This window comes from Engystomops pustulosus, chromosome 6, assembly GCF_040894005.1.
Source record: "Engystomops pustulosus chromosome 6, aEngPut4.maternal, whole genome shotgun sequence".
NCBI lineage: Eukaryota > Metazoa > Chordata > Amphibia > Anura > Leptodactylidae > Engystomops > Engystomops pustulosus.
Window position 1 is genome coordinate 89,580,398 of NC_092416.1, and position 144,179 is coordinate 89,724,576.

A 144,179-nucleotide genomic window follows, 5' to 3' on the forward strand; every position below is an offset into this window, starting at 1 on the left:
ACATGTGTCAGGATACATTTGGAGAGCCGTAGTGGTACCAAAACAGAGGAAAACCCGAAAAGTGACCCTAATTGTTGAATGTACACCCCTTGGGGAATTTAGCAAGGTGTAATATGTGGTGTAGTGTAATACACATGGTGAAATGAGCATTTTGAACATATAGGTGGTTTCCAAATACGATGTGCAATGGAGTCCAAGATGGAAATTGCAATTATTTCTGGAAAGTTCAGTGCCCGTTATGTGGCGCCCCTTATGAAATAATGGAGGGGTATAGGGAGCAAAGGGACCTAACAGTTGTTACAATTATTCATTTTACCGAAATTAATTCACAACAGCTTGGGCGTGAATTGTGAATGTGTTGCGTATAAGGAGGTAGAATATACCAGGGGACCAACTAAACTTTTGTCACTCTGGAGTTGTCGCAGGTATCTTAGTAGTATGTAGTGTCCATCCTAACTTCTCTTTTGGAACAGACTCTTTATTGAGTCCTACCTTTAGAAGCAGCAGAATTCACCGGGAAAATGCTGTCCTGGCAAAACACAGGGACATCTAAACCAGAGTTACTGGGGCCCCGTCCTTCTTGTCCCAATATTAGTTTCCTAATATCTTCCTCTTGAAAACGGAGAAATGATACGGCAGGACGTGCACATTGGAACAGCTCGTAAGAGTTGTACAGCATAATCTGTACATTGTGCACGGCCAGCGCTTTTGTACCATATCTTCGTTTTAGTAGGGAAATTATAGCCAAGTGTTGCTCTTATTCACCTTAGCGATGCCCATTGTGACGAATATTGCTGCTTTTGGCTGGACCAAATCGACCAGCCAATAGCGGCAAACATGGACAGAGGGGGGCAACAAAACCCCTCTGGACCGCAAGGCAAAATTGGTGGCTGTCAGGAACAGCCGCCATCCTGCCCCGATCACCGTGTCTACAGACATGGTGACCGGTATTACAGACGTCATAAGTAAATTCGCTGCTATTGGCTTGTCTGAATTGATGAGCCAATAGCAGCAATAATAAACTGGGGGTGTGGGGGGGGGGACGTAACCCTTCTGGTCCATGGGGCAGGATGGATGGCTGTCAGGAACAGCCGCTGTCTTACCCCGATCAGTGAACAGCCGCCGTCTTACCCTGACCGGTGTTGGAAAGTCACTACCCGCCGCACCGTTCTATAACAACGCTCGTTGGGAATAGGCTATACAATCTTTATTTATTTTTTAAGCAATTTAGACAAATAAGGGCTTATTTTTTGCGAGACGCGATGCACTGTAAAAAAAACTTAATTTTAGTGGGTTTTTAGCTTATTGAAGCAATTTTATTAACTTTTTACGTGTGGAGGAAAATAAAATCATCAATTCTTGTTTTGGATTTTTAGCATTTTTTGGGGGGGTGTTCACTGTAGCATAACAATAATATATTATCTTTATTCTACGGATCACTACGATTACGGTGATACCTCATTTATATAGTTTTATTTTTATTTGTCCAATTTTATTGAAGGAAAACTAGAATAGAAAAAATTGCATTTGTTTTAGTATTGCCATTTTTATAGCGGCATAATTATAGTATTTTTTAGTTGACGGAGCTGGTTGTAAGCTTATTTTTTGCGTGACAAGTTGCTCTTTTTATTGGTATCATTTTGGTGCTTGTAACTTTTTCGGATCACTTTTTAGAACATTTTTTGTAAAGCAATTTGATAAAAAGTTTTAATTTTTGGCAAGTTTTGACCGCGGCGTGTTAGGGGTTAACACCCGCGATCGGAGAAATCTCCGATCGCGGGTGTTAGAGGCAGGTGTCGGCTATAATATATAGCCGACACCCGCAGCTTCTGGCGCCGGCTCCGTTCAGGAGCCGGTGCCAGAAGCTTGACGTAATAATACTGCATTTTGCGGGAACGCACCTCCCGCCATGCAGTACTATTACGTCAAATGTCGGGAAGGGGTTAAAGAGAACCCGTCATGCAAAATAACCCCCCTAAACTAAATATATTTTAGACTGCCATTAGAGATCATTGCCTCTATCCCTTCATTGTCCCTCTACATGCCTGTAAACCTAAATGATGAGGTCCTAAAGCTGTATGCAAATGACCTGTGAAATGTCCAATGAAGTATTAGCAAATTCAAGCTGTCCACCTTATTCATGAGTGGGAGGCACAGCCACACCCCCAGTGCATGACTGACAGCCTGTATAATGATGTGAGGCTGTATAATGATGTGCTTCCTGGTGCTGGTGGCCACGCCCCCTGCAGCCTGTGTGTGCATGTGTGTGTGTTTAGGAGAGATACAGCAGCTCCAGGCAGCCATGTTACAGCAGAACATGTAAGATTCATGTGTAGCTGATGTCTGTGTCTCTCACCTGTATATTAGGAGGATGCAGCATGTCAGCAGATGCAGCACACACTAGCAATGCTTTACTATACATTACACACAGACATGAGCAGGGGGAGGAGAGGGGAGGGGGAACAGGGGTGACATCACTGCCTCTGACCATGTGACCAGACTCATTTACATGATAAAGAATAGATGATTTTACAATGAATAATGTATGAAATAACTAGATAAAGGCTGGGATGGGATCCTTGTGAGCTGCTCCAACAGGTAGTAGTGACAGGACAAGTGACACAGACCTGATGACAGGTGTCCTTTAAGAGCAAGAACAGATATACGATGATTTCATGGGTGAAGGTCCTTCACAGTATAAATTTGGTTGTGGTTTGAGTGGCAATGGATTGGGCCGGGCTACTGCCCAAACCACTTATATTATAATCCACTACTGACTATAGGCCCTAGACTGTTCATAGATCTTGGACCCCCATGTAAAAAGGTAAATTAGGGTTACATTCTAATAGGAGAGTCTCCTCTAGTGGTTACATTATCAGGGTACAGGTGTATATGCACTTTCATCTGGCTTCTGACATTGTACTAATACACTGGCACATAGAGAGAGGAGACAAATCAGAGATACATGAGATGATTACACAGAGTCTGATAGACACAGGCTAACAGACCATTGCACTGATAGACTGTGAGTACTGCTACATCTCACAGATATGTGCCTGCCTCCCCCTTCTCCCGGATCACTTATCTCCTTGTAGCTTGTAGTTTGCAGCCTCTCTCTCTGCTCACCATGTGCTGACAGGATGCTCCATGCAGGGGGCGTGGCTACAGCCACCTGATGACAGGTGTCCTTTAAGAGCAAGAACAGATATATGATGATTTCATGGGTGAAGGTCCTTCACAGTATAAATTTGGTTGTGGTTTGAGTGGCAATGGATTGGGCCCGGCTACTGCCCAAACCACTTATATTATAATCCACTACTGACTATAGGCCCTAGACTGTTCATAGATCTTGGACCCCCATGTAAAAAGGTAAATTAGGGTTACATTCTAATAGGAGAGTCTCCTCTAGTGGTTACATTATCAGGGTACAGGTGTATATGCACTTTCATCTGGCTTCTGACATTGTACTAATACACTGGCACATAGAGAGAGGAGACAAATCAGAGATACATGAGATGATTACACAGAGTCTGATAGACACAGGCTAACAGACCATTGCACTGATAGACTGTGAGTACTGCTACATCTCACAGATATGTGCCTGCCTCCCCCTTCTCCCGGATCACTTATCTCCTTGTAGCTTGTAGTTTGCAGCCTCTCTCTCTGCTCACCATGTGCTGACAGGATGCTCCGTGCAGGGGGCGTGGCTACAGCCACAAAGCATAGACAGAAATCTCATCTGCACAATCTCACAACCAAATCCAAGATGGCCGTCACCTAACTTGGGTCGTGTCTAGGGGCAACTGAAATTGTGTACAGCAGGACTGATAGATACAGTTTGGACTTATATCTGTGAAATGCTGCATTTTTGTTAATAACAGAGAATTAGAGAATGAGTTATTTTGTTATGCTAAGTACATATAAGAAACTTTTCTTCGCATGAATACCCCAAAGAGAAAGTGAAACTTCAGTTAAATTTATCCTCTATGGTTGAACTTTTTATAATTTTTACATTTTTCAGCCACAAAGTCAAAGGGAATCCATCATCAAGATTTACCTACCTACCTACCTGAACTGCTGTGTTATGTAGCTCTAAGCCCACACACACCACCAATACGTTTGTATGTATTGTCCAGTTGCTCCTTCTGTTCAGTTTGCAAATATGCAAATTAAGTGCTTTGGCAGAGCTCCTTATGGCTCCAAATCCACATCTCCCTGGACCCAGAAGGAATGTAGCTGATGGGGGAAAGATGAGAAAAGGCACTGGGCAGTGGAAGTGCAGTAAGGGATGTTGTCATTGTGGCAGAGCTGGAGCCCTGATTAGCATGCTAATGTCCACCAAAGATCTGATACAATGTACTGATGGAAAATTGTAACAGATATTGAACACAAGTCCCCAGAACTGATATAAAAATAAACAGAACAATGTAAACATGTTAGATATCACCACTTCCTAAAAGTCTTGATATATCACAATATAAAAACAGAAAATAGCACCCAAAAATGTCTGAATAAACACCTTTTCGCCATTTTGCAACTCAAAAAAATGTAAATAAAAACTGATCAGAGTCGTACAGTCCAAAAATTGTTAGAAATGAAAAAGTCCCTCAAAAATGGCACCTTACACAAAGTGTGTACATGTTATTAGCATCAGAATATGGCAAAACAAAGAAAAGTTATGGAAAGTTATGGAAGCAAAAAATGGAAACACAAAACTAACAAAGAGAATCAGTTGGAAGGTGTTAAATGTATTTTATTGAATTTTATGTGATGAAAAAATAAGTATTTTTGAAATGTAAAGATAATACAGTATATGCTTTTAAAAATGTGAAAAAAGAAAAGTGTGGGCTGCATATGTATTCAACTTCCTGTGCTCTGATGCCCCTAAATTCCAGTGTGTTCAGTTGCCTCTAGAAGTGACCTCTTAAATAGATACATCTGTATGAAATAGATTATTTGTTTAACATATGTTAAAGGGGTTGGCCACTAAAACAAACGTTTACCATGGTAGGTACAAGAACTCAATAGAGTAACCCATGGGACTTGGGACTTCCTGTGATATCTTATGTCCTTTGTCAGGCTCCAGGGGAAATGGACCCGCTGGATGACCGCGGGCGATGGCGTAAGCCGACACCTGGGACCGTAGTCTAAGTGGCACGGGGACAGGCAGGAGGTCAAGACAGGCGGCAAAGGTTCAGGGTCAGAGGCAGAGCAGAAAGTCAGGGCTGGCAGCTCCAGGGTCACAACAGGAGATCAACGAACAGATACACGGCAAAAGCGAAAAGCCGGGTTTTAAGCATTTCCTGAAAAGGGCCAGCACCAATCAGCAGTGCGCTAGCCCTTTAACTCTTCTGAAGCCAGTGGGAGGCAGGAACAGGGACAGGTAAGTGAATGCAGCGGGTTGCTGGGGCATACAGAGGATCACGGGTGAGCCCACGAGGTGTGGGTCGTGGGACCAACCGTGACATCCTTTGAGTTTTCTACGAATGGAAGAGGCCACACACTCATTACTGTATGCACGACCCCTCTGTGATAATCATTCACATTTCAGTGGTATATAATGTATAAGGGGTATGAATACTTTTGCAACCCACTGTGTACTTGGCTATTTATTCAATAAGTTGCTAATGGGTTGTGTGTTTTGCATGAATGATTATGAAATAACTGTTTGGGTGGCACTGGGTCTAAGGCGGCCCCCGAAAGAGGATCAAGTTTAATCCAGTACTAACTAAATACTCACAGTGCCCTGCTCTTACTGGGAATGCACAGTTCGTCACTGTGCAGGAGGATTATTTTGCCCTCTACTAACAGCAGACAGTAAAATAGGTCATTAACATGTAATAAGTCATAAATCTCCAGCCTGCTATTACAAACTTTAGGAAAAAGCAAGATAGAAGGTGGCAGCATCTGCCATGAGGTGAGTTTTACAGATTGTTTACCAGTTATACTTCCACCATGGACTTTTTAGCAATTGTTTATCCTTCCTACAGGGGAACAAGCCAAGGACGAAAGTAAACATAAAGCAAGAATAGAGCGTAAAACCTTTGTTCAGGCATTGGGGAATAGGGCATACTGGGCGATATAGCTCTGGGTGGAGGAGAATAGGCTGAGGACCTAAAAATTAGTGCATGCACCGGCCCTTCAAGAAGAAGTAAGAGGAAGAGCAACCATTGGAGAGGACAACAGGCATATGCTGCGGCAGCAATGCAGAGGAACAGGGAGAGGAGATGTGAGGATAAGGCTGGGGGAAAGACAGGATGTGGCTGCAGCTGTAGGTTGATGCAGAAGGAGATGCAGGCAGGAGTGGGACATCCCGCAGATTAGTAGCAGACAGATAAAAGTACCTGTCCATACTATCTGTGTGTAGAAGCGCCATTGTATTTACAGGCAGTTCCCTACTTAAGAACACCCGACTTACAGACGACCCCTAGTTACAAACGGACCTCTGGTAATTTGTAATTTACCGTACTTTAGCCTTGTGCTACAATAAACAGCCCTAACAGTTATCAAAGGTGTCTGCAGTTAAAGGGGTATTCTTGTCTGGGCATTCACATTCAGTTTCACTAATCTTCCATTTATAAACATTTCTTCAATTGGATGTTATTAAAAAAAATGTTCCTGTGTGAAGATAATTTCTCATAAATGTAGTCATTCTGTCCCTTAGAAACGAGATGGCTTCCTTGGTTACAACCACCACGTCACACTCTGGCAGCGGTGGCCAGACATGAGCTATTGAGTCTTGTCTGACCTCCTGGATTCAGTGATCATTACCACAGGATTGCTGTGGGTCATGTAGTAAATCCCGGACATTTCATATACAAAAACAATTTATTTCTTTGTGCCATCCCTCCAGCAGACGTGGCCGTATCCGAGGAAGCTATCTCGTTTCTAAGGGACAAAATTACTACATTTATGAGAAATTATCTTCACACAGGAACATTTTTTTAATAACATCTAATTGAAGAAATGTTTATGTATGGCAGATTTATCAAACTGAATGTGAATTCCCAGGCGAGAATACCCCTTTAAGATTTATTGTTAATCCTGGTTCTTATGACCATCCAACATTTTTAAAATTCAATTGTCACAAAGACCAAAATAATGTTGTCCGGAGTTACAATTATAAAATATACAGTTCCGACTTACATACAAATTGAACTTAAGAACAAACTGCCTGTATATGAAATTCTGATTCGCACTGTCATCTGGCACCTACTTGTAAGAACTAAATGGAACTTTGTTATGATATAGCCAAGATGGCAGGCAATGCAAGATAGATTACTTCTCCCACACGGAAGAGCTGTATCATAGAAATGTGGCTCTACTGACCACCAGGAGTCAAGAGGTGCTTCTTCAAGGACTTTACCACAGCTACCTGTAAAGCACTCACAATTTCTTTCCACTTTTGAAGTATGCTCATTCCCCTTTAATGTAATATATAGAACACTTTCAGTATTGAAAGGAATCAAAGGACCCCAAGGTAAAATAAAGATTCAGGGATAGAGATTAGATAATAATCATATACATTTTTATTTATATAGCACCATCATATTCCGTAGAGCTTTACAAATCATAGGGGATGTGGCAATCGCATTAACAGACATTGGAATATCCTGTTAAAGAGTTTTCTACATCAAGGATTATGACTGCAGATTCCCTTTGCTGGCAGTGTTATATCCATCTGCATGATATTTGTAAAAAAAAAAAATCATACTGCATTGCATAGTCCATTGACATTAGTTTATAATAGTACTGCATTGGCTGCTCCATACACTTGCTTGTCTAACATTACTGCAGTCCTCTGCCTTACACTAACTCTGCCTGACAATGGCACTGACTTAATAATACTCATCACGTAGCAGTAGCGATTTATGAAGCATAACCATTTGGATGCCAAGTGGTCAGTTTATATGAATTATGTTCTGCAATTTTATTATTTTTATTTTTTTGTAGACTTTCATTTCATTTTGGTAAAAACCCCGATAGCCAAGATATATTATTTTGTCTGTGCCAATCTTTGCACTAAAAAGAACATCTTTGGAGCGTTCACCTATATTTATGAAATATCTGCACCACTTTTGTCTCGTGGTTGTACTTTAGAAAACTGTGCATCTAAAGGCGTGGTAATGCTTTGTCGAGGTTGCGACACATTTATTACTGAGATGCGCCACAATTTTGCCTCAACAGCACGAAGCAAAGTGCATCAAAAAAATGGTGCAACTGTGTGCACATCCTGAAAACTGATCAGATCTACTATGAGCGTGCAACACTATTGGATTGTATAGCACAAAGTGCACATTAGTGGGGCAACTACATGAGGGCAGTTTGCAGCAGTTTTGATACATGATACATGATACAAAAATGTTATATGCAATGCTGCTATCTCAGCTTGGAAAGTGTGGTAACTGGTTTGCAATAAGGGTTGGACTTGTTTTAAAAAAAAATGTTTAACTGAAAAAATATGGACAGGAATACTCTAGTACCCAAAATACCATTGAAGCAATAGTTCTTAGAGTTCTCAAATCACCAATCAAATTGTGGAAATGATAAGACATGTGTGCACAATTATTATTGCTTACACCCGAATACAGACAAGAGTAGATGTTATATGTTACATTTTATATATCAGTTGATGGTAGGTCCCAGATGGATAGCGGGGATGGCATCTTGGGGCTGGTACTGAATCCTGCGAGCTAAGTGAGGAGGGAAGGCTGTGTGAAGAGAGTTGTTAAAGGAAACCTTCCATGAGGTATGTACTACCAGAAGTAGATCTAATGCAGTGATGGGCAACCTTTTGAGCTTGGCGTGTCAAAATTTGCCAAAAAAACGAGCATAACTCAAGTGGTGTGTCACCTTGAGAAAAAAAAACATAATTTTTATTTATAGTACATAAATATATACATGCTTGAGAATGTCTTTATAGAAAAGACGAAACGTCGCATCACTGGTGGAATAAATATCACTTTTTTCACCTAACTTTTTCGGAGTGCTGCTTCATCTCTATACTTGGTTCTAAATATATACTATATATATTTATAGTTTAAATAACAAATATGTATAATTATTTAACTTCTAGGGTACTTAGGTAACCCTAGGTTGTCTAAGTGATCCTACCATGTACCAGTATGGCAGTATATGGGGATTTTCCACATCATCTATTTATTACAATGTGCAAATCGCACATTGTAATAGATCGTTTCAATCAGACACGTGTGAAAAGCTTAGTAACCTGCAAACTTTGTCATGACAGTTCACAGGTTATAGCTGTAACGATGTCTTGTATGTATGATGAGAGTGGTTGTCCTCCCTCATCCCTGCTGTGGAGATGGTCAGAGTAGAGGTGACCTATCACAACAACTCCCCCCAGCACAACTATCCGGAGCTGCAGAGGAGTTTCTGGAGTTGATGGTCGGGTCACCTCTCCTGGTGCTGAGCCCCGGGATGATACCTGTGCTGACTGGAGACATGAGGCACAGCTCACACAGGGGGAGGGGCCGGCCCAGTGGAGGAAGAGGAGGAGGAAGAGCTGTGAGCTCAGTGCATGGGAATCTCTCAGCCTCCCGGCTACTTCACCTGGCCTTGTAGGAGCCGAGGATGAAACTTAACTCTCCGGCAGCCGCGTGTCACTGAAAATGGCTGGGTGTGTCAGCACTGACACGCGTGTCATAGGTTAGCCATCACTGATCTAATGATAGGTTTCTCCTGCCTGCCTCTACCCTAATCTGTAATTTAATAATCCTGGGAACTAACATAACTTTATCTTACAAATATGTAAATGAATTTTAGCATATTACTCAAATAAAGTTTTTTAACAAGTTAGGTTAGGATCCATGATTATTAAATTACAGATTAGGGTAGAGGCAGGTATGAGGAATCTAATCTACCATCAGATCTACTTCTGGTAGTACATAACTCATGGAAGGTTTCCTTTAACCCCTTATCACCGACATTAGTTTTCAGCTCAATGACCAGACTCGATTTTTCAAATCTGACATGTCTCACGATAATTGGTTATAACTTCGGAACGCTTGAACATATCCCAGTGATTTTGAGAATGTTTTCTCGTGACACATTGTACTTCATGTTAGTTATAAAATTTAAGTGATACGTTTTGCGATTCGTTCTGAAAAAAAGTGAAAATTTGGCAAAAGTTTGTAAAAATTCTTCATTTTCCAAGTTTGAAATGTTCTGCTTTCCAGACAGGAAGTAAAACTACCCAAAAAGCTTGATAAATTACATTTACGGAATGTCTGCTTTATGTTGGGATGATATTTTATGCATCCTCTCACTTTTCTAGGATGTTATGAGGCGCAGAACTTTAGGTGCCATTTTTCTCATTTTCATGAAAATCCCCAAAACTCACATTTTGAGGGACAACTCAGCTTCCAAGTGACTTTGAGAGGCCTAAATAATAGTAAAACCCCATAAATGACCCCACTATAGAAACTTCACCCCTCAACGTATGTAAAACAACTTCTATTAAGTCCATTAACCCTTTAAGTGTTTCACATGGGTCAAAACAATATGGACCTGCGATTTAGAAACTATGGCATTTTTTTGGAAAATACATTCATTTAGGCCAAACTGACAGTTTCGGAATAAATTAAATGATGAAACGCACTGCAACATTTGATGCCCAATTCCTCCAGAGTGTACTGATACCCCATATGTGGTGGTAAACTTCTGTACGGGCGCACGGCCGAGTATAGAATGAATGGAGGCGCCATTCACTGCAGATTTGTATTGTCACATTGTACTACCTATACATTTTTATTTTTTTTGGTAATGCGAACATAAGAGGGCTTATTTTTTACGGAATGAGATACAATGTATAGATAATTCATTTAGGGGGTCTATAGCTTATTCATGAGATTTTATTAACTATTTCAAAGGGGACATAAACAAAATCATCAATTTTTATTTTAGATTTTTAGCATTTTTTTTCCCCCGCTCACCGTAATGTAAAAATAATATTTTATCTTTATTCTCTGGTTCACTACGATTGCGGTGATACCTCATTTATATAGTTTTTCTTATCTTTGCACAATTTTCCTGAGCAAAACCAATATTGGAGAATATCGCATTGTTTTTACTATTGACAACTTTTTATTGCCATAACTTCTGTATTTTTATGTTGTCAGACCTGGTTGAGGGCTTATTTTTTGCGAAAAGAGTTGTTCTTTTCAGTCGTATCATATTAGGGAACATAGCTTTTTTTGATCACTTTTTAGAACATTTTTTGTGATGGTGTTTGATGAAAAATTGTATATTACGGGAAGTTTTTCGTAGTTTTTTCATCGTTCACCGAGCGGGTTCAATATTGATTTAGATTTATTGTACAGATTAATATGGACGCGGTGATACCAAATATGTACATTTTTCGTGTGTTTTTGTGTTTTATATACTGTATTTGCATTATATGTGTAACTGGGGAGATTATGGGACTTTATTTTATTTATTTATTTAATTATTATTATAAAATGATTTAATCTTTTTTCTTTTACTTTCACATATTTTCCACATTTTGGCTTGAATAAGCGATCATCCGATCACTTATTCAAGCCTCTACACTGCAATACACTTGTATTGCAGTGTAAAGTGTAAGTAACTGAGCATGCCGCGCATGCTCAGTTACTTACAGCCGGGTCCTGCCAGGAAGGCAGGACCCGGCGAGAAGAGGAGCCGACAGCCTCGGGTCACTCGTCGGGACCCGGGGCAGCGGCAGGAGGGATCGGATCCCCCGGTAAGCACACCGGGGGGGTCCGATCCATGGGGGACACGCTTACACGCCGCGATCATGCTTGACCGCGGCGTGTAAGGGGTTATCACAGCCCGACACCGGCACTATACTGACCTGATGTCCCGAAATCTTATTCTGATGCGGCGCCGTAGAAAGGCGTCGCGTCAGAAGGAGTACCCTTAATGATAGACGTAGAATCCCGATAGGGCGGTCATTAAGGGGTTAAATATGTTGTGATACAATAAAAATGGGGGGCAAATTGTGTGAGGAAAGGCATAAACATGAGGCACTACCTTTAGGAGGAGATGAGTAAACATTGGGGCACTACCTGTGTGAGAGGCAGAAATATAGGGGTGCTAACTGTGTGAGGAGAGGTACACTACCTGTATGAGACATGTAAACATGAAGTTGAGGTTGCATATAAACCTATTACCTCAAGTTACACCAAATGACAAAACCAGAGGTGTGCCACTCAAATCATAAGCATGGTAGATATTGGTGTACCACTGCGGAATCAATAAAAAAATAAAAATAGTTGTTTCATGCAATGAACACGGTAACCGTTAAAAATGTCTAAATCTCTTTTTCACTTCTCCAGCAAAAAGTGACACTTTACAAAACTCCATACTCAAAAACTTATGAATGTCAAAATATGGAGATACAGACATTTTTTTTGTTTCCCACACTATATCATTGTTGTATGCTGGCGCCAATTGTGGCAGTTAACCTGTTAAAAGCCCCTGTAGTATATAGCCAGCCAGCCCATGTAGTATATAACCAGCCAGCCCCTGTAGTATATAGCCTCCCAGCCCCCTGTAGTATATAGCCTCCCAGCCCTGTGTAGTATATAGCCTGCCAAACCTGTGTAGTATACAGCCTGCCAGCCCCCTCTAGTATGTAGCCTGCCAGCTCCTGTAGTATATAGGCAGCCCCTGTAGTATATAACCAGCCAGCTCCTGTAGTATACAGCCTGCCAGCCCTGAGTAGTATATAGCCTGCCAGCCCCCTGTAGCATATAGCCTGACAGCCCCCTGTAGTATATAGCCTGCCAGTCCCCTGTAATATATAGCCTGCCAGCCTCTCTAGTATAAAGCCTGCCAGCCCCCTGTAGTATATAGCCTGCCAGCCCCCTGTAGTATATAGCCTGCCAGCCCCCTGTAGTATAAAGCCTGCCAACCTCCTGTAGTATACAGCCTGCAAGCTCCCTCTAGTACACAATACAAAAGTCCAGATACACGGTGTCAGGGTCGTAATCGACAATTAACCGGTCCAGTCAGTCACCTCAAATTAGAGCAAGTGTGCACGTTTTCAAGATAAAATCTGAGATAAGATTATTCAGTTTTAATCTTAAACAAGCTCTGCACTCCAGCTTTCATGACAGCAAGATTGACTTTATTTCCGTGTTTGTAGCTTTTATACAAAAGAGAAAAAGGTGTGGTTATACATCATGCAGCATCATAATGGGCAAGGGGTAAGCAAATTTGTCTAGCATCCGATGTGCCCTGGTTGGTCAGTTCCAGTATGTGGACAGATAATGTCCTGGGCGTTGAGTTTCGATATGAGGGATGAAGCCTTCTTGGAATCGGGAATGTTGTTCTCTTCCTGGAAATAGGGTGTTGGCTGTGTGGATGCCGGCGCCATCTTAAGTAATATATCTGAGCATATTGCTGAGGAGGAAAAACTTTAGTATTTGCCAGTTATATAAAAGTATAAAAGTATAAAAATATAAAACTAGAAGCTCATATACAAATATTCCCCTTCATGTATAAAACTTTAAGACTATAAAGCTCATGTATAGATATTCCCCTTCACAATCCCCCCTAAATACTAAATTTTTCCTCTAACGTACCTTCAAGGTTGTCCATGAGTGGGGATAGGTCGGGGTGGGGTTACTTCACAAACTTCGGGCAAGGCCTGCCCTTTCAGCAAAACCTCACCTCCTGTTTGCACTACGCTAACTTACACTCATGGAGCCCTCCCATCTTTCCCTAAATTAGTTCTCCCCTGGATGGGGGTTTAGGCGGTCGTGATTCGATTAGGGGCATATCAGTTAATTCTTCTTCTTCCGTTCCCATCAGGGCCTCCATTACATGGGCCATCAAAATATTGGACTTACTTTCGGCAATACGCCTGATCAAAGACTTGTAAACCGGGATGCAACAACAAAGAAGGAAAAGGCAAAGGATAAACATTCCCAGCAGAACTACACCTATTTGTTGGAAAAACTTTTTCCATCCTCCAGTCCAGTTTAGTAGCCAATCAGCCCAGGAGGTATCTACTCCTGAATTCCTCTTCATCTCTAAGGCCAAATCTTTGAGGCTGTTCAGTGCTACCTTGATTTTGCCATCAGCACCACTATTCTTGGGGATATAAGTGCAACACTCTTCTCCTATCATCCCACAGACTCCTCCTCTTTCAGCTAGAATCATGTCAAGGGTCATTCTATTTTGGAGGGTCATTTGAGTATTAGGGCCTAGTTCTTCGACTATACCTGTAAAGGCCTCAATGCTGTAATTTACAAATCTCTGTTCGTTATAATAGATGTAATTGATCCAATCCACATTTTTGTTGATCTGAATTTGAGGAATGATAGAGGCAAATCCTGCAGCAATTTGGTCTTGGGCTTTGTATCTATTAGGGACCCCCCTTGGGACTCCTATAGAATCAATATACACTTCAGGGTCTTCCTTATATCCTTTAAGGGACTCAATGGCTCTTTTTGGCCTTTCATCTTTTACTTTGGGGTCCCAAGGTAATATTTTGAAGGGGAGAACGAGTACATTGTCCTCTCCAGGAGGAGGGCAACTTACTTCTCAATCTACCATTACCACATAACCAGTAGCAGTCCATTAGAATACCGGTGTGATAAGTCACAGTCTACAGTAGAGTTTTCTACACAAAATCCATCTGCAAATATCCCCAAAGAGATCCCTGATCGGTCATCATTGTTGAAACAAGTATAATTGGCCGGAAGTACATATATTTCTCCTGGGGACCTTATTTTGGGTTTTCTGGTGACAAGGGGATGATATTGAGGACATTTAGCATCTGCCCCCCCTTTTAGTAGAGTCATAAGGCACTCCACTAATGAATCATTCTGTGGTATAGGGAAAGGGGTAGTACTCAAGTGAGGATTGGCAGCAGCACAGGCTACACATCCTACTGTCATGTTACTGGCTCTTACAGAGTACCTGACTCATTCCAGCCATAAGTTTTTCCTGGGGGCAGTTCCTGTTTCAATGGAAAAAACTTGCTCCCAGCTGAGGCCCGGTATGGGGATAGCTTCCCCTACTACTCGCTGGAGGGATCCTTCGGCTGCCGTTGTGGGATGTGCCTCTGGCTTAGCTACGGGATGTTCCCTCACATCACGTAGATATATGTGGCCTACTTCTGGGTTCAAACTACCTACATGACAACCTAGGACATATTTTCTCAGGTCTCCCACTTGTGGGTTTTCCAGATTCAAATACAGAGGCAAGCAGTTGGCTTGGCAGTTACAGCCAGAGAATTTTAATTGACCAGTGCTTAGGGTCAGTCGGGTGAGTAAAGACTTCCCCTGTTTATCCCTCCTGTCTCTTGCCTCCTGGGGGACGTACCCCCAGTTCTTCCCTGTGTTCCATCCCACATCGGACCAATAGCGACAATTCTCATTTCCGGGGCGAGTGACACATAAATAGTACTGACCCTTTACATAGGTGTCAAACCAATAATTAGTGGTAGTTCCCCCACTCTTACAATCTACAACATCACAATAATCAAAGCTATAAGTTTGAAATGAAGAGGTTGTGTTAACCCAGAAAATAATTGATCCCCTGACACTGAGACATAGAACAAGGACAGTTATGCAACCAGAAAGGATATGTTTCCTCATGGTGAGGCTGGGTCTCTTCTGCAGTGTGAGGGGTGTGTCCAAGTAGTTTTCCCCTCAAGTTTAACCGCAGTGGGGGTGACAAGAACCACAGTATATGGACCGTCAAACCTCGGGTCTAGACAGTTCTTCCGGATATGTTTCTTTACATACACCTTGTCACCCGGTTGGAAGTCGTGGACTGTGTCACCTGTGGATTCAGGAATAGAAGCAGAGACTGCAGAGTGTGTGTTAGACAGTTCTTTAGACAGACGGACAACAAACTTAACAACTTTATCCATCCCCTCAGCTAACTGCTGCCCCCTAACTTCTGACTACTTAGGGGGTGACCCAAACAGAATCTCATAGGGAGTGAGACCGTGTTTGGCCTGAGGGGTATGTCTGACATGGTACAGGGCAATGGGCAAGAGTTCTGGCCATTCCTTAGGGTTTTCTTGTGTCATCTTGAGCAGTTTGTTCTTCAAAGTCCCATTCATCCTTTCAACTTTCCCGGAGCTTTGAGGATGATATGGCGTGTGGAGTCCTACTTTGGCTCCTAGCATCTGCCATAGTTCAGTGTAGATTTGTCCGGTGAAGGCTGGTCCTTGGTCACTTTCTATTACCTAAGGTACTCCAAATCTACAGGCAATTTCAGTAATCAGTTTCTTGGCTGTGAGCTTGGCAGTCATGTTGACAACTGGGTAGGCTTCTGGGAGCTGGGTTGCAGGTAGCACAAATGGAACAGGCCTTGATGTAGGCATTCACAGCTGTAGATAATCCTGGAGCAAAATACATCTTCTTGGCATAGCCTAGTGCTTGGTTCTTTCCTCTGTGCGTTACCCCATGAGCCCAGGCAGCAATGGCGGGGTACAACTTTCTAGGGAGACAGACAAGTCCTTGCATTGTCCAGAGTCCATTCTCATAAGCAGCACCCCATGTTTTCCATGCTTTATGCTCTTCTTCTGGGGCCATCTTTTGTTCCTCTTGTAGCTGAGCAAGGGTAGGAGAAATAATCTTCTCTTCTTCTTCTTTCTTCTTCTGGGCTTTAGTAGCCACCATACAGGGGTAGGTCATCTCTTATCTCTTCGGGATCCTTTCCAGCCACTCGGATGACACATTCCCCATGGCAGCTTCTTTGGCCGCAAAATCAGCTAGATAGTTTCCTCTAGCTGCTTCGGAGTTTACTTTTCCGTGAGCTTTTACCTTGATCACTGCCACCTTGGTAGGCAGTTGTAAAGCTTCCATCAGGCTCTTGATGAGGTCTGCATGCTTCACTGGGGTACCTGCGGCTGTGATGAAGCCTCTGTTCTTCCAGATTATTCCAAAATCATGGGCAATGCCATGGGCATACCTTGAGTCAGTCCTGATGTTCACAGTCTTCCCTTTGGCCAAAGTACAGGCTTCCTTGAGGGCTATCAGTTCGGCTTCTTGAGCTGACATGGAGGCTGGTATGGCTTCCGCTTTCACCACCTGTGTTTCAGTGGTTACCGCATAACCTGTATGGTACCTTCCAGACTGGTCTGCAAACCTGGAGCCGTCTGTCCAAAGTTCAAGGTCAGGATGGGGTAATTCCTGGGTAGTTACCCCTGCAGGCGTTGAGGTGTCATCAAGAAGAACTTGTAAGCATTCATGAGGATCTTCAACTTCTGGAGCAACTTCTGAGTCACCTTCTTCCCCCCTAGAATGTGGAAGGAGAGTGGCTGGATTGATGACTGAACAACGTTTGAAGGTGATATGGGAAGGCAGAAGTAAAGAACACTGAAGTCTGAGGTGTCTCTGGTGGGCCAGATGTCTGGGTTGGGTCTGAGAAAGGACTGCCGCCAGATCATGTGAGGCTTGAATGATGAGGTCATGTCCCAGGACGATGTCAGCAGTCTTGTCTAGGAGTGCATTGGCGGCATGAACTGCTTTCAAACAAGTAGGAGATGTTCTGGCCACAGGGTCCAGACGGCAAGAGTAGTATCCAATAGGACGTTGTCTCCCAGCATGTTGTTGCGCCAGGACACCAGTTCCATGTCCTTCACTTTCAGAAACAAACAAGTTGAAAGGCTGGGTATAGTCTGGAAGTCCCAAAGCAGGCGCTCTGGAAATGGCCATCTTCAGTTGGTGGTGACAGTCTTTTGGAGCGCGTTTCGGCTTGTATCCTAAGCCTTTTTCAAGCCTGTCACTGTGATATGCTCTTTTATGCACAATAAATCTACACGCTGATGCAGAAATACGAGTGCTGGGATCTTTACTTTTGAATTGTGTATTGCCCTCTACTACATAGTCTGCCAACCCCCTCTACTTTATAGCCTGCCAACCCCCTCTAGTATTTAGCCTGCAGCCCTTCCCCCAATATAATGCCTGCAGGAAGAATACAAAAAGTGTACTCAACTTCCGACGCTCCCCTGGCAGGTCCTCTTCAATCCATCGTGGCTCCGGCACCGGTTCTGTGTTCCCGTGCAGTCCATCTAGAAAACTAGATGGATAGATGATGGATATATAGACAGGAGATAGATGATAAGCATCTTCACCAGGGCATTCAGGCAAGGGGTATTAACCCTTTCACTGCCAGGCATTTTTGGTCAGAGCAATTTTTACAATTTTGACGTTTACAAATAAAACTGAAATAAAAGCAAAAAGAAATAAAGTAAACCACAACAAACCACATATTTTCTGAAAGCAGACACTTGCCCCATTTCCAATTGCATTAAAAGTTTATAAACATAGTCGTCTTAATGCAATTTTGATTCAAACTGAAACATTTTATAAAAAATATTTAAAATTTGACTTTGATGGCAAAAAATGTGCTCCAAACAGAAAACATTTACCTTCACATCTCGTAAATGTAATAGATGTGTCACTGTTACACCTGCGATCCTCGGTACGCATCGTGGGTGCACCCGTGCCTGCTGCCGCTGTCCCCGCTCGCCTCACCTGGCTCCAGGCTCCACGACGATCCCGTCCTGGTCCCACGCAGGCCGTGCTCCTGCTGCTTTCCGAGGCCGTGGGATCACGATGCTAGGGCGCATGCGCCCGACTCTTCAGGAATTTAAAGGGCCAGCGTCCTCCTTATTGGCACTGGCATCCCGGCTCTCTTATATAGCCTGGCGACTCCCAGCATCCCCTGCCGGATCTTCAGGTCATTCTGCTGAAGAGAAAGCCTTCTGAGTGTTTCCAGATGCCTCCGAGTTTCCTGAGCGTTTCCAGACGCCTCCATGTTCCCGTGTTCCTGTGGTGTTCCCGTGTTCATGTGGTGTTTCCATGTTCCTGTGGTGTTCCCGTGTTCCTGTGGCGTTCCTGTAATCCTGTGGCGGTCCGGTTATCCTGTGGCGGTCCTGTATCCCAGTTATCTTCCGAGGTCCTGCCAGCCGTCCTTCTGAGGTCCTGCCATCCCGAGGTCCTGCCTGCCCTGTGTCCCTACCTTGGCTGTCACCGCAGGCCTAGTCGCACCCGTGGAGTGACCTGGTGGCTCCTTGCCACAGCAAGTCCATCCCGCTTTGCGGCGGGCTCTGGCGAAGACCAGGAGACCACTTAGACTCTGCTCCCGGGTTGCGGCTAGCATCATAATCCCCTGCAGTGGTCCACGGAGTCCACAGACTTTCGCCCCAGAGATTCTTCCCGCACCCCAGTGCGTGACAAGATGGACATGTGTAGCTTTCACAAATGCCTCATATTGATATGTTCACATGAATAAATCATCACAATATCACTAAAACGGAAATAACTAAATATCTGCTTTTTTTCTAGTCACAACCTGCAAAATATAGCAATCAAACAGATTAAAAAGTAAAGGCGCCCCTAAAACCTATATATATTTTTGAAAGCAGACAACCAGGTGATGCATTTGGCAATTAACATTTGACTACCCACATGTTACTTTGTGACAAACACAAATTATTAAACAAAAGGTGCATTGAAAATGCCTTGATAACATACTTTTTACATAAAAGTTTATCGCACAAAAAGGGATTTAAAAATAATAACACAAAGTGACCAGATTTATATATACTACAATACACAACATCAAGAACTTACACTCCGAAAAATGCTAAAACAAAAACTATGACATATTTGGTTGCTATCCACAAATGTGTTTAAAAATATATAATGCACAAAATAAAAAGCTCCTATTCTTTCAAAATCATTTTTTTTTCTAGAAATAACCATGTAAACAAGAATGACTTTTTAAATCATAAACACTGGGGCAGATTTATCAAGCTGTCTGAAAGTCTGAATATTTCTAGCTGCCCATGGCAACCAATCACAGCTCAGCTTTCATTTTACCATTGCTCATGAATATTTTAAAGGGGAGCTGTGCTTGGTTGCCATGGACAACTAAAAATATTCTAACTTTCAGACAGCTTGATAAATTTGCCCCACTGCCTCCTTCATGAAACTTTGCAGCATACAGTTATAGAATGCAAAAATTGCATGAAAATTCTAAATTTCCTCTAAAATATGTACAAATCCAGAGTATAAAGAAAACATACTTTCCTAAAACAGTGAGATGTGAGGAGATCATACATAACCCACACCAATATATTCACCAAAATATGCAGCAAAGGGGGACACCAAAAAATTGATCTATCATTGTATGTTCCCTAACACCATGGTAATCCAAATACATAACTATATATCCATAAACCAAGCGATTGAGATAATAAAAGTCACTTTTAGATGTGTGCCAATGTATTAGCCGGAGAATTACAGAACACTCTGCGCTTCATAAGAATTTGAGTAAGAACGCCATAACATAATGGAGGATGGTGTGAAATAAAAACTTTATTCCAGAACATGTGTGTTTTTGGTGTTACATATAACTGGGTCGTGGTGTTAATATGTAGCAACATTAGGCAAAGAGGACCAAATATTCATTGTATCACTCAATTTTCGCCAAAAAAAATTATTGTGAAATAAAAATAGTTCTGAATAGGAGAGGGTTAAAAACATGAATATTTGTTTGATATTATCCCTTATCAAAATGTAACATATAAAGTGAATATTTCCATTATCTGTGAGGTGCAGCAGCTCCTGTGTGCAGCAAATTCTCCCTGTAGGCTGCCGGCTAAGAATCTGGACAGGTGGTATGATTCAGGGGGGCTATATCTCTGGCTCTATGACACATAGAATCTCACTTCTTTTTTCCTATGAAAGATGAGAGTCTCCTCTTTTATATGAATCGGGAGTGATACATGGCACCTAGAAACACAATTTTAGATTCATTTTAAAGAAGAGATTCTCCTCTTTCAGGGGCCCCGGGTAAATGCCCACGTTGCCTACCCATAACGCCGGCCATGACCACCCACAGACCTCCTCTTGGGTCCCAGGTTGGAATCTTTGTCAGAAATCCAACTATTTAAACGCCTGACGTGCTTCTACGTGCCTGCGTTCTTTTGAAAAACCAGCAAATAAAATGTTCCTGGTTTTTCCGCAGAACTTTTCCATGCTTGACCTTTCCATGCTGACCCATAATTTTGCTCACTGTCCTCCGCGCTTAAGGCAGATCCATTAGGGGTCTACATCTCTCAATATATCTGGTGCGACAAAGGGGGTGTGGCCACTATCATATAGCCCATAATCTATAACAATATATAAAAAGCATTTTTGGTATCCTGTTACAACTCCGTTGTAATCTATAGGATACTAGGGTGCTTATGGTTGTTGCCTCAATGTTACTGCAGTAAGACAGCTATACATAAGCATACATAATGCCATACATAATAGTGCCAGGCATGATTCTTAGCTCAGTGACAGCACTTTCCTCTCTCTCAGCAGACTCTTTACTAATACCCTGACACATATACTGAGCAAATTCTCTTACGTAGAGTATATCAGCCTGGCTGCCTCCCATTACTTCTCTATGCCTTTCCATTACATTAGTCCCTAATGACAAATCTCTACATGCATTGCACATCTGTCTAGAAAATTACTGCAAGCTTTCTTGAATCCAGTCATTGTCCTGTTTAACCCCAAATATACTTATTCCTTCTCCTGTCTGCATTCCAAACAGAATCACTTACAATATTACAATATAGATATCTCTGAAAATACTCTTTAGGCAGGGAAATATATAACTGCAGGTACAATTTTTGCAAAGAGTTGCATATATCATTGGTGGACTAATAGGATGTGCCTTATGATGTCATCATGTTACTGATGATGACGTCATTTAAAGGTCTTGTCTGCTGTGGACAATACACTTTGAAAGAATGGTCCACTGATGATAAGCTGTTCATAGGTTGACACACTGCTGAAACATTCAGTAATCCGTAGTAATATGAAGCAAGTGTTCAATTCCTCTGCAGCGCAGCCACGGGGGAAATTAAAAATTACACAATGCTTACCGAAATAAATGGGTTATCCATGTTATCTGCAGAGGTGCTGGGTCCTTCAAAGGTAGAAATGCTGTTCTTAGCCACTTTCCATTCTACCTTACAGATAAGGGAAGCCCCTCTGTTATTTATGAGTTTTGTAACCCCTTTAATGTGAGATTTTTAATCTAGTGAAGGTTTGGGGTTAAAAGAAATCTGTAAAAACCAAACCAAAAGTTTGCACTACTACAGCGTCAGAATGTGCCCCCTCAGATTCTGATCTACCAGAATAGAATTCACAAATATGTATGCAGATGTTTCTAGAGATTTAGTAAATGCTATATATACTGCAGTACATGATGTTTTACTGTATCCAATGTTCTTTGCCGTGCTGTCACCAGCACCAGTAGGTTTGTCTGTTAGTACTACATCTCTACTGATGTGTATATATATATATATACACCATTTGCTTTACAGAAGCTGATGCTTTCCCCATTTATATTCCACAGGCTTGCGCAGTATTTTCCTTCTCTCTGCATGTATTTTTCAGATTATATGTGTGCTGCAGATTGCGTATTTCCTTAGAGAAAATATGGATGTAGTATGGCTATGGCTGAGATTGTCAGACATAGTAGCACTGGAGTTCTTCCCATCATCCTGTTATAACACCATTTTATCGGTGGTTTCAAATAGGACTGCAGGTAAATCTGCTGCATCATCTGACTCAAGCGAATGAAAAGCTCAACTCTGCTTCATCTGTAATCTCCCTGTAAATGATGAATGATTGGGCTGCATTGAGCTAAATTGTGCAGAGCCTAGTAGTGCTGGGAGGGTGAGTGCAGGAGGTGATGTGGAGCAGGGAGCTCCTGCTGTACACATTACAGCCTATGCTGCAGTGGCCATGTTAATGGAATGCTAAATCTATATCTCTTCTTAGTGAACCTCAGCAGCCGCAGATAATTCTGAAGCTCCTTCCAGTCCTACATGCACGCTATCAATTCACCCCTCCCCCCCTCTTTACCAATACATGTCCTGCAAATGAAAAAGCCAGTACAGCATAATGATATAAGGTATCTCTAGAGAATCCAGAGCAATTTCAAGAGCTGCCGGCATCACAATTGAGAACAATGTATTGCAACACTCTACGACAATGGCTACTTAACTCTTTAGATGTCAGATTTTAGAGCAGTACATTACTGATAGCCACAGCCTTTTATATGGAGGCTTTATATTGATCTGGGTCTTAATAAATACGCATAAAAAGAAACCTGCCACTTTATCCCATACACACGTTGTAATGCAGTCTGTACTACTAAATTAGGCTTTGATTAGCCTTCCCAAATGTATTCTATATATGTGTGGATTTGAGGTATCTGTCTTGAAAATTATATTTATTAGATGAATTTCCTGGATTTCAGGTTCTAATACATTAGGACCCCCACAGCCGTACGGGTAAGTGCTGTATGTTTATTTACCAGACTGCTAAACATATCATGTTTTGTCAAAGGGTAATGCATGTCCAACTGAACCGTTTTCACTGACCCATGTCTCCAAAAAATGCTGTCTGATGAACACATGAGAGCCAGGGAGTTCACTGCAAAATTCTGCCATTTTTTCCAGAAATTAAAATAGATTCTACAAAGATGCACAGTGGACACACAAATTCAAAACAGATGTCCAAGCGATAGCGTTAAAGGGGTTGTGGAAAATGTGTCAGGTGGGCTGGGAAGGGCTTTCTTAAAAAATTAAGCTTGAGGCTGGCGCCACACGCACCGCTTTGTCTGCATTTGAAACCCCAAACGCAGACAGAGCCGCACCCACCAGGGCGGCCTGTGGCCCGAACGCATCGGCGTTTCTATGGGAACGCCTGCGATCAGGAACGAGTCGCCGGTGTTTTGCGTTAATTTAATGCAGAACACCGGCAGCTCGTTCCCGATCGAAGACGTTTCAATACAAACGCTAGCGTTGCGTTCATAACTGACGCTAAAACACAGGGGGCGGGGCTTGGGGCGATTGCATATGCATTTCCAGAGAAACGCAAGCGATTGGGTTATCAATTGCATGCGTTTCCCGGGAAACGCATATGCGATCGGCCAGAGCCCCGTCCCCTGTGCGCTAGCATTGCTTTATGAACGCAACACTAGCAGAACGTGTGAACTTGAGGGTGCATCCTCACGTTCAGTTTTTCAACTGCAGTTTTTGATGCCCAAACCAGAAGTGGAGTAAAAATAGAGGAGGAGCAGCACTTCTTAGAGAACCCGTCATGCAAAATAACCCCCTAACCTAAATATATTTTCATAAACTGCCATTAGAGAGCATTGCCTCTATCCCTTCATTGTCCCTCTACATGCCTGTAAACCTAAGCAATGAGGTCCTAAAGCTGTATGCAAATGACCTGTGAAATGTCCAATGATTCATTAGCATATTCAAGCTGTCCGGCTTATTCATGAGTGGGAGGTACAGCCACACCCCCAATGCTTGGCTGACAGCCTGTATAATAGTGTAATGGCTGCTCCATGTGCTTTCTGGCGCTGGCGTCCCCTGTAGCCTGTGTGTGTGTATAGGAGAGATACAACAGCTCCAGGCAGCCATGTTATAGTAGAACATGTCAGGTACTTGTGTAGCTGATGTCTGTGTCTCTCACATGTGTATTAGGAGGATGCAGCATGTCAGCAGATAAAGCACAGACATTAGCAATGATTTACTATACATTACACACAGACATGAGAAGGGGGAGGAGTGGGGAGGGGTAACAGGCATGACATCACTGCCTCTGACCATGTGACCAGCCTCATTTACATAAAGAAAAGATTATTTTTTAATGATTGATGTATGAATTGACTAGATAAAGGCTGGGATGGGATCCTTGTGAGCTGCTCTAACAGGTAGTGGTGACAGGACTAGTGACAGAGACCTGATGACAAGTGTCCTTTAATGATAAGTCCTAACCCATTATGATTCACACCTGCTTTTGGCTTCAAAAACTGCATATGAAAAACTGAACGTGTGGCTGCACCCTTACTTATGTCCTCCGTTGCTCCCTGTGACGCGGTTCATCAGATCCGTGCCCCTAATTGTTTGCATCGGCACAGCTCAATCCGCTCTGGCAACTTCCGGGGCGACCTGGCACCTATCTCCTGTCCCAGTGTCTAATACAGCACCTGGTTAAATGACCTGCAAAAATTCCCTTTTTTCCTTAGATGAGTCAGATGAGGCTGGAATGGGAGCATCACTTCAAAGTCCCTATCGGTGGTTCTACCACAGCTAGAAAACAGAAGAGACATTTTTTGTAATACTTTAAAAAAGTCATAGCTCTTCTCATCTGTTCAAGGCCGCGGTCACACATTCCGCTAGGCGTCCATTCATAACACGACGCTAGCGCACAGGGGGCGGTCCTCGGCTCAAACTCACATGCGTTTCCAGGGAAACCACCCTATGTGCACGGAAGCCTTGCGGAACGTGTGACCGCGGCCTATTAGTTGGTCAGCATTTTGAGTATTCTCGGACTGTTTACATGACCATATGGCTCATTTGGGAATTCTTGTCTCTGTAGTTTGCAGTTACTCCTATGGGTTATACAACAATAGATTAGGCACATGTGGCATTGCAAGAAACATGGCATGAATTGTGAGAGAAAATAGACACAAAATTGAACAGAAGGTACATTGAAAGACTAAATAACCAATACCTAGAAAAGATAAATAGCTTGAACGATAGATAAAGATAGATCAGCAAAAAGGCTATGAGGCTCATATGTAACAGCCAAGCGCTTTCCTTCCCCAACATCCCATAACTAATTAATGGCCCTTTATTGATCCCACCTAATGCCTGGAGGGGGTTGTGTGCACAGAATGGACTTACACTGCAGTGTCAACATGCTTCCACACTCTCCAGCAACAGCCAGGCTGCCCACCTAAAAAGACAGTACACTGAAAATGAAAAGTTCGAAATACAAAAGTAATAGTAAATTGGCCTTTAATTCTGCAATGAAAACTGTAATGGCTGTGGTCCCCAAAATAGATATTTTATGATATTCAAATTTACTGAAAGGGCTACTGGTGGTGTCACCACAGCCTCTGTAATCTCCATGGGCTATGGCTATTAAACGCAGAGAAGTCCCCTCGCACATGGCCATTGTGTGAGAAGTTGGCGACATGTGCAGTAGCTGTGAACATGCACTCTACTTAAAATGATTTGCGCACAAGAGGCGTCTCTGCAGTGCTACTGGGGGTATGCAATAGTCATAGCCCAGGAGCTAGCAGAGGCCACGGTGAAGCCCCCAGTAGCCCCTGCAGTAATTTTGCATATTGTAAAAGATATATTTTGGGGACACATACAACTTTGGGATCACGCTGCTCTGGGGAATCTGCCACTATATCTACTTAAGTTAGTAGATTGCAGGTGTTAGGTTTCCTTTAATGATGAATGTTTAAGTATTGTAAGTTGGAGAGGTAAAAGCAAATATCACATTGTGTGTATGAGCTAGGTCATGTATTGCAATGATACTAGAAAAATAAGGATGCCTTCTCCTGGAAACATAACTTGTTTTGTATATGGGCTATTCCAGTGTGCAGTAGTAATATGCGGCTAATACCGGACAAAACGTATGCACAAGCCTGGTGTTTTTTTATAAAACAAAGTGTAGCTGGAGTGTTTTTAAGATAGTGGGGCAGATTTATCAAGCTGTCTGAAAGTCAGAATATTTCTAGTTGCCCATGGCAACCAATCACAGCTCAGCTTTCATTCTACCAGTGCTCATGAATATTTTAAAGGGGAGCTGTGATTGGTTGCCATGGGTAACTAGAAATATTCTGACTTTCAGACAGCTTGATAAATCTGCCCCAGTATCTTGTTTGAGCCTATGTCATTCTAAGAGATTCCTTGGCTACAGAGGGACAAAATAAGAGATAACTAGACCTCCTCACGCCACTAAAAACTGTATAATTCTAGAACTTGAAGTTAAGTTGCTTCTTGCTCTACCAACCATGTAAATAAAACCACCATGATTGACATCTTATTTACTGCATGTGTAATGGCCCTGCCAATGCAGACATTGATAAATATTGTGCTCCTATTAGATTGGCATATGTCCGTAGAGCCTAATAGCCTGTGAGCCATCTACGGTCTATAACTGGTAATGTAGCTATACAATATGTGTATCAGAAGGGAGGGTTTACATGTTAACCGATGAGAATTGCTTTTTGTTCCTGGTTCTGCCCGTGGTTGATTGTGTGGAATTTCTCTCAGAGTGGGAGGCGATATAAATCGCCTCTGGCTGGAGTTCCAGAGAGTCCCTGGGTACATTTATCAGAAATAATTGCAATACCTTGTGAACTCCCAGGCAGTGTGAATATTATCCCCTTTATGTCAGCTCCATGCCAAGGGATTGTGGGGTAGGATTGTCAGTGATAAATCTCTCCCCATATTTGGATGCCAAAAAGCACTACATGTCACTCCCAAAACACCATAACAACAGTCAAGTTTAGAGGTGGGAACATCATGGTGTGTGGAGAGGGGTATACAATGTCTATGTGCAACGTCCTCCCACCGGTGCCTGACCTTTTGGTGTGGGGGCAGCTTAATTCCCCTTTTTTAATTCCCCTGGTACCTGAGTGGCTGGCTTTGGTATGGTGCTAGACTTGTCTTGGTCGCTTGGTCCAGGTGGAAAAGGCCTCATCCATACTGGGCAGGGCCAGCGAGGGGATGCAAGAGGTGGGGGAGGCTGCAATAAGATGGCATGTTTCCCCCTGCGACATTTCTGGTGTATGTGTGTGTTTCTGGGGTAGATGGTAGAGGAGATGCCTGTGGTGTTAGTGTCAGCTAGGGATCACACGTGGAGACAAGATGTAAAGCATCAAACTTAGTCTCTTTATTCCAAGACTTCAATGAGGAACGTAAAAGGCTGAGGTAGTAATCCTATCTGCCAATGACCGAGGCAACTGGTTGGATGCAGTTTGGTATAGAAGCTCACAGCCCAGATTCAGGAAGTTGGGGCTGGAGAAGATAGAAGTAGCTATTTAGGCAGCAAGGTTAGATCATGCTCTGTATAGGTAGAGTCCTGTAGCAGCAGGCTGCTGTCTGCAGACCTTGTGTCCTCTCACATGGAGGTCTCAGATCCTTCTGGAACTCCCCGCAAAAGTGAGTAAATCAAATCTCCACTCTGAGCAGAATTTCAGGGGTCCAGCAACAGGGAACCTTGATGCAGAACAGGATTGACATTAATGAAATACAACTGGTAACTGGTTAACATCTAAACCCTCCCTTCCCAGGAACATATTATTATAGCTGCATCATCAGTTATAGGCAGTAAATCGCAGCAAATATACAAGGGACTTTATCTGAAAACACCTAGCTCTGTACAATGGACTTGGCCAGATTCCATGGATTGACCAGGGACCAGAAAAGTCATTCATGCAGAGTGGCCCATTCCTTATGTGAAGGGCACAATGAGGTCAGTTCTGGTGTGCAGGATATATATGATATACAGTATGTGCAGGCAGAGTGTGATCAGTTGTGGTGTGAAGGTTATATATATTTTTTTTAGGAGCATGGATGTAGTTTTTATCCAGGGAACACTATACTGTAATTGACTGGTAGTTTTAGGGTCACAATTTGGAACAAGGAGCTGAAAACATCTGGGAGGAGCAATTCTGCAGTGAAAAGTCACAGCCGGATGAGTGACCATGAAAGAGCATAAGTTTCTAGGTAACACTTTTCCCTGTGTCTTTTCAGTACTGTAGTGCCTAACCTAGTGTGCGTATTTATGGCATACGGTTCATAATGGTCAACTTATGTGTACACTTTATTAAAGGGGCATATGGCCTAAGCCACTCTCCTTGCCAGACCCCCAGTCTGCTCTATTTTGTTAATGCCCCCCTTTCTGTGACACCACTCCCATAGAATACCCTTCTTGTGACCCACCTGTATAATAATGCCTCCCACCTTGCAGCCCTTGCAATTATGTCCACAGATCTTCCAGCCACTTAAAACGCTTTACCTTCCTGTAGCTCTCCCCCCACCTATCAACAGGCCTCATTGCAATAGCTTATCCCCCAATTACAATGTCCCTCTCTCCACTGTGGCCTCCTCCTTTTCCTATTGGGAAAAAAAAATTATAAATCTGATACTTACCTCACCATTGTTCCCCTGCAGCAGCTCTCTGTGTTTGATCTCATCGCTTTGTGCATTCTGATCTCAGATAGAGCAGTGGGACAACACTACAAAAAGGGACTGCTGCTTAATCTGGGATGGTTGGGAGGTATGCCTCAGCAGTTATATGGCAGTCAGCCGGTCTCTAATTAAGCGGGGACCTTCCTCTCTCAGATCCAAGGCATTCCGCAGAAGTTGCCGAATGTCTCAGCTGAAATAACAAATGCTTTACCAAAGAGATGTGTAATACTTGAGGATGCATGTAATGCCACAGTGTATCTTGATTCACATGAAAAAGTAGCCTAGAACCTACATGCTTAAATTCAAACGTAACAAGCTGGAGAGACTGGAAATAAGACAAGGATTAATATTCTGCATATCAATGGCCTCCCCAATTTACTGCAAGTGCCATCCCTGTTGCGCACCTGTAGAAGGATAGGATACACTAGGCCCTCTTTGCCAAGCCTCCCTGTGTCCAACATGATAAATGCCATTGACTGGTGACCAATCCGGTCCGTTGTGCTCATTGTACAGTGCCCATGCACGCATATGGCCGCCATAAACGCTTGTGTCCATTAGCATTAGCTGGGTAGGGAACCATGTAGGAGAAGATCCACCCCAGAAGTTACAGTTCAGAGCTGTGAAGCCAGTAAACAAAGGTGTTGTGGGAATCAAAATGGACCATCACAGCAAGACTGGTACACTCCAGTGACTTGAGCCACATTTTATAGGTGCCAAACAAGAAAAGAAGACATTTCAAAGCAATATTGAATAATTTATACTTTATGATCTATTTCTCTACAGGGACAAATCCTGGGAAAGTCCAAGTATTTAGGAAAGAAATAGTGACCTAACTTGTTCTGCCTCAATGTACTGCATCTGCTGTCGTAGGTGCTTCTGATAAGAATGAACAGAAGTAAAGAAGACATCAGCAAGCCATATCACATCATCTTTCCCCAAACATGGAGGGGGAGACCATATTTCACTATGCACAAATTGTATAAAACATACCGTACATAGCTCACCAGAACTCGAGACTGCTGAAAAAAATAACACTCAATTGACACATCCTAGATCTGTACAAAGCTGAATGTGCTGACAACAAAATCAGAAAAAATCATCAATGGAAATCAAATTTATTAACCAATTCAGGCCTGGATTTGGAGGAACCCATAAAATTGAAGAGGAAAAACACACTACAGGCTGATCCAATTTTGATGTAATGTCATTAAAAAAAAGTCAAAATGCGGCTCATTATTGTGTGTGGCCTCCACCTGCTTATATGGCAGCTCATCCAGGATGGCACATTAATTCGAGCTTTGGCCAGAAGATTTGCTGTGTCTTTTTGGTAGTGTCCAGAGGCTGTAGGTGCTACCAGGAGACAGGCCAGTACAACAGGAGACATGGAGAGGGCTGTAGGAGGGCAACAACCCAGCAGCAGGAATGCTACCTCCGCCTTTGTGCAAAGAGGAACAGGTGTAGGACTGCCAGAGCATTGCAAAATGACCTCCAGCAGGCCACAAATGTGCATGTGTCTGCACAAACAGTTTAGGAACTGACTCCATCAGGATGGAATGAGGACCCGATGTCCACAGATGGACAGGATCTAGGATTGTTATTTCAGTGTTCCCTTTATTTTTTGAGGACCGTATATTTCTGTTTGCCCCGTACCACCAATATTTATCTCTGGTATTTTTCAAGCCAGTAGTTTACAATCTGCTGGTCCTGTCTTTTGGCAACATATTGTACCCAGGGCTGGTTTTGGACAAAGTAGGGCCCTGGGCAAAACTAAAAGTGTGGCCCCGACCGTAAACTATTTTATGAATAGTCACAGTCAGTAAGAGGCTCCTTTAGTCCTGAACAATAATAACACTTTGTACAACATAAGAAGAACACCCAAGGGTGGAATGTCCAGCTCACACAAAAGGAGATGATGATCATATCAAGATCATGACTAAGACACGCTGCGTCGAAACGCGTTGATCGTATGCACTAAAGCTTATGTTCCTGAGACTGAAATAAAGAGAAACTACATCTTATTTATCCTGGTGGCTTTTTCCGAGTGCCAAACCTCTTGCTTACGTATTGAATAACACTTTGTAGTTACACATAGTAGTAAGGTAGATAGACAGATGATAGGTAGATTGCGGATAGAAGATATGAAAGATGATAAATCCATAGATGATATAAATTTATAGATAGATGATAGATTTATAGATGCAGAAATATAACATAGATAGAAGATTGATTGATAAATGGATAATAGAAAGGAGATAGAAAATAGACAAAGTATAGGAGATAGATAATTAGACAGGTAGATGAGAGATATATGGACAAGATATAGATAATTAGCAACTTCAGCCGGGCATTCAACTAAGGGGTATTAAAGGAGCAATACATTCTCCCCACAAAAGTCCACATGCAGGGGGTCCCTTTAGGAGAGGAGGCCCTGGGCAATTGCCCAGTTTGAAGCCCCCTAAGGCCGGCCCTGATTGTACCCTAATATATCATAGAGCCATCCTACGTTCCCAATCTTGCCCATTTCTTATGTAGAACAGTGCAAAATTTAAAAATGATACAAAATTTTGGTTCAGTATTTAGATCATATTAACCTATTCCTGGCTCCACAGCATATTTCTATACATGTGACACCCACATAAGATCTTTTATTGAGGACCCTCACTCTAGTTGTTTGTAACCTTGTCCAGAAAAGATAAAACTCTCACTGTGAAGAAATTGCGATACACATTGAGATTATCGACTTGTCATCAATCTTATATTAAAAACACAAATAACATGTTATGACATAAAACAAGCAAGGGAGCAACTGGAAAGAGAGGCAGCTGCCCAGCAGCATTGTCATTAGTCATTGGGAGAAACCTGGTGAAGCTGCTGGTGTCAGGCATCAAATCTGTTTTATCTCAGCTCGCAAACAGTTTGAAAGTTCAAGCGTTTTTTTTGGCCATATCAATAAGGTTATCAGTGTAGCCTAACAAAATAAGAAGAAAGTAATGACAGTAGGAAAACTCCTTTAAACATGCATGTTGCCCTATTGCCTCATTCCTGCCTCATTACCATACAATGCATGTGACATTTGGGGCCATGGAGTATCCTTCTGCTTGTACCCACAACTCGTGATGATGTTATTCAGCTTCCATTAGTTATGCTGTCAGGTATTTTTCATCCTCCATTTCAGGAGTGTGAAAAGATGCTTGAAGGGATAGTGTTTGTGTGGGTTTCGTCCGGGTCCTCCGGTTTCCTCCCACACTGCAAAACATACTGGTAGGTTGATTAGATTGGGAGCCCCTTTGGGGATAGGGACCAGTTTGGCAAGCTCTGTGTAGCGCTGCATAATCTTTGTGCACTAAATAAACAAATGAATTATTATTATTATTATTGTTACTTCAGTCACACCAAATTAGTCCTTATGCAAAGAATAGGGGATAACTTGCAATAGATGTGGGTCCCAGTGTTGTATTGGGAAAGCTTCTCCTTGTATTGCTGACAATCAGTCCAGTATTCTAGTTCTGTGCCGCCATTAACCCCTTTACTCTACCTTCTCCATTTATCACCTGTCACTGGTTGACATGGATTCTTGCCCGGAACACCAACTACTACTTGCCACCATATCCCAGACAAAACAGCCCTGCTACCTTTCTGACATTGCTCGCCATTCATCACCACTTATTAGTGGTAAGGTCTTCTACTAAATTATCTTCTGACATTTTTCTTTTACAGAAGGAGATCCAAAAGATTTTGGTATAAACATGCATCTTTTTCCTAAATGTCCAGGATCCCCCGAAATGTTATAGCTATGATATCATATTTGGTGGAGTTGCTCCTTACAGGGATGTCTTCTCAAATAGATATTGCCTAGTACGCCAGATATTACCTGGCAAACCAAATTTGATGATGGCAGGTCCCAAGCTGAAATGCAGGAGACAACCGGGAAATGATTGGTACACTATAATCTATTAAAGATCCAGGACCGTCGATTCCAGTAAAGGAGGCTTTCTAAGGTAGGGCAAGTGTTAAAGGAAATCTACCACCAGGATGAAGGATTGTAAGCCAAGCACACTGACATACTGGTGTGTGTCCCCTCTAGCAGCGTCTGTTTTTCTTTTAGCTTCTTATGCCATGGTTTTTACAAGAAAAATGCTTTTAAATTATGCAAATTAGCCGAGTGGCTCTAGGCTCCATTGGCGTTAATGGAGCCTCCAGCCCCTCAGGTTCATTTGCATAATTAATTTAAAGCCTTTTTTTCTTAAAGAAAAGGGCATATGAAGCTTAACAAAGAGTGGATCCTGTCAGGGAAGCACACACCAGTATGTCAGTGTGCTTGGTTTACAACCCTTCATCTTGGTGTCCTTTAAACTCTCCTCCTTGACTTAAACCATAAACCAATTTACATCTCCCTTCAAAGCTGATTTTCATTTTCTGAATGAAGGCACCACATCAGGCCATGAAGGAAACATGATTTAGAAGCATCTCAGCTGCTTGACAACATGCTGATAGTGGTTTATTAGACCAATTGCTGATAACAGGTTCCCTTTACCTATCCATTCTACCATGTCCCTAGTACTGCCACAACACTGTACAATCCAAATTTCAGTGTCCCCAGTATAATACCCCCCTATATGAATCCCCTTAGTGGACCAACACAGCAGAATGCTCTTTTGTGATCCCCACACTTTATAATGCCCATTATCTGTGGACCCACAGTGTGTAATACACAAGTCTTGTGACTCCATACTGTAGGTAGTACAGATATTATGATGAAAGTAACATATTTATTGCAAAAATTCTATTTTTTCCTTGCATACCATTTAGTGAGTATAAACCAGTAAATCTGCTCTTATCAAAATAGCAGGATAGGGGAAATGTTCATGGGATGTAAATTGAGTTATCTCGCCACCTTGTGGTAAACTGTGATATAGCAGCTTCCTGTAAAGATGCTTCCAATTTGCTTGGTGTTGAGAAATGCAGCAGGGGTTAAGAATGCAGCACTTGTTCATTCCATTAGTCTATTTTTAATGGTGCCACATTCACTTTCTCAATACGGCTGTGGACATTGTAAGTATCTATCCAGCATTATCTTGGGATAATGAATAATGATCCTAGCCCTAGTCAATACACACATCTGACTGCATGCATGCACCAGTGGCCTGGCTCCAAGTTATGTATAAAACCTACTTTATGTTGCATTCATTTTCTTGAGGATGAATTCAAAATAAATTAGCAAGATGCTATTTCTATATACAACCCACAAAATACAGCTATTTAATTTTTCAGATAAAAGCAGCATATGCAACTAAATAATAATAATATGTGGTTATTTTCTGCCTTGAACAACAATGACCGCCAACTTATAGACTCACATTTGGTATATTGGCTAATGGCACATATACATGTATTAGTTGTAAAAACAAGGCCAGGGGCGTAATTAGGAGAAGTTGGGCCCCATAGCAGACCCCTGAATGGGGCCCGGCTTCACCTTAAAAAAATATATTTGTACACTGCACAATCATACAGGATTATACACTCATTCACACATTTATATACTTATGTACACTTCAAATACGCACTCATATATACATCATATTATATTATATACACATAAATAAACACATGTATACAGTATTAATACTCCATATACACAAATACATACAGTATATACACATCACATATAGAGGATATAAATCACATATCACATATACATACGTATGTACTCAGATAGTCTTCTTATCTCTGAAGGGTCAGAGCTGACCTCTTGCAGCCCAGTAGATGCTGAGCACATGAGGGAAGTAGAGATGAGAGATCCCTGGCGCTGTCATTCTGCTGTCCCCTCATATCTTATCTGTGCTTCTGGCTAAGTTGTACTGTGGAAGATGTGCACTGTGATATATATTATGGTATATAATGTGCACTATAATATGTAGATAATGATATACATCCTCCATTCTTTAGTGTGGCAGGTCGGGGGGATGGGCCACTGACGCTCTGGGCCCCGTAGCAGCTGCTGTGGCTTCTACCCCTGTAGTTATGTTACTGGGTAGTGCTATTTTATTATCCATTCCGACCTGAAATAGGGCACATATGTCTGGGATGGGTATTTCTCTTACTTCAATTAAAGACCATTTCCCTTTAAAATGAACCAATAAGATATCCAACACCAAGACGGATTGCTACCAAGCTATCTTGGTATACTATCCGGCAAAATGGACAAGGTATGGATTTATACATTGCTACTAGCAAAGCGCCATACGTGGGCCATAATTGTAGCTGTTTTTCAATCAGATTCCCTATTCATAGAATAAATAGCCAACATTTTGAGGACACATGAAACATCTATAGCACACTTGTGTTTTTGTATCTATGGCTTGTTTATAGGGGTTTTGCTGGCACAGTTTATCAGAGACACTCCACTGGCAGAAGCGGTTCTTGGAAACTCACTGTGCACACTTATTATCAGGGGGCACTCCAATAGCACTGCTTATGTGGGGCACTTTGCTAAATTATTCTTTGTGGTGGCAAACTGTTGGCAGTATTCCATTTTAGAGGCATTGCTGGCACTATTTATCAGGAAGACCTCAGGTGGTACTGTTTATACGAGACACCGCTGGCGATAATGTTTCTTGGAAGCACATTGCTGGCATTATTTATCAGAGGACAATCCACTAACACGGGTTATTTGGGGTACTTTGCTGACATTATTGTTTGTGAGGTCAGATCGGTGAGAATTAGAAGCTCAGCTTGCTCCTTTTATCGAGAACAAACTGAATCAAACATTGGGTAGACAGTAGTGGGGGTAAACTGATGATCAGGAGATATCATTATGTGAGCATAGTCGATACTTGGGGATACAGTCTGCAACCCAAGATGTCAAATTTATCTTAGAAATGTGTTTTTCATTTTGAGAGAAATGACTGCAATGCAATGCAGGCTGTGTGCAAGCGTTATACCCTGTGCCACAAGCTGAAGTGAACTCCAAATATTCAGACCTGCACAAATGAAGTATAGTTTAATAGAATGTGGCAACAGAGTCCAGCGCCTGAAGTCTCCAGGGCTATCGGTCCTGATTACACAGCATGTTGAGCAAATTTCCTTTTACAAAGTATATGTTTATGTAGGACAGGGAGCATCTGCAGTAATTTCACAGTATAAATACAGCACCGGAACAACTGTGTAAATACACGACTACATTATCGCACTTTTAGACAAGCAAACCGTCCCTCTGGCACCTACTGCTAATACAGGGGAAATCCAACTGCAGCTCCTTGCTGCCCATCGTTATTAAAGTGGTCTTTTTACAAGGCAAATTATATATGTAAGGATGTAGAGTACACCTCCAATCCTGAGTAAGAAGGGCATTTCTTGGTCGGCAATCTCAGTCAGCTCCGTTTTGATATATGAAGCTGAATGGACACGCACGGCCACCTGCTCCAGTCATCTCAGTGAGCGAAGGGTTTGGTGGAGGTAGCTCGTATCCCATTGGTTCCGCTGTTTGGTGATCTGTGTGGGTCTTGGGTCTCATCCTGTGGATAGGGCCTAACTTGTTTTTCGTGGGAAAACCCCTTTAATAGTGATTTTCTTACATTGTACAGGTCATTACGGAGACTTTTATTTTATATGTAAATGTCATATGTAAAGGGTCTTTGGAGGCTTATTTTTTTATTCCTTTTTTTTGTACTTTTGCAGTTTGCATTGAAAAGAATGTGAAAAGACAGAAAACTGGCGTACGGCTCTTAGTTAATGTGGGCCATTTCATGGCATTATGGTTACATATTACTGTAAAGTCAACTTGGTAAACAGTTGATTCATAATATTCATAATACAACCATTGCCATAGAGATACAGATGGTGCACTTTGTAGTACATCCTTATTGCATAAAGTAAAAGTCTAGTGGCAAAGAAAGAAACCAATTCAGTCATATGAATTCCAGATTGTAGGGCTCAGGGCATGCTGGGTATTGTCATTTGGGGATCAGCTTGGTAGAATTAAAAAGACAGCTATTCCGTTGCGGTGAGTTAGGAGATTTTCAGCTCCTGCCCTCCAATGCTCTATGAAGAGCATTACAAATAAATATATTGAAGATGAATGGCCAGATGGAATCCTACATCTGGTGGCAGAGAACATTCTATAATTGGAAGCCAGAATTTAAATTCAACCAGCAAACTCCTTATCTGGCATAATGTTAAAATAACTACTGTTCACATAGATTAAAAGTGCAGACCGCTCAGAGTTTTGCCAGCTTGCTAATGAATGGGTGCCAAGACCAGATTGTAACAGACCAGGGTAAAGGGGGCATTTAATATTTTTATGACATGGGCAACCACAAAGGACAAGAAAAATAGGATCTCTATTCTGAAAAAAAGTGAATTAGTCTCACCGGTAATTCTGTTTCCATAAGTCCACCATGACGGCACCTGGAGGTTGCACCTTGACCTTTGGTAGGGACAGGAAGTTGCGAAAGATATAAGGCCCCTCCTCTGCCGCTGTTCCCCAGTGTCTTCCAAATAACCACCGGGGTTCCAGTAGAGAGCTAGAAGATATTAGCCAGACATCATTAATAACACAGGGCAGGGTAAATATAGCCGTCATGGTGGACTTATGGAAACAGAATTACCGGTGAGACTAATTCACTTTTTCCATTACGTCCCCCATGACGGCACCTGGAGACTTACCAGATAAATAGATTAGGGAGGGACCACAGCCTGGAGAACTTTCCGTCCAAAACTCAAATCATGGCTAGAAGGTAGATCCAGGCGGTAATGTTTTGGGAATGTCGATGTACTTGACCATGTAGCTGCCTTGCAGATCTGGGAGATGGATGCTCCCCGTTTCTCTGCCCAGGAAGTAGCCATAGCTCTGGTAGAGTGGGCTGTTATGTTTTTTGAGAGACTCACATCTTGTAGCTGGTAGGATTTAGAGATGGTTTGTTTTATCCACCTAGCAATGGTGGAACTTGATGATTTCTCTCCTTTATTTTTTCCCCCAAACTGAATAAAGAGGTTTCTGCACTTTCTGAAAGATTTGGTTCTGTCTAGATAGATTATGACAGCTCTTCTGACATCAAGGGTATGCCAGAGTGCTTCCTTCTCATTCTTTGGGTTGTTACAGAAAGATGGTAAAACGATTTCCTGACTTCTATGGAAGTCTGAGACTACTTTTGGGAGGAAAGACGTATCTAATTTTAGTACTATCTTGTCTTCCGAGATGATCAGGAAGGGTTCCTTGGAGGATAGGGCCTGCAGTTCTCCAATTCTCCTGGCGGATGTTATGGCCACAAGGAAGGAGGTTTTGAGAGATAGGTCTTTCAGGCTGCATTCCGAGAGTGGTTCGAACGGAGGCTTCATAAGGGAGTCTAGGACTAGTGATAAGTTCCATTTTGGTATCTCTGATCGGATTGTAGGTCGCAGTCTTAAGACTGCTTTCATGAACATCTTCACCCACTTGTGCTCTGCTAATGGGAAGTCAAAACAGGCGCTTAAGGCCGAAATTTGGACCTTAAGGGTGTTAGGTCTTAATCCTTTAGAAAACCCATCCTGTAAAAAATCCAGAATTTTAATGATATCCGGTTTGCCCGGAATCGGGGAAAGGTCCCCGCACCAGGATATATACTTTTTCCAGATCTTGTAGTATATTTTGTTGGTGATTGGTTTCCTGCTTGCTATTAGGGTCTGTATGACCTGGTGAGAAATTCCCTTAGCTAGGAGCAATTCCCTTTCAGGAGCCAGGCCGCTAGGTTCAGAAACTTCGGGTCTGGGTAAAGAAGAGGGCCCTGGTGTAGCAGGTCCCTTCTGTAGGGAAGGAAGATGGGTCCTGAGATTGCTAGTTTCAAGAGAAGTGGGAACCAAGGTTTCTTCGGCCAGAATGGTGCTACTAGGATCACTGTTGTCCGACTCGATAGAATTTTTTGTAAGGTTCTGGAGATTAGGGGAAATGGAGGAAAAGCATATGCTAGATTTGTCCCCCATGATTGGCTTAGGGCATCCAGTCCCATAGGGTTGTCCTTGGGTGAGATGGAAAAAAATACCTCTGTTTGAGTATTCTTTTTTGAGGCAAACAGATCTACCAATGGAGAGCCCCATTTCTGGGTTAGAGAAAGAAAAACTTCCCTGTTCAGGGACCATTCGTGTGGGTCCATCTTTTCTCTGCTCAAGAAGTCCGCTGACTGATTCTCTGACCCTTTTAGGAATACCGCTGTTAAGGAATCTAGGTGATTTTCTGCCCAGGAGAAGATCTTCTTGGTGACCTCCATCAGGTCCGAGGATCTTGTGCCCCCTTGACGACGTAGATAGGCCACAGTGGTCACATTGTCTGAGAGGATCCTGATATTCTTTACCTGGGTTTTGGGAAGCCTTTTTAGTGTTTCCCATACTGCCGATAATTCCCTTAGGTTTGAGGATTGTCTTCTCATCCAAGGGGACCATGACCCCTGAAGGTAACGGTCTGGAAGAACAGCTCCCCATCCTGAGGAACTGGCGTCTGTTTGGATGATCAGGACTGGAGTTGGATTCCATGGTATTCCCTTTTCTAGATGCTGTTGGTATTTCCACCAGTTTAGAGAATTTTTGACTTCCAGGGGAATGACCTTCTTGAAGTCTAAATGATCCAGGTTCTTGTCCCAAATTTTTAGTGTCCACGCCTGTAGTGTTCTTACATGGAACTGGCTCCATGATACACAGTTTATGCAAGCTGTTAAGTGACCTAGCAGTCTCATGGCTGAACGGACGCTGCATGATTTTTTCCTCTGGAATTTGTCTATGAAGGAGGTAAGGGATTCTCTCTTGTCTTGTGGAAGAAAAGAAGTTTGGCGTCTGGAATCTAACATTACTCCTAAAAATCTTGTCTCCCTCTGGGGGTCTAGATGGGACTTTTGGAAATTTATAATCCAGCCCAGATTCTGCAGGGTTCGTATCGTCCGATCTCTGTGATTGAGAAGAGTCGGGGTCGAGTCTGCCACTATGAGGAGGTCGTCCAGATATGGAATAATTGAGATTCCTTCTTTCCTCAAAAATGCCGTCACTTCTGCCATGACCTTTGTGAAGGTCCTGGGGGCTGATGAAATTCCGAAGGGCAGGGCTCTGAATTGGAAGTGGCAGACCTTCCCTTGAGGTGATTCCACTGCGAATCTTAGGAATTTCTGATGATTCTTGTGTATGGGGACATGATAGTAGGCGTCCTTTAGGTCGATAGTGCACATTTGTGCGCCTGGAGGAATTAGTGGGGTGGCTGTCCTTACTGATTCCATCTTGAAATATTTGTATTTTATGTTCTTGTTTAGCCGCCTGAGGTTTATAATAAGTCGAAGGGTCCCATTTGGCTTTTTCACAAGAAATAAGGGGGAGTAGAAGCCCTTCTTTTCTTCTTCTTTGGGAACTGTAACAATTACCTTCATTGTTAACAATTCTTGAAGATTCTTCCATAGCTGTATTGTCATTCTCCGAGATGTTAGGTTGGAGACAAGAAATTTTTGTTGTGGAGGGGAGCTGAATTCTATCTGGTAACCTGATTTGATGATACTCAGGATCCACTTGTTTGATGTGATCGTTTCCCATCTGTGGAAAAAGAAAAGAAGACGCCCCCCTACCTGGTAGTCACTGTTTTTTTGATTGATGTGGAAGGTTGGAGAATAGATATCCTCGGCCTCTTCCACCTTTGTTGAAGGACCAGCGGCCCTGTTTTCCTCTGCCTCTGGAGTCTTTAGAATCCTTGGGATTCCGAAAGGAATAGTTTTTCTGGGGTTTCTTAATTTCCGGAAAACCTTTCTTTTTATCAGAGGCTTTTTCCAGAAGAGTATCCAGTTCAGCGCCGAACATGAAGTCTCCTGTGAATGGGATGTTGCAGAGCTTTGTCTTGGATTTTACATCCCCTCCCCACTGTCTAAGCCAAATAGCCCTACGGACTGAATTAGATAGAGCCCCTTCTTTTGCTGACAGTCTGATGTTTTCAGCTGAAGCATCAGCAAGAAAGCCTGTCGCTGAACGCAGCAGCGGTATTGTTTGTAGAAGGAGATCCTTGTCCGCATCTGTTTTAAGGTGGTCTTCCAATTCTCCTAACCAAAAGAACAGAGTTCTTGCTACCGAGGTAGCAGCTATGTTAGACTTGAGGCCGAGCATGGAAGATTCCCAAACTCTACGGAGTAGGGCATCAGCCTTTCTGTCCATGGGGTCTCTTAGTTGGGAAGAGTCCTCAAATGGCAGGTCCGTTTTTTTCACCACCTTAGACACTTGGATGTCTACCTTGGGGGGGCTGTCCCAGGTTTCTGTCTCTTTGGGGTCAAAGAGTAACCTGTTCCTGAACTCTTTAGTGATGTTTGCCCGCCCCTCAGGATTCTTCCATTCCTCCTGGACAATATCTTTTAGGGTCTGATTTATGGGGAAAACCCTTTTCCTTTTGGATTTTAACCCTCCAAACAATTCGTCTTGGATGGATTTTGGCTCTACCACCTCTTCTACGTTAAGCGTATTACGTACAGCTTTAAGGAGGTTATCCAGTTCCTCATTAGAAAAAAGGTATTTTGAGGTTCCTTTATCCTCGGACACCGAGGAGACATCATCAAGCGAGTCCTTCCAAGAATAGGTAGGAGCCGCAGAGTATTTATCATAGTCTGAATCAGTGTCCTGGGATCTAAGTTTTTTAGGAGCTGGCTCTTGATATAAATCCGGATCCTGGACCCGTTCAGGTTCGGGATTTGGCTCAGGGCCCAGTCCCGGTATCGGTCGGTTTAAATTGGTAAACATCATAAGAGAGGATTGGAATTCCTCCCGCATGGCCGCTTTAAGCTCATTTAACATTGATTCCTTTTCCTGTTGTAGGGCCCTGGCTAGGCATTCAGAGCATAGTGATTTTGGATACAAATCTGATAATCTTATGTTACAGGAAAGACATCTTTTTGATTTAGTAACACATTTTCCTTTTTTGGGGTCCTTGTCTTTCTTCTCCTTGTCCTTAGGTCTAGAAGAGTCGTCCTAGGACAAGGAGACAGACTATATTAGAATCTAAACAATAATGCACACCAAATTTTTATCCCTTTAAAGTAAAGTTTTTTGGTTGTACTCACGGTACCCGGGACAATGGGGGAAGAACCAAGGTCGTCCACCATAGTAAAGGATATTTTCCACAGCTTCAGTAGTGAACTCGTTGGTGGTATAGAGGCTGACACAAAGCAGGAAGCACTTTTAAACTTCCCGCCACCTTCTAAGCCAATCAGATGGCTTCTTTAAGAGTCACGTGACCCAACCCGGAAGTCGGGCGCACTGCGCATGCGCGAATCGGCCGGCGATACACGGCCGTCGCGCAGTACGCACCGGCGTACAGGAGGCAGTAGCTGTGGGAGGTAGCGCCCGGAAGCCGGGGGGCACCTCATCCAGGGTCCGGAGACCCATGCTCCCCTCGGCTTCAGCTCCAGGCCGCAGGAGGAGGGGAGCCAGGACACGTCCCGCAAGACGTCCAGCCAGGAAGGGAGGTACAGCCCCCGCTCGCGGCCCGTCCTGGGGGGGTTTCTAATTTCATCCCTCCCCCCCCCCCCCCAAGGGGAGAGACGAGGTCTCGCAACCCTGACCCTTGGTAGGGACAGGAATACACTGGGGAACAGCGGCAGAGGAGGGGCCTTATATCTTTCGCAACTTCCTGTCCCTACCAAAGGTCAAGGTGCAACCTCCAGGTGCCGTCATGGGGGACGTAATGGAAACAGAAGTATATGGTAAACGATGACACAAAATATTGCATATGATCAGTGCTGATGGCTTGAATTAATCACCAGGTTTCTGGCTGTACTGTTCTGGTGGCCTTGCAGTTTCTCTGTCAGACGAATAGAAAAAAACCTCACTTGCTACTTATCAGGGTGACACTCCATCAGTGGCCATTCTAGGACCATGAATGCAAGCCATCTAAATACACTCATAACCTAACCCCAAGCTCATCACAGGATACCCTGAGACTGAAAGCATAAGAACCCCAGGTCCAGAAAATCACATATGTAAACTGAGTAAAATGGAAACCCACTAATATCAAAGAGAAATTTGGTTCAGCAACTGTATTGAAAAGAAGCTTTTACAATAACATCAATGGATCAGAGGGTCCCAGGAACTTCGCAGCTACAGCAAGTGCTGACATCAACCTTAAAATGTTCATTAGAAGTTCGGAGCTGGGTCCGGCGCAACCCACCACCGTTAATGCCTGTGATCGGTGGAGGTAACGACTGTCGGCGCCAACTCTTTAAATGCTGCTGGCAAAATCACCGGCAGCATTTAAATCGCATTGTGCAGCAGCGCTAACCTGCCATGCCATCACGGGGGCCAACGACCATGCCCAAAATGGCAACACACAACAGCCTTAATTTAAATGCCGCTGGCGACTTTGCCATTGACTTTAATACAGTTAACATGCGTGATCAGTGTCAGCACCGTTCATGGGTGTTAGCGATTGGGGCGGGCTTCTGTACCAAAACCCACACCTCAACAGGTTTATAAAATTCCAGTTCATCCAAACCCAAATTCTGCTCATCACTAGTAATTAGCCTTCCAGCTTTAATCGCATAGAGCAAGGAATAAATAGTAGGAAAAGTTACATGAAGTGTATAGTCTGTGTTGTGAGTACTAAGTGTTCCCTGCTTTGAGGATAGTGTCCACAGAGCAGAAGCTGTGGAAAGGAGTGAAGAGTCTGTGATAAAACTTGAGGCGCAGACAGAGATGGGTCAAAGTTATGCAGGATCACAGACTGAACTAAAACTTGGGCTTAAGTACAGATCAGCTGACATAATTGTGAAGGGCTCCAAAACAATGTAATGAAACATTCAGCTATGTCAACAGGACAGGTTTTAATAACATTTTGCATGTTTAAATTTACTTGCAGCAAGCCAGACATTCTATTAAAGAAAGTAATAAAAGAAATAAACCAATCCTATATGGTAGTATAGTGGACCTGAGCCACCCTTGGGTATATTGAAAGACAAACAAAAAGAAAACAGTAAAGACACTAATCTGAAAACACATGAAAAAGACAGACATTAAAAATGACTTTACTTTTAATGTTTTTTTAAGGAAGGAGGCCATTATCCAGAGAGGTAGACAACATGCCAATTAACGCGTCACTGTAGATTTCATAAGACAAGGGGATCCAAAACTCACAAGGTGAAACATTGGCATCAAGCAAGCAGGATAAGTAGTGCTGAAAGGTAAATGACATCTGATGCTAGGTAGATTTCCCTTATCTGTAATAACAAAAGCTACTGTTGTGATCTCCCCTCCCCCATCTATGGAAATATATTTATATATGTATATTAAATACAGAATACAAATACAAACAGATATAATACACATAGAAAGATAGATACATATATGTATAAAAAGGGCAAAGCTTAATAAATGGAGAAACCTTCATGTTATTTTGGCACCCTCCCACCCCGCCATCCATTAGCCGATTCTCCATTGTATTTTGTTTACAGAGGATGCGTATACACTCATATGAATGATGAATGAGCTTTCTCCTGGGAGTTAATGTGCTTGACACAATTCTTCCCTATTCCCTTGTCCCTAGCAATGAAACTGAGAAATACTAACCATGGCGGTCCAGAGAAAGTGCAAGTACAATAGATAATCTCAATTAGCCCAAACAGGATGACTTGTGTGTTTTTTATTTATTTTTTTAAACTCCAGTCAGCAACGTTTGTAATCAATACCTGAAAGTCTGAATGCTATACTTTCATCTACAGCAGCACTGATAATCAATCTTGTGGCTGACAAGACCCTTTTCAATCACAACATGCTGTAGATGACCTACAAACACAACATCTTCCTTCCGCTTTGTCTCTTAAAGACAATAAATAATATACATCTCCTCCACTCCTTTCTTGCCCAGATATTGTCATACCAATATTTTGTAGTATAAAACAGCTACACTTTTAGAGCTGCTTCCATGTAAAAATTAAGACCTTTTATCCTTTAAATGGGTTGTGAAAGGAATTGACAAATGACCTTTGGTTGAATCGATCAAGAGTTTGGGGTTCAACTGCTGGGATCCTTAAAAACAAGGACACCACTTCAAATTGTAGCTTTCACTTCAGCAGTCAAATTCTATGGAGATAAATAGGGACAAAGGATAACAAAAAAAGGACTGGCAATGGTGCAGTGGTCCAAATCCACAGATCCTGGCCTCCACCTAAGATACCTCACTTGATGTTTAGTAAAAAGTGCAGAATCTTCATAATTTATTTTAAACAGGTTGGTGAGAGAATAACATAGCGATAGGTTAAGGTATTATTCCCATAAATGAATGAACTATGTGCCCTTCCTCTTCCAGTCTCTATCGCCTACAGGCAGGAAACAGAGCTGCATTCTTTTAATAGGGGAGAATATTAAAGGGCTTGTCCAGTTTCATCAGATAATATATATGGTTTGTGTAAAGAAAAGTTGTACAATTTACTAATTTACTTTCTGTATTAATTCCTCACAGTTCTCTACATCTCTGTTTGCTGTTATTCTAAAGAAATCTTTTAAGTTTAACGTTCTGATTAGTTTCTGTGATAATAATGGCTTGTGCACATGACCGAGGACAGATTTCTATCCACTGGAGGTAAATTTAGAAGCTTTCTATAGAATGCAAGCAAGCAGAGATCTAGAAAAACTGTGAGGAATTGATGCAGAAAGTATATTGAAAAATTGTATAACTTTTCATTACACAAACCATATCAATTATTTTCCAAAAGAGGACGACCCCCTTTAAGTTTTGAGTGTACCTACTCTATTCTGGGTCCCTGGTTCCTTTGGCACTAAAGTTTCAGCTGGAAGAGCTGGGGCTTACAGGACACGCTTCAACCAATTAGTTCCCTCCCAAAACACAGGATGCCACTTTCTCTCTGACATCCCGTGGTCTAAAGAAGATACCAATTGTCCATAGCCAATCCCTTGACCTCCAACACTTCTAGACATGCATTCAGTACTGGAAACCGGCCAAGAGTGGGAACCAAAACATGGTAAGTACAGCCCTCATAGGCTTTTCTGAGATTTACCATAGTCAGGATCACTGCTTGCTGATCAAAATATTATTGTTACCAACCTATAACAGGTTCTACCACGGTTTAGTTCTGCTATACATAGATTGTCCTGCTGAGAAGTATCCAGACTGGATACAATTGTGTCCATTTCTCAGCTGAGAACTAGACCAGCTATGTAGAGATATGACAGTCCTATCATTACCGACAGCAAAATATATCTTAAAAAAAAGATGCTTGCCCTTTCACCTCCCTATAGGAAAGCTAACAAACTAAAGGGGGCATTGCTGATGGTATAAGCCATTTAATGTAGAAAATAAATGCAACAAAGTGAGATTACATTTACAAAACTGGAGACTTTTATGTGACCTTAACCAACAAACCTCAAAACCTTCTAACAATCGTATTTAATGCAGATTGCCTTACAGTCAAGTGGGTGGAGCTATTAGATAAGCTACATCCTTATGCATGACCCTATGACTAGTATCTTAGCCCTTGATAGTGTGAACTGTGTCATAAGCATATCCCACCCTTTAAGTAAACATAGACACCCCCCCCCCCCTTCCATATGGAATAGCTACTTCATTACAAAATATTGGACGAGGCAGAGTTTTCCAGGATAGCGATGTATGACACGGTCAGTTTTCAGTAATGAACGTAGGTTAGTAATTAGTAAATGTCTGTTATGAGTAAGTGTATGACCAGGAGACCATGTAGAGCCGTCCACATAACAAGTTGTGTTACAATCCTATTGCACACAGATGTAGATGTTGCTCAAGGAGACAGGCTCTGTGAGGTCGTAGTGTCCTCTGTGGGCAGTATTTCGATACTACTGTCAGGTTGACTGGGGGACACACTGTCGGTGAGGTCTAGTTCATGGACCTGGCTTGGAGAGAGGGGCTGTGGAGGGCTGGCTGTGTCCGTGCTGGGTGCTGGACTTTTCACTTCTGCCTTGCCGAGCAGCTCTTTAATATTTAGAGGTAATTCCTGTGAATGGAGAAAGATGTTGATGAAAGGACATAGTCTAATGCTCTTCAAAATTAACCCAATGCTCCCTGTAAATAAATCTATGAAAGAATGGCATCTCAAATTACCTCTAAACATCACAAGAGAGATGAAATCCTGCACGGTGGTTAAACAGAGACTGTGACTAGGATCTATGTTTAGGATAAATTCCTCTACACTGCATTTTCCATTGCAATGTCCTTGCACTGTTTTTTAACTTTGCATTCACTTCAAGGGGATTTCTTTCCTCAGTTTTGGTGGTTCATGGAATAAGCTACAGTAACAAGGGCTGCATGAGAATGAGCTCCATGATGGCAATTGCCATGATCCATTTATAATTATCCCACTCAATTGATGCCAGAATACTATATGGGGTAGGTAGGGTTATTCAAGCTGGAAGAAAAAATTGCATTCTTTTACATCATTTACAAAGGGGAAAGGACATTGCTCCTCATGTCATATTGTAGGAAGAAGATTGTGCAGACTGCTACGTTACTATGCAGACACAGACAGTACGCCCTTTATTCTCCATGTAAATCATCTATACTTACACGTCCATGTCATTACTTGTAAATGCTAAACTGAAATAGTATAGGCATAATGGGGGATACTTATCATTAGGCAGATCCTTGGGACAGTTCTATGTCTGTCTTTGGAACTCCACTGATATTCCGAAAAATCGTAAAATGCATAAAAATTCCCAGCACATATTGGACTGGGGGACTGGAGTGACTTTTTATGAATTTGGTTTTGGACTAGCAGAAGGTCTATGTTTACGCCAGAAAAGTGGAGGAAATAGTACTGTGTGACTTTTTAGCAATAAAAAGTTGCAAAAAACCTTAATGCACCTTTTTTGAGACTTGTTTATGCAAAAAAATATAAACCTTACAAAACCAATGATAAATAACCCCTAATATCCCTAAATATCAATGTTATAGACACTGTGGGGGATATTTATCAGGGTCTCTGTGCCACATCAGTGATGTAGAAGCCATGAAATAATTGTTAATGCTAGCTTATTGCTACCACTTGCAATTATTTTCCCCAATACACCAGGTTCAAGCCAGTGGGGTGTAAGGGGGGCTCAGCCATCCAAGCGTAGGGCGCAGCTGGCCGGGAGTGGGCCGGTGCGGAATGTAACTGCCCCCACGCCTGTGCACTCGCTGCAGCCGGTGACTTTTCACATGTGAAAAGCCAGGGCCTGGCGTAGATATAAATGCTGAGCAGTACCGAGCTGAATACATCAAGAAGTTGAAGAATCTTGATGTATCGGGCTGCATAAGAGAAGAGGCGGGGCTATGATACGCCGGCAAGCAAGCGCCCGCATATGATGAATAAACCCCAGTCTTTCCGTCTTTAGAGAGCCTAAACAGAGAAATTATAGATAAATGTCAAAGAGGATTACGTGGGGATATGTAGCTGAGCATGAACACACGCATAAAGGGGTTGTTATTATTTTCTGGTGTACAAACCTTGAAATAATTGCAATTTGTTGCATAACACCAGAATTTGAGATTATTTCCCTCTTTACACCACCTCCATGCCAAGGGAACACCCCACGCCAACCCACTATGCCGCCGGCACCACATCTGTGCACGTGCTATACATTATGCCTGTTCAGTGATGAATGGCAGCAGGGTAATTGCAAACAGGCTTTGGCACCCGCACAGCAACCTGCCAGATACAACAGCAAGCCGGAGCCTCCTAACATATCCGGCACTCTGGCACCCCAGGAGCCCTTCAGGCTAATTTACATAAGGGTGAAAGTATTTTTTACAAGAAATCAGCTTTTATAAAATAGTATGGCAGCTTTGTAGAGGTAAAAAGTAGAGGTAAATTATATGGCAGATTTCCTTTAATCACTATATAACACAGATTGCTTTAACAAGTCAGACTTCATCAAATTTTTATATTTTAATTCTCCTTTGAGATTATTAAAGATTGCCTAAGAATACAGCAGTGAGCCTGACACTATAAGGTATAATTAATAATATAGTATAATAAATATGTAAATAATAGAAATCCCACACATAGTATTGGGTCTTCTCCACTGCTGATGTTTGTAGTATCAGAAACCTCTCTGATATTCTATTATATAGGTAATGTATGATGAATGACAATCCATATCACATACAGTAGGGTGACCACGTTGTCAGGGTGAGGCTTGCAAAAACCCATAAAAATACTAGCTATTGTAATAGTGCATTATCATATTCTGCACAGTAAATAAATATATCATCATAAGAAACAACATTTGTCACTGTAGGAAAATCGACTCCAGTGCTGCCTATTTTACACTGGAATAGTAAAAAGCTAGAACTAATCCAATGCAGGTCTGGGTGAATGGGAGGCAATGAAGAGGTCAACAAGCGCTGGCAGCGATGCAATGCTAGCAGCAATAACCCCTGGACTCACCTGACAATGTGCCAGCTGCTGATTCAGGGCTTCAGCCCGACAAAGGATGTCCTCCACACTCATCTTCATGGTCAGCTCATTAATGTGCTGAACAGGAGCAAAGACAACAAATAAATAAGGTTTGTTAAGCGGTGAGGTGGGGGGGGGGGGGGGTTTGGAGTACGGTACATGTGAGAACAAAAAATGAAGACATACCGTACTTAAATGGCTCAATTATTTTAATTTAGGGAAGAAGTTAATAAACTGCTCCTATTGCTTATTTACTCATCACTATCGTTAGATATTTACCCATGTTGACCCAATTGGACCTTACAAAGCTGTTTAAATTCACCTAAGGGTGGGTTCACATCACGCGAGAAAGCACCTGACATATCTACTTAGCGGATACAATGACAAATAGTGGCAGATGGAGGCATAGTTGTGGCCACTATACATCCTGTACAAAAAAATGCAGGATGGAAAGATGCAGAACGCTACATCTTTTCATCCTGCAGCCTGGATGCCAATGAATGGTTATGGGGAGCCGATGCAGCGTATTGCATCTCTCTGCATAGCCCTGCCCCGGCGCGTACACCGCTCGGCAGGAGGGAGAACCTAGTGACGCCACTGTTCATATAACGACAGTGACATCACTGGGGGAACACCTTGTTCAACGACAGCAGCCAATAGCTGGCTACTGCCGCTGCACTCTCCTCCCCCCACATTCAGGGGTAGGGAGGTCCCTGGGCAACGTATACCACTGTATAGGCATACAGAGCGATACGTCTGTTCTATACATTGTAAGGACACATCAGACTCCTCCTCTGGTGTCCTTACAACGTATTGTAAAAACCTTATACTTATACTTGAGTCTATTAAAAAAATTTAACTCTGTACGCCCCCCGCAGGTCGTATTTTTGCTTCCAGTGCACAAGCTCCATCTTAGGGTCCCTGCGTGATGCCGGCACCCACATTATGATGTCAGCTGCTTACGGCACGCACACAATGACGTCTGCAAGTTGCTGACGTTATAGTGTGTGTGCCGGCAGCGCACGGGGACCCAAAGACGGAGATGGATCACTGCAAGAAATAGGAGGACCTGAAAGTGGTGTCGGAAATGTGAGTGCAAAGTTCTTTTTTTTTTTGTGGGCATGGGCTGGCTGGCTATAAACTAAACGGGCATGGGTAGCTGGCTATATACTAATGGGTATGGGCTGGCTATGTACTGGGGGTCATGGACTGGCTGGCTATATACTGAGGTGGTATGGGCTGGCTGGCTATATACTGAGGTGGTATGGGCTGGCTGGCTATATACTGAGGTGGTATGGGCTGGCTGGCTATATACTGAGGTGGTATGGGCTGGCTGGCTATATACTGAGGTGGTATGGGCTGGCTGGCTATATACTGAGGTGGTATGGGCTGGCTGGCTATATACTGAGGTGGTATGGGCTGGCTGGCTATATACTGAGGTGGTATGGGCTGGCTGGCTATATACTGAGGTGGTATGGGCTGGCTGGCTATATACTGAGGTGGTATGGGCTGGCTGGCTATATACTGAGGTGGTATGGGCTGGCTGGCTATATACTGAGGTGGTATGGGCTGGCTGGCTATATACTGAGGTGGTATGGGCTGGCTGGCTATATACTGAGGTGGTATGGGCTGGCTGGCTATATACTGAGGTGGTATGGGCTGGCTGGCTATATACTGAGGTGGTATGGGCTGGCTGGCTATATACTGAGGTGGTATGGGCTGGCTGGCTATATACTGAGGTGGTATGGGCTGGCTGGCTATATACTGAGGTGGTATGGGCTGGCTGGCTATATACTGAGGTGGTATGGGCTGGCTGGCTATATACTGAGGTGGTATGGGCTGGCTGGCTATATACTGAGGTGGTATGGGCTGGCTGGCTATATACTGAGGTGGTATGGGCTGGCTGGCTATATACTGAGGTGGTATGGGCTGGCTGGCTATATACTGAGGTGGTATGGGCTGGCTGGCTATATACTGAGGTGGTATGGGCTGGCTGGCTATATACTGAGGTGGTATGGGCTGGCTGGCTATATACTGAGGTGGTATGGGCTGGCTGGCTATATACTGAGGTGGTATGGGCTGGCTGGCTATATACTGAGGTGGTATGGGCTGGCTGGCTATATACTGAGGTGGTATGGGCTGGCTGGCTATATACTGAGGTGGTATGGGCTGGCTGGCTATATACTGAGGTGGTATGGGCTGGCTATATACTGAGGTGGTATGGGCTGGCTATATACTGAGGTGGTATGGGCTGGCTATATACTGAGGTGGTATGGGCTGGCTGGCTATATACTGAGGTGGTATGGGCTGGCTGGCTATATACTGAGGTGGTATGGGCTGGCTGGCTATATACTGAGGTGGTATGGGCTGGCTGGCTATATACTGAGGTGGTATGGGCTGGCTGGCTATATACTGAGGTGGTATGGGCTGGCTGGCTATATACTGAGGTGGTATGGGCTGGCTGGCTATATACTGAGGTGGTATGGGCTGGCTGGCTATATACTGAGGTGGTATGGGCTGGCTGGCTATATACTGAGGTGGTATGGGCTGGCTGGCTATATACTGAGGTGGTATGGGCTGGCTGGCTATATACTGAGGTGGTATGGGCTGGCTGGCTATATACTGAGGTGGTATGGGCTGGCTGGCTATATACTGAGGTGGTATGGGCTGGCTGGCTATATACTGAGGTGGTATGGGCTGGCTGGCTATATACTGAGGTGGTATGGGCTGGCTGGCTATATACTGAGGTGGTATGGGCTGGCTGGCTATATACTGAGGTGGTATGGGCTGGCTGGCTATATACTGAGGTGGTATGGGCTGGCTGGCTATATACTGAGGTGGTATGGGCTGGCTGGCTATATACTGAGGTGGTATGGGCTGGCTATATACTGAGGTGGTATGGGCTGGCTGGCTATATACTGAGGTGGTATGGGCTGGCTATATACTGAGGTGGTATGGGCTGGCTATATACTGAGGTGGTATGGGCTGGCTGGCTATATACTGAGGTGGTATGGGCTGGCTGGCTATATACTGAGGTGGTATGGGCTGGCTGGCTATATACTGAGGTGGTATGGGCTGGCTGGCTATATACTGAGGTGGTATGGGCTGGCTGGCTATATACTGAGGTGGTATGGGCTGGCTGGCTATATACTGAGGTGGTATGGGCTGGCTGGCTATATACTGAGGTGGTATGGGCTGGCTGGCTATATACTGAGGTGGTATGGGCTGGCTGGCTATATACTGAGGTGGTATGGGCTGGCTGGCTATATACTGAGGTGGTATGGGCTGGCTGGCTATATACTGAGGTGGTATGGGCTGGCTGGCTATATACTGAGGTGGTATGGGCTGGCTGGCTATATACTGAGGTGGTATGGGCTGGCTGGCTATATACTGAGGTGGTATGGGCTGGCTGGCTATATACTGAGGTGGTATGGGCTGGCTGGCTATATACTGAGGTGGTATGGGCTGGCTGGCTATATACTGAGGTGGTATGGGCTGGCTGGCTATATACTGAGGTGGTATGGGCTGGCTGGCTATATACTGAGGTGGTATGGGCTGGCTGGCTATATACTGAGGTGGTATGGGCTGGCTGGCTATATACTGAGGTGGTATGGGCTGGCTGGCTATATACTGAGGTGGTATGGGCTGGCTGGCTATATACTGAGGTGGTATGGGCTGGCTGGCTATATACTGAGGTGGTATGGGCTGGCTGGCTATATACTGAGGTGGTATGGGCTGGCTGGCTATATACTGAGGTGGTATGGGCTGGCTGGCTATATACTGAGGTGGTATGGGCTGGCTGGCTATATACTGAGGTGGTATGGGCTGGCTGGCTATATACTGAGGTGGTATGGGCTGGCTGGCTATATACTGAGGTGGTATGGGCTGGCTGGCTATATACTGAGGTGGTATGGGCTGGCTGGCTATATACTGAGGTGGTATGGGCTGGCTGGCTATATACTGAGGTGGTATGGGCTGGCTGGCTATATACTGAGGTGGTATGGGCTGGCTGGCTATATACTGAGGTGGTATGGGCTGGCTGGCTATATACTGAGGTGGTATGGGCTGGCTGGCTATATACTGAGGTGGTATGGGCTGGCTGGCTATATACTGAGGTGGTATGGGCTGGCTGGCTATATACTGAGGTGGTATGGGCTGGCTGGCTATATACTGAGGTGGTATGGGCTGGCTGGCTATATACTGAGGTGGTATGGGCTGGCTGGCTATATACTGAGGTGGTATGGGCTGGCTGGCTATATACTGAGGTGGTATGGGCTGGCTGGCTATATACTGAGGTGGTATGGGCTGGCTGGCTATATACTGAGGTGGTATGGGCTGGCTGGCTATATACTGAGGTGGTATGGGCTGGCTGGCTATATACTGAGGTGGTATGGGCTGGCTGGCTATATACTGAGGTGGTATGGGCTGGCTGGCTATATACTGAGGTGGTATGGGCTGGCTGGCTATATACTGAGGTGGTATGGGCTGGCTGGCTATATACTGGGGTGGTATGGGCTGGCTGGCTATATACTGGGGTGGTATGGGCTGGCTGGCTATATACTGAGGTGGTATGGGCTGGCTGGCTATATACTGAGGTGGTATGGGCTGGCTGGCTATATACTGAGGTGGTATGGGCTGGCTGGCTATATACTGAGGTGGTATGGGCTGGCTGGCTATATACTGAGGTGGTATGGGCTGGCTGGCTATATACTGAGGTGGTATGGGCTGGCTGGCTATATACTGGGGTGGTATGGGCTGGCTGGCTATATACTGAGGTGGTATGGGCTGGCTGGCTATATACTGAGGTGGTATGGGCTGGCTGGCTATATACTGAGGTGGTATGGGCTGGCTGGCTATATACTGAGGTGGTATGGGCTGGCTGGCTATATACTGAGGTGGTATGGGCTGGCTATATACTGAGGTGGTATGGGCTGGCTGGCTATATACTGAGGTGGTATGGGCTGGCTGGCTATTTACTGAGGTGGTATGGGCTGGCTGGCTATATACTGAGGTGGTATGGGCTGGCTGGCTCTATACTGGGGGGGTAATGGGCTGGGTGGCTATATACTAGGGGGCATGGGGTGGCTGGCTCTATACTGGGAAGGTAATGGGCTGGGTGGCTATATACTAGGGGACAATGGTTGGCTAAATATTAGTAGAGATATCCTGGCTGGCTATATATTGGTGGGCAGGGGCTGGCTGGCTATATATATATATATATATATATATATATATATATATATATATATATACTGGGGGGTATGGGCTGGCTGGAAATATACTGGGGTGGTATGGGCTGGCTGGAAATATACTGGGGTGGTATGGGCTGGCTGGCTATATACTGGGGTGGTATGGGCTGGCTGGCTATATACTGGGGTGGTATGGGCTGGCTGGCTATATACTGGGGTGGTATGGGCTGGCTGGCTATTTACTGAGGTGGTATGGGCTGGCTGGCTATATACTGAGGTGGTATGGGCTGGCTGGCTCTATACTGGGGGGGTAATGGGCTGGGTGGCTATATACTAGGGGGCATGGGGTGGCTGGCTCTATACTGGGAAGGTAATGGGCTGGGTGGCTATATACTAGGGGACAATGGTTGGCTAAATATTAGTAGAGATATCCTGGCTGGCTATATATTGGTGGGCAGGGGCTGGCTGGCTATATATATATATATATATATATATATATATATATATATATATATATATATATATATATATATACTGGGGGGTATGGGCTGGCTGGAAATATACTGGGGTGGTATGGGCTGGCTGGAAATATACTGGGGTGGTATGGGCTGGCTGGCTATATACTGGGGTGGTATGGGCTGGCTGGCTATATACTGGGGTGGTATGGGCTGGCTGGCTATATACTGGGGTGGTATGGGCTGGCTGGCTATATACTGGGGTGGTATGGGCTGGCTGGCTATATACTGGGGTGGTATGGGCTGGCTGGCTATATACTGGGGGGGTATGGGCTGGCTGGCTATATACTGGGGTGGTATGGGCTGGCTGGCTATATACTGGGGTGGTATGAGCTGGCTGGCTATATACTGGGGTGGTATGGGCTGGCTGGCCATATACTGGGGTCATGGCCGGCGCCAGTACCCGGCTTACCCGGGCAAGTGCCGGGGCCCCAGAGGTCCCAGAGGGGCCCACGGCACATACTGGCAACATAAAAAACTCAATTACATCGGCATGCTTGTCGCCGATGTAATTGAGAGAAGCGCCGCACTCACAGTGCTGGCGCAGCTGACAGGGGGCGGCACCACAAGCGGACGCGCACATAACAAAGTAACATCGACGCGGCCGATGTACGCGGCCGGGGAGCGTCTAATACTGTGCAGGACGTTGCCGACGTGATGACGTCACGCGGCCAGTGTCCCTGCTGCTGCACAGTAGACGCTGCTGTCACTTAGAAGATGTGTGCAACCCTTCAGGTAAGTTAGCGTTTTTTTTTTTTCTGGCCACTAATAATGTATATTTAATTAATTAATGGAGCCTGTCTGGGGGGGGGGGGTATATTATTTAATGGAGCCTGTCTGTGGGGGTATATAAATGAATGGAGCCTGTCTGGGGGGTATATTAATTAATGGAGCCTGTCTGGGGGGTATATAAAATAATGGAGCCTGTCTGGGGGGTATATAAATGAATGGAGCCTGTCTGGGGGGTATATAAATGAATGGAGCCTGTCTGGGGGGTATATAAATGAATGGAGCCTGTCTGGGGGGGGGTGTATTAATTAATGGAGCCTGTCTGGGGGGTGTATTAATTAATGGAGCCTGTCTGGGGGGGTATATTAATTAATGGAGCCTGTCTGGGGGGGTATATTAATTAATGGAGCCTGTCTGGGGGGGGGGGGGGTATATTACTTAATGGAGCCTGGGGGACTGTATATTAACGGAGCATGGGGGGCTGTATATTAATATTGGTATCTTAAGGTTTTGCGTTTTTAATGCCACCACATAAGTTCATTGCTAAGGGGCCCAGTGAGGCGCTGTCGCCCAGGGGCCCACTGAAACCTGGAGCCGGCCCTGACTGGGGTGGTATGGGCTGGCTGGCCATATACTGGGGTGGTATGGGCTGGCTGGCCATATACTGGGGTGGTATGGGCTGTGGGCTGGCTATATACTAGAGGCTGGCTGGCTCTATACTGGGGGGGTAATGGGCTGGGTGGCTATATACTAGGGGACAATGGTTGGCTATATACTAGTAGAGATAGGCTGGCTGGCTATATATTGGTGGGCAGGGGCTGGCTGGCTATATACTTGGATGGTATGGGCTGGCTGGCTATATACTGGGGTGGTATGGGCTGGCTGGCTATATACTGGGGTGGTATGGGCTGGCTGGCTATATACTGGGGTGGTATGGGCTGGCTGGCTATATACTGGGGTGGTATGGGCTGGCTGGCTATATACTGGGGGGGTATGGGCTGGCTGGCTATATACTGGGGTGGTATGGGCTGGCTGGCTATATACTGGGGTGGTATGAGCTGGCTGGCTATATACTGGGGTGGTATGGGCTGGCTGGCCATATACTGGGGTCATGGCCGGCGCCAGTACCCGGCTTACCCGGGCAAGTGCCGGGGCCCCAGAGGTCCCAGAGGGGCCCACGGCACATACTGGCAACATAAAAAACTCAATTACATCGGCATGCTTGTCGCCGATGTAATTGAGAGAAGCGCCGCACTCACAGTGCTGGCGCAGCTGACAGGGGGCGGCACCACAAGCGGACGCGCACATAACAAAGTAACATCGACGCGGCCGATGTACGCGGCCGGGGAGCGTCTAATACTGTGCAGGACGTTGCCGACGTGATGACGTCACGCGGCCAGTGTCCCTGCTGCTGCACAGTAGACGCTGCTGTCACTTAGAAGATGTGTGCAACCCTTCAGGTAAGTTAGCGTTTTTTTTTTTTCTGGCCACTAATAATGTATATTTAATTAATTAATGGAGCCTGTCTGGGGGGGGGGGGTATATTATTTAATGGAGCCTGTCTGTGGGGGTATATAAATGAATGGAGCCTGTCTGGGGGGTATATTAATTAATGGAGCCTGTCTGGGGGGTATATAAAATAATGGAGCCTGTCTGGGGGGTATATAAATGAATGGAGCCTGTCTGGGGGGTATATAAATGAATGGAGCCTGTCTGGGGGGTATATAAATGAATGGAGCCTGTCTGGGGGGGGGTGTATTAATTAATGGAGCCTGTCTGGGGGGTGTATTAATTAATGGAGCCTGTCTGGGGGGGTATATTAATTAATGGAGCCTGTCTGGGGGGGTATATTAATTAATGGAGCCTGTCTGGGGGGGGGGGTATATTACTTAATGGAGCCTGGGGGACTGTATATTAACGGAGCATGGGGGGCTGTATATTAATATTGGTATCTTAAGGTTTTGCGTTTTTAATGCCACCACATAAGTTCATTGCTAAGGGGCCCAGTGAGGCGCTGTCGCCCAGGGGCCCACTGAAACCTGGAGCCGGCCCTGACTGGGGTGGTATGGGCTGGCTGGCCATATACTGGGGTGGTATGGGCTGGCTGGCCATATACTGGGGTGGTATGGGCTGTGGGCTGGCTATATACTAGAGGCTGGCTGGCTCTATACTGGGGGGGTAATGGGCTGGGTGGCTATATACTAGGGGACAATGGTTGGCTATATACTAGTAGAGATAGGCTGGCTGGCTATATATTGGTGGGCAGGGGCTGGCTGGCTATATACTTGGATGGTATGGGCTGGCTGGCTATATACTGGGGTGGTATGGGCTGTGGGCTGGCTGGCTATATACTAGAGGAGATGGGCTGGCTGGCTCTATACTGGGGGGGTATGGGCTGGCTAGCTATATAATGGGGTGGTATGGGCTGGCTGGCTATATACTAGGGTGGTATGGGGGGTATGGGCTGGCTGGCTATATACTGGGGGAGTATAGGTTGGCTGGCTAAATACTAGGGCAGAGGTGTTCCCGCAGGAACAGGACAAACTGAAAGCGAGCCATCCCGGCCCTTCATAGTGATCAGCAGTGTGCATATTTAGAATGACTTAAAAGACTCATGTCCGGCACTCCGTACTGCTAATTATTCATTCCTCTTGCCACCTCCCATTTCCCATGCTGGGAGAGGGACATGACATTACGCTAAGCTTTTGGAGCAGATACACATTCATACAAATGCAGTATCAGGCGTATGGGCAGGGGATGGGTTGGCGTGCCAGGCGGGCAGAATTTGTCGGAGCAGAGCGTGCCTGCTTCTGTTAGCGAACAGGGGCACGGCACTGACAGCTGGCGTCAGTGCAGGACAATGGGAGATATTTTTTAAAAAACTAGGACAAGCCCTATAAAAAATTATCTACATACTCCCAAGCCACTGATCTCCCTACTTGAGTCTATTAAAAGTCCAAAGTGACAACAGAGATAGATTTGGTCTGTGATCCATGGACTGAAAGTATGTGAGTGGGAATTTGGCACCTACCTTATACTCCTTTTTGCTTTTCACTGGATCAACATTGCAGGACAATCAGTTAAACTAGATGGATGGATATTTTTGTACAAACTACTGCAAGTTAGTAGAGTTAACTATTTTTAAGAGCTCACCGACCCATTTATCTAGAATTCTCTAAGCTATGGATAAACCACTTTAACAAGGCTTCATTGAAGGGAAATACATGTTTATTACTATATTTCCCTCCGCTTTGTCCGTGGCTTCATTTCTTGATTATATGTGACTCCACATCTATGGAGTGAGCTTATGTAAGGAGTGGGTAATATATATATTTTTTATTTTTTTTTATTATTTTTTTTTATTTATTTATTTTTTTTTACAAGATAATGTAATTTTTTGAGACATTTAAAATAGACAATATACAAAATCCTCATTGAACCTAAAACATTTCTCCTTGTCTGCTCACTTCAAATACATAAATAGATATAAATCATAATTTTTTTTAATTAGAAGCTACTTTTTATATGGACAGAGCTGTATCTTTAAGCTCCTGGGCCCTTAAACAAAATATGCAATAAGCTATAACTCCATGAATAATACTGGCGTCTGTCTTCCTTCAGGATCCTGAGCCTGAAAACAACTATAGTTATGCTACTAAATATGGATTTTATCATTTAACTTTCAGAAGGAAATTACACTAAACAGATGAGAGGCTTCCGCAGCAAATATTTACCAGTCACACTTACTTTAAGGATCTCATTGAAGCCATAGTCCGAGTTCATCAATGCTTCCCGCTCTAAGTCAAGAATTCCACAAGCGACAAGAAGATGGAAGTTAGGACACGGTAGCCCTGTCCAGAGCACCTTAATGCAAACACAAACAGGGAGGAAGATTTTTGTGCAAAAATGAATATTATAATAGACCTGATATAGGACAGAATTTGGCATCATGAATTGAGGCTGTAGATGTTCACACCGAGCATCTGATATGTGGGCAGCATGAAGCTGTTCAGAGCAATACTCACATTGAAAGAAAGTGGAATTTATTCCTCTAATGAATAATATACTATGGATGCCCACAATAATAAAGATTGACACATTGTATATAACTGACCAAAACAAACATCATATAAAGAATCCCATATATGTCAGGAATGTAAAAAGGGATTAAACTGTTCAGGATGATGTACCAGGAACATGCAACAAGCTGCTGCAATCCAGCAAGAGCATATGAGATGATTGATGTATGTGTGTATATAATATGTATATGCTCTTTATAACCAAATACACAAATACATATAATAACATATATATACATACAGACATACAGCATATACGCACCCAATAATCACCCATACCCTAGATGCCAAGGCCCCCTGACACTGTGGGCCCCATAGCAGCTGCTACCCCTGTTGGTACGCCTCTGGATCCAGCAGAGAAAGATATCGGGGACACAACATCCATTTGGCTGCCATGATGACAGATGGTGCAGACTCCATATAAATCTGAATAAAATATGAATCCAGAATATAACTGGTACTCACCTCCCATAAAAGAAGTATATCCTGGAAAGAAAATTCTCTCTTGAACCAAATGAGCAGCCACCTAAAGCAGCAACTTAAATTTCCAGATTCTTTGGAATCTAAAAATCAGATATACAAAGTAAAGAAAATAAGGTATTGGTCTAAACATATTCAAATTTCACTGGCAATGCAGTTTGATAGTCAGATACCCCCTGTCTTGCATAAAATATTTATGTATAACACTGTACTGTAATTATTTTCATGCTATAAATATAGCAAGATTTATTAAATAAACTTAAAGCTATACTTGATTATAGGTAGTCTCAGTTTTTCTTTTATTTTACAACTTGTACTTTGTTGTTGGTGGTTGGTACCCCATCACTAAATCTAGAGCCACCGCTACAATATATTTCCTGTGGTATTGCACCACATATACAAAATTAAAGAAAATCAATGTTCATAAAATATTTACAATGGTTGAAAATATATAAGACTTTTCAAAATGGTCAATATGGGGAAGGGAACCTTTTATGGGTAATTTATGTAGAACTTCATATGACAGTATGCAGTTATAAGCTGTATTGCATACACATTTCTGTCCATTAGACTGTTAGGATTTTCCATTTCAGAAATTTCTTGCTGTGGCAAGATAGCCAACATAGGCAACATAGTATAAAGCCAGCCAGCCAGCCCCCATGTAGTATACAGCCAGCCAGCCAGCCCCCATGTAGTATACAGCCAGCCAGCCAGCCCCCATGTAGTATACAGCCAGCCAGCCTGCCCCCATGTAGTATACAGCCAGCCAGCCTGCCCCCATGTAGTATACAGCCAGCCAGCCTGCCCCCATGTAGTATACAGCCAGCCAGCCTGCCCCCATGTAGTATACAGCCAGCCAGCCTGCCCCCATGTAGTATACAGCCAGCCAGCCTGCCCCCATGTAGTATACAGCCAGCCAGACTGCCCCCATGTAGTATACAGCCAGCCTGCCCCCATGTAGTATACAGCCAGCCAGCCTGCCCCCATGTAGTATACAGCCAGCCAGCCTGCCTCCATGTAGTATACAGCCAGCCAGCCTGCCCCCATGTAGTATACAGCCAGCCAGCCTGCCCCCATGTAGTATACAGCCAGCCAGCCTGCCCCCATGTAGTATACAGCCAGCCTGCCCCCATGTAGTATACAGCCAGCCAGCCCCAATGTAGTATACAGCCAGCCTGCCCCCATGTAGTATACAGCCAGCCAGCCCCCATGTAGTATACAGCCAGCCAGCCCCCATGTAGTATACAGCCAGCCAGCCCCCATGTAGTATACAGCCAGCCTGCCCCCATGTAGTATACAGCCAGCCTGCCCCCATGTAGTATACAGCCAGCCTGCCCCCTGTAGTATATAGCCAGCGCTTAAAAAAATAAAAAAACAAAAAATGATGTGTGAACAGGACCTTAGTGCTAAAGGTGGGCCTTAAAAATGAACAAAAAGGCAGTAAAAATCTATTTCTTAAGAATTTGATCCCAAATTATATTTAAAAGAAATCTATCATCAAAATCATGTATGATAAAACTGGGGCACATTGATCCAGGCACTGTTATACATGGCCTCCTTCCTTCTAAATATTAATGGGCCTGAAGAGCTCCTAGGGGGTGTTTCCAGAGCCCTCAGTGCTGTAGCTTCACAGGCTGCTATAATGAGCAGAGCAGATCTGCCACGACCCTGCACTTCCTGCTGCTGCTAAATTACACAGGCTGAGGGAGGAGGGAGAGAGCAGGGGAAGGTTAGACATGTTTTGCTATTTTAACAGTCTGTAAATCTGCAGCACTGAGGGGCTCTGGTAATGCCCCTTCCTCCTCATAAGCATAATTATAAAAGTTTATTATAGAAGGAAGGATACCACGGATAACAAATAGTAGATTTTCTTTTACCGCATAAGGACCAAGTCATTCACGTTTTTTGCATTTTACAAAAAACAGAGCGGTTTTCTGCGTAACAAATTGTACTTCCTAGTGACAGTATTTAATATTCCATGCCTGGTATTGGGAAGCTTGGAAACAATTTCAAATGCGATGAAGTTATAGAAAAACACATTTGCAACATTATCTCGTTTACACAGTTTTTACGGCTTTAGCCCTGTTCTCCAAATCTTTATCTGTGCCCCCCACCTTTATTGTGCCCCCTAGTCTACATTCATAAATGTATAAAAGAAATATTTTGGGTCAATGGGTGGCAAGTCCATACACACATACATGCATGCATGCTGACTATCAACCCCTGAGATCCATTATGCAGAGTAATGATGAAAATGACCATGACTAGACCATGTTCTGCATTTCATCAGGCACATATGAGAATACATACCCAGAAAATCACAGAGTGCAGGATCCAGTACACGAAGCAGGAGGTTGAGCTGGGACAGCTGCCTCTTCATACTTTCCTGGCTCTCTTCAAAGTTGTGGTGCTGAGATGCAGGAGAAACAAATCAATGCATTGATCACAATCTGCGCAGAGCGGCAACACTAGCTGTCAGCAAATACAATGGGGTGTACATATAGGAAAATTATTTAAGGTGGGCATCTCGGGGTCCTGACAAGTGGAAGATTATAGACTTAACACCACATAAATAGAGAAATTGGATGTCCTCAACTTAGATGCCTATTCCTCAAAGAAGGGGGGCTTCCTTCTTTTAGACGCCCCTACCTGGGAGGTGGAGGACCTCCTCCACTTAGATGTGGATACCATCAAGGACAACTCCTTCCATTGCAATAACTATACCACAGTAGGAGACTTCCTCCACTTAGAAACCTCTACTGCAGGGGAAGGGGGACTTTCTGCATTTAGATGCCTTTACCATAAAGCAGGAATGCTTACTCTAGATACCACTACCAAAGAGGAGACAGTCTTCCTCCATTAAGATCCCTCTACGCTAGATTTTTTCTGACTATAGAAGCAAGAAGGGTCAGTGGTATCAAACTGCAGTGTTTTACATTTATTCATGAGGGTGTCTTGGGTTTGAAATTAAAGAAATGCTTTACAACAGGTGTGACTGCATACAACCTCAATATTCATCTAGCCCAAGATGTCCCCAATGTCACTGGCAGATAGTGATACAGCTATAGCTGATCTGCAGTCTAAGCCATATAAAACTGCTTTTCTTATCTTTCTTTACTCTGTAACCCATGCAAACCCAAGTCACTAAATCATACATCCACAGTGTAAACCACTGACATCAGCGAGCCTTTGGAGTGATGATCTAAGTTACACAGTATCAGCTATGGCACAGAGCTTACCACCATCTCCATGAAACCAGTGAAGCACCAGAAAGCATCCACCTCGTTCTGCATTACATAGAGTATTGGGGAGAGAAGGTCGCTCATTCCCTGAACGTAACCTGAGAAAAATAACAGACATCATTTTGTTACAGTTAGTTCATCCCACTAATTCACAGGTAAAAACGGGTTTCCCATTGACTGGCATAGGAGAAGTTAGAAACCTAAATCCTGCACTCCATTAGCAGTAAAATACAATACTATTACAAACTATTATTGTTTTCAGCATATTCAGGCTGGAGTAATACTGTATTTAATATAATTTCTGACAGATTACTCAAGAAACAGAAACCCTGCTACACTGATTACTGGTATCCGGTGGCTACATAGGGCATTTTTGACTAACCCTATAATAGAAGACAATGTCCAGCTATTATGAGGACATTGTAATTGGCACTTTTTTTGTGGGGAACATAATATACACGTGATCTGTTCCACTCCAGAACCTCATTATAAAAAGGAGCACACCATGATAGATAAGACACGGGAGTTTTAACAAACTGCATAAAGCAATAATAAAAACAAAATAAAAAAAATACCGTATTGAAATATTTTAGAAAGTATCTCCTTCTCTACTTATCTCCGCCCACCTGTCTATTATACTTATCACTTATTTCTGAGCTACACCAAGAGATGAGGTTAAATCTGCTGTCCATAGAAGTCTATGGAGAGGGGAAGGGGTATAGGAAGCAACTACAGGGAGGTAGAAACACACACACCCCAGATGATAGTAAAACAACCATCTTTCCTCAATGCTAAATTCTCATCTACACTGCTTTCCAATGTCTGATAGTGCGATCCACTATTTTTGTTTACCGTGTTCTGTCTCATGCCACCCAGATCTTCCAGGCTAAGCAGATATAGTGTACTCTGGATTTGCCATATTGATGTGTTTCAGTATTGTGGGTTCCATGTATGATTTAGCAACTGGGTATAATGTTCACAGGGGGATAAATGCTGACCATGCTGATTGTTGCTGATTTTTATTGTGACATGACCTGTCTATTGGCCTCTTGTCTTGTATTTGATTGGTTGGTTTTTAGTTAAAGGAAATCTACCATCAAAATAAAGCATGATAAACCAGGGACACTTACTTATATATCAAGACACAACTTTTAAAATAATGCTAACGAGCCTGAAGGGCTAAAGGCATGTGACAGAAAAAGCAGCACATTTCTGTCTCCTCCCTGCAATCTCAGCAGCAGTGAGCACACACTGCACAAACCAGCAAAATCACAAGGATATAAGCTACTCCATACTCATCTGTATGAGTGTCTGGTTTGTCATATTGCAAGGCATATTAAAGGGTCAGACATTGAGAACACCTAGGACAGCTATTTAATAACATGTAGAGCAAGAAGCACGGCTTTCTTTTTGGAAGGAGAACCAATTTGCATTCAGGTACACAACCTTTAGCCTAGTATTTTTAATTAGATTGTAATGGCCAAATCTTGTTAATGCAGATAACTATAAAATACACACCCAGATCAAAATTATACATGCAGTATGTCATCAAGGCATCATTGAGAAGGCAGAGTCCTGGGTTGTCATTCCCCTCATAGAATTTGTTGTTCCGGTCCGTACGACTGACATCTCTTTCTGGAATAAAAGGAATACAAACAAAATAATAATATATGCTAAGTGTGTCTATATAAATATATGTCCTGCCTATAGCCTACAGCTTCAATGAATATCCCCTTAATGACAAAGTCCAGTTTTTGCATTTTTACCATTGTCACATGCCAAGAGTGATACCTTTCTCATTTTACTGTTAACCACGACAGTATATTATATACAGACACACACACACACACCTTGACAGTGTCAAACTTTAAATGGTCATAAATTTGTCATACAAATCCTGAAATAATGAACAGCAGGTAATTGTGATTATTTCCCCCTTAATGGCAAGTGGGCGTGGAAGGGAATGAAAGGGTGCAGCCGGCAGTGGAGTGGGAAGGCAGGGAACCATTCCTGTGCACTACCTATGGCCTGCGAACATTCAGGCATGGTGTAGAATTGTCCCCCAGAGATGCCAGCCGCCAAAAACATCTTTAATCGTACATCGCAGCACGAGCGCCGGCGTATGATCCCCCAATGTGTGGAAAATCTGCAGCAGAAACAAATCTCTGCTGCGGATTTCTGATCCACAGTATGTGATTTATTTGCGGAAAATCCCAGTGCAGTACGAAGGATGAGTTCTGCCCCTCTGCCGCAGCAAAAGGGTGCCTTAAAATTGCATCAGAAGCCAGCAGATTTCCGAGATTTCGGATGCTGGTGGAATTGCGGTCATGTTCTGGAGGACCTTTTCTACCCGGCATTACTCGGATTTCTCAATTAATGGACAATATACAGTGTTTTATTTTCCTGTGGTGGTGTACTTACTACCAGGTCCCCACCGAATTTCATTAAAGGGACACTTTGTTATAAAATAAGTACTATCAACTACTACATTATTCTGTATTACAGAATTTAGCATTCCGGCCACAATGTTGCCACTAGTTGTACACCTGCTACCCGAAAACATTCATCATCAATACTGACCAATAAGACTGCGGTAACCTCTCAGGAGAGAATTCCTCTTCTCTTGATCTTCACTCACAGATTTCCACTGCAGCTTCATCCGGAAATACTCATCCCTGGAAACAGCAAGACAAACGCAGGAACATGTGTTAAAAAATGTCCCACTGAGATGGCACCGGGCCCATACTCTCTGCCTGTATTCTTGGTTCTGTGACGGTTTACAATTTGTGATATGAGTGGGAGATGCTACATTAACCCTTCTATCCCCAGAGCTCCTTTGTCTTTTCAAAACCAGCTACTACATAATTGCTGCTGCTCATTACTGCTTATGTTATGTTATGTCTTTGGCTACATTCATCCTTGTGATACACACAATAGATCAATGCCTGGCACATTGATCTGTAATATGATACAAGAATCATGGTGTTCTACATAGCAACCCCAATTTTACAGCATCCAATATGTTTTTAGAGCCCACAGTGACCAATCAGATTATTTCTTTGATTTTAAGACATCCAAAAAGTCTAATTACATGAATGTAAATGTACATCAATGCAAAAAGAAAGAGACGCGCTGATGTGGTTATTCCCTTCAGATATGACAGATTTCTCCCACACTCCAAAACCATACTGTTGATTATCTGGCTTCATTTAACATCGGCCACAGTGTTTGTGTCCGAAATTTGTTGATGAGCCCTACTGAGTACAGGGCCCTGCGTGAGTTATGACAACTGTGTATTTTACAGCATTCCCTGTCATTAGCTCATTTTTGGTGATGTCTGGAAAATCCCTTTAATCAAATAAACTCAGTTCTTATAGCCCATAAATTGGGTTCCCTCCACAGTGGCTTACTTTGCCTACCTATTTCCCTTCCAATAGAACAACATAACTTGCCAAATCATGTGATTATTGTGTATAAATAGTGCTAATTTGAATCAGGTAGGTTGCTAGTAGCAGTTCTTATTAAGGAATACAAGCAAATCCAGGATTGCAGGTACAGTAGGATAGTGACTGCAATAACACTTGCTGGCCATACTGTCCACTAGGGGTCTTGCACATTACACTAGATTATACCAGCTACAGAAACGCTTACGTTTTTCTCCGTAATAAAGATTTCCTGTCCTCTGCAGTGCTATCCCATGGATAATAGCCGAGGAGATACTTCCAGGCATCTTTTCGAAGCCCTGGACACAAGCCCTAAAAAAATCAAATGAACAACAGCGCATTTCATTAAGGCGATGTCGTCAATATGCAATCTGCAGTGTATATAATGTTGTATATAATGATATCTTAGCACCATCTTCTGCCAAAGAAAGGAATTACATACCAGCTGTAGGTGCTGTAGACCAGAATCTGCAGTGACTACTGCAGTGTATAGGCTCTGCAGCCTTACTTACCCCAGAAAAAATCCTCTTCTTCAAACCATCCACATTCATCACTTGACCTTCAGAATTAATGTAGGATTCCCATTCCTGCTCGCTGACAGGTGCCTGGCGCTGTATGACTGGACGCTCGCCCAGTTCCACTTGCTGAAATAGATTTTTGGATGTCAGTTCACAGCCTGAACCCACAATAACATTACCCAAGACTTCAGATCACTTAATATGGTCAACTCTGAGCGAAATCCACTACAATTTTAAAAATCCTTTAATTTGTTAAACCTCGATCAATATACAGCACAGACCTCAGGGCCTCACATTGCAGTCATCTAAACATAGCACATACCTTCTGGACCCGAATACTTACACAGGTGATAACTTCAAAACCTGGTTCATCCTCCAGTCCAACTGCCATCTCAGATAAGGGTCTATGGTGATGCCCGTCCAGACGTGGCAGAGCCCCACGGAAAAAATTGGTAACTTTAGAGAATCCACCAAATGTTGTAGAATATGGATCTTGGAAAAATCGCTAGACATTTGTTGAATAAAAAAAAAGGAAGAAAAAGATCACTCTTTACCTGTGATGTGGGGATTAAGAAATTATTGATTGATGGGATGATCAAATGACAGATTTTTATAGCATACAACACGTATCACTGTACTGACTGCATCATAGAGCAATGTCACAGCATATACTAAGTGGACTAAGTGGGCTTCACCATAAAAACCCACTGTTGGCCAGGGGAGGAGTAAATTTCATTAGTAACCTATTCTCAACTTTAATTTTCATCCGCTCTGCATCCGGTCCCATCCACGCTGTAAATAGTGACGCTCCCATGACCATTGTAGGCAAATCACTGGCCACAGCAAGAACATTGCAGGACGAATAGAAAGAGGAATTGAGGGTGCGTCGAAGGAAGGGAGCGCCGGGAGTAGGTCAGCATGCATTATTTTATGAATTAATTCATTAAATTGTAATATGCTGGAGATGGGGTTACCTTTAAACCAGCAGTGATGATTTGGGCACAGCTTCTCTTCTCTGCTCATGCTCAGTAAAAGAAGATACACACAGCTGGGTGTGGAAAAAAATATATTTTGCATTTTTTCGTGCATTTCTATCTTTCTACAATACCAAAAGCTACATTTGTCCTTACAAATTATTTTCTGTGAATTCATATTGGGGAAAAACAGAATGGTTTTTCAGCTCCACCACCCTAAAAGGTGATTATTTTGGGTGGCTGGTACATTGGTACTGGGAACTCAAAAGACAAGAGCATTTATAGATAATGGTCAAGGATGCAAATAAAAAATATGGTACATTAAACCAAAGAATGCTTTTAAAGCAAACCTGTCATCAGGATTTCACATTTTCACCTTATGCCAGGTTCCAATAGTCCATTTAAAACTAATTTCCAATTTTCTTTTATAATTAATAGTTCTTCTCACTTTTAAAAGTTGATAAAAGTATACCTGTATCCCTGGGAGCAAACTAAATCAAGTCACGTGTCATAATCATTATCTGCACCCTGCTCTCATAACTCTATTTCCCCCTCCCTTCCTCTACAGACTTGAGCTGACAGAGATTTGCTTGCAGCACAGGGTCAGCTCATGTCTGCAGGAGGGAGGAGGAAGTACCGTTTATACAAAAGTATAAACTCAAGTATAAGCCGAGACCGCAATTTTAACAAAAAAACTGGAAAAACCTATTGACTCGAGTATAAGCCGAGGGCGGGAAATGCATTGGTCACAGCCTCCCCAGTATATAGCCAGCAAGCCCCCTGTAGTATATAGCCAGGCAGCCCACAGTAGTATACAGCCAGCCCAGGTGTAAGGTGCAATGCTGTGTAAGGAGGGGTGGTGGAGTGTATGCATATTGCAGCAAACACCCACCACTAATACCAGAGTACCTGAGGCTGTATGGCTTCAGCAGATTCGTTACCATGTATCAGTAATCCTAATGAATCCTATGTAAGAACGCCATATAATGCAATACAGTAGTATTGCAGTACATAGTACTGTAATACTACAGTAAAATTTGAAATGAGCCCCCTTTCCCTAGAACTGATATAAAACTTTAAAAAAAACAACAGTAAAACATGTAAGGTATAGCCACATCCCAAAATGCCTGATCTATCACAATATAAAAGTGGTTATTCCTGCTGGTGAACCCCATGAAAAGAGTTTCTAAATGTCCAAAACGCCACTTACACACCATTTTACATCACACTATAGACGGTAAAATGAAAAAGTTAGATTTTTTTTAAGGTGGCGAGCAAAAAAATTTACAAAAAAACTCTGCATCCTTAAGGGGTTAAAAAAGAAGATTGGGAATTAGTATTGAACAGACTAAGGCTACATTCACATGACACGTTGGCAAGCGGGAGAGGATCGCTGCTCATCCCCGTCCCTCTCCATAGCGACATATGGCGCACAGCGCTGTTTTCTGGGGAAAGATAGGACATGTATAGGAATCCCGGGTACGGAACGGTACGGTGCCGCACAGTAATGCTCCTGTACAGTGCCGTTCGCCCATTTCCGTTTATGGGGGGCGTATATACGTCCCCCATACAGTCATGTGAATATAGCCAAAGGGAACCTGTCATTGGGTGAAATTGTGAATCCTGACAAGTTTCCTTTATGGTCAATATCTACAGGATAAGGAATAACAAACTCGAACAAACAAATAACAAATCTCGAGTTGTCTGAATGCTAGGACCCCACCTATCACTTAAAAGGAGAAGTAGGTCATGTATGGGAATGAGGGAACTCATTGAGCACATCAGAATAAGAATGAGAGTGCTGGAAATACCAGAGATGTGTACTCTGCAGTAACAGGTTTTCTCATAGTATTGAATGGTGACACAGGGCACATGATGAACTTGGCAGTCCATCAATAAGGGATAACAGACCGTTAGGAAATTCCTGAATTCATGGGTAATTAAAGGGGTTTTCACATGAAAGCAAATTCTCAGATCTCAACCCCCTTAACCTTAACCCTTAACTTTACAATTTTACTCAGTTTTATTACTATTTCAACTCCTATCACTCAGTGATAGTGATGGTCAGTGTAAAATTCCAGAGTGTGGGCTCTCTAAGCAGACACATTATGATCCATATAGTTCTGTGAGCTGACAATGCGGTTACATTATTAGGGTACTTGTTTATGGACAATTTTATCTGGCTTCTGACATTGTACTAACACATAGAAAGAGAGATGAGACAGATCAGTAATGATGGGATCCATAAGATGCCTATTACACAGTGACAGTCAACTCTCCTACATCTCTGCTATTTCACAAAACACTAGATCTGCTGTGCCTTCCTCCCCATCTTGGATAAAGAACTGTCTGCAGCTTGTAGTTCTCCTCACGCTGCTGCCAACAGGAATGTATGTGTCAGTGTGAGCTCCATCCTGGACTGCTTGGGGCGGGGCTAGAGTGCAGGGAGCGCAGAGAGAGAGAGAAACTTAGCTCCACGGCCGTCACACAGAAATCCAAGATGGCTACCACGACCCTAAGTCAGAAGTTACAGGGTTGTGTTGAGGCGCAACTGAAATTGTATACACCAGGACTGAGGGAAATTAGTTACCTCACTTGTCAAGGTTCCCTATCTCAATAATGGGTTTGGAGGGTAAAATGTACAAAGAGAGCAATGTATAATGTACAAGATGTACAATGTACGCTCATCTGTTCAAAGAGAGCGGGTCCCTACGCTGGTCCTCATGAGGATGGGGTGGTATAAGTTCAAACACATGACTCAACTGGGCTCTTGGACAACCTTCTTCCCTATATGGTGTAATCCTGGGGAGGGGTTCTCGTCTTGGGATCGGAAGGGGTTGTTGCACTAGCAGAAATAATTGGTCGATGGAGTGCTTAAATCATTTGACCAGTCCTGTGAAGAGCTTGAACTCTTCCAATACTTCCAACTGCGACGTGCATTTAATGCACAATTTGCAGGCCAAGTTGTTCATTTTGTCTCCGATATAGTGATTAAATCTCACAAAGGAAGGATTCCCCTTTTCTTGGTTGCTAGGTAAATACCTGTACTTGTTTCCCTTCTCATCCAGACAGCGTTGTGAAGCTGATGTAGGACTGATGTAGGATTGGCAAGACCTATTAGAAATGGTCCCTCCTCTCCCCAAGGTCCAGAGACTATCCTATATATTTGTGATATATAGAGTTTATAAAACACCAGTTATGTTATTCCAGTATGGCATTTGGGCAGATTCTAATTGCCCGCGATGCACAGAACCAAATGCAGATCTTATGCACATGCTGTGGTCCAGTAGGGAGCCGAAACAATTTTGGAAAGAAGTTCTTTCTCTTTTACACAATGTTTTCCATATAGTTTACCCCTGGACAGCAGACTATTTATATTGCGTCTTCTGCCTAATTATGCTCTGGGTGACCCAGTTCTTACTGTTAAACAGCGAGCCCTATACCAGGCCAGGAAAGAAATTCTTACACACTGCATCAGACCCTTCCATCTAGGAGGGAATATAAAACCACACTGAATAATATTATATGACTGCAATACAGTATACTTAAAAAGAAAATGCTTGGAAAAGTTAGATAAAATATGGGAAGAATGGCTTGATGTTCTTGGGCTACCCTATTGTGACAGTGTCGTGGACGCAACGCCATGCTAAGGGGACTTGTGTTAGATAGATACCTAATCGATTCTAGTTAGTTGCCCAATTAAGGGGCGGTTAATCCCTTGGGAGTGTGGATTGCAGGTTCCGTGTTTGATGGATAGGATCAACGGGAAGCTTGGAGAGTGAAAGAGGTCACATTGTTTTTTCTTTTTGTCTGCATGTTAATTTTTTTTTTACTGGGCTAGCCTGTGTGCCTGTTACTGCGTGTCTTTGCTCTCCCCGTGTTGCATGTTGCATATATCAGAAGACCTTAAATTAAAAAAAAGATCTGCCTTAAACGAAATAAGTGATAACAGGTCCCCTGTACTTGTGATTAAATACACTAAAGCAGTGGTGGCGAACCTATGGCACGGGTGCTAGAGGTGGCACTCAAAGCACTCACTGTGGGCGCCCAAGCCATCACCCCAGCACAGATTTTCCATACTGGACTCAAAACCTCCTCCTGCCGTCCCTGGTCACCCAGGATGTGCTGTGATCAGTGCTATTTAAAAGCTACACATCCTTCCTTAGCTGTCTGGGACTACAGGAGGGGCAAGGAGGTGCAGACAAGGCTGTGTTATTATTGGAGCTTCTGCTCTGGGCCCCACAATTATTCCCGTTCAGGGGCCCCAGGAGGGAAGCTGCAATGATAATTTGAATTTCTTCTCTTTTTTTCCCACTGTATTGGTGTCCTCAGGATGCCGATACAATTAAAAGCAGTGACAAAACAGGTAGCAACATGTTACTGCTTAAATTGCCATGTTGGCACTTTGCATTTAAATAAGTGGGGTTTGGTTGTAGTTTGGGCACTCGGTCTCTAAAAGGTTCGCCATCACTGCACGAAAGGTTTCCATCACATGGATATGTGCTAATAAGATTTATGAAAAGGGGCTCTCCTCATGGGACACATACGTTTCACATGCTACATAGGAATTTCATGGATTTAATAAAGAAATGATACAAAGAAACTAAGGGTAAAACTCACAGACACCAAGTCAGAAGAGCCATCATCAAACATCTGGAGTTCATCAAAAGAGTGAGAGAGGGCATGAGAGTCGTGTGGATAGACCAAAAACAGGCGAGAATCTTTGGGAGACCTTAAAAAAATAAAAAACATGTACATTACAGGGAGGTAAAACCTAAATGTATTAGCTTAGACACGTTTGTTATAAAATGCTGTTACAGATCTACCATCACCCTAGGTCTTTTGATTGGAACAATATGGATAAAAAAAATAGTGGTAAACTCAATAGCATTTCATTTTAATATTAGAACATCGCCAGTGAATATACATATTAATGGTATACAATCTGAACAGTGCAATAATAATGATAAGTACAAGATTACAACAATAAGAATTTTTTTAATCCTTCATGACCACGTTAAAACATGTAAGAAGCATCTTATAATTAATAACATTATTTATATATAACACGGTTCTTATTTTTCAGCAGAAGAAGGTTGGAGCTGTGAAGTCAGTCCTCATTCAGATATGCCATTACTTTAATCAACTATGGCCATACACATAAAAAAAATGTTCCAAGCAAGCCAAACGATCATCTCATGTATATGGAGGCCTCAAAGCTCTCACATAAAAGTACACTGTGCAAAAAATAAAGGGAACACTTAAACAGCACAGTGTAACTCCGTTGATCAGACTACTGTGAAATCAATCCATCCTGTGAATCTAATCTCCTACAGGTGTGCAAACTGAACAGACAACAGGCAAAACTGATCGACAATTAGCACAACAACCCCTATACAGGAGTGGTTCAGTAGGTGGTGTCAATTTCTCTGAATTCTTGTTTTTAATTTGGTCATTGCCCTCATTCGTAGAGTCATTGCCAGAGCCCTGCAAAATGACCACAAGGAGGGCACTTAAATCCATGTGTCTGCGCAATCTGTCAGAAATAGAAATGAGGGTAGTAGGATGGGATATAAAAATACAAAACCTTCTAAAAAGAATAGACCACTTTGAAGAAAATAGAATGAAAGTGAAGAATGAAGAAAACTCCATGGGGTTAATTTATCATTGTAGTTTGTTTTCTGGGGTACAGATTTTCATTGCCAAAAATTGCACAATATCTGCCAATCTTCTGCACTTTTCCCTTTTGTTCACTTGCACCAGATTTATCAGGAGAATCCAGATGTGGCAGACGGTTTTAGACACAGTTATCCTATGGGCATGGAAATTAGGGCTGTCATTTTGCTCTTCATAAACTCCTTGCTGCTGTCATGAAGTAACTGACAATGAAATCATTGTCCTCATCTCCCAATATCTATAGAGATCAACTACTAATAAGACCCATCCGGGCCCTGTTATTCTGTCCTTGTAGCACAAATCAAACCAAGGACCATGGCCTCCTAATCAGCAGTTATGGCTTTTGTGATGACACAGACAACGCTATTAAGAGTCAATGTCAAAGCATGGATTGCTGGATTAACAGCGTGCTGACTGGAGGAAAGTGGGAGGACAATCTGCACACGATAAGGAAGTCTAGGATTCCCTTGTTTTGTAGAAATAAAGTTAAAGGAGAAAGTCTGTGGTGTATCATTCAGTTTAAGCTAGTGGTAAGGACCTACTTAGGACTTCTGCAGATCCAAAGAGAACAGTCTGGTGTTAGCACCCATTTAATATATAAAGTTGTGTGCGTGTCCGCTAAAGGAATCTGCACCATCGCGTTTACATTCGACAAATGTTGCACAGCCGCTCTCTGTGACTCACGGAACATCATAGGTTTGGTTTTGAGCCGAAATTTTCACCCCACACTTTCCAAAATCCATTTATTAACCACCACATACAGATTGTCTGCTGCTGCTGCTGTGGCAGTTGGAAGCTGAGCCGTGATTGGTTGCTATTCTGCCACGGATCATTAATATGAGCTCTGAGTTTTGATTGGTTACTACAGGCAATGAGTATAAGACGGTTATGTGTGAGGTAACATGGATAGAGATGCAGATATAGGGGAAGATTTATCAGAAATGTCTGAGGTAAAACTGTTCCAGATGCCCATGGAAACCAATCAGAGATCAGCTGAAATTTTATAAACATCTATGGAAAAATGAAAGCTGAGCTCTATTTGGTTGCCATAGGCAACTAGAGCAATTCTGCTCTCAGATCCTTCTGATAAATCTTCCCGTAGACAACATGACAGTCAGAGACAATGACGGTCAGAGACGGTTAGCGTCAGTCAGTCAGATGTAGAGATAGATACATATAAAAAAATTCTTGGTAACCTATTATATTTTGTTATAGCTAACAGCAGCTATTTCCTATCCTGGGCAGCGCCAGGATCTACAGCTAGTCTAATATATAAAGCTGACTGTGTATGTGTGTGAGTATGTATGTGTGTCCACTAAAGGAATATGCACCGTTGAGTTTACAGCACCATATTTTGCACAGCTGCTGTGACTCAGAACATCACAGACTAGGTATTGAGCTGAAATTTTCACCCTGTGCTTTCCAAAATACACTTATTACCCACCATATAAAGGAGCCATTATCTGCTGCTGTTGTAACAGTTAGAAGCTGAGCCGTGATTGGTTGCTGTTTTGCCACAAGTCATTAATATGAGCTCTGAGCTTTGATTGGTTACTATAGGCAATGAGTAGAAGACAACTTATGCTTGAGGTAAGATAGATGTATACAGAGATAGGGGGAGATTTATCAGAAGTGTCTGTGGTAAAACTGTCCAGTTACTCATTGAAATCAGAGATCAGCTGTAATTTTATAAACAGCTGTGGGAAAATTAAACTTGACCTCTGATTGGTTGCCATGGGCAACTAGAGCAGTTCTGCTCTCAGACACTTCTGATAAATCTCCCCATAGACACAGAGAGTCAGAAAAAGAGACACACACAGACTGTCGGAGAGAGAGACACAGAGACAGTCGGAGAGAGACAAATATAATATTTTTTGTTAACCCATTCTATTTTGCCAAGAGCAGTTATTTACTATCTCGAGCAACACCGGGAGCTAGTAGTATATATAAGGCTGGAAAAAGACAATCAAGTCCAACCTTTAAGATTTAAACAAATGTTTTTTCTCCATAACCCGTGATATTATTTCTCTCCAGAAAGTCATCCAGGCCTCTCTTGAACATGTACATAGAGTCCGCCATAACAACCTCCTGCGGCAGAGAGTTCCACAGTCTCACTGCTCTTACAGTAAAGAACCTTTGTCTATGTTGATGGTAGAATCGCCTCTCCTCTAGGCGTAGAGGATGCCCCCTTGTCCTGGTCACAGGCCTAGGTATAAAAAGATCTTTGGAGAGATCCTTGTACTGTCCGTTCAGGTATTTGTACATTGTAATGAGGTCTCCCCTCAGTCGTCTTTTTTCTAAACTAAATAATCCCAAATTTTGTAATCTGTCATTGTATTCTAGTCCCCCCTTTCCCCTAATAATTATGGTTGCTCTCCTCTGCAGCCGTTCCAGCTCTACTATATCCTTTTAATACACTGGTGCCCAAAACTGTACACAATATCACATGTTTGGTCTGACCAGGGATTTGAATAAGGGTAAAACTATGTCTTTATCATGAGAATCTATTCCTCTCTTGATATATCCCATAATTTTATTTGCTTTAGCAGCAGCCGCCTGGCTCTGGTCACTAAAATTAAGTTTATCATCCATCAATACCCCCAAGTCTTTTTCATCTTACATCAGTTAATTGACTATTTAGAACATAACATGCCCTCAAATTCCCATTCGGACTCCAACAGAAGATGTCGAACAGTTAGGCTGCATTCAGACGAAAGCATGTCTGCACAGCTATGGCTACGACCGGACAGGCATACGCCCGGCGCAATGGACAGGAGGAGGGATGACCCCTCCCCTCTCCATAGAGATGCACTGCGTGCGGACCACAACACGGGGAAAGTTAGGACATGTCTTATATTTTTCCCGTGTTCCCAGTGGTACGGAGCCATTGCAGTGTATGGGGGGCGTATGTATAACCACAAGCTTGCAGTCATACATAAGTCCCATTACGTGTGAATGTAGCTTTAGACTGTAAGGGGACTGGATAACCATCACTGTGGGGTAGTTTTTCTGTGTATAGGGCAAAATGCACCAGATTCAGGATTTCACGTATTTTGTGTCGCATAGTGCAGCTACACCAGAAAACGGTCACGTACGACACAAATATGGAGCGGCCATCTCTTAAATACCTGTGCAAGCAGTTTTCATCTAAAACAACGTGCAAAGTCCGACAGAAAAATGGTGCAGGGTCATTAGTAAATGTGCCCCTGTATCTCTGAAACTGCCTTAAAATCAAAAGCTGTTTCCACAATTATGAAATGCTAAATTCATGAGATAGCGGTGACCTGGTGGCCAATCATCTTAGCTCTAGAAATTATCAGCAGAAATTGACAAACCACTCCAAAACATGTTTCTTTCATGGCATTATCAACAAAATCCACTCGGATGCCTCAAGGAGGCAGAGAGTTTAACACTGAAATCAGTCTCTTCCCACCTCACAAGGCCCACTTCACTGTAACCAATGGTCCTGCATCCAGAGACATTGGGGGTCATTTACTAAGGGCCCGATTCACGTTTTACCCGAATATTTCCGATTTGCGCCGATTTTCCCTGTATTGCCCCAGGATTTTGCCGCATGCGATCGGATTGTGGTGCATCGGCGCTGGCATGCACACGACGGAAATAGGAGGCGCGTCCGAACGAAAACCCGACGGATTAGGAAAAACCGCCGCATTTAAAAAAAGAAAAAAGTGTCGCGGGACTCGCGCTTACCTTCACCAGGAATAGGCCGGTGAACTTCAGTGCATTCCGGTGGGCCTCGGCGGACTTCAGCGACACCTGGTGGACGTCGGAGGAACTACCTTAGTGAATCCAGGCCGGACCCGAATCCACCACAGAGAACGCGCCGCTGGATCGCAAATGGACCGGGTAAGTAAATCTGCCCCATTATTAGCCATTTCTCCTATAGGCCAATGCATAATGCCAATCACAGGGAGGAGGCGTTCAGAGGTGGGGAGGGCCCTCCTTCACTTTATGGAATCAATTTACATCTCACTTCAATGTTGATTTTCTGGGTGAAGCTACTACGCTGGGACAAGAAATAAAGATGAAATGGAAGGTGTTAAGCTGCTTCACAACATACTAGTGATAGCCAATTTTTGATGGAAGGTTCCCTTTAACACTTTAAATACAGGTTCCCTTTGACTAAATAATTTGTGGTTAGCTAAACAGAATATGTTTATATGTATTGCATTGTAAACTACATCAATGAATACTTAGATCAGATAGGATGGCAAAAGGCCAAAGTCATCTGATTTTGGAGCTGCCCATGTTGAACCCATATGGGAACTGCAGCAGCTGCGACTCTTTACGTACCACGTCGTATCCTGCTTCACAGGCCAACTGAACTACTGAGGAATAGACTCTGCATCATAGTGATATATGATGGACAGAGTTCCTTCTTCCTTGCTGAACAACAGTGCCACGTGGTTATCAGGATTACGGGTCAGGTTTAGTAGGGGAGCAGGGGCTCCATCCCTTATAGCTAACTATAATGTAGAAATGTGGTCGATCCATGGAAAATACATGAAGTGATTCTGGGACCAACCATGGCCATGTATATCGGCCCTTAGGCCTTGAACACAAGGTTCTGATCAGTTGGGACTGTCCGCAGCAGAAATTCAGCAGTGATTCTGCCTTTGAAAGTTTTAAACAGATCATATTTAAAGCTACAATACAAAAGAACAAAATGTACAAGATACCACTTGGTTTAGGTTGAATGCAGCGTCACTTTGTATAGGAATGCAAGATAAACTTCTGTTAAAAATCCAAGCCAACAAGTGCAAGTTCTGTCTTACAGTAATAAATGGTTTTATTCACATGAATATTTTACAGAATGGATGCACACAGTCAGGTGCTGTAAAAAATAAAACGCAGGATGAATTATCAGATGCTAAACTATAACCCTGCAATTTACATCTGTATTATAATGGGAAGGTCAATTCTGAATTGTCAGGTCAGGCACTTGAGAAGCAATACCTACATTATCCTAATAGCAGGGGCTCAGCTTCTGTCAGCAACCCACCGGTTCCGGCAGCATATGGAGTAAGTGAAACTATAGCATTTCGTTATGACAAGATAAACCTCATAAATAATAGACAGGAAAACAAATAGGACCACTCAGTAATTCTTCTGAAGCGGGAACATCTATTAACGTTGTGCTGTCTACTCACTTTCACTATTGATGGATTTACGATGCAGTCTTCCCAAAGTAAATAGTGAAGAGGAGGAAATTCTATCTGATTCCCGTTATTAAAACAGCATTTGAACAAGACATTATAAAAAAGAAAAAGGAATAATAGTGTTGTATTTACAGGAAAACACTCTTCATCTTTTCATCTTACATAATTCCCTTACTTACATTTTAATGAGAATTAAGAACCTCTATACAAATTCATGCGGTTCACACCTCATCTAAGAACTGGACTTTAAAGGAAACCTACCACTTGAAGTGGCAGGTTTCCGATGGCAATACAGGCGGTCCCCTACTTAAGGACACCCGACTTACAGACAACCCATAGTTACAGACAGACCCCTCTGACCTCTGGTGAAGCATTCTGAATGCTTTACTATAGTCCCAGACTGCAATAATCGGCTGTAGAGTTCCTGTAATGAAAATTTATTGATAATCCTTGTTCCATTACAGCAAAAAATGTTTAAACTCCAATTTTCACAAGGGCCAATTTTTTTTTTGTCTGGCTCTACAATTATAAAGTATACAGTTTCGACTTACATACAAATTCAACTTAAGAACAAACCTCCAGACCCTATCTTGTACGTAACCCGGGGACTGCCTGTATCGGGCACCAGCTCAGGGTGAGCTGGTGCCGGAGCTCATTTTAGTTAGTGTTTTAAACCGCGGTATCGCTGTTTAAAACACTTTTTAAACGTTGTAGCCGGCGCAGGCAGGTACGCGCTCGGCGCTTACCGTGCACGCGGCTACATAGGAAGTGAATGAGAGCCGCGTGCACGGTAAGCGCCGAGCGCGTACCTGCCTGCGCTGGCTACAACGTTTAAAAAGTGTTTTAAACCGCGATACCGCGGTTTAAAACACTAACTAAAATAAGCTCCGGCACCAGCTCACCCTGAGCTGGTGCCCGATATTGCCATCGGAAACCTGCCACTACAAGTGGTAGGTTTCCTTTAAATATTTCTACCATTGTCTTACTGATAGAAAGAGGAGGGTCTTCATTAATGGAACATTCACAGATTGGGTTGAAGTTACCAGTGGAGTTCAACATGGGTCATTATTCGACCCCTTATTTTTAATATTTTTATTAATGTAATCAGAGGGTTTACACAGTAAAATATTTGCAGATGATACTAAGCTGTGTAAAATAACTAATACAGAGACAGATAGCAGCTGCTAAGAAAGCAAATAAAATAGTGAAATTTAAAGAATGGCTGGATCATCGTACAAGTCACCATCGGTGACACCACTTCATTCTCTTAGATTGTAAGCTCTGGCAAGCAGGGTTTTCACTCCAATTGTTTCATCTGATTATGTAATTACTCTGTAGTGTCTTGTTTTATGTGTATCTGTACCCCATGATCTGTACAATGCTGCTGTATAGTTATGTTCCACAGGACTGGCGCATAGCAAATGTTGTACCAATATACAAAAAAGGATCAAAAAGCAAACCTGGAACTACAGACCTGTGAGTCTAACTTCTGTGGTGGGAAAAATATTTGAGGGGTTTGTTAAAGATGCTATCCTGGAAATTCTCACTGTACATAACCTTATAACCCAGCGTCAGCATGGGTTTATGAGAGATCGGTCCTGTCAGACTAATCCGATTGGTTTCTACGAGGAAGTAAGTTCCAGACTGGATCTGGGGGACGCTGTGGATGTTGTATATCTGGACTTCAAAGGCATTTGACACCGGTCGGCACATAAAATGAAACTGCTGGGACTAGGGAAAATCTGTGTATTTGGGTAAGTAATTGGCTTAGTGATAGAAAACAGAGGGTCGCCATTAATGACACATTCTCAGATTGGGTTGACATTACCAGTGGAGTGCCACAGGGGGTCAGTATTCGGGTCACTTCTTTTTATTATTTTTATTAATGACCTTGTCGTTATTAATGACCTTGTCATTTATTAATGACCTTTACAGAGTCAAGTTTCAATATTTGCAGATGATACTAAGCTGTGTAAAGTAATAAATACTTTATCGATCGATAGTTTAGCATTACAGAGGGATTTGTGGAACATTGAGGAGTGGGCAGAGAAATGGTTGATGAGGTTTAATGTAGATAAATGTAAAGTTGTGCACTTGGGCCATGGAAACAAAAAGTATAATTATGTTTTAAACAGTCAATTACTTGGTAAAACTGGAGCTGAAAAGGACTTGGGGGTATTGGTGGATGGTAAACTTAATTTTAGTGACCAGAGCCAGGCGGCTGCTGCCAAAGCAAATAAAATCATGGGATGTATCAAGAGAGGACTAGATTCTCATGATAAAGACATAGGGGCACATTTACTAAGGGTCCGAATCGCGTTTTTCCGCCGGGTCAAATTGGCACCGGCTTGCATGCGATGAAAAAAGGGGAGCGTGGCCGTCGGAAAACCCGACGGATTCGGAAACATTGTGCTATTTAAAAAAAAAAGTGTTGCTTGACACACATGCAGGATTAGGATGGAGACCCGAATCCTTGTCGGAGAACGTACCGCTGGATCGTGACAAGACCGGGTAAGTAAATGAGCCCCATTGTTTTGCCCTTATACAAATCCCTGGGGTCAGACCACACATGGAATATTGTGTACAGTTTATAAAAAGGACATAGTAGAACTGGAACGGTGCAGACGAGAGCAATCAAAATTATTAGGGGAATGGGGGGATTAGAATACAATGACAGATTACAAAATTTGGGATTATTCAGTTTAGAAAAAAGACGACTGAGGGGAGACCTCATTACAATGTACAAATACCTGAGCGGACAGTACAAGGATCTCTCCAAAGATCTTTTTATACCGAGGCCTGTGACCAGGACAAGGGGGCATCCTACACGCCTACAGGAGAGGCGATTCTACCATCACCATAGACAAAGGTTCTTTACTGTAAGAGCAGTGAGACTATGGAACTCGCTGCCGCAGGAGGTTGTTATGGCGGACTCTATGTACCTGTTCAAGAGAGGCCTGGATGCCTTTCTGGAGAGAAAAAATATCACGGGTTATGGAGAAAAAGATTCTCATGATAAGGACATAGTTTTGCCCTTAAACAAATCCCTGGTCAGACCACACATGGAATATTGTGTACAGTTTTGGTAACGACAATCTAAAAAGGACATGCTATAACTGGAGAGCAACAAAGACTATAAAGGAAATAGGTGGACTACAATACAATGATAGATTACAAAACTTTTGGTTATTCATATTACAGTGTACAAATACTTGAATGCACAGTACATGGATCTTTCCCAGGATTTTTCTATTCAAAGGCCTATGGCCAGGACAAGGGGGCATTCTCTATGCCTAGAGGAGAGGTGGTTCTACCATCGCCATAGACAAAGGTTCTTTACTGTAAGAGCAGTGAGACTATGGAACTCTCTGCCGCAGGAGGTTGTTATGGCTTATACTTTGTAAAAGTTCAAATGGGGCCTGGATACCAAAAATATCACATTATGGGGAAAAAAACATTTTGTTAATATGATGTTGATCCAGAGAGTTATTTTGAATTTCCTATGGGGTCAAGAAGGATTTTTTTCTCTAATTTAGGCCCACTGGTATTAGCCTTGAACAGATTTTTTTGTTTTGCCTTCCTCTGCATCAACACTGTATAATGTAGGATTTATAGGTTTGACTTGCATCTTTTTGTGGTGGCTATAATAGTATATGTGTATTAATACAGTTCCGCAACAATAACTTCAATAGGGCTGTGCTGAACTACCTGATAAAGCATATGAGCAAGGATAGTAGGTTTCTGGAAAAAGAAGATATGCATACAGAAATAGAGAATCCCACTCCCTGGAGACAAGAACGTGACTAAGGAGATGCGTGCAAAGCCCATTATCTAGTTCTAGTTAAAGCAAGCTTACTGTCACAGGTAGTATTCAATATACAGCAAAACAAAATGTGGACTTATTAGGACTACTCTAGTGCCAGTTTGAAATTAAAAAATAAAACCCTATTTACAGGTCTCTATTGGGAACCTAGACACATCAGTAAAAGTTCAACCACTTGCATGTGGTGATACAGGCCATACACCCTGCATTGCTCTTGACAAGAGCCTTTCTCTTCAATAATTGACCTGCTGCAGACTTCTGGAGGTAGCCTTTCTCCCTGAGCACAAAGGATCCTTCTACAATACCACAACTACCTCTCTCCTTCAACATTTTACATTTTCAGAAGGAACATCTGTCAAACATCTTAGATGATCAGACAGTCATATGTTTATGGTGCTTTTACATCAGAAAACAACTGAATGACATGGACTGTGTGAAGGAAAACTAAGCTCCTACCACACAACGCAGACCCATATTCATTTCTGTGAAAGTAATAATAATAATCTTTATGAATAAGCCTGCTACTTACACAGCCAGTATGACATATTTACGGAGAGCCTTCAGCAGGGCTTTAGTTCCACCCTGATGAAAATGAAGAGCTTGGAAGGACACCCCTTCCTTGGTAATAAATATAAGATAGGACCAGCTCAGGCCTGGCTTGCTTTTGCGCACCGATTTGAGTTCTGACAAACTGATTGAGAAGGCCCATTTTTCACGATTTCCATGTTTCACAGCTGTAGAAAAGAAAAAAAGTAAAAAAAATAGTAACATGTATCAGGGGTAATTTTAGACACTGTTCTCTCTTATATTCGTATGTGTCATGGTGCAGAAATCTTGCAGGTGTAAATGGTCATGGCATTTAATGAACTTCAAGATGGATGAAGAATAAAACCAGTAGCATGCCAGCACAAAATTACAACAGGTCTGATTTGTGCCCCCTTCACGAGAAAGGAACATGTACCCACCTAACAAATCTTCCTGTGGGCGAACTTTAGTTCCGACTGTGCTGATAACTGCCCAGTCTGGTTCATAACCAGGGTCAAACATGTCATCCTCTGCTCGACATGCCACGCTGCCTGGAGACTCCTGTACAAAAATTTATGAAAAATAAAAATATCATAATCTTATTTTTACAGTAACATAAAACATATGACCACAACCCTATTCATAAAATAAGTCACTGCCTTGTCCTTCTTCTTTCTGATGTCATCCTTCCCCTTTCACTCTTAGAAAACACATAGGAAGGAAAAATTCATTATTTTGCATGAAGGTGATTCCTGATACTAAAATATTGATGACCTGTCCTGATGATAGGACCAATGGCATAGCTATACACCGCCGGGGCCACGTGTGGGGGTTACTCTACACCGCCGGGGCCACGTGTGGGGGCTACTCTACACCGCCGGGGCCACGTGTGGGGGCTACTCTACACCGCCGGGGCCACGTGTGGGGGCTACTCTACACCGCCGGGGCCACGTGTGGGGGCTACTCTACACCGCCGGGGCCACGTGTGGGGGCTACTCTACACCGCCGGGGCCACGTGTGGGGGCTACTCTACACCGCCGGGGCCACGTGTGGGGGCTACTCTACACCGCCGGGGCCACGTGTGGGGGCTACTCTACACCGCCGGGGCCACGTGTGGGGGCTACTCTACACCAATAAGGCATGTGTGGGGGTTACTTATACTGCTGCGGCATGTGTGGAGGCTACTCTATACCGCTGCGGCATGTGTGGAGGCTACTCTATACCAATAAGGCATGTGTGGGGGTTACTTATACTGCTGCGGGAATGTGTGGGGGCTACGCTATACCGCTGCGGCATGTGTGGGAGTTACTTATACTGCTGCGGCATGTGTGGGGGGTTACTTATACTGCTGTGGCATGTGTGGGGGTTACTATATACTGTTGGTTATGTGCAGGACTAAAATATATACTAGGGGGGGTTCTGCTATCTAACTTAAATAGGATTGCATTCATAAAAGAAAGTGTACAGTAGTATATATTATAATATATTGAGGTGTTTCAGTGTATTATATGTATATGCAATCACCCAGGTGGCAAATTCTGCAGTGATAAGTCATGGCTGAGAGAAGTTTCCATGATGTTCTCTACTTGATGGAGAAGAATTGGTAACAATGAAGAGAGTATATTCATTTTTGGTATATATTTATAGGTACAGGATATAACTATGTGCTATTTATTCATTGTTGATACAAATTTATATGTGCAGCAAAGTCATCGGTATCTATGTGTTTGGTGTATTTATTGCTGGAACATATTTATATTATATTTGTATATAGATTTTAGGTGTATGTGTGAGATATATATATATATATATATATATATATATTAATTAGTATTTTTGCTAGGGGGACATGTTTTTCTATTAGCACAACATATTTCATTCTTATGATTGTTTTGATGGGGGGGGGGGTTCATTTTTCCCTTCAGGCCTCACCGGATGTGTTTGCCCCCTTGTGCTGAAACCGTAGATACGCCACTGGATAGGACAACAAAGGAGAAAACAGGACAAATATACTGTTAATAAGATTTATTTCTAAAATATTTAAACATTTAGAGAAGACCATAAAATAACTATTAAAAACAATTAAATGTACATAAGACCACCATAGTTGGTGGTAGTTGTACTTCCCAAGAAGTGAGCCACAAATCATACATATGTATATAACTATCAAATAAGCAATGTACAAGACCAGAATGGCAGAGATGAAGGTACTTAAAGGGATGTTCCCACGAACAAAAGTTAGGTTTGCTTTAAGTTAGCTAGCTGATCAGTGGGGTCTCAGTGATAAGACCCCCACAGATCACAAAAACAAGGGGTTTGAGTCGGTCCCCTCGTCGCTCCGTCAGACTAATGGAGCATACGGCCGCACATGACCCTTCTGCTGCATTAATCTCAATGGAGCTGACCGAAATTGCCGAGTGTTGCTAATTATTAATTTGCTGAGCGCCACTAATTATTAAATTACAGATTAGGGCAGAGGCAGGCTGGAAGTATCTAACATCTACTTCTGATGGTAGATTCCTAATGGTAGGTTTCCCTTAAAAGAAATCACAAAGTAAGTATGAAGTAGGTGACCCAGTCCAAGTCAGTCAATACCGGCAGCTAGTGGTGGTCCAGAGTCTGAGCATCACACGCGTTCCGTCTCCAAATTAGACTTCCTTAGTAGTTATGGTAGTTTGCTCTGTGTCCTACAGCTGGCTGTTATAGCCTAGCATTGTCTTGCATTAGGAGGAACCCAGGACCAACCACACCACCAAATGGTCTCACAAGGGCTCTGAGGATCTCATTTTGGTACCTAATGGCAGCCAGGATACCTTTTGCAAGCACATGGAGGGCTATGCGGCCAGCCAAAGAAATACCTGTGGACGTCGGCCCTCATTCCTTCCTTATGGTATCGATTTCTAACCGTTTGTGCAGACACATGCACATTTGTGGCCTGCTGGAGATCATTTTGCAGGGCTCTGGCAGTGCTCCTCCTGTTCCTCCTTGCACAATGATGGAGGTAGTGGTGCTGCTGCTGGGTTGTTTACCCTTCTATGGCCCACCCGAAGTCTCCTTGTGTACTGGCCTGTCTCCTGGTAGCGCCTCCAGCCTGGGAACACTACGTTGACAGACACGGCAAACCTTCTGGCCACAGCTCGCATTGATGTGCCATCCTGGATGAGCTGCACTACCTGAGCCACTTGTGTGGGTTGTAACGTGCTACCACGAGTGTGAAAGCACCACCAACATTCACAATTGAGCAAAAGATCAGCTAATCAGCTAATTGCCTGTGAAGTTGATTGTCAATCAGTGTTGCTTCTAAAGTGGACAGTTTGAGTTCACAGAAGTTTGATTGACTTGAGTTATATGGTGTTGTTTAAGTGTTCCCTTTATTTTTTTTTTTTTGAGCAGTGTATATATATGTACATATGTTTTGAGCAACTACACACCTTGTATGGTAATAGGCAGTGTGTTAGGTGGGCTACCATACCCACGCAAACTATGTTGGTCTTCTGCACTTTATGTACTTTTAATTGTTTTTAAATGGGTGTTTGCTTATTTTGAGCCTTTTTCTACTTGTCCTGTTTTCTCCTTTTTTGAGCAGTTGGAAAGTTAACATGTATTCATTCTACAAAGGAAGGCACCTGCACCAATCAGACGAGCAATGTAGCCCTCATTACCAACTGCTATACAATGCACTTCAAGTCAAACAGATTGTATAACTCATTAACATTACTAATGAAACAGTGCTTACAGGAACAACACTATAGCTGTCAACAGTCGATCAGTGGGGGTACAGGTATCGGTACCCCCACTCACAAAATGCAAATGACCTTTCCTCATTAATTCTCTCATCTCAGAGCTATATTCACAATTTTTCTGGTTGCAGCTTGTAGCAGTCAACAATGTTTGCTTACAAGCACCTGAGTTCTTGAAGGGTTGCACTTTCCAAATGCAAATCCCCAGCACTTTCCATAGTGCAACATTACTAAAGCCTGTGCTATAACGGCAGAGGCTCCAATGTATGTACATAAGGGCTACCACACACAGTCTTTGTTCATGGAATGTAAACAGTGGCATGTTACAGATTGACCACACTGCCGGGGACAGAACCCAAATAGTGCATCAAATACAGAATATGATACACAGAGTTCTGTCCCCAGCTGTATTCTAAGTCCGTGACACAGCACACTTTGTGTTCAGTAATCAGAACTAGTGTGTGGCAGCCCTAAGCAGCACATATTTTCCTTACTTTCTTGGAATAATGAATCTGTGTCATTTCCCCGTCTTCTTCTATAGGAATCCATTGAAGTAGCACATCTGATGCCTGGAAGAAAAAAATTAAGATACACACCTTTTAAACTATTTAAGTAACTGTGTGATGATGCCTTTTTATGGTAACAGAAAATAAACCAATTCTGTATACTGAATGTAATATACAGTAGACTTTTTAAAATAATCTATGGAAATCTGTTTTTTGTACTGTAGCCTACTATAATATCTTTTGCTACCCCTAATTTATATGTGGATACCAATAAATTAGATCAGATAATGATTTTTACATACGATTATTAAAAAGTCTACAGGCTATGAGATGCAGTATTCTTAAAAATATCCAGTGAACAGTGCCAGAAACTATATTCAATCTTTCATTCATCAGTATTTCTTCATTTTGACATTGGGAATAATCTGGAGCACAAATGTTATATATAGAAAAATATAAAGTGTGCATATAATAAAAGGTGATCTACCGAAATCCATTTCTAGAAATATTCTAATCTTGTCACTGTGTCTAGATACATCTGCTCACAACTTAAACAGTCCGACTGTGGAGCAGCACAGCGAGTATAATGGATCAAGTCCAATGGTGGGTGCACGACTCCAACAAACCCGACCCACCGGTTTGTAAGGTCAGATATCCAAAAAAATTGCAATGAGGCAGCACTCCAGTAAGTATAAAGGTGATCTTTATTCACCCATGCTTGATAATGGCTCTATGGATGAACTGAAACGTTGCACCTTATTTTGCCATGGGTGAATAAAGATCACCTTTATACTTACTGGAGTGCTGCCTCATTGCATTTTTTTGGATAATTGATCACAACTTAAAGGGGTTTTCCCATAATTAATAATTATCCCCTATCCACAGAATAGGGAATAAATGTCAGATTCTATTGCCTAGAGCCCATCCACATACACAAGCTCCTCTTAGCTGACCTGTGATACTGACTTCTGATATGGATTAGATTGTACTGCATGACCCCCAGAAATCAGCTCACATTAGAAAAAGTGACCACCTCTGCCCTGCTTATAGGGTTAGGTCCTCAAAGCAGTCATTCATTTTTTAGGATAGATACTTCAGGAGAATTTCACAACAGATACCTCCAAAAGCCACCAGGGGGTAAATGCATAGGATACACTGTCTGGTGAATGGTGCTAATGGAGAAGACATATGTAACAGGCACTTTTACTAAACATATGTCAAAATTATACTGTAAAGGTGGTGACCCTATATAACCATAGGGCTAACTGCACATGAACATGCCAATTCCTCGTTGTAAAAAAAATAGTGTTTTTAATCTGTTTTTCAAGGCCGATTTGCTTCAGCCGTTTTCCATGGATCCTCATAAACTACAGTCAGAGATCTGTTAAAAAACGGTTCTGACTAGAACATACTCTATTCTTAAAAGGATGGGTCTTAGGATCTGTCAAAAGAACAGGTATCAACACTTATTAGTTAAAAAGGTATTGAATTTAGTGAATCCTTTGTCAGCCGTTCAAAAAACAGTGCATCTTGCTCTAAGGGTGCAGTCACACATGGTGTTTAATGCATGGATTTTAAAATGTATTGCAACAGTTGAAGAGATTTGCATTATGGCCATCAGATGGCAAGAGCAATACAAAGACACATTATTTACCTTTTCTATAAGACGGATAACCCCTGGAATCATAGAATCCTGATCATTCTGCCTTTTCGCACTGGTATGTAGGAAGACTCCATGTTTTTCAAACACAATCTGAAAGAGGGTAAAAAATTTTTTTTGGAGAACTTGTTACGGAAGAAGGACACACCAATGGCTAATCCCTATACTTTACATTGCAGCTATGCCAGAAAATTTTGTATATGAAGAAAAACTGTACCTTACAAACAACTATGTCTATAAGGTATTATTAAGTCTCTTTTACTAACAAACATGAACCATTATGGAATTTTTCTAACAAATATCATCTATTAATAAGGGTATGGGTGCTTTCACACCATGTGTTGCGTCTCGTTTTTTTATGCATTTTTGACGCATTCAAAAGTCTTTTTCCAGCCTTGATCACATGATAAGGTTATATTGTGTTTTGGCAGATGCAGTGGAAACGCAAGGTAACTTCAGCATGTGATCAAGGCTGAAGCCTTTGCAATGTGTGAAAAAACGCTTCAAAAAACGCGATGCAAGGCATTGGGGCACATTTACTTACCTGTCCACGATGCGATCCCTGATCTGGAATGTCCGACGATCATGGATTGTGCCTGGATTCACTACGAGCGTGCACCGGATAACCTCCATGTGTCGCTCCCCGCTCAGGTCCACTGGAGTTCGCCTTCTTCTTCCCGGTGTATGCAAGTGCATGGCTTGCGACACAATTTAAATGTTAAATCCCGCGTTTAGTCAGAATCGGTCAGATCGTCCGACGCCACACAAACACCTCCCCTCCAAAAAACCCCCCTGCTAAATGTGGCACAAAACGGAAATCGACTTAATATCGGACAAAAGTGCGGTCCGCAGACCCTTAGTAAATAGGCCCCATTATGTGAAATCTCCCTCTATCAAATCACAGGCTAAGGAGGATGTAGAGAACAGCTGGAACTGGGGTGTCAGTGATCATAGCAGCCAGACATTACTTTCACATGAGTGAAATATTTATACATTTATAGGAAATGCTTTTTCAGGACCTGTACCCAATAGCAGACATTAGGGAAGCTATTAGGATCTCTGACCTAATCCCTGCCACCTTTCCTGCAGTGATCTGAACACCACTTCACACTAAGACCTGGCTTCAGTGCCAGGACAGGACACATTTGATCTTCAGTATAGACTGCCCTTAAGTGACCAATGCCTAATGCAGAGAGAATCTTAGATTACATGGCCATCAATGCAACATTTCCACTGACTCATAAAATGCTAAAGATTGTTCTTATCTGCTGTGGTGCAGTGTTTTCATTTCTTTTCTTTCACAAAATCTACCATATAGAAATATGCCTGCGTGGATAAGAAGTGCAGGGGCACAGGCTATAAAGTGACATAAGATAACACCCTGTAGATCACAAGACACCAGATCACCTGATGACAAGTAGCTGCCAACAACCGCCTCATCGCCATCTAGCGGTGCATCACGTCATCACACCATTGCCAGCTAGTACAGAGGCGGGTGTAGCTCACGGCACTGAGCCCTGTACTAAGCGCTCCTCGTTACCGAGCAGCCACGGGTCCACATACTCGAATCCGAATCCAAGAACTCACCTTGTATGCATCAGACTCCATGACCAGACTCTCCAAAACTTCCGCGTTCATGGCGTCACTTCCGGCCCTGTGACAGGTCACCACCCTCATGCTAGACAGTTGCCATAGGGACGGCCTTGCCTCTTAGACGCTTTTCAGGCAGTTCGTGAAGAAAAACTACGCAGTAAAAGGAAGGATATGTATGTATACAACAGTGCAAAGACAATGGGGAGACTTGCCAGAAGTGTCTAAGAGCAAAACTGGTCCGGATACTCACAGCAACCAGTCACAGCTAATATGTTAATAATTTCAATGTTTTACTTTAAATTTGGTTTCTAGAGAAGAATATGCAAATACACTTTCAGGGATAAGAAGAGGGTATTAGTTATTTTAATTTATTTTATATATGCTGTTCTTGAGGCGTTGATTTAAATTTTTACATTTAAAAAAATAATAATAACTATTTTTTTACAACTATTAAAGGCCATCTGGGGTACTTTCAACCTAAGGGATCTGATTGTTTATACTGCTGTATATGCTGCTGATCTGTATTGCCATGTCTCCTGCAGACCGTTATAAATCAGACTTCATGAGACTATGAGACTCCAGGCTGTCATGTCAAGTGATCAGTGCCTTCCGATGTCATGGTCAGGTCATCTGAAATATGACTTATCTCTGGCAAAAAGTGACTCTTTTCTGCTTAATCATAATTATATTTATACTTAAAAGGAAGATATTTCAAATAAAAGGGGTAATCCAAAAGCCCCAGCACACCCTTTTATCTCAGAAACTAACGTGAAAAGTACAAATCCAAATAACCCATCAAGTAATGGGTGTGGGGCGCTATATTTTATGCTACGTCTGGAAAATCAAATTGAAAGTTGCCAAATTGGATCAAAGGGCAGCTTTTTCCAATGAGAAGGGGGTCCTGTGGAATATTAAAGAAGACCAGAATTGTTTTGATTAACACAATCAGATTTGTAATCAAGACATAGTGGCCCAGATATATAAATACACACATATATATATATATATATATATATATATATATAATATGGTGCACTGTGTATTAGCTTTCTTTGCACTTGCTTTGTTGCAGCACGTTATTTAACAGTGGTGCACACTCCTGTTGATCTGGTCAGTTTTCTGGCTGTGCAAACAGTTGCACCTATTTTTTCCTTGGTGCACTTTGCTTCGTACTGTTGGGACATAATTGTGGCTCATCTCAGTAATAAATGTGACGTAAACTAGGAGCGTGCACCACCACACCCCTTTAAGTGCACACAATTAAAACGTGTTAGACAAAATGCAGTTGTGACACAATTGTGGCTCACATACACAATAAATACATGTACAAGCTCCAAAGACAATTGTTTTTATGCAAATGTGGATGGCAAAAAGCAGACACAATAATATATCTGGACAATCTATTGTAGTTCAAAACTTGGAAACATAAAAAAGTTGCACCAACAGGGAAATTTTGATACCTGTGATTTGATATGTTTCATTTGTCATGGTGCTGAACAAATGATGCCCAAAATTTAAAATTGTGTAGATGAGCCTGAAGGGATCAGGGAGGCATTACCAGAGTGCTGCAGCTTCACAGTGTCTTTCCCTACCCTTTTCTCCCTTCATACTTCCACCTCCCTCTGTCTTATGTAATCTCACTGGAGCAGAGAGAGTTTCAGTACACAATGGGAGGCGGAAGTGCCTGTGAATATGCAGGATGGAGGGGCTCTGGTAACACCCCCCAGAGCCCTTTAGGCTCATTAGCACAATTTTAACAGTTGATTTTAGAGTGAAGGAGGCCATAAATTAGAAATGATGGTAGATTTAATTTGGAGTTAGTTCATAAATATATAAACAGCCAGACATAGTGTTAAACTGATTACTATCCCATTGAAAGATTTATACAGGACACTGATGACAAGGGGGCTTGGATATTGTTATGGATATGTCCCTTGACTTTCTGGCTGCCTGTCTCGGCAGTAGGTGACAGCCGGATATCTCTGCAGATGTAATGTAGCATCTACACTCACCGGCCACTTTATTGGGTACACCTGTCCACTTAATTTCTAATCAGCCAATCACATGGCGGCAACTCAGTGCATTTAGGCATGTAGACATGGTCAAGTCAATCTCCTGCAGTTCAAACCGAGCATCAGTATGGGGAAGAAAGGTGATTTGAGTGCCTTTGAACGTGGCATGGTTGTTGGTGCCAGAAGGGCTGGTCTGAGTATTTCAGAAACTGCTGATCTACTGGGATTTTCACGCACAACCATATCTAGGGTTTACAGAGAATGGTCCGAAAAAGAAAAAACATCCAGTGAGCGGCAGTTCTGTGGGCGGAAATGCCTTGTTGATGCCAGAGGTCAGAGGAGAATGGGCAGACTGGTTCGAGCTGATAGAAAGGCAACAGTGACTCAAATCGCCACCCGTTACAACCAAGGTAGGCAGAAGAGCATCTCTGAACGCACAGTATGTCGAACTTTGAGGCAGATGGGCTACAGCAGCAGAAGACCACACTAGGTGCCACTCCTTTCAGCTAAGAACAGGAAACTGAGGCTACAATTTGCACAAGCTCATCGAAATTGGACAGAAGAAGATTGGAAAAACGTTGCCTCGTCTGATGAGTCTCGATTTCTGCTGTGACATTCGGATGGTAGGGTCAGAATTTGGCGTCAACAACATGAAAGCATGGATCCATCCTGCCTTGTATCAACGGTTCAGGCTGGTGGTGGTGGTGTCATGGTGTGGGGAATATTTTCTTGGCACTCTTTGGGCCCCTTGGTACCAATTGAGCATCATTGCAACGCCACATCCTACCCGAGTATTGTTGCTGACCATGTCCATCCCTTTATGACCACAATGTACCCAACATCTGATGGCTACTTTCAGCAGGATAATGCGCCATGTCATAAAGCTGGAATCATCTCAGACTGGTTTCTTGAACATGACAATGAGTTCACTGTACTCAAATGGCCTCCACAGTCACCAGATCTCAATCCAATAGAGCATCTTTGGGATGTGGTGGAACGGGAGATTCGCATCATGGATGTGCAGCCGACAAATCTGCGACAACTGTGTGATGCCATCATGTCAATATGGACCAAAATCTCTGAGGAATGCTTCCAGCACCTTGTTGAATCTATGCCACGAAGAATTGAGGCAGTTCTGAAGGCAAAAGGGGGTCCAACCCGTTACTAGCATGGTGTACCTAATAAAGTGGCCGGTGAGTGTATATCTTTAATGGGTATCTCTGTGTACCCTGCTGTGCTGGGTGTCTCTGTACACCCTGCTGTGCTGTACCTCTGTATACCCTGCTGTGCTGTGTGTCTCTGTATACCTCAATTTTCTGTTTGTCTCTGTATACCCTGCTGTGCTCGGTGTCTCTGTACACCATGCTGTGCTGTGTGTCTCTGTATACCCTGCTGTGCTGTGTGTCTCTGTATACCTCGCTTTTCTGTTTGTCTCTGTATACCCTGCTGTGATGTGTGTCTCTGTATACCCTGCTTTGCCGTGTCTCTGTATACCCTGCTGTGCTGTGTGTCTGTATACCCTGCTGTGCTGGGTGTCTCTGTACACCCTGATGCCCTGTGTGTCTCTGTATACCCTGATGCCCTGTGTGTCTCTGTTCATCCTGATGTGCTGGGTGTCTCTGTATACCCTGATGCCCTGGGGGTCTCTGTTCACCCTGATGTGCTGGGTGTCTCTGTTCACCCTGATGTGCTGGTTGTCTATGTATACCCTGTTTTGCTGGGTGTCTCTGTATACCCTGTTTTGCTGGGTGTCTCTGTATACCCAGCACAGTGTCTCTGTATACCCTGCTGTGCTGGGCGTCTCTCTATATACTGCTGTGTGTCTCTGTATACCCCGCTGTGTTGGGTGTCTCTGAATACCCTGCTGTGCTGGGTGTCTCTGCGTACCCTGATGTGCTTTGTGTCTCTGTGTACCCTGATGTGCTGGGTGTCTCTGTGTACCCTGATGTGCTGGGTGTCTCTGTGTACCCTGATGTGCTTTGTGTCTCTGTGTACCCTGAGGTGCTGGATGTCTCTGTGTACCCTGAGGTGCTGAATGTCTCTGTGTACCCTGATGTGCTGGGTGTCTCTGTGAACCCTGATGTGCTGGGTGTCTCTGTGTACCCTGATGTGCTGGGTGTCTCTGTGTACCCTGATGTGCTGGGTGTCTCTGTGAACCCTGATGTGCTGGGTGTTTCTCTGTACCCTGATGTGCTGAATGTCTCTGTGTGCCCTGATGTGCTGGGTGTCTCTGTGTACCCAGATGTGCTGAATGTCTCTGTGTACCCTGATGTGCTGGGTGTCTCTGTGTACCCTGATGTGCTGGGTGTCTCTGTGTACCCTGATGTGCAGTCTGTCCTCTGTCTCCAGTTCTGGGCACCTCATGAGCCAGTAACAGGAGAGCTCTCACTGATGAGTTATACTTGGATCCCATGCCCCTTTGTGTATAACCTGTCCCTCATGTAAAAACACAAGCAGCCCCGTGTGCAGCTGAGTTTCTCCTGTCATAGGACTGTACTATATCGGTGTCCTGAGGATTTGGACATATTTAAGTATAATGATATTTTGGCAGCTGTGATGTACTCCAAAAAGTAGTAAAGGCACATGGGCAACTTTTGTAAAAGAGGGGCCAACCCCTTTAAATAACATATCTAAGCATAGAAACTGATAAGGAAAGTTAAGAAGAGACTCATTCTGGTTATGATGCCGTCCTGTTTAATTAATTACCCTTCAATATGCTAATGACCCCTCTTGCTGACATGAAGTGTGAAAAAAAGAGATACCAGGACCTGCCTTCCATATGAAGAAAACCACATTATGAAGACCATCTGTGATTCTGTGACAAACCTCTCATCACTGAAGACCAAAGACTTCAATTTGATCACAAAAAAAACTTTGGTGTCTCATCTCATCATTTGTAGTCATATACTAGTAGATGGGACTGATATTATGTGGTTTATTTTTCCATTTTACCAGATTTCTTTGATTTCTTTTTTATGCGTTTTTGACACATTCCAAAGGCTCCAGTCTTGATCACATGCTGAGGTTACATTGCATTTTAGTAAATGCATTCAACACAATATAACCTTAGCATTTGATCAAGGCTGAAGCCTTTGGAATGCGTCAAAAACGCATCAAAAAAACGTTAAGTGCCACAGCATTCCACTAGTGTTGCGTTCATAACGCGATGCTAGCACACAGGGGGCAGCCCGAGGCATGAACGCATGCGTTTCTCTGAAAACGCATATGTGATCGTGCCAAGACCCACCCCCTGTGCTACCCCCGCGTTATGAACGCAACACTAGCGGAACGTGTGACCGCACCCTCAGTGTAACATACCACTTAACGGTTTTTTGATGTTTCAGCCTTGATCACATGTTAAGGTTCTATTGTGTTTCGAATGCATCTACTAAAATCTATGTAACCTCAGCATGTGATCAAGACTGAAGCCTTTGGAATGTGTCAAAAACGCATAAAAAAGAAATGAAAGAAATCAGGTAAAATGGAAAAATAAACCACATAAGTCATCTACTAGTATATGACTTAAAGGGGTATTCCAGGAATCAGCATAATTCATATACAAGTGGGCACTCAAAATATAAGCTAGTGTGTAATTAGTTGTTATTTAAAATTTTGCTCCCCTTAGCAGAAAATGCTGATGACATAGACTGTAATGAAGAATTAAAATGCTACTGGCCCTTTAATCAGTCCGTTAATTTCCTCCGCGCGGTCCGTTGCAGAAAAGAAGATGGCCGCTGGTCATATGTCCACATCACATGTCCTGTATCTGCCTGGGCAGGTCATGTGATCACCACTACGTTTGGCTGTAGTCGGTTGGTTGCAGTGCATCCAGTATGGTCAGTGTTGTGGTGATGGCAGTTACACATCATTACTATGGTAACAGAGCAAGAAAACCTGTTACATCATCACTGTTAGCAGAGCATAAGAGGGAGGAGGAGTTACTGAGAACTAAAGGATCATGGAACTTGTAGTTTCCAGTGGCGGCCATCTTAGTGATAACTCCACCTACTTTAGAGAGGCCATACATTTTGTAAATCATAAAATCATATTATTTTAGCTCCGTTTTGTGACTAATGACATTGAGTATTGTTGTATTCATTTATTTATATCATCAAGGGTTTTTGTGTCAGACGTTCATATTCCCGGAATACCCCTTTAACGGTCCGAATGATGGAACTGTCTCCTGTGCGGATAATTAAACACCAGATTGATGAGGGGGAGGAATAGAGGGTTTATTGGGGGTGGGTGGGGGTGTTTATTGTAATCCGTTTGATTTTTTGTACCTTGGGCCTTGTATGTCTTGTAAAATAATTTCAATAAAAAACGTTCTGATTAAAAATAATAGGGTCCCCAGTGATGCTGAGGCTGTTCCATTGATAGTAGGCCTAGAGCAGTGATGGCAAACCTTTTGGAGACCGAGTGCCCAAATTACAACAAAAACCCACGTATTTATTGAAAAGTGCCAACACAGCAATTTAAGCAGTAACTCTCTGTTCTACCACAAATTCAATAGAAGAAGACCTCCATCAATAAACTGCCCCTGCCCATACCATCTCACTCTTTCTACAGTCCGAAGAAGCCGAGGATGTGTTGCTTTGAAATAACACTTTGAGAGTGGCATCTACATTGCCTGTGCCTGCAGGTGAATTCTTTAAGTCATGTCACATGGTGAACATGGTGCTGGAGAAATGTGGCCTGGGTGCTCACAAAGAGGGGCCTGAATGCCACCTCTGGCACCCATGCCATAGGTTCGCCAACACTGGCCTAGAGGGAGGGTGATTTCCCTCAACCAGCACCACATGGACAAACTGCATTTAATAATCATCTGCAGTATCGTATACACCTCATTTTTCTCTTTATACTAGCTTAATTGAGTTTATTATCACACTTCACTTAGCGTAGGTCCGCAGACCTGAAAATAAATAAAAAATGAAGATATGCAATTATAAATCTGCAACACATTAATGGACAAAGGCCCATGCGTCTCTTTAGGTACCAAAAATACAGCATATAATAACTCCACCCCGGGGCCCCCATCAACTTTCTTCCTAGGGGGCCTCTCACCAGCAACAAAGGCAGCAGGGGGCCGTATCATCATTGGTGCTCTTGGAACGCTAGTAATGGGCCCCGGCCTGGAGCTCCAACAGCTCCAATGATGAGTTGGTTTTGGTATGTAATCAGTGGCATGCGCATCCATTGAACCTGCTTGCAAATGATTCTGCAGCTGCTAGAAAGGTATTAGGCTGGCAGCACATGTGGCGTTTTGAACCAGTTTTTTGGCCATTTTTAAGCAGTCCGTTAAAAACCCCATTTTTTAAAAAAGCATCCGTTTTTGAACAGTTTTACCAATTATCTTAATTAAAACGGGTCAAAAACGGATGCCTTTTTTAACGGACTGCTTAAAAACGGGTTCAAAACGCCACGTGTGCCGGCAGCCTCATACACACCTCTGCCATGAGTCCTCTTGAAGTCCTTAACAGGGTTGAGCCCTCTCTATAGCCCAGTGATGGCTAACCTATGACACGCGTGTCAGTGCTGACACGCGTAGCCATTTTCACTGACACGCGGCTGCCTGAGAGTTAAGTTTCATCCTACATGACCAGGTGCAGTAGCCGGGAGGCTGAGAGATTGCACTGAGCTTCCAGAACTCCACCCTCCTCCTCCCCCGGGCCGGCCCCTCCCCATGTGTGAGCTGTGCCTAGTGTCTCCAGTCAGCACAGGTATCGGCATGGGGCACAGCAGGAGAGCTGACCCGGCCATACACCCAGGAGGCTCCTCTGCAGCTCCTGATAGTTGTGGTGGGGGGTAAGATGACAGCACAGTCAGAGGTCACATCGCTGCTGCTTTGTGTGATGACCCAGCAGCTGCCACCCCTACACTGACCATCTCCACAACAGGGGCAAGGGAGGACAACCACTCTCATCATACATACAAGATATCATACTGTGAGTAATGTCAGTGACTGTATGATAGAAGACAGTCATCAGGGCTTGTGTGTCAGTTTTGTGATGTACAAGCTCTGAAATAATCGCAATGCTTTGCAAATCGCCAGACAGGGCATGAGGGAGATACAGACAGCGGCGCCTGCGCCCTCGCTATAACCTATGAACTTTCATGACTGAAAGGTTGCAGGTTACTAAGCATTTCCACACCTGTCTGATTGTAACTGATCTATTACAATGTGTGATCTGCACATAGTAATAGATGATTGGGAAAATCCCCATATACTGTCATACTGTAGTATGGTAGTACATGATAGGATCAATCAGACAACCTACAGTTAAAGTACCCTAGAAGTTAAATAGTATACATATTTGTTATTTAAACTATAAATATTAAAAAATTATGTTTTTTTGTCAAGGTGACACACCACCCGAGTTATGCTCGTTTTTTTGGCGAATTTTGACACACCAGGCTCAAAAGGTTGCCCATCACTGCTATAGCCGGTATGTCTTTGCTGCATATAGCAGCAAACAGGTCACGTTCACACGTTTCACCAGCGTCGCATTCATAACGTGACGCCAGCGCACAGGGGACGGGGCTCGGGCCGATCGGAAACGCATGCGATTGATAACGCGATCGCATGCCTTTCTCTGGAAACGCATTTGCCATTGGCCCCAACCCCGCCCCCATGTGCACTAGGGTCGCGTTATGAATGCGAAGCTAGCAGAACGTGTGAACGTGCCTTTACAGGTAACACCCGCTAGCCCCGATCGCAGGTGTTATCCCGTCCATCGCCGCAGGCAGAGCTGCCGGCGGCTTCAAAAAGATGGCGGCTCATGGGTACCGCCATCTTGGTGAAAATGGTCATTCCCTGTGACGTCATCAGGGAGTGGCAATCGGGTGCAATGACAGCCTCGGGTCTTCCGAAAACTGCCATACTGTATTATGGCAATATATGGTAGGATCAATCAAACAACCTAGGGTTTTAGTACCCTAGAGGGTCTGAAAAACAGTATAAAAATAAATTTTAAAAAAGTTAAGAAATAAATAAACCGTAAAATTTGGAATCACCCCCTTTCCCTAGAACTGATATAAATAAACAGTAAAAATCATAAACATGTTAGGTATCGCCATGTCCAAAAAATGTCCTATCTATAAAATATAACAACGGTTAATCTCAGCGTTTAACCACATAATGGAAAATAGCGCAAAAAATGGCACTTTTTCGGTGGCACTGTTCCAGTGCTCAGTCGGACAGATTTAACATGCAAAGTCTGTGATAAAGGTGCACCAAAAAAATGTTGATTAACTCTGTTGGGGCAGTGCAGGGGAGCGCCAGATTCATGATTTCACGTGTTCTTAATAAATCTGGTGGTGAGCATTAAACACGGGCAGAGCACTTGTAGTGCAGTTTCCTAGATTCTTAGTAAATGTGGCACATAGGGGGACATTTACTATGGCGTTTCCGCCAGTTTTGTGGCGCTCTCACCACATGTTCTGCTCTCAGACCTATTTATTAGCTGGCGGCGCCAGAAAAAATGCCTTTTTCCGTCTGCTCCGACTCTTCTCCGAAAAGGGGCGTGGCTTTGGCGGAGTGGAAACTCAGACACAATTAATATGTGTCGCAGCCCTTTTTGGGCGCTGTAAACTGGCGGAAAGTAGACCAAAAGAAAACTGGTCTAGCAGGGACTGTTGGACACATTTCTGGTGCTCGGGACAGATTTTGGTCCCGGGACAGAAAATGGTCTCGGCGCCAGAAATGTCTCTGCACAGCTCTACAATATTAAATGTGTGTCTTCTTTCTGAGAGCAGGTCGGTAACAAAGCCAATGCAGACACCGACACTTTAAGTAAATGTCCCCCATAGTGTTTGGTAATTTTTATATAGTAGTATACATCAGCATGTGGTACGAGTAGTTTGTATAAAATTATTCTTTTCAATCCATGTGATGCATTAGGCCGCAGTCACAGATGCCATTTGGATGCTTTTGTACTGCACTTTTAGGCCGCGGTCACACGTTCCGCTAGCATTGTGCTCATAACGTGACACTAGCACAGGGGGCAGGCCTTGGCACGATCACATATGCGTTTCCAGGGAAAGACATGCGATCGATAACCAGGTCGTGGTGTGTTGCATTTAAACAATGCAAGACACTGGGCCTGGTTACCGATCGCATGTGTTTCCCTGGAAACGTATGGCCGCGGTCACACGCACCACTAGGCGTTCGTTCATAACGCAACGCTAGCGCACAGGGGGAAGTCCCCGGGCCGAATGCACGTGAGTTTTCAGAGAAACGCATGCAATCGGCTTATCAATCGCATGCGTTTCCCTTGAACGCAAGTGCGTTCGGGCCAAGGACCACTCCCTGTGCGCTAGTGTCGCGTTATGAATGGACGCCTAGCACTACGTGTGACCACGGCATATATGTGATCGGGCCAAGGCCCGTCCCCTGTGCGCCAATGTCGGGGAGCCAGATATTAGGTTTCTGTGAATGTACGCTCAGAGCGCCTTCCCAAGTGGCGTTTTTCTTTCTTTTTTAACCCATTAACGACTTGGCCTTTTTTAGTTTTTTCACTTCCATTTTTTACTCACTGCCTTCAAAAATCTATAACTTTTTTATTTTTCCACATAAAGAGCTCTGTGACGGCTTATTTTCTGCGTAACAAATTGCACTTTGTAGTGATGGTATTTAATATTCCATGCCATGTACTGGGAAGCGGGAACCAAATGCAGTGAAAATGGTGAAAAAACACAGTTGCGACGTTTTCTTGTGGGCTTGGATTTTACAGCTTTCACTGTGCGCACCAAATGACATGTCTACTTTATCCTTTGGGTCGGTACGATTACGTGGATACCAAATTTGTATAGGTTTTATAATGGTTTCATACATTTAAAAAAATTAAAACCTCCTGTACAAAAATTTTTTTTGGGGGGGAGGGATTTTGCCGTCTTCTGGCGCCAATAACTTTTTCATACTTTGGTGTACGGAGCTGTGGGTGGTGTCATTTTTTGCGACTTTTGATGGCATTTTCATTGCTATAATTTTTAGGACTGTACGGCCTTTTGATCACTTTTTATTTAATTTTCTTATGTTTTTCAAAATGGCAAAAAAATGCCATTTTCGACTTTGGCGCTATTTTCCGTTACGGGGTTAAACGCAGTGAAAAACCGTTATTATATTTTGATAGATCGGGCATTTTCGGACGTGGAAATACCTAATGTGTTTATGATTTTTACTGTTTATTAATATTTATATCAGTTCTAGGGAAAGGGGGGTGATTTGAATTTTTAGGTTTTTTTATTATAATTTTTTTTTTTTTTACCTTTTTTATATTTTTACTTTTACTATTTTTTAGACTCCCTAGGGTACTTTAACCCTAGGTTGTCTTATCGATCCTACCATATACTGCCATACTGCAATATGGCAGTATATGGGGATTTTACTCCTCATTCACTACAATGTGCTGATAGCACATTGTGGTGAATAGGTTAAAACGTGACAGCTTCGGGCCATCGTGAGACCTGAAGCTGTCATGGCAACGGATCGCCGCTCCCCGTGACTTCATCGGGGAACGACGATCCACGGGAAGATGGCGGCGCCCACGCGCTGCCATCTTTTTGAAGCCGCCGGCAGCATTGCAGCAAAGATTTACCGGCTATGGAGAGGGCTCGGCCCGCAAGCCCTCTCCATGCAACGGGAACCGGCGAGCGCCGTACTAGAACGGCACACGTCAGGAAGGGGTTAAATGCATCCAAAACGAAAGTGGGAGGGGGTTTGGCCAAAACGCATGTGTTTGCAATGAAACGCATGCATTTAATTGGAAACGCATGCGTTTCAGACAGACCTCCCTCCCACTTTTGCATTGGATGTGTTTAAAAAAGAAAGAAAAACGCTACGTGGGAGCGTACATTCACAGGAACCTAATATCCAGCTCCCTGATGCTGTAGCACAGGGGGCGGGCCTTGGCCCGATCACATATATGCCGCGGTCACGCGTATTGCTAGGCGTTCGTTCATAACTCAATAAAAATGCCATGTGGGAAGGGGCCCTTAGGATGACACCACACATGGCGTTTTTGAACCCGTTTTTGGTCCGTTTATAAGCAGTCTGTCCAAAAACATGCGTTTTTTGAAAATGCATTAGTTTTTGAACAGTTTTGATTAAGATAATTGGTAAAACCTGTAAAAAACTGATGCGTTTTTTAACGGACTGCTTAAATACGGACCAAAAAAGGGGTTAAAACGCCATGTGTGGCATCGCCCTTAGGGCGCGTTTCCGGCTTTCCCGGGAAGCGCATATGCGATCGACCCGAGCCCCACCCGCTATGCGTCGTGTTATGAACGCAACACTAGTGGAAGTGTGAACGCGCCCTTGGGGCGCTGTCCCACATTGCGTTTTGGCTGCGTTTGTAAACGCAAACTAATGCAAAACATGGCCGGTTCGTTCCCGATTATCGTTACCATACCATAGAAACGCCGATGCGATCAGGCTGCGGCCCACCCCGGTGGGTGCAGTTTGGTCTGCTTGTAAACGCAGCCAAAACTCTATATGGGACAGCGCCTTGAGTGTGATGGCAGACGTGCCGGTGTTTTATGTTAATTTAATGCAAAACAATGACGGCTCGTTCCCGATCGCAGGCGTTTCCATAGAAACACTGATGCGATCCGGCCGCGGGCCACGGCTTTGTCTGCGTTTTCAAACTCAGACAAAGTGGTGCGTGTTGCACCAGCCTCATTTGGACATCCAAAACCACATCCAAAAACTGAACGTGTGAATGCACCCACAGGCCAGTTTTGTTTTTAAAAGCATCCAAAATGCAAGTGAGAAGGGGATTTTTCCTGAAACGCATTTTGGCCAAACCCACTTGCGTTTTAAAAACGCAACGAAAATGGCATGTAGGAAAGCGGTTTACAGGGCGCATTCACACAATGTGTTGTGTGGCATTTTTTGATGCGTTTTTGACCCATTGCAAAGGCTTCAGCCTGGCATCTGCTAAAACGCAATGTAACCTGAGGGCGCGTTCACACGTTGCGTTTTCATTGCGTTTGAAACGCATTACAACGGCTGAGAGGTGATTTGCCTAATTACATTAATGTTTACATTTGTTAACCCATGTGTTAACATCACGTTTACAATGTGTTTTGTAAACTGAAACGTTTACAGTAATGTAATTTGGCAAATCACCTCATCTCAGCTGTCCTAACGTGTGAACGCACCCTTGGCATGAGATCAAGGATTGTGCCTAAAAATGCAACGCATCGTGTGAATGCGCCGTGTGATTTGAAATGCACTGCAAACACATAAAAACACGTGTTTTCATAGGATGTGTTTTGCAAGATTGCATTAGGAATGCAATTCAAACATGGCCTTCTGTTTGTTATTGAATTTGCAGTTTTCTCCTCAGGTGTCTCGTTGTAGCTTACTTGTTGATTAGTAAACCTCTGTCTACAATGTTGGCAGCTTACGCAGCCCCATGAGTATATTCAGCATTATTATACACTACGCACTTTTCACAACACGTGTCCTATGGGACCGTCTGGATCTATAATAGCGAACTGCGCTATGAAATAAACAAACTAAGGGGCGTGGCCCCTGTCACCAGCCTCCTACAGTGAGAAGACGTACTCTGACAGGCGCCATCTTGATTAAGGGCAAATGACTAGCACAGTAAACGACTTTTTCAGAGCTATTGTGACTACACGACTTGACACACTCCAAAAACGATGTGGAGTGACTTCTTAGGAGTATTTTAGCCTGTACTTGTGTCACTAAGGTTCCTACTGTAGCGTCTAAAAATGCAGGTGCCATTTTTGTCACTGGTACATGAGGTGAGGGGCGTAAATTTGGTGAAAAGAGGCGTGGTTTTGAGCTATAAAGAGTGGTGGGCGGGCAGGGGGAATAGGTCGGTGGTGACGCTTCTGGTTGTGCGACCCTTGGGGTTCTGGTTTGGATCTGCTGCAGGTAACAGGCGTGTGCTACTCGTTCTCTCTTGGGTTTTCAAGTTGTTCATGCTTGTCCTCTCGTTATACCCCTGTATATCAGTGACCGCCTCCCTCTACATACAGATTCAACGGCTACTCTGTAGTCATCTCGTCTACTGCTGTTCACAAGCTCGTGAGAACTACAAATACCAGCATTCCTAGCCAGACAGTTGTTATATAGAGCATGATGGGACTTGTAGTGTTTCCTGTTTTTGTGACTTGCAAGTTTACACTGCTAGTTCCTGCAAGTCTGTGTTGCTGCAGAACCTTTAAAGGGCCCCCGTCCTAATGTCAACAGCTTATAGTAATGCATCGCCTGATCACCCACATCTCTGCATGTTACCCGCTCGCTAATCCACTGAAGACTAGTACAGGCTGGTAAAGGGGAGCATTTGTCTAAGAGGTGTGCAATGGCAGCTTATATTGTGTATGAAGGCTAATGTTCTGTTACATCTATGTTCAGTGCCAGGAAGGAGAGGGGTCAGAAAGCAGTTGGTACAAACCAAAATGTTAGGTTGCTAAATTTGTGTTGGCCTTCCTTCAATTATTCTTCTTAATATTTCAGAAAATACTTGTACATTATACGATTTTCCAATATACCTTCTGTATTAATTACAAATGGTTGTCTACATCTCTTGCTTTCATGCTATGTGTCCATAGTCACACAGGTGCATGGCTTGAGTAATCTGAGCTGTGCACCTGTGTGATATCACAGGATCATGGATGGGTTTCTGTCCACTTGAAGGAAATAATTAGCTTCCTATAGAATAAGTGTGGAGGATTTGATAACTTACAATTATTAAAACATTTGCTGGAGTTTAGACTCAAACTATAGCCCCTTTATACTAAATGGCATACTTGGGTGGTCATTGAAGTAGTAGGACCCATAAAGATGCCATCTCTTCACTGCTACTGCATTATGGAAGGGTGTTGACAATGTTTGTTTCAAAGGCACTCTGTAACCAGGCCTGTGACCGTAAACCAGCAGTATGGCTTTATGTAATCTTAATCCCAGCTGTTCTTCAGTTTAGGAGTTTGACATTTCCTATGTAGGAAAAGCTAAATTTATAGGTTGTGTTCCCACTCAAGCTTTAAGTCCAAAGCAAGAGTGGCATAAACAAAAAGGGCCAGTTTATGTAATCGCCCATAATCCACACCTGCTTTTGGCTTCAAACTGCATCAGGAAACCTGAACTTGTGAACAGAACCTTAGGAAATCATGGCTCATCTTTCATGCACATTCCACTATTGAAGCAGAGTGTACACCAGCAATCCAGGGCTCATCTGCTACAGGTTAAAAACCTGATTAATTTGGGATAGTGTTGAAATTGATACTTTATAGGATTTCTTTTCACACGAAGTTATTCCTGCTATACTATGCTGTCCACAGATCAGACTGAATTTTTGATTTCATCTTATCTTTAACACCAATGCTGAATAGGGCATTACCTAGCTTGCCCCTAGATCTTCATTTTAATAAAAAAAAGCGCTTTAACATGTGGGTTTTTATTTTCTTCTTAGGCTACAAACATCTCACAATGACTGACATGGCTGATAACCACAAGGAGGCCTGGCAGGCTGTAGTCAATGCTACTGAGAAGTATCAGAGGCTGACTGGCAATGAAATTGTGCTCCTCTCGGCATTCAAGTCTAAGATACACAAAACCTACTCTTACACTGTTAGTGGAAGTGGTTTGCTGCTGGAGGCCACTCAAAGATATTTTGATGACATTACTATAATGCACAAAACCACTGCTTTTACTAGCCCCATGGCCATCAACAAGACGACCAAAGAGACAGCTGGCGTCAGGCAGAACTCTTACTCCAAGAGCTACCCTTCTATATATGGCAAAGAAGGCTTTTCTGTACATGAGGACAATGAAAGGGCTAAGCTTGGGCCTCAAAGCCAGGTGCCTGACCAGCTCCCACATATCACTGCCCCTGAAGAGGACTATGACTACAAGGAAAGCAATTTGCAAAAGACTACTGACAATAATCCTAGTGATGCCACAGGTGAGCTGGGCATACCTGGGGCCAGATTCTCCCTGGCAGCAAACTGCCAGATGTTTGTATTCTCCAACTATTGTAACTACTGCTTGACAGAAATGCAGACAGTGCGTGTGTTTAGAGACAAGATTCTCAGATGATAATATGCTCCTTCTCAGGGTTGTGAATTCATAAACTGTATAATATCTTTAAAGGCCTGGTCATCGGTGGGGTTTCCCAATCACCCAAAGTGCTGTGAGTGATGTGACCATAAGATGATTCATTAAAGTTAACACTTTCCATTTTTCAGGCATCAGAGTTGGGTACAAACTCAAAACTGCTCATTGTAATCAAGCAAACAGGTCTATAGCAGTTGGTGCATCAGCCTGTAAGCTTTGGTCCTTTTAATCAAGGAAAAACTTTCTAGAGTGGTTATTAAGAAGCTTTAACAAAACCAATATCTTCTGGTAACTTCTCCTTTTTGGAAATCTACATTGGAGTCATAGGAGCAACGTTTGTAGGTGTAGTTACAACAGGAGTTAATACTTGTAAAATCTATATCCTAAGTTTGTCACAGGTTAAGTCCCTATATCAACCCTCTTGCACACCTAGTTAATTATGCCCAATTCTTTATATTGAGGCTCACAATCTCAGAGGACACTCCAATAAGGGTGATGCCTCACATGGAGTTTTTAAGCAGTCCGTTGAAAACCAGATGCGATTTCAAAAATGCATGCTTTTTTTGGACGGACCGCTTGAAAACAGACAAAACGGGTTAAAACTCCATGTGGAGCATTACCGAATAGTGATTCTTAAAGGTAATTTGCCACGTGGTAGCATGCATGTGAAACCAAACATGCCTTTAGATTCCTGTAGTTATATGGGTGCAGGGTCTTATCTTGAGACGGGGAGCATAATTTTCACCCAAAAAGCCATTTTAAAATGATGCTAATGAAGCTCTGGTGCTCCTGTGGTCGTCTTGCAGGGTGTTGTCACACTTCACGTTTAACGCATGCATTTAAAAAGTCATTGCAACACCTGAAGAGCGATTTGCCTAAACAGCTGTTGACACTTGTGTTTACAAAACACAGCAATTAATGCATGCATTGACTGCTATTTAATTAGGCAAATAATCTCTTAAGCTGTTGCAATGCGTTTTTAAATGCAACATGTGACCTGGGCCCTCAGAGCTCTCTCATTAGACTGATTAAGCATGCCTCTGGTGTAAATGAGAGCTCAGGGCCCACCCTCCCTTTCCCCTTCCTAAGATCTGATGACATCACAACTGTAGCGCATGCACACTAGTCATGCTAACTGCACAGCCATGTTGGTGCAGCCACTACCCACAACTGGCACCCATGTGCTACATGTGATGTCACTGTCTCGGGAATGGGAAAAGTAGGGTGGGCTATGCAATCACTTACACCGGAGGCATGTATAATAGGTCTAATGGAAACTCCGTGGCCATGGGAGTGCTGGAGCTTTATTAGCAGAATTCTAAAATTGATTACCTAGTGACAGGGGAAAAGCTCGAAGCAAAGGGCCTTGGTTACAGGGGGAAACTACCACTTAGCACCACCCAGATTAACATCACAAGTGACGAGTCTGATTAGACCAGCAGTTCTGGTTAACCCCTTTAAACCTGGCAGTCACATGACCACCAAGTCTATTGAGGCTGTGGAAGCTCCCACTGTGCTCATCTATGCATCGGGCTACTTCAGATCAATGTGAAGGGAGAAACCACAACTCCCTTCTCGCTTGGGTCTCTGACACCCAGAGAAAAGTCCTTCTCCCCACTGCAGCAACGTCTTAAGATGTTGCTGCAGCCTCCGGACCTGTACCCGTTGATGTCTAAATTCAGCTGGCAGTCCAATCAGAGTTAAAGGAATTGTATTACTTTGTGTAATACACCATTGTGGTCCTACGCTAATTTTAATTTAATCTGTCCCTATGATTCTTATTGCTTGGCCATTTGTGCTTCAAAAGCAACTAATTTTTTTTTCTTCCCACAAGTCTTGTGTTGAACAACTTTTGCCTTGTTCGGCACAACCAGAAGTTCCTTTATGCACTTTGTGTAGCTGCAGCCAATGACACATCTTCACTCTGTGCTTTCAGCTGCTTCTACTCTAGAGGGTAACATATGATGGTTCTCTATAGCTTGCTGGAGAAGTCTCTAGAAAGTCTGCCCTTGAAACCATTAAAGGACATCTACCACCAGGATGAGATTGTATGCCTGAGGAGCTTCATTTACACCTGTGGCTCATTTACATACATTCTTGGTTATAGTCTTATTCTGCTTCTATCCCCTCCCCATCATGTCTACCAACATTCTAGTTGCTATCAGGGGTTGATACTAGTAGGCAGGGCCCCATAACAGACTTCTTAAAGGGGCTACCTTCCTGCATAAAATGTGTATAATACATCAGTGTATGTATATATTTAGTGCAGATCCTACATTCTGTGGCCACTGCTATCACTGTAGTTATATCCCTGCTGACTACATAGAAGATTTACTTGATAAAATCTCATTGAACTAGCTGCTGTGCATTTTCTTCAGGGAGCTCAAGGCATCATGGAAACTGAGGACAAATATGAAAGCAAGTGGGGGTTTTCCTTTGCTTTTGAGGAAACTTCTGGAGTGTTGAATGCCACATCATGGGAACTATTCTCATACTTTTCCCATTACTCTTGCTTTAAAATCTACCTCCATACTGTAGCTCCATTACCTCACTGTTCATTGAAGACTGTTTTGCAAGTATCTGCTTGAATAGTGGGCAGTTGCATGGCTGTAACTGGCTCCCCAACAAGCATATTGCTACAGTATAGGGGTATTATACTATAATATTTAGGGTTCCCTTATCCAACAATTGCTTTAATGTGGGGCATATTATGCATTAACAACTTCTGACTACAAAACTACACTTGGGCAATTTTTGTTTCTCTTCCCATCTTTCTGAGTTTGTGGTCTTGTTTAGTTCTCGCTTGACTAGTTCTGACACCTGAACCTGACTGTAGTTGCTTTCTCATTACTAGTCTCTAGATGGTGCTCTTGCATCAGCCTTTTCATCAATGCCTTGTACATAACATTGTTTCATACTTTCAGGACTGTTTGTGATGGATGAAGACTCAAATAGCCAAGACTGTGAACCTTTCTTTGAGTCTGACCAGGAAGAGAGTACAGATGGTGAGTGTTTAACTTTCTTTTTTTTTTTCATCAGTTAGAACAGAATGGAGTGTCAGCTGCTCCTTTCCGGCAAATGCTGAGATGTGTTGCAGGATATTATGTCGTATTTCTGGATAGTCTGTCCAGATGTTAACAGTAGCTAATTGTGATAAACCTATGGGCTGCTCAAGCCGGGGGCAGACATAATCTTCTCACAAGTCCCTTGAATGCAGCAAAGGTCTTCTTTGTAATTCCAAATTTCATCGTGATCCAATGCTGAACAGGGGCTTAAATCTATATGCCCACATCCCTCTAAACATGGTTATCTGATCCCTAATTGGAAATGGTTCAAATTCATGTGTCCTAGCAGCTGTAGTGCAGTGTGCCTTATGTTCTAATTCATCCAACAAATTTCCACCCTCCTTGCAGATGGGAGTCTGACTGAGGATGTTCCAGGTCATCCTCCACCCCAGCGCACTCCCCAGCAGTATGCAAAATCTCTCCCAGTCACTGTGCCAGTGTGGGGCTTCAAGGAGAAGAGACAGGATAATAAATCATCTGATGAAGAGGGTGGCAAGGTGAGGTCTTTAGTATTAAGTTACTGCAACAAGAGGTTCTAGTAAGCCTGGTCTTGGGCATCTCCTACTGCTCTTAATATGCAAATCTTTACAACTTTATCAGTTTTGTAGATCTTTCTGCTTTCATTTTATAGAAAGCTTTGTTGGTTTCTTCCAGTGAATAAAAATCAATGCATTCATGTGATGCTGCACTGCTTATTCTATTGCAGCTCTGTTTATAGTGAGCTGTGCACCCTTCACTTCACATGACAGGGCTGATTTCTATCCACTGGAAACTAGCAATGAAACTTCCTATAGGTTGAAAACGAGCAGATCTAAAAACCCCTACTGAAGTTGGTAACCTATTAAACTTGGTAATTGACCCTTGTGTCAGGCTTTCAGATGTGGTTATTAGAAAAATTTGAAGGCTATTAGTTAATTAAACATTCTATAGGGGGGTTAGGGGTGAAATTCCTTTCTATATTAAACTTAAATTCTTATCTGCAGTTTCCTTCACCTGACTTGGACAGAATTGCTGCTAGCATGAGGGCCTTGGCTCATGACACCACTCAACCGTTTGGCGACCTTCCTCGCCCACGACTGAACACCGGGGACTTCCAGATCAAGTACCGGAAGTATTAACAAGTGGCTTCATCTGACCTCTGGTCTGAACACTAAGGACTCCTTGATCAGCAGATGAAGCTTCATTTAATGCAACTACCCACCCATTAGGAGGCTGACTGGTTCCCTACCTGATGTGTGAAAATGAATTTTAATTTTTTTTTAAACCCTTTTATTTGGCCAGATTTAAAAGTTTTCATTCAATTTGATGCAAATTTTACTCCCAATTCATTTTTTAATTACACCTCAATAAAAAGAGGAATACATTGCATATTGGCTTCATGGCATTTATGGGAACCTCCTGATAATTTGACAAACTTCTGCTTTAATCTGACTTCTTATCCAGAATGTGGTTGCCCAGATCCTCCATAGCCTTATTGATACCATAAAAGGCTGTAATGGATGTGGCTTTATTATAAAACTTGTCCAGAAGTAAGAAAAGTGCCATGTCAGCAGGTTTGGTCTCTACTATTGGGCTCCTTTATACACATACATGGTTCACTGTCAGTGTAGGCAACCTTTGGTATACAATGGGAAGAAGTCTCTGGCTTCTAAGACCCAAGCTAAATTACCCTCAAAATTCAGTAAGATTACAAACCTGCACAGAACTTCCACTTGCCTCCAGAGTCTTATCCATCATTTGGGTGAGACTCTACGGCAGCCGTTGTGATGTCACTGCAGAGGCTGTATACAACGCAAACTACTGGTCAAGGTTGGCACCATGGACTTAAGAGGGGCAAAGTGTAAAAATTTAATCTAGGTTTTTAGTCTTCTCATTCACCAAAACTTGCATATTGTGGGAATGTGCTTTCTGTTAGAAGCCACCTATACATTGACAAGACTTCTGAGGCAGCATTCCCATGGTTTAGCAGCATCCCCTTGGTGGCAGCTTGCAATGCAAAGGATTCTCTTGTGACAGTATTGTATCCTAACTGCAATGCAAACAGACTAGGCAAGTGGTATTAAGACAGCTGGTTTGCCAGAATAGGTTGGAAATGGCAAAGGTTGCTGTCACACGGTGCATTCTTGCTCCGTTCTTAAACGGACTGATCACACTTTTAAATGCATGAGTTTTTGCAAGTTTCCCATGCCTTTGGCTGGTTTGAACCCATTTATCTTTAGAAGTGTAAGCAGCTGTGAAACAGATTAAAACCAGCGAAACACATGGTAAACATAGAAAAATGTATATGGCAGTTTCAACCTGTTGGGTCTCTTCAGTACAGCATATGGGACTGGTTTGGCTGAGTGGGCTTGTAACTAGGGTCTGGAAGTAAGAATTGTCCTTATGGAGACTGCCAATTTTAAGGCGGCCTCCTGAACATTATGCTTGACAACACAGCTGCCTTTCAAGGTAGTTAAAAGGTGTGGTTTTCCTTATTCCATCCTATTAAAACAGCATATTTCCAGTATCCCCTAGTGGAGCATCCATGGCTATAACACTCCACACCTACATGACGACCTTAGGGTGATGCCACACCTGGAGTTTTGAAACGCATCCGTTTTTTTTATTGCACAAATTCGGAAAACCTGTCAAACGGATGCATTTTTTTAAATGGATTGCTTAAACCAACAGTTTAAAAACGCCATGTGTGGCGTAAGCCTTAGGGTTTTTGGTCCGTTTTTAAACAAGTTTTCAGTCCATATTTGGCAGTTTACCATGCATTTGGCTGCTTACAACCTGTTCTCTATTAAGATAATTGGGGAAAAACAGACCAAAAACACAATGTGTGGCATCACCCTAAGGCTATATTCACACTGCTGTTGCCCGCCCGTACCGTAGTGGGCAACGGCAGTGTACAGGGAGAGGAGGTGAGCGCAGCTCACCCCCGCCCCTCTCCATAGCAACAGGTCCTATCTTTTTCCCGGGTACAGAACGGTACGGTGCCGTGCGCCCATAGAAGTGTATGGGGGACGTATATACGCCCCCCACACGTTAGTGTGAATGTAGCCTAAGGACAACTTGCTTACGACCATAGAAGCACTTACAGCTTCAAGGTAAGGCTTGTTTGGAGTGGGTCGGCACTGGCAGTTAGGGTGGTTTTTTTTTTTTCTTTTTTTTTTTTTCCTATAGTAAAGTCTAGCAGCAGGGGTGTTCATCTTTCTCCTCGCCTAGACACCAGTTTTCTGGCAGAAAAGCCATAATTTCCCATGTTGCTTCAGTAGGTGCCTACTGCATATCACAACATAATTTCCAGCCTGATGGTTTTAATAGCAACAACTGAAACTAGTGATTAACAGTAAAATGTCCTGTTAAGGTGACTTTACCTGCCCCTCCTGACACTACTTGTACATGTGAAGCTGCTTCAGGGCTCATGTTCAACATGTTCTGTGATTGTCATGGTTGACGGGATATTCCATCAGGGTCTAGTCAGAGGTGCAGTCAACATATACTTTAGTTTCTTTGTCTGCAGCTTTAGCTATTGTATATGGTCTGGAGGCCTATTTTCAGATGTCTAAATCCAGACATCCTATGATTGGTTATGATGTGGGATCAGCTTACATACAGTTGTCTTGAGCTGTACTTGCATTGTGTTGTAAATCTAGGAAGCTTTGCTGCCCTCACGCCATAGTTGCCCTCTATGGGGCTGGGTGAACAAGGGAAAGGTGTAATCCTGGTGTGATTGTCAATTCTAGGAAAGTCATTCAAATCATTCACTGTTTTGAACCTCCAACTCAGTGTAGTTTTGGCTAAACATACGTGGAAGTTGATGGTTTAGGGTGGTGACACACATGGCGTTTTTGGGCCGTTTTTAGTAGTGCATTTTCAGATCAAAAAATGCATGTGTTTTTGACCAGTTTGAATTAAGATGATTAGTAAAACCTAAGTCATCTGTTAACGGATTGTTTAAAAATGTACCAAAAACTGGTTCAAAGCGCCATGTGTGGAATCACCCTTAGTGTTGTAAAAGCTGCAGAGTTTCATAAACGGCACCCTAATTCTGTAAGAGGGCACTATAAAGATGAGAATCAAATTGCTTTGGGGTGTGTATATATACTGTATATTATATATATTTTATTTTGCATCTGAAAAGGTGGGGAGATCTGAACTTTATCTGCACTAAAGTTATATATGTACCGTATATACTCGAGTATAAGCCGACCCGAGTATAAGCCGAGACCCCTAATTTCAACACAAACTGGGAAAACCTATTGACTCAAGTATAAGCCGAGGGTGGGAAATGCATTGGTTACAGCCTCCCAGTATATAGTCTGCCAGCCCCTGTAGTAGGAAAAAAATAACACTGTACTCATCTTTCCGACGTCCCCCATAGGTCCTCTTCTGTCTCATACAGAAGAGGCCCAAGGGGCGACGTCAGAAAGGTGAGTTTTGTCTTTGTTTTTAGTTGACTCGAGTATAAGCCGAGTTAGGGTTTTGAGCACAAATTTTGTGCTGAAAAACTAGGCTTATACTTGAGTATATAATATTTTTTTTTATTGGCAGCATGTAGCTACACAACAATATGCTGACTTGGAAGAAATTCTCCTCTTTGCAATGACTCCAGAACCAAGATCCTAGTTGCTATTCCCCCTCCAGTTTCAGGGTGCATTAACACTTTTCTTAAAGGAAACCTACCACTTGAAGTGGCAGGTTTCAGATGAAAACACCGAGCACCAGCTCAGGGTGAGCTGGTGCCGGAGCTTATTTTTGTTAGTTTTAAACCGTGGTATTGCAGTTTAAAACACGTTTTAAACTTTATAGCGGGCACAGGGAGGTACGCGCTCGGCGCTTACCATGCGTGCAGCTCTCATTCACTTCCTATGTAGCCGCGCGCACGGTAAGCGCCGAGCGAGTACCTCCCTGCGCCGGCTATAAAGTTTAAAACGTGATACCGCAGTTTAAAACACTAACAAAAATAAGCTCCGGCACCAGCTCACCCTGAGCTGGTGCTCGTTATTTCCATCTGAAACCTGCCACTTCAAGTGGTAGGTTTCCTTTAAAACTTGTTACAGCAGCTAAGAGCTATGCCTGGTAAAAAATGATCTCCCTCTCAGCTGCTGTTTGAAGGTGCACTCACACAGGCAATATGTCATTTGTGTAGGACTACAGTTTTTAAATCTGTATGCAAGAATATTTCAGATCTTTCCTGAGTGGTGCTAGTTTAATTTTAGCCATCACAAGGACAGTCAGCTATTCCTCAATGAGATGCATGGGAAACACTTGAATTATACATCTGACTGCAGGACCTAACTGGTTCAGGTTAACCTCAACCTGCCCACAAGTGTCAGCTATATAATAGACACTGCTGCCTACAAACAGGCCCTTCCCTTACTGCTAAACAAGTAAGGGTGCAGTCAAAATTGCATCGCAATCAGTTTTGAGGTGCAGTTTTGTCAATTTCACAGGTGAAAGACAAGAATTTGATTTTGAAGGAGAAAGCTGCTCCAGAAATTTCAATCACCTGTTGATTTCATGTCCTTCACTTGTTAAAAGTAATTAAAAAAAAAAAAAAAAAAAATTCTGCAATACAAGAACACACATTTGTTATTTGTGTAAAAACAAAAGGGTGGCATTAGTCTCATTGGGGGACATTTACTATGGTGTTTCCGCCAGTTTTCTGGCGCTCTCACCACATGTTCTGCTCTCAGACCAATTTATTAGCTGTCGGGGACAAAAAATGACTTTTTCCGTCAGCTCCGACTCTTCTCCGAAAAGGGGCGTGGCTTTGGCGGAGTGGAAACTCAGACAGAATTAATATGTGTCACAGCCATTTTTGGGCGCTGTAAACTGTCGGAAAGTAGACCAAAAGAAAACTGGTCTAGCGGGGACTGTTGGACACATTTCTGGTGCTCAGGACAGATTTTGGTCCCAGGGACAGAAAATGGTCTCGGGGACAGAAATGTCTCTGCACAGCTCTACAATATTAAATGTGTGTCTTCTTTCTGAGAGCAGGTCGGTAACAAAGCCAACGCAGACACCGACACTTTAAGTAAATGTCCCCCATTGTGTTGGGATACAAAAAAAAAATTTGATGCAAAGGCCATTAGAGCAAAACTTAACCCCTTGCTGACATTTGACATAATGGTACATCACACATTGGCAGCCACTTTATGGAGAGGGCTCAAGGGCTGAGCCCTCTCCATACAAGGTGGCCGTTGGCATCGATTGCTGGTGTTGGCCAATGCAAATGCCTCTAGCAAAGGTGCTAGTGGCATTTAAAGGAAACCTACCACCACAAATCTACCTATAAAGGTAGATCGGGTGGTAGGTGAATCAATGGGACGTGAGGATAGCCCTTTTAAGGGCTAATCCTCACGTCCCCGCACTGTTTTATAAACTTTTATTACTTATATATGTTAATTTACTTATGCGGCTACCGGGGCGTGGAGTAGCCGCATCTGAGGTTACACGAGGCGGCTACTCCACGCCCCGGTAGCCACATTACCCCTCCTACTCACCATGTTCGGCGCGCAGCTGCTCGTAGCTGCGCGCCCTCGTCCGCCGATCCTGCCGCCTGCGCATGCGCAGAACAGCAGGCCCGCGCCTGCGCAGCCCCGGCTTCAGGGCAGTGACCGCGCAGGCGCGGGCCTGCTGTTCTGCGCATGCGCAGACGGCAGGATCGGCGGACGAGGGCGCGCAGCTACGAGCAGCTGCGCGCCGAACATGGTGAGTAGGAGGGGTAATGTGGCTACCGGGGCGTGGAGTAGCCGCCTCGTGTAACCTCAGATGCGGCTACTCCACGCCCCGGTAGCCGCATAAGTAAATTAACATATATAAGTAATAAAAGTTTATAAAACAGTGCGGGGACGTGAGGATTAGCCCTTAAAAGGGCTATCCTCACGTCCCATTGATTCACCTACCACCCGATCTACCTTTATAGGTAGATTTGTGGTGGTAGGTGCCCTTTAAATCCCAGTTCTATGTGAGCACTGCCATGTGGTTGGTGATTGATTGCTATGACATCATTGGGTCATACAAAGACCTGAGGCTGTTTCCTCTTAACCTATTAATCTATTACAATGTGCGATATGCGTATTGTAATAATGTGATCCTACCATATAATGCCAGTCTATGGGGATTTACCAATCCGGCAACCTAGAGCTAAAGTATCCTAGGGGTGAAGACACACATGGCGTTTTTGGGCCGTTTTTACTAAGTGCATTTTCAGATAGTTAAAAACGCATGCGTTAAAAAACGCATCCGTTTTTGTCCGTTTTCATTGCGCAATTTCGGAAAAACTGACAAAAACGCATGCGTTTTAAAAAAACGGATGCGTTTTTTAACGCATGCGTTTTTAACGATCTGAAAACGCACTTAGTAAAAACGGCCCAAAAACGCCATGTGTGTATTCACCCTAGGAGGTTTAAAAAAAAAAAAAAAAACCCTACCATATTACCCACCTTTCCCTAGAACTGATATATACATATAAACACAAACAGTTAAACAATTAAAAACACACCATATTCTGTGCAAAGCATGAAAAGGTCTAATGCGTGTATGCGCTGCCTTAAAGGTGTGGGCACGTTTAACGCACGCATTTAAAAATGCATTGCTACAGCTGAAGAGTGATTTACCTAATTAAACAGCTGTTAACACTTGCATTTACAAAACGCTAATGTTAACACTTGTGTTAAGTTGCATTTTGTAAATGCAAGTGTTAACAGCTGTTTAATTAGGCAAATCTCTCTTCAGCTGTAGCAATGTATTTTTAAACGCGATGTGTGACCGCACCCTAATTCTCTGGTCTGAATATGACCTGACTTGGTGGAAATAGATCTAGGATGAATATAGTAGAGGCACCGTCTGCATAAATGCTACTATCGTGACCAAATCTCTCTAGGCGAAATGAAGTTAAAGTACAATATAAATGTCACCTTTGCATTGCTACAAGTAATCATATAGTATCCATTGCAGAAATGAAACTGATATCACAAAGTGCTGATTAGGAAAGGAGCCTGATGCCCCCGATTTTAATTGATTGTGCTATTTATGTTCAATAAAGTTGTATACTTTATCAGTACGGTGTTGGAGTATATTAGCCTACAACAGCGATGGCAAACCTTTTAAAGGCTGGGTGCCCAAACTAAAACCAAAACCCACTTATTTACCATCAAGTGCCAACTTGACAATTTAAACAGTAACTTATTGCTCCTTGTTCTTCCGCAACATTCAATCGTATTGGTCCCCAATACGATTACACCAATATAGTTGAAAGCAGGAGGGTAAATTCAGACATCATTATAGCTTCTCTCCAGGGTCTCTCTGTACTGGAAGAATCATTGGGCCATCAAAAGATAACCTGGCCCTGTTCACACCTTCTCACTCTTTCTGCAGTTATAATCAGTCAAGGCTGTGTCATCTTAAAAGAGCATTGAGAGCAACAGGAAGATTCCAGTCCTGTCTGCAAAACTCTGTCCTGGGGCAACAGCCTGAGTGCCCACAGAAAGGGCTCCGAGTGCCACCTTTGGCACCCGTGCCATAGGTTCGCCATCACTGGCCTACAATATACACATCCTATCTTTTTTCTAGTTGTATTAATAACTCTATAAAAAGTCATCCAAAGGCTATACAGCCACAGCTCCGTACACCAAAGTATGAACGTTTAATTTTTGTAAATGTACAAAAACCTATATGAATTTGGTATCACCATGATCGTACCTACCCAAAGAATAAAGTAGACATGACTTTTGAAGTGCACAGTCAGAATTGTAAAATCCAACCCCACACCAAAAAAAAAGGTGCAAATGTTTGTTTTTTTTTTTTACCAATTTCACTGCATTTGGAAATGTTGTTTCCCTGCTTCACAGTACACGGCATGGAATACTAAAAGCCGTCACTGTGAAGAGCAATTTGTCCTCACGCAGCTTTTTACATGGAAAAATTTTAAAAATATGGATTTTTGAAGATGGGGAGTGAAAAATGAAAACGAAAAAGGGAATGGTTGTTAATGGTGAGGGCCATTACACTGCAAAACGCACTCTGCACATGACCACAACATACACATGCTACCCCCACATGCCCCAGCTCCAGAGGATTCAAAATAAAGGAGCCCTACACAGCCATATGGAAAGTGTCCCACTACCTGGCCCAGATAACTTCTTCACACTCTGCGCCGTACATGTACCGGTAGGTGCCACCATCCTTGTTCTGATCGTCACTCCCATGTACATCATTGCTCATGTTGATCTTTGTCAGACCTGAGGATGTATGGTATCTGCAGTTTCCTTACAATGAGCCAGTAGTGCATTGTAATGAATACTGTGTAAAAATACCATATATGGTACCTGCTACATAGTAATATTGCACTATATGGTAGAAACGATCATACCATTTAGGGTTAAAGTACCCTAGAGCAGTGATGGCGAACCTTTTAGAGACCGAGTGCCCAAACTGCAACCCAAAACGTAATTACTTATCGCAAAGTGCCAGTACGGCAATTTAACCATAAAACTGACGGTGTAGTTTAGAATCAATTTACACAGGACTGTCTGAGCTGGGATTCCAGCAGTCCTGTACACACTGAAACGCCACTTTTACACCATTTTACATCACATAAAAGAGTAATAAAAAGTTATCAAAAGGTCACGCAGTCCTCAAAATGGTAGCAATGAAAACAACGGCTCAGTAAGCAAAAAAATCACACCTCCCCAGCTCCGTGCACTAAAGTTATTAGCGTCACAAGGCGGCGAAACTATTTTCTTTTTCGTACACTGTTTTAATTATTGAAAAAGTATTAAAACACAATAAAACCTACAAATCTAGTATCACTGTGAGTTTACCGAACCAAAGAATAAATGAGACAAATGTTTTGGAGCGCACAGCGAAAGTATTAAAATCTACAGCTTCCCAGTACACGACATGGAACAATAAATGAGAAGTAAAATATGTTACGCAAAAAATAAGCCCTCACACAGCTATATATAAATGCACATATATATATAATATGCATATACAGTACATAAATACATACAAAGAAATACATATGTTACTTACTCTTTGGTTGTCCAAGGTGGCGGCCATGCTGGCGGGCAGAAGTTCAGGTGTCTGTTGTTCCGGAGTGGGGGGGGTCAGTAGGGTAGATGGGCAGAGGGTGGGCGGCCAGAGTTAAGGCCGGGGGGGGGGGGGGGGTAATGCAGCATCTGGAGTTCGGGGCAATGGGGTTATGAGGCATGAGTTCCAGGGGAGGGGGTGATGCGGGGCAGTGACCGGAGTTGGGGGGAGGGGTGGTAGTGAGAGCGGCCGGAGTTTGGGCAGGCAAATTGCAGTAGTGGGCGGAGTTTGGGCAGGGGGGTAGGGGTGCGATAGCGGCCTGGGGTTCGGGCGCGGGGAGCTTGTGGTAGCGGCGCAGTGAGTTTCGGGCCGGTTACTTAGGGGAGGGGCGGGAGCGGGCAGGAAATCAGCCTCCTGCTGATCTACTATGCCCCGTGGATGCGCTGAGTTAAAAAAAAAAAAAAAAAAAAAAAATCACCTCAGACTCGGCGTTCCTCCGGCTGATCACTGCAGTGCACACGGAGTGCCCAGCGCTGGCAGCATAATGACATTTCGCTGCCAGCGCTGGGACGCTTACCGTCCTGTGCGCTGCTGTGATCGGAGTGGCAGAGCAGGAAGTGTCAGCACCCTGTGCTGTCATGGCTGCTAGCAGCCATGACAACCAGGTGTGGACAGTGGTTGTCCGCACCTGGCAGTGGTTAGGAGGATGGGGCGCGTGCCAGCAGTGAGGGCTCTGCGTGCCCTCTCTGGCACGCGTGCCATAGGTTCGCCATCGCTGCCCTAGAGGGTCTGAAAAATATTTTTAAAAAAACAAAAGTTTCAAAACACCCCCCTTTCCCTAGATCTGATATAAAACGTAATAAACAGTAAAAATCACAAGCCTGTTAGGTATCGTGGCATCTCAAAATCCTTGATCTATCAAAATATAAAAACGGATATTCCCTGTTGTGAAACCCGTAACGGTAAATAGCGCCCAAATGCCCAAAACGCTCTTTTAACATCACATAAAAAATTAAATAAAAAGTCATCAAAAGGTCACACAGTCATCAAAATGGAAGCACTGAAAAAAAATTACGCCTCACACAGCTCTGTACACCAATATATGAAAAAGTTACTGGCACCAGAAGATGTCGAATATTTTATTTTTTTCATACACTTTCGTTTAATTTTTGAAAATATATTAAAGCACTATAATAACTATAAATTCGGTATCCCCAAATTTTGATCGTACCGAACCAAAGAATAAAAACTGAGCACAGAAGAAAGTGACACAAATGCTTTTTTTTCCCCAATTTCACGCCCATTGGAATTTTACAGCTTCCCAATACATGGTATAGAATAATAACCAAGGTCACTGAGAAGTAAAATTTGTTACACAGAAAATAAGCCCTCACACAGCTCTGTACATGGAAAAATGAAAAAGTAATGGATTTTTGAAGGTGGAGAGCTACAAATAAACGAAAAAACCCTGCATCCTTAAGTCAATTTTTTGAGGACCCTGCCTTTGGAGATAAACTGTGCAGTAATGAGAAACAAACTTATTGACCAGGAATGTCCAATGCTTTAAAAGTAGGGGTGATCTTGTTCCTTCCATGATATAACAACCACTTTACAAGCATAATAGAGGGCAAGTTGTAGACTTGTAGCTTGTCACACACTATCATTCTGTGGATATTTAGAGAAGGGTTCTAGTGTTTTTTATAGATGGCATGTAAATGGGTCCATTAGGACAGCACTCTACACTTGTATCATGACTGATGTTAGAACCGTTTAGGTGTCCCTTATTGCTTAGGAAACAACTTGCAAGTCTTGCATGTCTAAGGTTGGGTTTACACTAGCTGTAACACTTTACATTGATGTTTAATTTCCTGGAAATGGAAAAGTAAATACAGGCTGGTGCGTTTTTTTTTTTTTTACTAGAATCACGACAGATGGATCCATTTTGTTCATGCAGTCATGTATCTGACTTGCGTGCACAGAATGTAAGGATCCTACAATGACCTGAGTGAAGTTACCCCCCACCACAGCTTGTTCAAATCTAACAAAATTAGTGTCAAACGACAAACTCTGGAAAAAATGATCATTACATTAAAAACCAGACCATCATTTTGGGTCATCTATGGCTAATTGATGAGATTTTATTAACTTTTTGTTGGTCGAGGAAATGAAAATCACACATATTTGGATTTTTCAGTTTTTTCTTTTGGCCATTCACCATACCATAAAATAATGGGGCACATTTACTTACCCGGTCCCTGCGCGATCCCCGATCCGGACTGTCCGAAATGGTTGTACTCTTGAAGATCGTTCGCCCGATATCCTGCATGTGTCGCTGCCCTAATCAAGTCTGCTGGAGTTCACCTTCTTCTTCCTGGTGTATGTAAGTGCATGGCTTGGGACACAATTTTTAAGTTAAATCCTGCAGTTTGTCCGAATCTGTCGGATCGCCCGAGGGCCCACCCCTCGATTTGTGTCACATGAAAGACAGCGCAATTCCGCCAAAATCCGATCGCGTGGGCCAAAAACTCCCTTTAAATGCCCGGAAATCGTCGGGATGTCCCACGAAAGTGCGGTTCGCAGGCCCCTTAGTAAATGTGCCCCAATATGTTATTTTTATTCTATGATTCGCCATGACGTAAATACCTCATTTATATGGATTTGTTTGTTTTTTTTCCCTATTTTACTGAATAAAAACTAATTTGGATAAAATCTTGTTAATTTTAGCAACACCATTTTTTCAGAGGCATAACTATTTTATTTTCGGATGACAAATCTGGTTTTGGAATAGAAGCTTATTCTATGAGAAAGTTGTTTTTAGCTGTCTTTTTTTGGAGTGCTTAACTTTTTAAATCACTTTTTAGAGGATTTTTTAAGGGTATTAATAAAACATTATTTTTTTTCTGAACATTTTTCGGGCTGTTTTTAACAGCGTTCACCGTGGGGGTCCAATAACGAATTTGTTTTATCATACAGATTGTTATGGATGCAATAATACCAACTATGTTGTTTTTTTTTATGTGTATTTGTGTTTTTCATACTTTACTGTTTGTATGTGAATGTGTTATTTTAGGGGTTTATATTTTATTTCTCGAGCCCACATGGAACAATAAGTCCTGTCCAGTTTAAGTCCTGTTCACACAGTGCGGTATTGTATGGCATCTGCTGCTGTTGTGGTGCTGTGCTGGTGGAGACCAAGGGCCTCGAGCTATTGGGGCTATGCCTGCCAGTATAGGTGCTCGGGGGCAACTGGGTCTTGGTCCCTGCTGGTGCTGTGTTGCTGCGGCGGTGGATTCCATATGATGCCGCACCTAATAGCGTAGGGACCCACTACACCGTGAAATGGTTAGTGGGCTTATACAATTTGATCAAAATGTAACTAAGAACTTTGAGTTTGTTTTGTAAGTTTAGCCTTCGGCAATGTCACAGGCACGGGTGCTCCCGCAACCTATATCCCGGGTCGCAGGCACACCCATGTTCTTCCCAGTGCCTCGGGTTCCAGCCTTCAAGATAACTTACCTCTCCCGGCTCCAGCGGCAGTCTCCGTAGCTTCTACAGTCCGGCACGCGTGCCACCTTGCTAAGATTTAAAGGCCCAGCGTGCCGATAATTGGTGCTGGCCAGCCGCCTTCTCTGATAAATTCCCAACCTCTTCCTGTGTCCCCTGCCGGATCCCCATGCCTTGTGCCTTGTGCCTTAGAGAAAGCTTTTGTCTCATTCCCTGCGCTGTTATTGTGATTTCAAGTTTTGACCCCAGGTCCATTCCTGACTACACTTCTTTGCTGCCTTGACCTATTGCTACGTCCCGACTATGATTCTGCTAAACGTCACTGTACCTCGCCTAGGCTGCCTGCGTGGACAAAGTCGCACCTGTGGAATGACCTGATGATACCATGCCACAGCATGTCCAACCTGCTTTGCGACGGGCTCTGGTGAAAACCAGGTACCACTTAGATTCTGGTCCCAGGTGTCGGCTTACATCTTCGTCCGCGGTGGTCTAGTGGGTCCACTACCCCTGGAGCCTGACAGGAAATAGATCATTGTACGATGTGTGGATGTGCGATCCACTTCTTTTTTGTCTCCCAATGATGGTTTAGTTATGTCCTATCCCCTCATTTATTTAGCTTTTTTGCCTGGTACCAGCACTCCGCCCTATTCGAGCCAACTACATTAGCAGGCGACTGCATATAGTGGCCGTCTTCTTCCTCGCAGCCAGTGTCTCAGACCACATGGAACAGTGAGTATTCAAGACCTGTTCCCACATGATGAGCATCTAAGTCCTGTTCACATGGTGCGGTATTGCCTGGCATCTGCTGCTTCTGTGGTGCGGTACTGGTGGGGACCCAAAAAATGACGCCTTAAACTGCTCTATATGCCAAAGAATGAAAAAAAGCTATCAGTGTCAGAATATTTCAAAGTGAATTTTTTTTTTCCATACAAAAGGTTGTAATCATTATAGCCTATATAAATTTGGAATCCTGATAAACGCCCCAAATAATAAAGGGGAAGTATCATTAGGAGCTAGAGCCCGCCAGAAAAGTTTACTGTACTTGGAATTTTTCCCCCTTATAATCTAGTTATAGATTATAGAAAGGAGCAAAAAATGGAAACCGAAAAAGACATTGGCTTGAAGGGGTTAGTCGTCAGCAGTAATTGTTATAGGACTGTACCTAATTGGGTACAATTTTCATTGGGAGTGGAAGGGAATCACATAATCCAAATGAAAGGAAAGAGGTTTTGAATTTTCAGATTTCAAGCAATAACTAATGTACTCTAAACTACTGTAATTACTGGGGGACTAGGGGTATGCTGAAAGTAAAATAAAAATGATAATCAGCACTTTGACCTCATGCACATGACCGTACGCTGTTATTTGTTGCCATATAACATTAGGGTGTGAGCAACAGTCATACTACCTTTGTCAATAGAAAGTGATGGGGCTGTGGCTGAACCTCTGTTTGTGCAGTTAGCTCATGGCTGAAACACACTGGAGGAGATGTATTAATGTGTCACTCTATAGAGCACTGCACAGTACAAATAGACAGTTAACCTGCAAAATACCTTAATAAAGCAATATATAGGTCCCCATCGACCCCACCAAGATACATAATATCTTTGCAGACTATTATACAAAACTATATTCTGAGTCTCCAGTTGCTTTAGCCTCCTATTCCCCCTATTTGGCCCAAGCATCCCATGCTTTGTCCCATCTTTAGTACACAAGGATAAGGTGGGCTTTGTTCAATCTCAGCAGGCTCCTGACAATGTGTGAAGCTTGCTGAACTTTATTCACCAGTCCAATATACCTAAAACTCCTATGGTGGTTCTTGTCCTGGATATTGAAAAGGCCTTTGATCGAGTCACTTGGCCGTACATATTCTCTCTGCCAGAGGGATTCTGTATCAGAAGTCTTTTCCATTCCCTAATTAAATGATTATAGCCCTCTCCTTCAGCCACCTTGAAGCTCCCGAAAACTATTTTAGGTGTTCTGTTAGATAACTATACAGATTGCAAGGGGCACCAGGCAAGGTTGTCCCCTATCCCAGGCTTTATTTGCCTTGGCAACGGAGCCATTGGCTACACTGATCAGGTCTACCCGAACATTGCAGGGCTTGAGTTGGGAGGCTGCCACTACAAGGTTAATCTATCTGCAGTCGATCTGCTTCTGACTACCTTTTCCGCGCTGATGGATAGGTTTGCAAAAATATCTGGCCTATGTGTAAACTTTGATAAAACTGAAGCACTCTTCTGCAATATTGCTTCTCATCTAGTAATCTGATAGAATTACATTTTGGCTTTAAAGTAACAAGCAGCTGCTCCATTTCACTAGTTCTCTGTGTCCTCATATTGAATTAACCACCTAGGTTTCAGAAATTGCTTCTCATGACTCTATGGGAGTCGGACTTTAACGTTAACATGTCATTGCAGAGATGGAGACATTGGGGCTTATTTACTAAGAGTCCGCGGATCACACTTTCCTTGGATTTTCGAAGTTTTTGGTATTTGTGAGGCTGTGACAGGTATTTAACTGGGGATTGTGTCGCCCGGCTTTCATGTGACAGAAATTGGAGGGCAGGCTGTCGGACGACCCGACTGATTCGGACTCAGCGCGGGATTTAAGATTCACTTCGTGTTGCAAGACAATGCACTTATATACACCAGGAAGAAGAAGGTGAACTCCGGCGGACCTGAGAGGGGAAGCAACACATGCAGGATATTGGGCTTACAATCTTGGTGAATAGCGGCAGATGTGCATTCCTGTCGAACAATGCACTTACGAGGATCGCGCAGGACGGGTAAGTAAATGTGTGCCATTGTTGTGAGACAGTTGCGAGGGGGAATTCACCGGGTGACGTTGGCAGAAAGTTTATTAAGATTCTTCATAGGTCCTATCTGGTCCCAGAACGCATTAATAACGTCTTCAGTTCAGCCTCACCCTTGTGTTTCAGAGTTTGTGGACAGATGGGAACGATGTCTCACATGTTCGAGGGGGAGTATATTTTGGAGTTACATAGTTCAAATTTTTTCAACGGTCCTGAAAATGAATGTGAAATCTACTGCTGACGTACTGTTGTTGTCAGCTAAACCATTCACATTGCAGCCCACTGGAGGTCATCGACCGAGGTGAAGGCAAGTGTCTTGCAGATGTTGCTATATAAAAAGATCTTGGCAATACAGGAAGATAACATGGAGGCATTTTATAATACGTGGCATCCCTGGATAGATTACGTACAGCTGCTGTGACCCTCCACCCTACTAGCTCCTTACCTTAGTTAAAGGAAACCTACCACTTGTAGTGGCAGGTTTCTGATGGAAATACCGGGCACCGGGCTCAGGGTGAGCTGGTGCCGGAGCTTATTTTAGTTAGTGTTTTAAACCGCGGTATCGCGGTTTAAAACACTTTTTAAACTTTATAGCCGGCGCAGGCAGGTACGCGCTCGGCGCTTACCGTGCACGCGGCTACATAGGAAGTGAATGAGAGCCGCGTGCACGGTAAGCGCCGAGCTCGTACCTGCCTGCGCCGGCTATAACGTTTAAAAAGTGTTTTAAACCGCGATACCGCGGTTTAAAACACTAACTAAAATAAGCTCCGGCACCAGCTCACCCTGAGCTGGTGCCCGGTATTTCCATCGGAAACCTGCCACTACAAGTGGTAGGTTTCCTTTAACAACTCTCACAACTCTAACTACACTACACTTATAGGTTGTTTAGGGTTACTACTAGCCCTCCTCCTCCCTTTCCTTTCCCCTTGTTATCTGGTGTTTTGCTTTCTGTGGTTGTATTGTGTCACCCCCTCCTTTTCTTTTTTGTTTAGACCTTGTCTTTGTATTTTTGCTGGGTCAATTGGAAACTTGTATTAGACAATCCATTGCATGGCGAATTGTGCTGCTGTTCCATAACCCCTTACGTGGGTGAATTTTAGGCAAACTTTGCCCGATTATTCTTTTGGTTTTATCTGTATTTTTTCTTTTCTAATAATTGCAATAGAGGAGTTTTTATGAGTTTCAACAGACAGTCTACTTTATAGTACTACCTATGCAACATTGTGCCCTGCGAGGGATTCTTCTGGGCAGTCTTGTAACCCGGCATTTATTGTTTATTGTTTAACGTTAAATATTATTTGGAGTCTATCAACTACCCCTTAGCAATAGCGATGGAGTTTTGGGCACCTTCATAACCTGTGAACCAAGTCTGCATCTATTAAATTACAATTGTAGGAAGAAAAACAGTATGCCACATTTGCTCCTATCCCAATTAATCTGGTTCCTCAATTTTGTTTTTATAGAATAAAATATGCCATAAATAAATTGGCATAACTTAGTGCGAACCTGATTCCCACGGCGGTTCCTCTCTGCTGACAATAGAATTGTCCATTAAACCAAAAGTAGTTATGAGTTAAAATAAAATCAATAGCTTTTCTTATTAATAACACTTGTTCAATATCCATCTCTGGATTTGAGGAAAGAAAAAAATCCACTGATGCTATTCCTTGTTTATGTTCTATTAACGTATACAATGATGTTACATCTAATGTTCCCAATAACCAATGTGGCTGCCATTGTAAATTTTCCAGGCAGGCAATAATATCTGTGGTGTCCTTAATATAGCTTGGGGTTTGTTGTGAAATGAACAGTTTGTGAAACAAACCCCAAGCTAAACCCCAATTAAACTTAGTGGCAAATTCCTCAAATTATTTTAAACCCCTGTTACTTGAGGATAAACAGTACCCCTTTCTCATGACAAAATCTAATGGTGCTAAAGTCTGATTTTACACTCAGGTAACCCCCTAAAATCTACTTTTACTTTAATCCTATCCCAAAATTACTGCACAAAAACTTCAGTTTCCAATAAACCCAATATATTGTACACATTCAAAAAAAACATATTTCTTACCTAAAGTGTAATTAACCATCCCCATATAACAATCAAGAATATTGATATTGTGCTGCTAAAAAGTTATTGAAGAAATCAGGGAGAGCAAGCCCTTCTTTATCAACTAGAGCATATAATTTAACCAAATTTATGTGTGCCATCTTACTATTCCAAAGAAAATCCCTCAATAGAGACTCAAATACAGAGAAGGTTTTCTTAGAGAGAACCAATGGACTATTTTGAAAAATGGAAAAAAATCTGGGGCAGCAACACTATTTTAAAGATAGCAATTCTTGCTGCTAATAATAAATTCATTTCTTTCCATGTTGACAGCTTTTGTCTAAATTTGCTCCCCCGATGTCCGCGCGGCTCATCTTCAGGCTTCCGCGCCCGTCTTCTTTCTTCTGCTGGCCGCCGCCATGTTTTTTTCCCCCGGGCGGCGCCTAGTATGACATCAGCAGCGGTTCGTCATACTATGCGCCCTATCGGCTGGGGGAGAGCACTGGCGGCGCCCAGCAGAAGAAAGAAGACGGGCGGGGAAGCCTGAAGACGAGCCGCGTGGACATCGGGGGAGCAGCACTGCACATCGGGGCCACAGGAGGGTGAGTATATAAGTTTATTTTTTTTTTAATGCTGGGGGCAAGCTGTATACTACTGGGGGCAGGCTGTATACTACTGGGGGCAGGCTGTATACTACTGGGGGCAGGCTTATGCTCAAGTATATACAGTAGTTTGGTTATGTCCCCTGTGATTTGTAAAGCACTATGGAATATGATGGCGCTATATGAATAAAGATTATTATTATAAGTGTCTGATGCTGCATGATAAATGTCACATCTAACGTTCTATTAGTCCTATTATTTCGATTGATTTCTGCCAAAAAATGCACCAAAATTTTGATGCACTTGCAAAATTTTTGGTGCACTTTCATGTTCATGCCCACTTTTGTAATACAAGTTGTATAAGTGTCTAAAATTACCTAAAACCCTTAATAAATGTGGTGCAATGCCGATGCCATTAGATTGCCACTGTACATCCTCTTACATGTGGTCTAATAATCTGTTATTCTTAATAAATACGTCAGACACTTACATATAAACAAAACCAATTTCATGTATATTTTAAATAGTATTTTATTTGAATTTCACAAAATGCAATGTTAAAGTCATCTCTTCAGGGAAGTTACAGTATTATCAAAGTGTCCTTAAATAAAAACTTTGCTAGGCCCATTTTGGAAAAAAAAAATACTTCTACTGACCTGGGTCCACTGTTCCAAGCACCTGTTATTCAGTGAAGCCAGCACCTGATTTACAGCTTATGCATAATGAAGCAGAGGTCCTCTATGAAGTAATGTGCAGGAACAGGGAGTACCAGAGAGGAGTCAGAAGCAGCACATCAAACTCATCTCTAGGTAACTAAGTGTTTTTTTTAGTCACCCAACCACATAGAGCTTTTTGTAAAAACCAAAAGTCTGATCCAGGAGGACCTGAAGGTTGTTAAGTGTCCCAAATCAGTATTTTATATAAATTTATTTTACATTATCTGGCTCCCTGCCAGCAGCATGTGGTGAGTCCCAGGGTGGGAGAAATCTACCGCCTATGTGTGCCTGTGTCCATCTTCTCTCCTTCAAACTAATGCAGCTCCCTCAACCCTCCACACCTCCTGTCTTATACATTGAACAGGGAGAAAAGAGGGATGGTGTGGAGGGGAGGAAGAAAGCATGAGAAGACACAGGCACACACAGGCTTCAGTTGTTTCCTTCCCCGGGACCCAACACACACTGCTGGCAGGGAGCACAGGTAATGTAAATCAAAATGTCATAAACTGCTGAAATGATTCACAATACAGACAAAGACATTTTTAAAATCAGCATAGCATAGGCTATTGGAATCTGTCACCAGTTAAAAATCACATTCCTGGTGGCAGGTACGCTTCAAATGCATTTCCTCCCGCTGGGCAAGGAAGTTGCTTTGTGTCTGGAATATCGATAATACACCTCCACCTAAAATGCATTGTAATTACTAAGTTCTTAGTGTTAACATAATGCACCTTCACCATTTCTGCATTTCTTACCATCAAGAACACTGCTTCCTCAAGACACCGCTAACTGCAGCAGAAAAGGAAACCACAAGCCCTTGTTTTAGTCATGATGGATTTTAATGTACCTTGCTTCTAAGTAATTTATCTGAGTAATAAAAGTGTGCAAGGTGTCATATTCTCCTCTTGTTTATGGGGTTCCAAGTATCATAAGTTTGTCCAAAGACTTTTTCTTCTGCATAGTAAGGGTCAAGAGCTAAGATGCTTTGTTGTTAGTCCATGAGGTCGCTAGTAGTCTCAGTCTCTTGTTGGCTGACCTCTTCTGAAACAAAAAGCCAGAGACCAAATTGGCCATTGGATCTGTTTATCATCAGAAAGAAGGTAAATACCTATGAAAAAACAGAAAAATGTAAATTTCAGATGTATGACTCACATCTGGGACATAAATAGAACTTTTTCAAATAGTGTACGCAATGTAACCCCTAAGGCTACTTTCACACTAATGTATGCTATGCCTGGGTCCCATTCAGTATACATTCAGCTGGGGATGTGGAGGGGTAAGCACTCCTCAACCCTCCCCTCTCTACAGGAAGGTGTGCGGCCCGGCACTGTGCATGTGTGCTCACTGTACCCTGCACAATGCACTTATATGGCAGCCATATGCTAGCTGCTGTTTGTATGGCTAACATAGTGCTGCCATATATGTTTTAAATGGTGCTTAATGTGGTGTGAACCTAGCCTAAGTTCACATTTTCTAGTTTAACTGGGTTTTGAAATTCAATTCAACTGGAAAGGGATGGAGCTTGTCCCAATTGCATATTTCTTTGAAATCAAATGCATGCAACAAGTACCACATGTTTTTCGTGTAAACAATGCAAAACTCATGGTGCCCAATACCAATTGCATGAATTTCATATGTGTGAAAAACATATGTGTTCAGGACAAGCCTCTCCCTAATTCAAAACGCAATTCATCCAAATTATGGAGTACGCCGACTAACACATATCTGCATCAAACTACACAGGCATATGTCTGTGTAGCAGATACAATTGTGACAGTCTATGGGCTTCACACAAAAGAGTGGGTCCAGACTAAAAGATCAATTGTGACAGTCTATGGGCTTCACACAAAAAAGTGGGTCCAGACTAAAAGATCAGACCACTTTTTATCTGTGTGGAGATCGACATCTGTGTTAATATACTGTAAATGCATATAGGTCCGTACAGGAACTGTAGACAGGTATTTCTAATATTTGCTGATGTTTTATTTATAGACACATTACACCTTTGTAAATATTAGTAGGGAGACAAATTATGGCTCATTTCTAATCCTTTTCACATGACTTCGGAGGAGATTTTTTCTAGGTAAATGGGGAATTGTGACCAACAACAGCTATATATTTCTATTGACTGGTAAAAGGCATTTGTCTCCAGTGCCCACAGTTGTGTGAATGAGATTTAACTAGGTATTTCACGGTAGATTTTTCAAGATGTTCCAAAAAATGATCCCATAACTTGGTCTATGAAAATATTCAGCAAACTGTACCGCAATAATTTCATGTTGTATCCACGCTTCATTTCTCACATCCACTATATGGCTTTATAACAGAATGATGCTAGAAATGCTACTTTGTGGCTTCACATCTTGCAGTTAAGTAGCTGTCATCCGTCTAAAATGTAGATGGGATTATATTCCTGTAACAATGCTCGAGAAGGGCAAATGTGCTCAAAAACATTTAGGCAGACTAATTGCATCTGTTCTCTGTGTGCTGGCACCAGTGTGCAGCATGTCCAGGCCTGTCCTGCCTCTGGGCCAGAAGCCGGATCTTAACCAGTGATGGAATCTGCAACTGCTGATTAGACAACATTCCTGAGTAGATGCTTCTGTATCCATGTCAATTCTATGCCAGGTTGCTATGCACTACCTGAGCCAGCCATTGCTATTTTGCAGTTACTTTCCCACAATAAACACGGATGGGATATCCATTAAGTGTTAAGTCATTCCCAACCACTGCTTCTTTTTGACACTTCTTGATTTTCTGTGCCATCCATGTGTGATCATGGCTCAAAATTTAAAATTTTTGTTAATTCTGGATTCCACATATCTACAAGAGATATCCAAGGTTCCTATGCTTTACTTAAATGGGGTTTCCAGTAATTCAGGGTCACGAGTAAGGGCCAAATTATCGCCAGTCACTGATTGGTCGGTGCTGTGAGTGTGAATACAGGAGTGGCGCTGGAAACAGCAGCACTGGAGCAGAGGATGTCGATCTCCACACAGATAAAAAGTGGTCTGATCTTTTAGTCTGGACCCACTTTTTTGTGTGAAGCCCATAGACTGTCACAATTGTATCTGCTAAAGCAGGTGTAGTGGACTGCGTAGTTGATCTGAAAAAGGGGATATGATAACTGTCCAATATGCAATAGGGAAGGTGCTGACATGAATCACTTGCTATGGTATTTAGGTGCTAACGCCTTTTTGGAGGGGAGTTTTGGATCTGATCTACAAGTGATACCCCATCATCTTACTGGCATCCCTAATGGTATTTGTACCAGGCTTCTTGAAGACGAATGACCTAGAAGGTGGGATTTCTTTGAATATAAATAGGTTCTTATATCAAGCCTGGAAGATGATCACTCCTGAATGGAATCATTAGGTTAGAGAAATTGGTATATTGCAAGCTCAAAGGTGAGGCTAAATTTGAAAAAGTGTGGGGTCCTTGGCTGGATTATGCTGACCTTGCTTCAGTATTTCTACGTAGAGACCCTGTTAATTAATTCTTGCAACCGCTACAAATTAACTGTTGGATGATTTCATTGTACCTGTGGTCCTTTGATGGCCCTCTGCCCTGATGTCCTGGCTATTAATTGTATCTGTAATTTGGTAGTGTTTTACTGGTGTCCTTGGATTTTATTGTCTGTCTTAAGTCTGTATGTTTTAAGTGTATTGTATTGGTTGTAAAAAAAATGTTTTTTAATTATATAAAAATTATTTGATTTAAAAAAAAGGAAGTGGATTTCATTGGTGGATGGTAAAGGGCATAATCCAGGTGTTAAATCTGATGTCCGCGGGCAATGAGATCATCATCAAATATGAAGTCCCTTCCTCCGAACTCTTTAGACTTAACCAAATTCTATATTTGGCATATTTGGAGAAAAGCCTACAAAGAAAAAAAAAGTGTACTCACCTTCCAATGCCAACCCCCCCCGCCAGGTTCTATTCAATCCATTATGACTCCGGCATCGGCTCTGCGTTCCCGCGTGGTCTGTCGCAGGCAATGTGACGTAAGCCGCATGCTGACATTCTAATGTGTGTGCCAGCATCGGCATACACTATGATGTCAGTGAGCAGCTGACGTCATGGTGCCTCGACGGACCGCGCGGGAACACTGAGCCGATGCCAGAGTCGCGATGGATTGAAGAGGACCTGCCGGGGGGCATTGGTGGGTGAGTACACTGTTTGTTTTTCTCCTACAGGGATTATATTGGAGGTATGATTGGCATTCTGTATACTACAGGGGGCAGGCAGGCTATATACTAGAGTGGATGGGCAGGCTATATACTACAGGGGGCAGGCAGGCTATATACTACAGGGGGTGGGCAGACTATATACTACCGGGGGCGGGCAGGCTATATACTACCGGGGGCGGGCAGGCTATATACTACAGGGGGCGGGCAGACTATATACTACCGGGGGCGGGCAGACTATATACTACAGGCTATGGGCAGGCTATATACTACAGGGGGATGGCAGGCGATATATACTAGAGGGGGCTGGCAGGCTATATACTACAGGGGCTGACTGGCTTTATACTGTGGGGCAGGGGCTGGCAGGCTATATACTACAGGGGCTGGCTGGCTATATACTGGGAGGCTGTGACCAATGCATTTCCCACCCTCGGCTTATACTCAAGTCAATAGGTTTTTTTTTTTTAAATTAGGGGTCTTGGCTTATATTCGGGTCGGCTTGTACTCGAGTATATGCGGTATACTTTATTTGTTTTTTTAACTACCCTATCCCTTTAAGAATTAATTTCCTGCTGTCTACAGGGGACCTAGGTCAGGAACTGATAAGTCAGATGATACTGTCTAAAAATGATGGCTCTAATTTCTTTATGACAAATCAATTCTGGAACTCACAGTATAATAATACCTGCAGCCCAACTGTGCAAATATAGATCATATCATATCTTAAGCTGTTCCTTTATGGTGGAGACATTGCTGATTTAGTACACCTTTATGGAACCATAATAAAATGATTACATTGTGTTTTATAAGCAGGTGTTGTGCGGCCGATGACAAGATGAAAACCAGAGAAGGCTTGGAACAACCATCTGTGTTCCTGAAAGGTGCAGGGAGGATTCCGTTACTATGGAGATGAGCATTGCCCTTCAAATAACACAGGAAAGCATTGTTCCTCTTTCGACTTATCTAGGAACTTTACATGACACATTTATTGGGACTGTTCAGGTGAACTGATTAGCTAAAGAAGGACAATGACATGATATAATCATACTCTCCACAAACAATGTATGTTTACCATTCTGTATCGTATTCATTAATGAGATTCTATACATAAATCTATTTACAGAAAAACCTGAGATGATGATTGGATTGGCTTCACTGCAATATCCATTTGTTCTATGTCAGCCTAAGACCAGTTCAGGTTTACTTTACATTAAAAGTCATAAAAGTTGAATTGATGGGATCTGATAGACCCAAACGGATTGCAAAGCTGTGGTACTCTGATAATACAGAACACTGTGGTTATAAAACTGTTATATGAGCTGCATTATTAGGGCACATTGCCAATATTATTATTTTTGGACAGCTAAACAGTGAAGTCCTATCCACAGAAGAGACCATTTAGTAAGTCCATAAGAACCTCTTTAAACAACATCTGCACGTCAGCAAGCAAAATATGAGGAGATTATAAGGGAATGCTGAGTGCTTCTCTTGAGGCGCCACATAGTCAGCTGGATATGGAGTCCAATTTTATTTTACGGTGCAAGGTTTCCTCCATCCTTGCTTAAACTAGTTATGTTATATACTGTTTATGTACTCTCTCTAAGGCGCCATGTACACGATCAGTGTTTTTGTCCATGTTCTATGCGTATGGTGTGATACATATGCCCACCATGTGAGTTTTGATGGCTCGTGGGTGAGATGACTGCCTGGGCCATAAAACTCAGAGCAGGTCCTTGGCACTCACACACTGGCCACAAACATGGAGCATGGATCAGTTGTTTTCTGCCCTATACATGTAGCCTGAGGGTGCGGTAACACGTTAGCACTTTGATTTAAAGGGCACAGGGGTGGGGTTCGGCCCGATAGCATATGTGTTTCTATGCAAACACATCCGACCGATAACCAGCACCCAATGTCTTGCATTTAGACAATACAAGACACTGAATGCTGGTTGCCAAACGCATGCTTTTCCACAGAAACACATTTGCAATTGGGCCGTGGCATGCCCCTGTGCACTTTGATTCAGTTTCTAAGCAGAGTCAAAGCGCTACATCTGACAGTACTGAGAAAGTTAGGATTGTGTAGTTCTACACATTTGGGTGCATCTCTGATGTTATACTCATAAGGAGTGATGTCAATAACTCTGGCCAAAGTCTTTAATTGGGGATTAAGTGAGATATTGTGAGTCAATGCATTTTCCTGTATTGATGTGAGAACACAGTAGCTGGTATTCTATAGTTTTTTTTTAAATTGAAAGGCTTTTTTCCGCTTTAGAGCCCTCTTTACCCTAATCTTAATGGTTCACTTTCAAGTATATTACTCAGAAATTAAAAAGTCCCCGCTGAAGCAATTCTCCATTAAGGAATAATAAACCTCTTAATCAGACTGCAGGTTTATTGTCCTGCACAATAAAAAAACCCCATGACGTAGAAATTAGAAGCATTAGAGAGTGCCTACAAATTGATTTTATAGAGTATGTATTTAAGCCAGTCAAGCCTTGATGCCCGCATCAATAAGCAGTTTTTTTTCTAGCCTTTAGCATAAAGAGTGCAATTACTTCCACTGGGCACATTTCATAGCACATGTTAAAGATATGTTTTATAGCTATTTAGGTAATTAAAAATTATGTTCTGGTCATAACCTCCTGGTCTGTAGCTATGCAGCAAAACCTCTGAGCATAAAGTAAAAATATCCATTTTTGTATATCAGGTGTATGTAGCCCATACAAGTAACTCATTGTGATTTTTTAGTGATAACCTACTGATATGTTGCTATGAAAGACTATGAGGCACATGTATCATAGTTTCAGCTAGCCAAATTGTCTAATTTTAGTGAATTTTGCCGTTCTTGCGCCATTTTTGCGATTTTTAACTCTGTTCTTTTTCAAGTACGCCTTGGTCTGCACCTTGTGCAGTGTGCCTCATGTATCTTAGTTTTCCAGATGTTCCATGGAACATTTTGCCATTTTTGCACCAATTTGGCGCAATTCTGCACCTGGTCCAGGGCATGTGCAAAGGAATTTTTTTTTCATGGACCCATTTTTAACATGTAAATTGGAATGATTTCACATGCTTTAACTGTTTAACATTTTGCACAGTATCCTCTTTTGACAAAAAATTTTTATTTTTGCATTTTTTTTTTATTTGCTACTTCTAAGGGTGAGGTCACACGTAGCAGTTTAATTGCGTTTTTAATTCATTTTGAAACTAATTACAACAGCTGAGGGGAGGTGATTTACCGTATTTTCCGGGCCATTAGGCGCACCGGAATATAAGGCGCAACAGTCCGATGCGCCTTATATATGTAATAATTCCATATACAAGGCGCATCGGACTATAAGGCGCAGGGTCGGGGGCGTGGTGGAGGTCCGGGGGCGGAGCGGAGACCCGACGGGACGCGACGCCGAGAAGAGACGCGGCGACGCGGGGAAGGTGAGTGGGGAAGGTGAGTGGGAGGTGGAGGAGGGCAGCGGACCATACTTACATAGGTCCCCGCTACCGGAGACAGCAGATCTCCAGCGGGAACTGCAGACCACGCGGCAGAAGTTGTTCGTGCCGCGTGGTCTGCAGTTCCCGCTGGAGATCTGCTGTCTTCGGTAGCGGGGACCTATGTAAGTAGGGTCCGCTGCCCTCATATTGGGCGCACCGGACTATAAGGCGCACTTTGGATTTCCAAGGAAATCCAAGGCTTTTAAGTGCGCCTTATAGTCCGGAAAATACGGTACCTTATTTCATTACTGTTAACATTTGCATTTACAAAACGCAATATAAACGCCACATTAACGTGTTAACATCACGTTTACTATGCGTTTTGTAAATTCAAATGTTAATAGTATTGTAATTAGGAAAATCCACTCTCCTTAGCTGTTGTAATAGGTATCAAAATGCATTAAAAATGCAACACTGCAATTTAGCAGTAGTGTCCACTCCTGTATATAACCCCCTCACGTGGCTTGTGTCCATGTGGATTTGAGACATTTGCAACAAAAAGTAGCCAAAATTTGCGCCTGCCATGATAGGAAAAACTGAACATGTATCACAAGTCAAAAGACAGGATCATACATAAGGTGCAAAAACTAGCCGCCAAAAGTCACTAAAATTCATCTCAGAGAGACCGAACTATGATACATGTGCCCCTATGTTCACCTTGATAGAATTTTGTTATTTCTCCAATATATCCTCTCGCCTTTTTGTGTAACATGTGCTTGCACATGTGTTAAGCACACAACCTTTTTCTGGCACATCTGCCCTATGATTCACTTAACACAAATGCCTGCACTGAAGGGTGTTTTCCGGTGCTCAGTTGGACCGAGCACCAGATTTAACATGCAAATTCTGATAGAAATGTGTTGCATGCCCTATATTAAAGTTGCACCAAAAAAAGTGGTGCACTCCATTAGAGCAATGCAGAGGGCGCCAGATTCATGAACAACATGCACCAGTAATCCTGAATCTGGCGCACTCCGCCCTATACACAGGCAAACTGCACATAGTGCATTTTGCACTGTTCTTGGAAAATGTGCCCTAATATGTTTATGTTTATATAGTATGTTTATAGACTACGAATAAACCATATATGTATTCTAAAAGAATAAGAGCTCAGAGTGTAAACTGAGCTACAGTGACTTAGCAAGGCCACTAGACAAAGGCTGGATCAGCGTACATATAGCTTTGTACGCTATGATACTCCTGGTGCCATGGATCAGCTGATCAGTAACGGTACTGCAGGTGAGATGCCACCTGCACTGCTTTGGCAGAATTCACCTATTTTTTTTGGTGCACTTTGTTCATTCTGCAGAATTGTGGCACACGGTCCGACTAAGCACTAACACGCTCCCTTGGTGCACATTTTTTCTGTCTTGTCAGATACAGTGCAGCCACCATCTACCACCATGAACAAGGATACACAGACATGCAGGTGTATGCCTCCTCTGGCAGGATATGCTCATCTTTTAGCTTCTCATGCCCTTGTTTTTAAGAAAAAAGGGCTAAAAAGATTACGCAAATAATCATGAGGGGCTCCAGGCTCACATATGGAGCCTGGAACCCATCAGATTAATTTGCATGATTTTAAAAGCCTTTTTTTGTTAAACACCGTGGTATAAGAAGCTAAAATAAAAGCAGAACCCGCCAAAGAGGACACACACTAGCATGTCATTGTGTTTGGTTTACAATCCTTCATCCTGGTGGTAGATGTCCTTTACATACATGTGCAAGGAGTTTCCACATAAAAGAATGTGCAAAGTCCAACAGAAAACTGGCACATGGTCCTTAGTAAATGTGGGCCTCTATGTATATCAACAAACAGGGGTAATGATGGGAGTTGCTGTGCTCCCAATGTTTTAATACCTTTTAATGTCAATGGACAAGAGTTCTGAAAGCAGTCGTGTATCTAACTGCAAACACGCTTCTTTTATTCTACCAGCTAAATAGTAGAATTAAAGTTATTATCTACCTAACTAATCAGAAAACACCAGTTAATTTTACTCGAATGACTAAGTGCCTGAAGATCTTGCCTGTAGAGAATAGCATTTTAGACTGAAACAATACCCACAATCCACTAGTTTTAGTCACCTTGGCAACTGAGGTTGACAGAATTAGCGAAAAACCTTGAAAACAAAAAAGAAAAGAGACAAAGTGTGCTGCAGGTTTTTGTGGCTTGTCATGAGGAACATCCTGGAACACTTGTTTAGTCTTGTGATCCTGTTAGGCCTGACTTTCTGTTTTCTGTTCCCAAACAATTATGTAAAATTAATTTCTGCAACTCCTACTGTAATTGGGACATCGCATGTGAGATGGACAATGATTCAAAGGCAATGAAAGGAAGATGCTGCCCTTTAGCTGACTGAGCATATTAATCCCACAAAGCAAAACCTTACATTACTAAACCCTCTGACAGGGATAAACCGCACGGGGGATTAAAATATATTAGTGTCTTAAGTCAGGAACTCAATTGAAGAGGCAGCAACAAAACACTCAGACTTTCGATTCATTGTACCTGACACTGAAAACCTCTGCTGGAGAAGAGCTTGCAATCTATTTAAATTTGAATATCAAACACAGTATATAAAACTAATGTAAGCTTTCTGTTGTATGGACTATTTTTAGCATTAATAAATAGTATGGACTATTGGCAGATGCTCTTTATGCAGTTTAATTTACTAACTCAAGTAGAGTATATTTGGTTTAACAATTATCTCAATGATCAGGACCAAATTTACCTTTAAAAATGAAGAAAAATTTTTTAAAAAATTCTAAATGTCTCACCACAGATGGACCAATCAAGGTCCCCAGCATCTCAAGCGGTCCCCTAAGTCCCGGGCCTGATGCTCTTTGCGAGATCTTAGTTCTTGCACTGCTTTTCTGTTTTGAAAACCCACCAGTGCCAGGGTTATTTCAGCATTCCACCGGCTGCGTTCTCTGCAACGAAAGTCTATCTCTTGTCCTTCCATGGTGACTAAGGTAAAGTACACACGTTCACCTTTTCTCTCTACACACTCCAACTTTGCCAAAGAATCAAAGCACAGAATTTTGACCTTGCCTTTCTTTCGAGAGTCTGTGTACAAATGTAGACCATCGGCAGTCAGGACACATCTTCGTTTCTTCCAGAGTTGGAGGAAGCTGTCGCTCCTTTTTTCCAGGTCCCCTTCCTTAATGGCTACAGGAGATGCCACGATTGATTGATTCATTAGTTCCTAATTATGAGTGCTTTATATTGTTGCTTGTGAACTTCAGTGTGAACTTGAACAGCTTCAGGCCTTCAAATAGATGTATCTCTCATTCATAACTATTATTTGAATTTTATCCTCAGCTCTGGAATCTTGCAGCAACTTCTTTCCCAATGAAGAACTTCTTGAGAACAGGACAGCAGACTTTTTTTAGACTTCCATAGAAGTTTAAACCTCGCTGCAGATAGTACCACAGTTTTCCAAACCTTCACTGACGTAGCAGTAGAAAGAATACAGAGACAATATCATGAAATAACAATGTGAACAGCTCAGAACTGCAGAAATAGTATTATCCAGCTCTTCTCTAGATGATTAGAGCAATGCAAACTAGAAACTGTTTGCAGTGGGAGACAGCTTTGTGCTTGTAGGATGGATCTACATCTCTCCTCCTCATTTATGCCCCAGGCTTCTGGGTGGGACTGAATGCTCAATAGGTAGACGCTCTAAGTTCTTCCTAGTCACTCACACAAATGCAGCTGCAAGGAACATTGCCCAACCTACAGGATGACTGTAGTTATTCACTGACAGTCACATCTACTTGGCTCCTCCTCACTTGAAGGCAGCGAAACACACTGCAGACAAAACCAGAGCAGATTAACTCTATTACATGCTATTGACGGGCAAAAAAGCGAAATAGGTCAATGTTTAATCAATTCTAAGTAAAGGAGATGGCAGTGATGTAGAAAAGGAACCCAGGCGTCTAATAGATCTAAATTCTATTTAATGACTTTGTGCATCAGGATTTGGGTGAGCAGATAAATGTACAGTCATCCCCCTACAAAGTTTGTGGCAGTTCTTGTAAAATGAAACATTCATTCAGCATTAATGTTATCATCACTACTTGTAAAGCAAAAGTATCATGTTAATGTCTAGTTCAGGCTATGCAACATAGGGAAACACTCTTTTGGCTGCCTCTTTAAAGCATAGCTGGTTATACTGTCAAAATAAGTCTAATAACATGAACAAATTTTGTAAAATAAAATGAGCCCCATGCTGACATTCCTTTTGAGGGCCTAAACCTGCCTCTGGATCAGTATTGTCAGCATTTTGAATAATTTCAGTACTTTATAGAAGTTTAATTCACATAACCTGGCTCCCCGAGTCCCACAGCTGCAGCCAGTGTGTGCCTGTATCTCCTTTTCCATTTTTCCTTTACTCCCCCCCTCTTCTGCCTTCTAAATGCACATAAGAGGGGGGGGAGCTGCATTAGTGTGGAGGAGAGGAGACTGACACAGGCACACATAGGCTGCAGCTGCCCCAGGGAGTTCGATAATTTGAAAAAAAAAATTTAACATACTGAAATGTTTCAGAATGCTGACATAGGCATTTTTAAACTCAGCATAGCATAGTCTATTGGAACCTGTCACCAGCTAAAAATTATATTCCTGGTGACAGCTACAGTTTAAATAGGATCAATCTTTTTTACCTGGTTTGATGCTACACCAAGAATTGGTCATCTGTTGCTGTCTCTATTCTCTGTGTTAGTTTTGACAGTGAAGGAAGCCAAGAACAGATGATTGGTTTGGTTTCAGGTAGTAGCCCTCTCCCCCACTGATTTGATATTGATGACTTATCCCATCCTATTGATGACCTATTCTATACTGGAAGTCATATAAGATGTTAGTAACAGCTTTGCTCCAGTAATCTACTCGCTAATATTTATTACTTAAGATGTTTTATGACCTGTAGAGAATTGTAAATATCTTGACTTGTCTGTGTTAAGTACTCATTGGGTGGGGGTGTCTTATATTCTTATTTTTACAGGTGTATTAGAGAGTTTCTTAACTTCCCTCTATGGTGAACCCTCTAAAAATAAAAGATTTGTTAAGCTTCCGATATAATCCCACATCAAAGAGTTGTACAGTTTGTTATGTGAGGGAAGGACTAAAAATCTACTAATACTATTAGAAAAAATCTACTAATACTATTAGAAAATTAACTCCTACATGGAAATTAATTTCTTGTTTAAACCCACAACACAACACAAACCAAGTCCTGGAGACTTTCAGAGAAACAGGGTTGTGTCACCACAAGAAGAGTTTAAATATTTACCAACGCTCCACCTATAATGTTTTAATTAACTAACCATTGAGAACACAGAAGCACAGAAGATATTAATGGACTATCTCCTGTGATCCAGGGACAAGGGAAAGCCTAGAAGAACTTTGAGTTTCGAGATCCAGGAAAAAGAATAGCTTTGAAATCTCAAGGGGAAAATGTCATAAAAATAATGAAATACACAATTACCCATACCTAAATACAAAGCTCACATTTTAGTTGTTTTTTTTTAACCAATCTTGACACATTTGGGGTAATTTATATAGATCCCCTTATTCCGACCTTGGTGCCTAGAATACAGTGCTTTGCTTCACATGGTATAATACACCCATATGGTATAATACACCCAATACACTTATACACTCTATTACTTCTTCCCAAAAACACAGCTTGGGCACCTCCACATTATGTGAATTGGGTCAGCATTTGTTAAGTCACACCTAGGACATTTTTCTTCTTTATATTGCCCGAATATATTCAACGTTTTGTACTCTCTCCACCGAGAATGTTTTAGACACTACGTATGATAGGTTAGTGAGGAGACCAAATTTTCTCCTACGCATTTTGGAAATGAATACAGAAAGCAATTTCTGAAATGCATAAGGCGACTATTTGGTCTCCTCACTAACCTATGCAAATCTCCATGCTTCCATGTTGTATGCACAGCTGATTTTAAAACTTCTAAATAAATGTGATAATTTTTTACTCTACGTGGATTCTGTTTGAAGCTGGATCTGTGTTGTCTATTTGTTCAAGTATACTTGGAGCCAAGGTTTCCTTCGCTCACGATATCCATGCAAGAACTACATGTTTTCAACGTCCAGGTGAGCTGACTTTTTTTCTCCATTTTTGGACTTTCTTATGAAGTCTGTTAACCCTTTAAGTCTTTTATAGGGGTTAAAACAACATGGACGTACGATTTAGAAACTTTGAGATTTTTTTGGAAAACACATACATTTAGGCCAAAAATTACACTTTCACAATGAATTAAATAATGAA

General features: G+C 42.9%; 3 protein-coding genes across 6 annotated transcripts; 1 reads left to right on the forward strand and 2 right to left on the reverse strand.

Moving 5' to 3' along the window:
* Nucleotides 1-43,838: 43,838 nt before the first annotated feature.
* TBC1D17 (TBC1 domain family member 17) lies at nt 43,839-91,457 on the reverse strand. 2 transcript variants are annotated; one of them, XM_072110325.1, is made up of 17 exons: nt 91,325-91,457; nt 89,732-89,830; nt 88,066-88,140; nt 84,272-84,392; nt 83,836-84,040; nt 73,248-73,359; nt 67,997-68,158; nt 67,648-67,779; nt 67,344-67,447; nt 66,273-66,367; nt 65,211-65,327; nt 63,690-63,790; nt 62,761-62,860; nt 60,436-60,533; nt 59,639-59,755; nt 49,450-49,536; nt 43,839-47,016 (listed from the first exon to the last, which is right to left on the reverse strand). In XM_072110325.1, the coding sequence occupies exons 1-17, from the start codon at nt 91,412-91,414 to the stop codon at nt 46,804-46,806; spliced, it is 2,028 nt and encodes a 675-aa protein (XP_071966426.1). In that variant the 5' UTR covers nt 91,415-91,457; the 3' UTR covers nt 43,839-46,803. The 2 variants fall into 2 exon arrangements, with proteins under 2 accessions (XP_071966426.1, XP_071966427.1); XM_072110326.1 differs by lacking the exon at nt 91,325-91,457 and adding an exon at nt 91,145-91,295.
* Nucleotides 91,458-91,872: 415 nt separating this feature from the next.
* On the forward strand, nt 91,873-111,864 carry AKT1S1 (AKT1 substrate 1). Of its 3 annotated transcripts, none has more exons than XM_072110327.1 (5): nt 91,873-91,988; nt 106,788-107,279; nt 110,356-110,436; nt 110,845-110,993; nt 111,480-111,864. In XM_072110327.1, exons 1-5 carry the CDS (start codon nt 91,901-91,903, stop codon nt 111,612-111,614), a joined length of 945 nt encoding a protein of 314 aa, XP_071966428.1. In that variant the 5' UTR covers nt 91,873-91,900; the 3' UTR covers nt 111,615-111,864. The 3 variants fall into 3 exon arrangements, with proteins under 3 accessions (XP_071966428.1, XP_071966430.1, XP_071966429.1); XM_072110329.1 differs by lacking the exon at nt 91,873-91,988 and adding an exon at nt 105,022-105,114; XM_072110328.1 differs by lacking the exon at nt 91,873-91,988 and adding an exon at nt 105,164-105,247.
* Nucleotides 111,865-140,675: 28,811 nt separating this feature from the next.
* LOC140065947 (pleckstrin homology-like domain family A member 2) lies at nt 140,676-141,083 on the reverse strand. The gene has a single exon (XM_072113507.1). It carries the CDS (start codon nt 141,081-141,083, stop codon nt 140,676-140,678), a length of 408 nt encoding a protein of 135 aa, XP_071969608.1.
* Between the last annotated feature and the right edge of the window lie 3,096 nt (nt 141,084-144,179).

Coding starts and splice junctions, on each gene's coding strand:
- TBC1D17 (XM_072110325.1), bottom strand. CDS start 91,414: ATGAGGGTGGTGACCTGTCACAGGGCCGGAAGTGACGCCATGAACGCG. Junction 88,141..89,731: donor TTATCCGTCTTATAGAAAAG/GTAAATAATGTG, acceptor TTTTTCTTCCAG/GCATCAGATGTGCTACTTCA. Junction 73,360..83,835: donor AAATATGTCATACTGGCTGT/GTAAGTAGCAGG, acceptor TATTTTTTTAAG/GTCTCCCAAAGATTCTCGCC.
- LOC140065947 (XM_072113507.1), bottom strand. CDS start 141,083: ATGAATCAATCAATCGTGGCATCTCCTGTAGCCATTAAGGAAGGGGAC.
- AKT1S1 (XM_072110327.1), top strand. CDS start 91,901: ATGAGACTCCAGGCTGTCATGTCAAGTGATCAGTGCCTTCCGATGTCA. Junction 107,280..110,355: donor TAATCCTAGTGATGCCACAG/GTGAGCTGGGCA, acceptor TCATACTTTCAG/GACTGTTTGTGATGGATGAA. Junction 110,994..111,479: donor CTGATGAAGAGGGTGGCAAG/GTGAGGTCTTTA, acceptor TCTTATCTGCAG/TTTCCTTCACCTGACTTGGA.